Source organism: Triturus cristatus, chromosome 8 (assembly GCF_964204655.1).
Source record: "Triturus cristatus chromosome 8, aTriCri1.1, whole genome shotgun sequence".
Lineage (NCBI taxonomy): Eukaryota > Metazoa > Chordata > Amphibia > Caudata > Salamandridae > Triturus > Triturus cristatus.
Genome location: NC_140591.1, coordinates 1,679,174,277 through 1,679,318,455, shown reverse-complemented (window position 1 = coordinate 1,679,318,455; position 144,179 = coordinate 1,679,174,277). Strand labels below are relative to the sequence as shown.

At 45.0% G+C, this 144,179-nt stretch overlaps 1 protein-coding gene across 2 annotated transcripts; it reads left to right on the top strand.

Moving 5' to 3' along the window:
* Nucleotides 1-71,417: 71,417 nt before the first annotated feature.
* LOC146808584 (uncharacterized) lies at nucleotides 71,418-136,046 on the top strand. 2 transcript variants are annotated; one of them, XM_085623605.1, is made up of 9 exons: nucleotides 71,418-71,565; nucleotides 76,380-76,430; nucleotides 87,748-87,879; nucleotides 96,445-96,567; nucleotides 105,561-105,683; nucleotides 113,407-113,529; nucleotides 125,352-125,474; nucleotides 129,456-129,578; nucleotides 135,855-136,046. In XM_085623605.1, the coding sequence occupies exons 1-9, from the start codon at nucleotides 71,487-71,489 to the stop codon at nucleotides 135,869-135,871; spliced, it is 894 nt and encodes a 297-aa protein (XP_085479731.1). In that variant the 5' UTR covers nucleotides 71,418-71,486; the 3' UTR covers nucleotides 135,872-136,046. The 2 variants fall into 2 exon arrangements, with proteins under 2 accessions (XP_085479731.1, XP_085479732.1); XM_085623606.1 differs by lacking the exon at nucleotides 96,445-96,567.
* Nucleotides 136,047-144,179: the final 8,133 nt, after the last annotated feature.

The window sequence follows — 144,179 nt, the reverse complement described above, 5'->3', positions numbered from 1 at the left end:
AGTGCCTGGGTTCTGGTGTATCTGGCTTACAATCTTGTGAAGGCGAGTTATAGCTTTATATACAGATGGCGAATTCTCTGGTATGAATACGCAGCAGCTGGATCCGATGACCCTACAAGCTCCGCCTCTATCAGCCAAGATGACGTCAAGGACAAGACGATTTTGAAGCACAACAATCCGCATAGCAGACTGCTCTTCTGTTAAATTGCCTAAGGCGGAAATAGTTTCATTCACTACTGCTTCAAGGGTTCTAGTTAATCTACGTATCAGCTTACTATTGGTAACTGTACCTATATAGGGAAAGATGCCTTTATTGAAATCTACATACTTGTCCCATGCTGTCTCAGTATAATCGACAATTGGGAGATCTCTCCGCTCTCTATTGTGTACTAAATGAATATTTCTATAATAATCAGGAGGAGCTAGGAAAACAGGTGGCAAAAGGAATGCAATGTAGCAGGTACCATCCCAATCTAGAGGTAGACGCATATATGCAGTCTGACCACATATAAAGTAGGAGTGGCGATAAGCTCTGAATGAAGATTTGCTTTGATCACTGAATTCTACTGTAGTAGTACACTTACTATGGCCCATATGTATGGAACCAACTTTTCTTACACACAATTCACCCTTCGCTGGGAATACTGACATGGTGGGTAAGACTAGTTCAACTTCGGATACGACATTTAGAATCATGAGATTAGGTGTAAAATTACCTAATCCATATACTTCATTTTCTAGATCAGTTCCTGTTCTTTTGGGGCGACCCTCCTTGTCAGGATAGCAGACCTTGAGTAAAACTAGGTTCAGGTTTCCCCATACCCACTGATCTTGGTAAACTGCTGTGTCTGAGTTTATGGAATTGATTAAACTAAACCATGCTCCACAGGAGCCGTTATGTGTAAATGGATGTGGAAAGAATGGCAGGACTCCTTCATAATTCTGATAGGGAGGGAGCCGGCCACACACCCAACAATTAGTGGCATTACTAGTCTGATGGGAATGATGTAACATACTAATGAAAGTATTATTGCGCAGCGCAAGTCTATAAGACAATTCATGCGGAGGTAAGTCACTAAAAGAATGTTCAGCAGCAACATTATAAACATGTCTAGAAATAGGGTAATATATGTGCAACAACATACTTGTAACAATTATTAAAAGACTTAATAAAAACAGAATTAATAATGTCACTATGCAGTGGCTACGCAGTGATTTACAATACGCCTGTCGTTTCATCATTGTTCGCGACTGTCCATGATTCAGGTCTAGAGGATACATGTCAGAGACAGATTCAACCGCTTCACCTAGGAGAGGACTTAAACAATCAAACCGTCTGACGTTCTAGGCCTCAACTTAACTTTGTAAAGTTCTGTTTCAGTCTTTTCAACCAGAGGAAGTTTTGAATCAGTCTGTGAGGGAGTGCAGGGCACAATGTCTATATCCGAGTATTGTCCATGAAATTTCTTGATATGACTTGAATGAATCCAGCCCTTGCGGCCCTCGATCTTCACGGCTGTCCTTGTGGTTAGCAGAACCAACTTGGGTGTCTTCCACCTGGGCTCCAGCTGAGTCTTTCGGTCGAAATTTCTCACAAATACAATATCACCCGGAACTATGTCATGGGGTTTCACCTCAGTGTTGTCGGGAAAAGCTGCAGCTACCTGTGAACGACAAGATTGTAGTGCAGACATCAAGGAAGCCAAATAATCTGTCAGCATATTACAGTCAACATCAGTTATTTTGCGTGGTATGGGCGTCCCCCACATATTTGGTGGTCTGCCGAAGATCACCTCATACGGGGATAGCCCTGTTCGTGAGTGTGCTACCATTCTCATGTAAAAGAGTGCAACTGGTAATGCTACTACCCAGTCGACACCTTTCTCTCTGCATATTTTGGACAATCTGATTTTCAGTATCTGGTTATGTCTTTCTACGAGACCTGCTGCCTCGGGGTGTCGGACACAGTGGAATTTCCACTGATATCCTAACAGAAGTGAGACATGTTTCATTAATTCGGATGAGAACGGCTGGCCGTTATCTGAGTAGACAACACGTGGTAAACCGTATCGTGGGAAGAATTCTCGAACTAACTGTTTGGCAGTGGTCGGGGCAGTGTAATCTGAAACCGGGTATGCCTCCGTCCAACGGGACAGAGCGCAGACAACTACAAGAACGTATTTGAATCCTCGACATCGTTCCATCTGGATATAATCCATCTGGAGCACTTCAAAAGGGTGATCAGGAGGATGAAATCCACCCTGTTCTACGGGAACGCTTTTTCCTGGGTTAAACTGACAACAGATCATACAGGTACGGACTTTTTGCTTTGCTGCCGCTCGTAAATGTTTATTGAACCAAATGTGTTGAATGCTGTCTAGCATAGCTTTTTCTCCGAGATGTGCTGGACTATGTGTAGTGTTAATTATAACTTGGACCATTGAATCAGGAAGGAACCACACAGACTTTTCCTTCATCATCCATCCCTGGTCCGTTTGGATCCCTCCTAATTCAGTCCATTTCTTTATTTCTTCTTGTGTGGCATGTGTCTGTATGTCAATTACGTCAAGAGTAGGATCTTTAACTGTCATACAATGTGTCGGTATCGGGACTATTGTCTTTGTCATGTCGGGAGTCTGAGTTTGAGCAGTCTGTTTAGCTGTTCTGTCGGCTAGATCATTGCCTTGAGAAATGATATCAGTAACTTTCGTATGAGCTTTACATTTCATAATTGATATTGCAGTAGGTAGATGTATTGCATCTAATAAGGCATGAATGAGGGGTCCGTGCTGAATGTGGGCACCGTGGGAAGTTAAATAACCTCTCTCTCGCCACAGCACGCCGAAGTCATGTACAACTCCGAATGCATAACGTGAATCAGTGTATATGTTGACTTTTTTACTTGTGGCTTGAATACAGGCTTGTGTCAGAGCGATGAGCTCTGCGGCTTGAGCTGACAAAGTATTAATACGATTAGTTTCAATGACTTCTGTATCTGTTGTGACTGCATAAGCAGCCACTAACTCTCCTGTATTCGTTCTCATACATGAACCATCTACATACAACGTCAGGTCTGGATCTGACAATGGGACATCTGTCAAGTCTTGTCTGGGTTTTGTCGTTATAGTAATAACTTCAATACAGTCATGAGCTAGTGGGTCTGTTCCGGTTACTGGCAAAAGTGTGGCAGGATTCAATGTGTTACAGCGTCTGATTTCTATATGTGGCTGAAACAATGTAAGTTCATACCCTGTAAGTCGTGCTATAGTCAAGTGTTGTGTTTGCGTTCTATTCACAAGGACTTCTACTGTGTGTGGTACTTGAACTGTCAATGGATGTCCTAACACTATGGCATCGCTTTGTCTAATTGCTAAAGCTGTCGCTGCTACTGATTTTAGGCATGCAGGCAAAGCCTGAGCTACGGGATCTAATGTACTAGAAAAATAAGCACATGGTTTGTGTGCTCCTGCTTGTTCCTGTGTGAGTACTGACAAGGCAGTACCTTCGCGTTCTGTAACAAAGAGTGTAAACTGTTTTCTGTAACATGGCGTTGCTAAAACAGGTGCTTGACATAAAGCTTTCTTTAGGCTTTCAAAAGCTTGTGTATGTTCCTGAGTCCAAGGGAGAACAGTCGATGTGGCTGCCTCCTGGGTTGTCAACTGGATGAGTGGTTTTGCTAGAAATGCATATTGCGGGATCCACTGTCTACAGTATGAAGTGAGGCCTATGAAAGCTTGTACCTCCTTTTGTGTCTTAGGTATAGGCATGTTAGCTATTAACTGAATGCGGTCTGGTGTAAGCTGCCTTCCCTCCTTGGACAGCGAGTGTCCAAGATAAACAACTCGCTGGACACAGAATTGCAGCTTAGAAGGGGACACCTTGTGTCCCTTTTCGGCTAGAAATTTTAAAACTGTCAGTGATGCTTTTTCACATTCTGATTCGCTTCTTGCGGTGATCAGCAAATCATCGACGTATTGGAGCAGAGCAGTGTTAACTGGCATGTGGATACTATCTAGTTCTCGTTTCAGTGCTTGGCTATAGATGCTGGGGCTTTCTGTAAATCCTTGAGGTGCGCGTGAGAATTTAAAGCTACGTCCATTTAAACTAAATCCGAATAAATATTGGCTTTCCGGATCTATTGGGACGCTGAAAAAGGCATTCTTGAGATCGATTACAGTAAAGAATGTCGCTTCGGAATCAATAGCTGTCAGTAATGACGAGATATCTGGGACCACAGGGAATTGTGGCACAATGCATTTGTTTAATTCGCGCAGATCAATAACCAATCGATAGACTGGCGGGGCTTTAGGATCTGTTCGTTTAAGAATCGGAATTATCGGCGAATTACATACATTGGAGTCCGTTTCCACGACTACTCCTTGGGCAATGAGCTCGTCAATGATTTGTAGTAAAGCCACTACAGCATCTGGTGGTAACTTGTATTGTCGCATTCGTGGTAGCACCACTCCTGCCTTTAAGGTGACTCGATATGGTGTAATATTCATGCAACCAACATCAGTAGGGCCTTGTGCCCATAGATGTGTAGGTAAAATCTGCAGTCGGGGATCCATGTCTCTAGACACATAGTGACCTTTAAAATCACGTAAAAACAACCTTACTCCTTCCGGAGAACAACATATTATGGCTCCTAGAGCTTTCAACGTTTTTATTCCTAGCAAGTTTTCTGGACATGATTTAGTAAGCAATAAATCTGTAGTTCGGGTCAGAGGTCCTATCGTAAGTGGCAGAGGTTGTGACACTTCATTAACAATAGGTTTTCCTGAAAAACCAAGGGAAATATTCTGTGAGCCTGAGAGGGGTGCCCCTGGAACTTCACTACGTTTTATGGTCGTTCGACTTGCCCCTGTATCGAGTAGAAATTTTCTATCTTGGCCTAATAATTCACTATGTACATAAGGTCCTTCTTGGTCTACTGGGATTTCAATAAGGGGTAAGTCAACTTCCCTCTCTAGGCTAGTTCATGCGTAACGCTGATACTCAGGATATTCATACTGTGCGGTCTGATACATTTGTCGTGTTGTTGTCTGTGTGGCAGCAACAGGCAACGGTGGTGCAGCTGGCACAAACTGTATTGGCTGTTGTGCGGCTGGCATGGCCTGGGCATGCTGCGGAGCTCCTTGTTCATTCTGCTCTTGTCTAAATGGCCGTGATCTTTCTTGTGTTTTACCTATGCTGATATTATGTTTCAAAACTGGACAATCGTGTACGTAATGACCTGGCTTTTTACAATAATTGCATGTCCCTTTTACAGGTCCTGCTGAATCGGAATGTGTCATACCCTTTTTATGTCCTTCAGCTGGAACTGTCTGGGAAACTAGCATTTTCATTTTCGTGTCTTTCATGCGTCTGTGTTCATGTTCTTGTTCCTCTCTAATTCTATTGTGATGGTACTGTAACATTTGTAACATTTGTGATGGAGTGTTACCTTGCCAGGTACTCTCGAATTTTAATACTCTATTCTTTACTGGTGGCAGGGCATTTTCTACTAATTTTGTTACAAACAGATGTGGGTATGATTCGCTACTTGCTTTTATGCCACTATTTATACCAAAACATTTTTCAAATCGGGCATAGTAATCACTAGTGTCTTCATCTTGCTTCTGTTTACAGGCTGAAATTGTACCCCAATCTTCCTTTTTCGTAGTTAATAAACGTGGCAGTACCTGTACTAATAAACCTGGCAGTGCTTTAGTTTTATCCCCAAGTCCTGCTCCTGCAGTTCGGGCCTTTTCTTCTGCTTCTAACACTGACCATTCTATCTTTTGGTCTCCTACCTCCCACTCTTTTTCCTTGAGTTTCTCATAAATACCAGCAGGCATTAATACCTTTAATATTGTCATAATGTCGGGATAGGTATACTCTCCCATGAGTAACATGTCTTTAATTTCTCGGTGAAAACCCGCTGGATCTTTGTCATGACTGGGTACCACTTTTTTCATTTGTAACAATTCTATTTTTGATATGGGCGTGTATACAAATACGCGCTTAAACTCGTTGTCCTCGCCTTTTATTGGGTGTACTTCTCGTAGAGGATTCTGTCTATCCATGTGATACGTAGTTCTTTTCTTGACGGGCAATGAGACACGGTCTGAACATACAAAAAGAATATACTGCTTTCTTAATTCTAGAATTTCTTTAATTAATTTAGTACCTGAACCTCTCCATTTATTCATAAGTAATTCAGTCAGTATGTCAGGTAAGGGACCAGGGTCCGAATGCTGACTCCGATATAGTATAATGAGTTGTTGAATCATATAAATCCCAGCTAACCTCTGTTCATCTGGGGTAAGATTCAAAAATGTGCGTACTACTGTATCATCACTATATTTTCCGGGACTATCCACCCAATGGACAGCTGCCCTGGCTAAATCTTGTTCATCCATAGAATCGAGAAAATGATAACCCCTTCGTTCTTGGAGTAGTTTGTCGGCGGTTTGGAACGAGTGCTCGTTAGACCTTATATTAATTATAGGTATTTGGAAATTCCTGTTATTATCTGGACATATCGGACGTATCGAGTCAGTAAGACATCTATTACTATTACAAGATCTTCCTCTACCTACATAGGCTATGGTGTCCGACTGTCCTGTGGGCAGTCCTGACCCTTCTTCCTCGCTTTGTTCGAACTCGTCTACCTCTAATCTCTCTTCGTGTAGACGTTCTATTTCTTTACGGATCTTTCGGCACATGGCTATTATACAATTTTGTTTATCATGTCTCCCTTCTGATATATTCTGGCTCCATCTTGTAAGAATTTTCATTGCTTCCGGGTCTACCCCCGGTCGGTCTTGATTTCTGATCACACAGTTTATGAGGAAACGTAACAGTTCCCCCTGTATCTCTACTTTCTGGTATTCCATAGCTCTGTTAATACATTCTGGATCTCGCCCTGTTTGGACAAAATGATATATTTTATCTAGATGCTCAGTCATTCCTGGTAACTTTCCTAAATACACTGCGGCTCGTCTGATACGCAATGATGCCAGGGTCATTTCGTCCTCTTTACCGGGCACAGGGTCATATCTACAATCTATAAGAAGTTCTTTAAGCGCACGGGCACTTATGAGTTTCGGTGTACGTGGATGTGCTGACTCTTGAAAAGTAAGTTTATTTATTCTGGGTGGCGTAGAAAAAATGTTGCTAGCACCTCCCGTAGCCCCATCTGGGGTGTCGGGCGTGAAAGGATTCGTCGAACGTGACACAGCAACTACAGGTGTGGACATAGCTGTAGAAGTAGCTGTAGGAGCGGATGCAGAAACAGATGTGCTTGCCGGAACTTGTGACTCGATTTGTTGCTGTAGGGATACGGGCACTGGATCTTGGCGTTGAACCTCCCTGGTATGCGGTCTATGTGGGGCGGAATTAGCATACTCGGGAGCTGCGTCGTCTAAATATGAGGAAAGAAAAACATCTTCTGCGGTTCTAGGATGCCCCTTAGGATGTACCTTTATTGGGAACAATGGGGGTGGCACGTCTTTCGGTATTTCTGGAGTAGCCTTAGGTAATCCTTCGGCCAGAAGGGGATACATACCATTCATAAGGGCATTTCTTTGTCTGTCTACTTGTTCTGATTTCACTCGGCTACCTTCCTCAATTAATAGATTCTCTCGAACTTTATTTGAACTTTCTTTATTCTTTTCTTCCTGTCTACGTGCTTTTTCTGTGCGTCTATGAGATTCTTTACGCCATAACTCAACGGCGTCTTTCTGTGACTGTCTGACCTTCCTTTTCCATAACTCTTCCTCAACTTTCATGATGCACTCTGCATCCCAGGTTCCCGCTGTGGGCCACCTCTGACTTTCTGGTAATCCCTTGGTGTAGTCTACCCATAAATCAAGAAATAATATAGCGTCTAAGCCATGTTTGTGATACATAAAGTGCCCTGGAGTGTCCCTAGGAGGAATAGGAACGGCTTCTTCGAGAACCCCTTTTCTAGTAGTGATCTGTCTTAATTTCGAGAAGAGCGGCATATTGAGAACTGACCTTATACTTGATTTTGACCAACTGACCTGATACTTGAATTTGAACAGACTTAATACAATAAACACGATAATGAACAGTCATTCATACCACACTATACAGGACGTTTTTAAACACATTAAACATTTAACATTAAGCCTTTAACTGAAACAACAATGATGATCGTCTGCATAACTAATCACCAAGCTTAATTCTTGACAATAACTGGATACTTCGGAATACTTGATATACTGCTAAACAGTACAGATACACTGCTAAAACAGTGCAGACCGGATTTGTGTACCCAAACCCGTCTTGACCGGCACAACCTATGTGCACGTCAGAAATGCCTCCCCAGCAATGGTACTCACCGGGTAGCTTCGGAAACGGAAGGCCTCAGTAACTTGAACTTGAACCGGACTGGACTCGACTCGACTCGTCGGACACTGGGCTTGACTTCGGACTGGTGGGTCTCTGTGTACCTCGGATCTTGCTCTCTCAGCTAGGCTCTGGTCGGGATACTTCGCACTTCTCACCGCCTCGTCTGGGTGTTGATCGCAGTCTCAGTCGCCCCCGCTTGACCGGAGGGAGATACAGGAAATCCTGCTGGTACGCGTTATTGTCCGTCCAGCTGTGGCAGGAGACCGGGCCTGCAACTCACCGCCGGCGCGTGAGATGAGAAAGTGTCCCTGTTCGGGCGCCATTATGTGGTAAATAAAATTCCTTTACCGGGACTGATCTTGATACAGAAACATTATAAAATAGCTCAATAAAATGAGAGGCAGAATCCGTGGTATTAGAGGTTCGGAATGGGCTTTATTCCAATAATCGATTATAATCGGATGCTTCAAGTTCCATCACCCCGGAGGTTCAGGAAGTGAAGTACATACATTATTGACATGAAATGACTTTTATAGTACATATATTACTATGAAGCGAATGCAATAGGCGTAACAATTGATAAGGAAAATGACGAGTTGTCTGCGTAACAAAAAATGGGTGGAACAAGGAGTAAAAAGGAACATAATTGGTTGTGATGTCACCTATAGGTGGATCTATAAGATAATACTTGGCATAGAGGCGCGCGCAGCAGTATGACGTGTAATTGACGTGTAACTAGGGGGTGAAGGGGACTTGACATTTAGCTCTACATGTGGAGACAAGAAGTCTGAGGGGTCAAGTCAACCTAGTCCCAAATCATATCTAACATCCTATGTTTAAAGAACTATGTTATCCATAAAAGAAGGACTTTCGGACAGAATCTGTTCTATATTGACTGTGCGTGCGTGTAAGAGCGTCTAGGCGTCTACACTAAATGCGAGGGCAGGAATCTTCCATAGTAACAGGACTATGAATTACTTGCATGAGGGCAGAGAAGCCGGGCCCTTTGCTTGGTAACTGGAAGAATGTTTACTTAAACTACTAGGCAGGAATGCATCGGCTGAGGGGGAAGCAGATAACTCGAAGGTGAAATACAGTTCTTGGCAGAGAATAGGCTGATGTCAGACTTTGTGAGCCGCGCAGAGAATGAGACAAAGTTCATGGTCACAGATGCAGGCTCAGACTGGAGCTTTCAGAGGCAGAAGACAAAAGGAGTTTTGATGACAGAATCAGGGCCTACTTGCCTGGACTGTAAAATGGCATAAGTGAACCATATAAAGCCGGTAGCCTTTCATACTTAGGGATGGAATATCCGGCCTATTCATGGCGGATCTGACAGAGGACATGTTGACGGTGGACGCACATGTGTTTGCGTCTTTATAACTGGAACTGGAGGGAACATACATGTACTTGTGACATGCACATAGAACCGTTGGGGTCCAAGATAGGGGACATAACTGACCAGAAAAATCCATATTTCCACACCTCCTCCGATTCCGTTGGCACGGTCCCTGCGGGTGATCTTGTAGCCGTCCAGGATGGCTATGGCGATGTCGGGTGCCGAGGAGTCGTTCCACCAGGTCTCGTGAGGAAGGCCACGTCTGGGGCGGAGGTGTCGAGCAGGTCCCAGAGCTCAACGGCGTGTTTGCATGCGGAGTGGGTGTTGAGCAGGATGCAGCGGAGGTTGTTGGATCCAGTCCTTGGAGGTTTGGTGGCTCTGTCGCAGGTGAAGCTGCAGGTGTGGCAGGCAAAGGGACCGTGGGTCTGTTTCAGGGCGGCCTGGAAGCAGGTGTTATTTCGGCCGGCGTCGTGGCGAGCGTGGGGTCCAGGGGTTCTGGCGCTGGACGTGGTCCAGGCGTGGACGTATTTATGGTCCTATGACCCTGAAGCCAACATGTTCAGTCCTCATTGGGCCTTGTTAGGTCCTGGACTTTCTTCAGGGCATTGTGATACCCTCCCTGGAAGACGCAGAAGGATATTCCCTATACTGCTGTTTATGTAAGGGCAGATAGCTGCTCCTTATCGGTTAGTTAAAGATAATTTTATTTTTGAATTTTCTTATCACTCCCTTTGTGAATAAAAAGAAAGAAACAAAAACACATCATTGTGTATTGATCACTGGACATCTGCCACTACTTTCCATTTGTGATGTGCTTGCCGGAACACCTGTGTTGTGTACACAGTGTGAAACACACATCATACATCATACCTGGTTTAGTACGTGGTTCATAAATTATTTTTAGTTTTTATCACACTCACCTAGGTGGGGAAATGTGGTGATGTGGAGATCTTGGTCGCATTGTGTCGGTGGCCAAATACTTGTGTTTGCACAACCATAGTGATACACCAATCATGGTGCTAGTCTGTGTCACTCACTCCAAACATCAACTAATTTTCATATCAATCGCCGTGATTAGCCATACATACACAATATTCACATCATAGTGCTTACCCTACTATGGGGGAGGAATTCATCTCCGGGCACCTTGCGTTATCAAGGGGTAGCCCTGTAGTCACTCACTACATATTGGTAAACAAGGCGGTGCCAGGGAAAAAAGACAAAGACAACAAGAAAGAAAAAACAGTGCGGAGATTAAAAGCCAGCAATTACTGTAGAGCAGTGGAAGAACTCGTACCTGCATCGTAGTAAGTGGTTTGTCAGTGGGCACTGTTACTTACTACATCAAGGGTCCTGCCCCGTTTGACGACCTATTCGGTGTGGTCCTGGGCCATTAGAGTCCACTGTATTAAAACACATGGATTTCATCCACGGACCCCAGGAGTACTTGTTGTGTTTATTAGGACAAGAAAATCCCAACTGTCTGAAAGTGGTGTTTTCAGAACTACAAATTAAATCCAACTTTACCATTAAATAGGATTTTAAATTATAGCTCATTAGAGACCAAATATGAAATGTATACCCCTTCCCAAACAAAAGGTAGCCCTTATTAAATGTAATGAGCTATCCTGATGTTGTCCAATGAGAGAGGTAGGTCTTACACTTGTGAACAATGAATTTAAGTGTTTTTCAGTACCAGGATATGAAAAACGTAGACTACATATCTAACTTTTTAAATACAATTTGGAGTAACTTATATGTATTAAAAAGGAAGGCTTAGTCCGCGCAAAAGGTTTATTTTGCCTGGCCAAAATGGAAGTTTAAAACTGTATACAGGCTGTACCACATCCAGAACAACTGTAAAGGAACTTACAAGTAAATTAAATGTGCCGATTTTATGTGAGCCTATTATACCATGTTTAAAGGAGACATACATATTGTGGTACTGTTTAACAGTGGCAAAGTACACAGAGTCCTCATGCAAACAAAAAAACAAATTCAGTAAAACAGGAGAGGTCAAGGCAAAATGTCTGGGGGACTACCAGGCCAAGGATGTCATGTCTAAAACTTGTTTTTTACCTGACACATCTTCTCTTGGCCTTATAATGTCTTTCTCTGTCTTGATCGCTCTTTCACAGTTTAATTCTCTAGTTTTCTCTCTCCAGGCCTCCTTTTTCTCCACACACAGTCTCTGGGGTTATCTGTTAGTCTTTCTTCACCCCAAAGAGGAGAGGATGGTTAGAGGATGTAGCCTTACAGCTAGAGAGGTCGACCTCGAAGCTGGGGAACCGCGTTCGAGTCTTGGCAATGACATCCAACATCCTGTGATTCCGGGCAAATCACTTAATCTCCCCTTGCCAAACAAAAATGAATGTGTCCTCATGTAATGCAACTGGTGCTCATCTAAAGCGCTCCGATACCCGGTTTCTCAGATCTAGTTTGTACTATATAAAACTCCCCCAAAAAAAGTCAAATGTGCACACTATAAGGATGAGCAATGAGTTACTTTGTGGAGGAATTAAAAATAAATATGTAATCTCCCACAGTAATTCCTTCATTTCCACTTATGCTTTTGTCACACATTCCGTCCTCGCTCTTTTCTGCTTTCTTCTCCATGTATAAACATATAGCACATCCTCATGTCTTACATTACCCAACCTGTCCTTCTCTGTGCCTCAGCCTTCTCTATGTCCCTCTTCTTCCCCTCATCCTAGACTCCCATTGGAAGTTCTCATCCTCATGCATCTGCCTTCAGGTATTTCTTCTTGTCTTCCACTGCACCAGACTTCTTCTCCCTCTGGGGAGTGAGCCTTTACAACAAGGTTTTTACCTTGTCGTGTCTTAACACGCATTTTTGGTATTGGCACGCGCTGTAAATGCATATTCGCGGTAAACACATGCTCGATAAAAAAAAGGCGTGGCAAAGGCATGCAAAGTAATTACCTGCATTGTACCATCGTACAACCCTCCCTCTGTATTTCTTTGGCCTCGTCCATATCACGTCAGTCTCTGCACTCCATTTTTGCTTCACCCGTCTCCTGTCAGCAGATACTCTCCTCAAGTCACATCCTATTCGAATAAGCATTCCTATGCTCTTCTCCCTCACTGACTTAGAGCCTGATTTAAGGGCCATAAAAAATTAGTGCAGGATTTTAGGACCATAAAATATTTGTGCAGGACTTAACGGCCATACAAAAAGTATATTGGGCAGTTTGTTGTCAGAAAAGGAAGCAGTTTTGTGAAGCAAATTGGAGTTAACTGTGGGATTCCCTTGCAAAGGGTAAAACCAGAGTCTTTTGGCATTTGGCAGAGAGATACAACTAACATCGCATTCACCTTGCTGTGCTGCCCTCCCCCACAGGAAAAGTGCAGTGCTGCCCTCCCCCACAGGAAAAGTGCAGGAATGTACTGTTTTGTGCAGGAAGGGGCACCTTTCGGCACAAAAACAATCACAAGAGACTTTTTCCTCTTTCTATGGGTGCTGCAGAATGCAGCTCATACAGAAAGAGGAAAAATAAGGAGAAATAAACATGTCTCTCCTTGTTGGGTATATCGTTTTGATGCATACCTACGTTTACAAGGTCTTGACAATCAGGGAATGAATAAAAACCATGGGATTTGCATTGGAACACCCATGCAATGCCCATGGAATGCCTACCGAGGGCAGAGTAACAAAACATAGCAATTTGCTCTGTGTTGCGTTACTCCATATTTTCGGAGCCCCTCAAAGCTAGCAAAGTTTTCCGTGGCTTCAAAAGTCTGGCTTCTGGTTTGAGTCGCTAATAATTATAATAGTAATAATTGTTTGGGTGAAGTGCATTGTTACTTCACCTGCAGTGTCCCAGCGCTAGGAAGCTAAGTACCAAAAATTAAGCACACAACAGGAGTCTAACTGGAGTCAAACACCAAGTTTTCATTTTTTTTCTGAAAATCGATTCAGATGAAGCCAGCCAAAGTCTCACAGGAAGAGAATTCCATGTTGCGTGGTGCAAGAATGATGCGAACCGGGTCAGAAATCTGGTCCTCCGTTTATAACTGAGTTAAATAAAAGGCCCAATGAAAATTCGAGAATTGACCCTGATGTCTGTGAGGAAAAATGGTCAAATCTCTTGCAAGTACAGGAGGTGTGCCTAATATCTGAGATCATTTAAAATATGAAACCCTCCCGAGCAAGGAGGTCCGATGGGTTGCAGCCAGTCCTTTATAAGCCTAGCTGATTATAGTGGACCATGGTACTAAGCTTCTTTTCAAATGGGAGTCAAACAATGGAGCAATCCCTGATTATCTGATGATCTCCTTATTGGACGTGTCGTCCAAGATCTACACTCAAACTTTATTGGTCTCCCTAAGGCATGGCCTTTGTGAGTGGGAGAATATCAAAAGAAGAAGGTGGGGTTCAGCCAAGGCCTGCCACAGTTGATCAATGTTTTGCCCACTGGAGTGCTGCTCAAAGGGCAGTAGAGACAGTGGACACATTATGATTAGGGCTCCCGGTTTTATGGTATTTATTTGTTTGTCATTTTATCTGTATTTATCCACATTTACTTTTGCCACAAGCAAAAGAAGATTCTGCAGCTAGTATTTTTACTTATTTATGCGAGAGAGGGGCTATGGAGAGATTGTGACGACTGCACGCACTTAGAAAGCTACCAAACAAAACTGAAAACACTGAAAGGCAGAACATTCTATTTCAAACAAAAAGTGTCCATTTAATGTACAGAATGCCAGGGAGCATTAAGCAAGTAACGTTGAGCACCGTGTTCGAAGAGGGAGTGATGGGGGATGGAGCCTCTCTTTTGGCAATGTTTGACATTTTTGTTGTTGGGATGGCATCAAACTGTGTTACAAAATCTCTCTTGAAAGTTACCTGCAACCCGTTCTAACCCTTCGTGATGCAAAGAGCAAGCGCAGCGTTATTGAGGAAGATTAGAAAAGGAATAAAGGCATGAAAGCACTTCTGCAAAGGCAAAATTAAAGGAAGTAGACTGCGATCCACACATCTCGCTGGGGAGGAATAGCTGCACAGAAACAGCTGGCGTTACACATGCAAACAGTAAAAAAAAAGGTGAAGAATTCTTGAAACGAGGTCACAATCATGTTTGTACACTAGCGGTATGCAATTTTTAAAAAAATTCCTCAATGCCTGCCACTTGCAATCGAGCACGCCACTACCTGCTAACAGGTCTCTTCCTTGTGCCAATGATGCCATTCACAGGCTACCTTATTGGCACTGACCCCAGCAGGCCCCGCCAGATGATGCCTAAAGCTTTCTATCAGTGAGCCGGCCTGCGAATGCACATATTAGCACCTCGTGCTCGGCAATTAAGCATTCTATGATGGACACAGTGTTTTTTAAAAATCATAAGTACTCGCACTTCTTACTGCGACCCCTCCCCCTTAACGTGCAACACCTACAGCCATCTGCTGCCTTGTGTACCTGAGCAGTTCTCTTAAATGGGCCGTAGTGGTGTAGATTACTAAGAGGGGCTTGCTGAGGTAAACCTGGGAAGGAGTGGGGCTGCGACGCACAGTTTGTTAGTATTTTTCCGTTTTTAACTTATAAATACAGACAATGGAAAAATAGTTTTCCTTCTGTATTTATAAGTAAAATTCCGTTTATACGGAAAACCGGGAGCCTTAATTATGATGTTGTTTTGTTGATTTTAGGGCAGCTTTTAACCAAGTAAATTGGGGACTTTGTTGGTAAAAACTGGCCAGATGGTGCATTCCTGGTGTAATGTTTTTCATGATATGATGATTACACAAAAATAACTGGAATTCTAGCATACCAAAAAATATCCATAACTGATCTTTATTTTCTGGCACTGGGAACTATTTGGTTGCTCTTACAAGACTCTCCTTCAGCTCCACCCCTTGGGCAGACAACTTGTAGCCAAGAAAATTCAGGAGTCCATAGCAAACTTATATTTACCTGCCTTCGGGGTAAGGCCTCTCTCTCTCAAGATAGTCAAAACCTGTTCTAGCATTTTGTCATGGGTCTCCACATCTTTCCAATACAACAAAATGTCGCATTGGAAGCATTTTACATTGGGAGCCCATTTAAACATACCTTCCACTACCCTCTGCAAAACTTAATGCTGACGCCAAACCAAAAGGCATTATTTTAAATCTATAGGCTCCACCATGGGTGACACACAATGTTAAATGACGACTCTCCTTCTACAAGGTAATCTGGTGATAGGCAGATGACATGTCTAATGTTGTAAAAACAAAGGCCTCCTTCAATAAACTCGATATTTTCGTGATGTTGGGCAACAGATATTTATCTACCTAGATTCCTTGGTTCAAATCCCTTAAATCTTTACACATTCTTAAAGCTCCATTACTTTTCTGGCCAGCACCACTGGCGATAACCATTCAGAGCTTTCAATGGGCATGATAATACTTTGTCGGCACATGAACTCCAACTGTTGTTGCAATTCCTTTCTCATTGTGAGAGGCACAAATCTAGGTTTATAGACCACAGTACTTGCACCGGCTTTCAAAATTTTATTGTGGGGAAAACCCTTGATATTCCAAGCTTTTCACTAAAGACTTCAGGAAAAGCAGTTTCCCACCATCCTTTGTCAACTCGCCATCCAGACATGCATGCATCCTTCAATATACCTTGCTCCAACCAACCCAACAGACAAGGTCCATCTTTAGCTACATAAACTGTGGCTGTGATTCCCCTCCCTTTGAAACTTGGGATGCCATCACATTTACCCAAAATCTCGACTGTCTTTCCACCATACACTATTTGTTTGAACTGAGATCTCCTCGTGCCAGTGTGCATCAGCAACATTACTCACTGTGGGATGAAACTCTTCAAAGATGTCTCATGGCAGGCACTCCACGTCCAGTGTGTGTCAGAAACACTTTTCGCTGCAGAGGTTGCAGGGCAGAGATTCTCTCCACCGATGCGTGTCAGGACACTCCTGCAAAAAATGTGACCACCAATCACCGTCATGGCCTCTGAAGAGGGTAAGTACACACTGCTGCAGAGGGCCTCACAGAAACACTGCTCTCTGCTCCAGGGGCACCACTCCTAAACAGCACAGCATCAGGAAGGTGCCTTAAACTCCTGCTGCTCCTTTCAGTTGATAGGACTGAACCAGATGGAAACTACCTGCTCTGCAGGTTGCAGGGCTTGTAGACCACCTTGAAGAAACAGGGTTTGTCAGGCCCAGCGGTGCAGGGTACGCCTGAAATCTTCGGAGTTCGCCTTCCAAATTACAGAGACACGGAACACTCTGTCAGCATGGGAACTTCAATTTATTTAGCTGCAGCTAGGTACAGTTGTCCCAGAAGTACATCGTAAGTAGGTTCTTAGGAGACTGCCACTTCAATCTGTGGCTCACAATCTTTTTTAGCGCTAGAATCCCCTAAAGCAACACCCCCCTTCCTGTGTAAAAAAAATACAAATCATCCACAAGAACACATTCTTTGTACAAGATACTGAATAATGGGCAATACAAATTCCTTCCCTAAGGTCGTGTTCCCTATCCGACCCGACAGGTCAGGTGGTTTAGTCATTCCTTAGCTAAATAACTTTACGACAGGGCGCGTGTGCGTGCTGGGGATGATAATTCGTAAAACATCTGTAGGGGCCGGAGAACGGTCACCAAGGGTCAATAGATGGTTATCTAAGGAATTGGCTGCCTCGAGCCGAGGTTCACGGGGTGCAGGATGGGCTTGGCTCGGGAGCAACAGAGAGGCCGTGTTAGATGTATAACAATGAAAAATACGAAAGAAACGCTATAAGTGTTTAAAGTGCCTGAGTCAGGGCAACAGCGCCATAATGTTGTTTAAACGGGATGGGGTAAAATTTAAAGTTCCTCAGACCCTCCTTTTGCCATTACTCAGGCAAGAGAAACATAGGCTGTTGTTAATCTGAATCTACTTCAATGGCCATGAAATCTATAAGCTGTTGTTGCAACATTATTTATGCGTTCTCTGCTTTCTGGGACACAGGATGTTGAAGACACAGGGTACCGCAGAGCCCGCATATAGCGGGACCACATTGTAGGCAAAGGCAACATGAGAAGAGAATAGCCAAACTCGCTCCGACAAAGGTAAGAACCTTCCATCCCCATATAGACAGTATGTCCCCAAACCATCCTATCAAAGGCCAGTTTCCTTCATCCTGATGGATGGACTCGGCGATCTTATGCAGCTTAGAGATGGCTTGGTATACTGTAGGGGCGTGGTCTGCGATATAAATGCAGCAACTTGATCCGATCAATTTGCATACGCCCCCACGGTCAGCAATAAAAATATCTAGTACCATTCTGTTCTGAAGCGTGACGAGGCGGTCAGCAACGAGTTCTGCAGTGAGATTACTCAAAGCTCCAGCTGTTTCATTGATAGTGGCTTCTACAACTCGAATAAGTTGCCTTATGTCCCTACTGTTGGCTATTGGGCCCCAGAATGGGAGGAGTCCTTTCAAGACATCCCTGGCTTCCTGTCCTGACGTATCCCGGTCAAATGTCACCCCTCTTTTCTGTAAATGGTGTTTGGCATCAGCTATGTATGTAGGGGGCAACAACCAAGCGATATAACAAGTGCCTCTCCAGCTACCAGGTAGAGAAGTATAAGCCTTATTCCCACATACAAAGTATGTATTACATGAGGGAACCATGCGAGGCCAGTCTGTCCCATTCAATGTCACAATATGTTGGCAGTTGCTTGTACCCTTATACTCTGACCCCCCTTTCCTAATACAGAATGGGGCTTGTCCGGGTACCACTAGAAAAGTCTGACCTTTCCGAGATGTTTTATTGGAGGGCAGGAAGTACAAGTCTGTAGATCTGGTTTGACGATCAGCATATTCTGATTTCTCACTACTCGTCCCATATACTCTTTTTCTGTCCCGCCAGCATAAGTGATACAGATATACTCCCAAGCTTCTCACGTCTTGTGTATCACTATCTCCAGAAAATACCCAACTGGCACTCAGTTCCCACCATGCACTACAAGAACCATTAAATGAAAAAGGAATAGTAATATATGGCATTCCAATGTGCACTGAACTTGGCAGGAGGCCACAAACCCAACAGTTTGTCGCATTAGTGGCCAATTGATGTTGGTGTAGCATAGAAATAAATGTGTTGTTACGGAATTCGCCCCTTCTTGACTCACCATGAGGTGGTAGAGTGACAAATGTATGCATTTCAATGGTGACGTTGGCAACAGGCTGCATAAAAAGTGCATGTAATCCCCATCCTATGCAAGACAATATAATACATATTACAATCAATACTATTAAGACTACTACAAATCGATTATGCAATAATTTACGACGCTTCGTGTTCATTGTTCGTGTTTTGTTCAATCCTTCTTTAACAGTCATTTCCATCTCTAAAGGTTGCCCGTGACGGGAGGTTGCTTCGCTCAGCTGTGATTGTCTGTAGTTTTCTTTACTTTCCTACAAGTCCCACAGGCCTAGTGCCACAACTTGGGTCACAAGTCTGAGACTTCAGTCACGGCCCTGCAACATGTGGAAATCGGATACAAACAAACAAAGTCAATGAGGTACTATTGAGGTATTTCTATTCAGCCTGGACCTCAAATTGTATCTTTGGGAACCAGGTACAGTTTGTTCTTGGAAAAGGATATGTGGTTCAGTAGTGTCCAATTTCGGTGACGATGGTACAGTTGTTTGGAAGACCTTGCCGTCGTTTTTCTGTGGTTTGGCAGAGTCTCGGCGTGCATCGCTAAACAGTTCAAATCTTGGTATCCTTTCGGTCTCAGAATCGCCAATTGGGTTACGAACCCACTGATCATAAGGCAAAGGTAGGGGCACTTTCTTGCAATGTACCCCATGTACCCAGTGCTTTTTGCCGACGACCTTTACTGCAGTACGCGTTGTGAGGAGTACTTGGCGGGGTTCTCTCCAGCGAGGCTCCAAGTTCTTTGACCGCTGGAAGTTTTTAATACAGACCCAGTCTCCTGGCCGTATGGTATGGCCAGGATCCGTTGAAACCTGAGGCAAAGTATCTTGTACCTGTTGGTGAAGGACACGTAGCTTAGTGGTAAGTTCATATAAATAATCAATCAATAATGGATGCTCTATCTCAGAATATTTCTTGGGCCTTGGGACTCCCCAAACATTTGCCGGGCGTCCGAACACAACCTCATAGGGGCTAAGCCCCATACGGGAATGGGTGGTTGTTCTGGTAGATAAGAGAGCCAAGGGCAAGGCATCAGGCCAAGCTAGACCCGTGCTGGCTTGAATTTTCGCCAATTTAAGCTTGAGAGTGCCATTATAGCACTCCACCAAACCCGCTGACTGAGGATGGTTTGCTGCGTGAAACTTTTGCTTGATGCCAGGACCAGCACATACCTTCTGCATGACCTGGCCAACAAATTCACTCCCATTGTCACTCCAAATAATTCTAGGTAACCCAAATCTTGGCAGAAACTCCTTTAAAAGGACTTTTGCCGTTGATAGAGCAGTATTATCTTTCAGGGGATAGGCCTCTACCCATCGGGAGAAAGCACATACTACAACAAGAACGTACTTCAGATTGTTACATCGTTCCATGTGAATGTAATCTATTTGCAACACCTCAAAAGGGTACGTTGGGGGAGCAAAGTGGCCTGTTGGTGTTGCTGTTCCCTTCCCTGGATTATGCATCAAACATACAATACAGTGCTTAACCAGATTGTCTGCGCATTTAGGTATCCCCACATTTTGCCATACTGGGGCCAGAAGTTTGCATATTCCTTTTGCGCTGATGTGGGCTGGACCATGTGCCATGGTCACTATTGGTAGCACATAAGCATCTGGTAACAACCAGCGTTGATGCTCTGACAAATCTGTCCAGCATCCTGTCACATCCCACCTTCCCATACTTTCTTTCCACGTACTTAATTCCTTCTCTGTGGCTTCCGCCTGGATCATTTTCACACTGTCCACAGTATTCTCACACATCCCACCTTGTGCTACCCATCTAGCGGAGTCCACAACATACATGCGACTAGTGGTGTCCTTAGCTGTCTCTTTTGCTATCTGGTCTGCAAATGCATTTCCTTGACCTACATCATCAGTGATCTTCCTATGTGCGCTACACTTCACAATTGCTATCTGAGTGGGCAAGGTAAGTGATTCAAGGAGGTCATTTACTAATTGGCCATGCTGTATCTTAGTGCCATGGGATGTGAGAAACCCTCTTTCCTTCCACAGGCGGCCAAAGCTATGGGCCACTCCAAACGCATACTGACTGTCAGTGAACACATTCACCCTTTTTCCTTCAGCCAACACACATGCTCTAGTCAGTGCTATCAATTCAGCTGCCTGGGCTGAATTATGCATAATCCGTGCTGTTTCTACAACAGTGTACAAGGTAGTAACTGCATAGGCTGCGGTTGTTTCGCCATTGGGAAGCTTAAAACAGGAACCGTCCACCCACAGGGTCCCATCCGGGTCCGAGAGTGGAGTATCCTTCAAATCAATTCTGCCTCTTGTCTCTTCCTCCGTACGGAGGAAGCAGTCGTGTTGCTCCTGAGTGTCATTTTCTTCTGGAATTGGCAGCAATGTTGCCGGGTTCAGGATATTACATCATTTAATGTGTATGTGGCTAGCCAAGAGTGTCAGTTCGTACCCCGAAAGGCGGGCACTCGTAAGGTGTTGCGTCTTTGTTCTGTTTAGGAGGGTTTCTACTGCATGCGGCACCATGACAATGAGGGTATTATTTAATACCAATCCGGCAGACTGGCGAATGGAAACTGCTGCTGCTGCTCTCAAACAGCTGGGTAAAGCCTTGGCCACTGGATCTAATGTGGCAGAGAAATAGGCACAGGGACGCTGCCTGTCCCCAAATCGTTGCGTTAAAACTGATAATGCACAACCTTCTTTCTCGTGAACATAGAGTGTGAAAGGTTTACTGTAATCAGGAGTACCTAACACAGGAGCAGAGCACAAGGCAGTACGTAGATCATTGAAGCTTTTCTGACATTCCTCAGACCACGGGAGAGGGTGTGGTGTGTCTTTAAGAGTCAGTGTCAACAAGGGTTTCGCCACAAGGGAGAAATTGGGGATCCATTGTCTACAATAAGAGGTAATACCTAAAAAGGCACGCACCACTTTTTGCGTACAAGGAATAGGCATTTGCGCGATTGCTTGGATACGTTCTGGGGTCAATTGCCATCCCTCCTTTGACAAGAGATGACCTAGGTAGGTAACCCCTTGGCAACAATATTGTAATTTAGATATTGAAACCTTGTGATGGTGGTCAGATAAGTGGCGTAACAATGAAACAGTAGCCTTTTTACAAGTGTCCTCTGAATCAGCTGCTACTAACAGGTCATCCACATATTGAATGAGGGTGGCACCTGGAGGTAAAGGCATAGAGTCGAGCTGTGATTTTAATTCTTGACTGTAAATAGAGGGGCTCTCGCAATACCCTTGAGGAACCCTCTTGAACCGGAAGCTTCGGCCTGTTAAGGAGAAGCCAAAAATATCCCTACTTTCCTCAGCAATAGGTATGCTGAAGAACGCATTTTTGAGGTCAATGACAGAAAACCAGGAAGCTGAGGCAGGTTTCATTGTCAATATGGCATTAATGTCTGGGACAACAGTGAATTGAGGTACTACAATCTTATTAACTTCTCTGAGATCAATCACAAAATGATAAACAGGTGGCTGGGAGGGGTCGGTCCGTTTAAAAACAGGCAGAACAGGGCTATTGCATACATTTCCCCTAGTTTCTTCGACCACACCATTTTGTACCAAATCATGAACTATAGTCAAAAGAGCCTTTTCGCCATCACTGGAAATTTTATACTGTGGAATGCGAGGAAATTTGACATTTGGCTTGATCGTTACAGTGTAGGGTGGAATTTGTAAGAGACCCACATCATTGGGGCCAGTGGCCCAGAGGGTGGCAGGAAGACACTGTAATTCAGGAGGGAGCTGGTCTGTGGACAAATGCATCGATGACGTCGATCCCTTACCTAGGGTAAGACACACACCAGAAGGAGAACAGTACAATGTCGCATACAATCTCTTCAATAAGTCCAAACCCAACAAATTTTCACCACAACCAGTTGTTAAAAGGAGCGGAGCCTCCAATTGGTAAGGACCTATTGAGATGGGCAAAGGGCGTGAAACTGGGTTTTGAACTGGGGCGCCAGAAAAACCCACAGAAACATTCATACAGCCAGACAAAGGTGCCCTAGGGAGTTTAGAATGAATTATAGAGCTCTTTGTCGCACCGGTGTCTAATAAGAATGGCTCTGTAACACCTAGTGCTACCACATTGACATAAGGCCCGCTTTGATCCACTGGAATTGAAACTACTCCCTTACTTTGTCCAAGGCTGTCCTAACTATGTTGACAATTCTGGCTCTCACCCTCGGTATAATAATCATCATTGTAATAGTTGCTAGACTGAACATTGCGCTGATCAAAGTAGTTCGTGGAGTTTTCAGGGGGGATGGAACGTTGGTTATTAGGCGGTGTGCCTCGTCCTCTACCCCTGGGTGCTGACTGATAACCACCCCGGCTTCGTGATCCGGAGGTGCCGTTCGCACGCTGCAACAAAACTGGGCAATTATACTTTAAATGGCCTTCTTCTCTACAATAGGCGCATTGATTCTGGCCCAGCGCGGGTCGGGGAATAAAAGAAGGCCCTGGCCTCTGCGACGGTCTCTGGAATTGTGGAGGCGACTGATATTCATATTGGGCAGGGCGAGGAGGATAAGCCTGTTGTAAGAGAACTTTTGTTTTCAACTCTTTCGTCTTTTTGTCTAGTTTCTCTCTCTCCTCTTTATCCCTATTGTCATAATACTGAGCAGTGGCCAGTATCTGGGCAGAAGACGACACGGCCCACGCACTTTCAGAATTCTTTAATTTATTTGATATCTCCGGAACCAAATTAGACACAAATTTATCTACAAACAGGCGTTGGCCACCTTCCGTGCTCATATCCTGACCACTATGATCGATAAACGTCTCCTCAAACAGTGTGAAGAAATCAGAGACATTTTCGTCCGCTTTCTGCTTACAAGCTGCTAATTTATCCCAATTAACTCGCAGAGGGGGCATCATAGTTTTCAGTAAGGCAAGAATTCTAGCTGGGAGTTCTGTAACTAACGGTTCCGGTTTAGCACCACCCACTTGGAGTCTGTCTGCGGCAAGTATGGCAGCCCAATCACCTCCCAATTCTGCAGGGTGGTCTTCCTTTCGGATTCTGGCCCATAATGGTTGTGGTACTACATTACCCATGAGCATGTCTATGTCAACCAGATTCATAACACATGCGTCGACAGTTTGGGACAACTCTTTATAATACCCAGCAGGATTTTTACGGGGGTCCGGTAACGACTGCTTATGGGCCAATACCTCGGAACGCTTCCAAGGAACGTGCACCCACACACGCTGGAAGTGGGCAGGTATAAGAGGATTGTTTCCTTGAGCTGCGACTTCCTCTCTCCACACTGGGGAAACCTCCCTCATAGGGTAGTGTTTCAACTTTCGCCTAACAGAAGAATCGCGTTTTGGCAAGGACCGGCAAGCAAACATGATTCTGAACGTGATGAGCGTTCCCACTGCATCCTCGACCTCAGCGCCCTCAATCAATCCTTTGTCAAACTCGGCCTGTACATCTAGCAGGCCCTGGGGAACTGGTCCCAATCCCATATCTTCCCATTCTTGACATAATCATTTGCACATAACATCGAAAGCGTATCTTTGCGTAGGCGCTTCCCACTGGTGAAAGGTAAGCATAATGTCCAGCAAGGTATATTGCGAACCGCTCATGACCCACCGTTGGGCAAGGAGATCTAGCACTCCCCGTTCGTCTGGACCGGGGAGTTGGCAACGAGTTTGCCTGCGAGAAAGAACGGGAGTAGTTTGCAAAGCCCCAAAGAGAGGGGACAAAAGGCCGGAAACGGTATCGATCATCCGTTTCCGAGCGGAGGGAGAATTCGTCATTAGGATAGGAGACATAATGTTAGGCGGAGCGGGTGAGGCGGTTGCATTCATATTAAGCGAGGCAGGAGAGGGAGTAGCATTCATGAAGGGAGCCGACGGGAAGGGAGAACTCGGTAACGCCGGAATAGGTTGTAAAGGGGTTGCGGGAACCAATTGGGGAGCGACAGGCGGAACAACAGGTGGCGCAGGCACCAACGCTAAGGGTGCATTCGCTCTCGGGGGAGGTGGTAATGCGGGAGGTACACCAGTCCCCTGCGCGTAGGGCGGGGGTAGTCTCAACAGATGAAACATTAAAGGGTCCTTCTCAGGGTCCGCATTTTTCTCTGCATGGGGAGTCGGCAACACTGGATAACATCTATCGACCGCCATACGATGTTGCCTATCTCGAATTTCAATCGCACGATCGGTCTCGTCGCTTGTAAATTGCTGAGCAGCTTGTACAATAATCATATTTCTCCTGTCTTTTTTAGCTTGTTTTATTTCTTTCTGTTTGGCCTCCTTGCGCCATAAGCAAAAGGAGTCAAACATAGCCGGCCGGGCTTTCCGTTTAAACAGGGCGTTTTCCAAATTATCTAAAATATCGAGCTCATAACTGCCGTTTTTCGGCCACCGTAAAACACCATCTTTCCTGGTATATGAACCCATGCCTCATTAAACGTTATGGGGCCAATACCATGTTTAGAGTATACTTCATACATAGGAGTTCCGGCCGGAGGAATTGGACAAGAGTCCTCCAGTCGGGAATCCCTATTGCAACCAAAACCAAACCAAGTACCAAACTTATTAAAACCAGGCATCGTTAGCACACTAGTTTTCTTACAAACTTCAAGGGGGATTAATTGGTCACTTTACGATACACAAACTGTACACACCCCTCGGTTTCGGCTTTAGCAAAAGTCAAACAAAACAAAACAAAGACAAAGGAGTGGCCACTATACTTAACTTATCCAGATGAGTCCCACGCCAACAGAGGTCCGTTCTAATGTCTCGCCATACCAAACCAAGAGGGCCAAAGCGTGGCGGCAGTCAGGGCAGCAGGTCTTCGCAGCCGTTAGAGGGGAGAAGCCACGCTGTAAAAACCTTCGGTCCACTTATGACATGCAGGGGTCGATCACGTGGTGCGCGTCCTCCGGATTTTCCTGGCGGGGCTCCTCACGATCCTCGGGCTGGACCCACGTCCTCTGAAGCCGCCTCACAGAGGGCACCATTTGAAGAACCAGGCCTTGTCAGGCCCGGCGGTGCAGGGTACGCCTGAAATCTTCGGAGTTTGCCTTCCAAATTACAGAGACATGGAACACTCTGTCAGCATGGGAACTTCAATTTATTTAGCTGCAGCTATGTACAGTTGTCCCAGAAGTACATCGTAAGTAGGTTCTTAGGAGACTGCCACTTCAATCTGTGGCTCACAATCTTTTGTAGCGCTAGAATCCCCTAAAGCAACACCCCCCTTCATGTGTAATAAAATACAAATCATCCACAAGAACACATTCTTTGTACAAGATACTGAATAATGGGCAATACAAATTCCTTCCCTAAGGTCGTGTTCCCTATCCGACCCGACAGGTCAGGTGGTTTAGTCATTCCTTAGCTAAATTACTTTACGACAGGGCGCGTGTGCGTGCTGGGGATGATAATTCGTAAAACATCTGTATGGGCCGGAGAACGGTCACCAAGGGTCAATAGATGGTTATCTAAGGAATTGGCTACCTCGAGCCGAGGTTCACGGGGTGCAGGATGGGCTTGGCTCGGGAGCAACAGAGAGGTCGTGTTAGATGTATAACAACGAAAAATACGAAAGAAACGCTATAAGTGTTTAAAGTGCCTGAGTGAGGGCAACAGCGCCATAATGTTGTTTAAACGGGATGGGGTAAAATTTAAAGTTCCTCAACCTGTCGCCACCAAAAAGTCTGGAAGGAGGAAACAACTCAAGCAAGTTTTGCTGGATTTATTGTTGTAGTACTCTACACAGTCCGCAGGGCCGGACAACAGCGAGCAACTTCCTTTCCTTTTTCTAAAAATCACTTTGACGTTCCATTGTCTTTGTCACTGTTGTGATGGTGACTCCTATACATAATTCTGAATTCAGAACCCAACAACTGCCAAAAAGTGAAAAACAGTCAGGAGAAAAATCTGCTTATGTCCAAAGGATTCTGGGTAAGCAAATGTATTTTTCAGGTTCTTTTGGCACATTCAGTTGTTTTTTTCCCCACCATTCCCCATACATTTAAGCCCTCTTTTATACCATAGATACTGTTTGTGAATAAATTATTTTTAAATAAAGCAATAGTCAAATATTTCTCTTTTTGTATCCCAAAGTACACTTGCACCTCCACCAAGAAATTTGAGACAGGATGTGGCTTGCTATTTTCATTTCGCAGAAGCTAAATATGCTTGCCAGTTAGAGTCTACTGGGATGCCGCCAGGAGGGGCAACGTCTGTTAATAGTCAATGTTTCCTTTCCAACAATCTAGCAGGAGAGAATATATATTTTCTTCTTTTGAATATGGAATATGCGCTATGTTGGAGGTTTTTCCAACACAAAAAAGGTTTGAAGTTAGTCAGTAGTGCCCAAGTCTGCATCTCACTTTATTGTTTTTTTATAAGAACTGACAAAATATGAGATTAGTTTTATCAACAAAAAAAATAATTATCCTTTGTTACATATTTGGATTGGAGGTGGATGTAATGGAAGTAAGATGATTGAAAAATTATTTGGACAAGTGGAGAGAACTCAGTCTACAGTGAGAGATGCCTGGCTGCTCAAACACAGATGCTAACAAGGGGTTTTCAGTCTCCCTATCGCTGCAGTACACATCAATAGTAACTTGTTTTTATGATCACCATATCTAAGTGTTGCAAGTTTGAGATGTTATTAGTGCTCAATATATTGTTTTTAATTCGGAAGGGTGGGTCAAGTGTCACTAGCACTGCTAAAGTTGAATGCACTCATCAACATTGACCAATCGTGTATTGATCTTGAGGTCGCAATTGGTGATGTGGTAGGAATCAGGGATCAAACGTTTAAGGCTTCTATTGATGAGCAACAGGAACAATGAGCTGAAATGTCTGTCTATGAAGAAAGGGATCACATTATCATCAAGATGAGGTGTATGTGCTAAACACAGAAATCTTTCCACCATGGTCCTTGGGATTCTGGGTGTGCTGCATCTTTCCCTCCTGGATCGTTGAGGTCTGCCCCGACTACAAGAGGAACACTGGAGGCTTCAGGCTGAAGGGGAATGGAAAGAAAAGACACAGTCTGTCACTAGGAGATCTTCAATGGGGCCTTCCTTGGTGCTCCTTCTCTAGTTGAGGGTAATTTACTGCTAACTCCAAGTCTGCCTACTTCAGACACACATCCAGGTCACAACAGAGATCATTCCCCCCTTCACTCTTATTCTATATGATTCTTGACTTATAGGTTGTTTATGTATGTATAAACCAACAAGCAAAGAAAAAAAGCAATCTTCTGTAAAAATCCTTTTCACAACTACTCATTTCCGCTTCTCCAATGTGAACAATGGTAACATCATCAATGCCTCTACTGCATCATAAATAAAGGCATACCAATGTTACTTTCCATCGTTTTCTTGCATTCTTAATTTACAATTGTACTTCACACCCTGAGGACACTTGGATATATCCGTGGGAACACAATGTTACTTCACACCATGAGGACATTTGGATACATCTGTTGGTAACACAATGTTACTTCACACCATGAGGACACTTGGATATATCTGTGGGAACACAATGTTATTTCACACCATGAGGACACTTGGATATACAGGTGGGAGCACAATGGTACTTCGCACCATGAGGACACCTAGATATATCCATGGGAACACAATGTTACTTCACACCATGAGGACACTTGGGTATACAGGTGGGAGCACAATGGTACTTCGCACCATGAGGACACCAAGATATATCCATGGGAACACAATGTTACTTCACACCATGAGGACACTTGGGTATACAGGTGGGAGCACAATGTTACTTTACACCACAAGGTCACTTGGATATATCCGTGGGAACACAATGTTACTTCACACCATGAGGACATTTGGATACATCTGTTGGTAACACAATGTTACTTCACACCATGAGGACACTTGGATATATCTGTGGGAACACAATGTTACTTCACACCATGAGGACACTTGGATATATCTGTGGGAACACAATGTTATTTCACACCATGAGGACACTTGGATATACAGGTGGGAGCACAATGGTACTTCACACCATGAGGACACCTAGATATATCCATGGAAACACAATGTTACTTCGCACCATGAGGACATATGGATACATCTGTTGGTAACACAATGTTATTTCACACCATGAGGACACTTGGATATACAGGTGGGAGCACAATGGTACTTTTCATAAGTATTTCTCTGGAAATTGGGAGAGCTTGCGGGTTATAAACAGTTAAGAGCATAGCGTGTCTACTCGTGAATCAACTACTACACACAGTGATCATATTTAAGACTACCTAGAGACTCGTTAAAGAGCACAACAAATAAGTTAAGCAGTGCGCGAAGGGTTAAAGGTCAAAGAGAATCTGTTAGTGAAGGGAGAGCAGCAGGCGTAGTAAACAGCACAGGTGTGTATAAAGCAGAGTAAGGCTAATATCAGAATGAGTAGATGAACGTGAAATTGTCGAGAGGATACAGAGTTTAAAGGTAACTATTTTACAAAAGATAGCATAATAACATTATAACCAGCCAGCATAAACATTTTTTCCACACGTTTATTGGCATCAATATATGAGTTTCAGATGAAGAGATTTAGTTTGAGAGAAAGGAGGGAGGCCGAAAGAGGGGAATGTGAACATCATCTTTGTAAATAGCATTTTTTGCTACAGTTAGCAGGAAGATGTTAATTATGAGATAAGTTACTGGGGAAAGAGTTGTGAAGTTTTAAAGCAGTGTTCGACATGTTCATTGGGTTTAAACACACAGGGCCCGATTCACAGAACTAACTTACGACATAATCCTAAACTTACTACCATTTTGGTATTCACAGAAGGCACTTACTCATTTTGGTATTCACAGAAAACACTTACTCATTTCGGTATTCACAGAAGTTAGGAGTCCTAACCTCAGGACTCCTAAATGTCTTCTGTGAATACCAAAAGTCTTCAAGTTAGGATTTTTCTCAGTTTAGGAGTAGTAAAGTTAGGACTCCTCATTTTTAGGACTCCTAAATGCCTTCTGTGAATACCGAAAGTCCTATATTTAGGATTTTTTCAGTTTAGGAGTAGTAAAGTTAGGACTCCTAACTTTAGGACTCCTAAATGCCTTCTTTGAATACCGAAAGTCTTATAAGTTAGGATTTTTCTCAGTTTAGGAGAAGCAAAGTTAGGAGTCCTAACTTTACAAATCCTAAACTGAGAAAAATCCTAACTTTAAGACTTTCGGTATTCACAGAAGGCATTTAGGAGTCCTAAAGTTAGGACTCCTAACTTTTGTGAATACCGAAATGAGTAAGTGCCTTCTGTGAATACCAAAATGGTAGTAAGTTTAGGATTTAGTCTTAAGTTAGTTCTGTGAATCGGGCCCCTAAAGTTAGGACTCCTAACTTCTGTGAATACCGAAATGAGTAAGTGCCTTCTGTGAATACCAAAATGAGTAAGTGCCTTCTGTGAATACCAAAATGGTAGTAAGTTTAGGATTTTGTCTTAAGTTAGTTCTGTGAATCGGGCCCATAGTCTCACGATAATGTTTTTTAATGATAGAATACCCCTGACGAAGGGCCAAAATAAGGGCCCGAAATGCATTGGGTTATCGGGATGAATCAATGAGGGTGACTTACATACACTCCAGGCTACAGATTAAGGCTTATCGGGATGTCTGCTGCTTTCAGGTTAAAGTGTTAAATGTAAGATGAGTCCCATGTGACGACTGGATAAATTACGAAAACGCAAAGTATTGGACGAAATTGGAATACATTTTGATGAAATTGGATTAATGTGGGCATCAGTGATATGCATTCATTCACGCTGGGTGTCCGGCATTGGAGTGAGAGGTCGCCCCATTTGTTTTAAATACTTTACACCACAAGGTCACTTGGATATATCTGTGGGAACACAATGTTTCTTCACAACATGAGGACACTTTCTGTTGGGAACACAATGTTACTTTACACCATAAGGTCACTTGGGTAACTCTGTGGGAACACAATGGTATTTCACACCATGAGGACATTTGTATATACAGGTGGGAGTATGTTACTTTACAGCACAAGGACACTTGGATATATCCATGGGAACACAATGTTAACTCACACTTCGAGAACACTTGGATGTAACCATGGGAACAAAATGTTTTTCACACCTGAGACTTGGATATACACATGGGAACACAATATTGTTTCACACCACAGGGACACTCGGATGTATCTGTGGGAGCATAATGTTATTTTACACCATGAGGACATTTGGAGACATCTATTGGTAACACAATGTTATTTCACACCATGAGGACACTTGGATATATCCGTGGGAATACACTGTTATTTCAAACCTTGAGGACACTTGGGTATGCAGGTGGGAGCACTATGTTACTTTACACCACAAGGTCACTTGGATATATTTGAATTTGACTTTTTAAAAACTTGTAAAGCGCACGTTCACAAAGCAGTTTCATGGCGCTAGAGGAGTTGCTGGGCATAAGAGCGAAGAGGGCTATAGATTGAAGGCCTGCTTGAACAAGAAAGTCTTGAGGATCTTACGAAACTCCAAATAGGAGGAAGAAAGTCTAATGTGGAGAGGGAGGGTATTCCAGAAAGTGGGCGCGAGCACCGCAAATTTCAAGCCTCCAGATCTTTGTTTCTTAAAGCGAGGGATGACTAATTGAGATTTGGCGGATGAACGAAGGACTCTGGAAGGGCAGTAATTGGTAATGGCAGAATTTATGAAGGCAGGGGCCGTGCCCGTCCGGGCTTGAAAGGTGAGGCAACCAAGCTTGAAAAGGGTCCGTTGCTTAATGGGGAGCCAATGAAGAGCAATGAGAAGAGGTGACGAATGATGAAATTTAGGTAAACCGTGTACCAGATGAGCTGCCTGGTTCTGCACCATCTGAAGGCGTTGGAGTGCGTAACCGGGGGCACCATTATAAATGATGTTCCCGTAGTCAATCTTAGATAGAATCATGGCCATTACAATCAGCTTAAGTGCAGAGAGAGAAAAGAACCGAGAAACTTTCCTAATGGTGCGCAAAGTAAAAAAACAAGAAGAGACAACCGAGCTAATGTGGGAGTGAAGGGTCAAATGATGGTTAAGTGTGATACCAAGGGTCTTAACTGAATAAGAGGGCGTAGGAGGGGAGCCAAGGGGAGAGGGCCAAAAGAAAGGGGACCAAGGGTTGCTACTGCCACCTGTCAGAATCAGCTCAGTTTTATCCGGGTTAAGTTTGAGGTGGTTCGCATTCATCCATTCCCGGATAAACCGCATGACAGACTGGAAGGCAGTGACGGCTGGTGAGGGAGAGGAAAAATTAAAAATGAGTTGTAGGTCATCAGCATAGTTATAGACTGGGACCTCCATGTGTTGTAGTGCAAAGATAAGAGGAAAGATGTAAAGATTAAATAGTAAGGGGGAAAGAGAGGAGCCCTGAGGGACACCGCATTGGACCCTGCGAGGAGGGGCGGAGAATTCTGCCAGATGAACGGCCTGAGTGCGATCGGCCAGAAATGAGCCTATCCAGGCCAGTGCTTGTCCTCCTATGCCCACCGCCTCGACACGGGACAAGAGAATGGAATGGTCTACCGTGTCAAAAGCGGTGGACAGATCCAGGAGGACCAAGGCCTGAGGGGTGCTGGTATCAAGACCCTCCCTGAGTTGATCCATGACTGAGATGACCACCTTCTCTATAGAGTGGCGGGGACGAAAGCCCGCCTGGCAGGGTGCGAGATATTTACTGTCCTCAATAAAAGTGCTAAGTGTCTGGGTGACATGGGACTCAGCTATCTTGCCCAAATAGGGAAGAAGGGATATCGGTTGATAATTTAACGTGGATGTGGGATCGACCCCCATTTTTTTTAGTATAGGAAGGATTATAGCCTTCTTAAAAGCGACAGGGACGGAACCGTGCATGAAACAGTCATTAAGAAGGGTAAGAATAGGGGATGGACATTTGGCAAAGATCTGACAAAGAATACGTGCCGGGCCGATGTCAGCTGGGGAGCCTGACTTGACACGGCTAAGTAGAGGAAGCAGAGTTTCTCTTGTGAGTACAGGAATGGAGGTGAAGGACAGGGCGTTGCCTGGGGGAAGGGAATAAGGGAAAGTAAGCGAAGCGGGGGGAATGTTGGCTTTGATGAAAGCTATTTTATCAATAAAGAATTCATTTAATGAATCACATAGCACCTGAGAAGGGAGGATCTTGGGTAGTGTTCTATTTGAGGATGCCAACTCATGAACGGTGGCAAAGATCTCCCGTGGCTGGCTTTCTGCAGCTAAAATGCGCTCCCAAAAATATTCTGTTTTAGCTGCCAAGATGGCTTGTTTATATTCTTTGAGAATGGTAGTGTAATATTGCTTCAGGGTAGGGCAGTATTCTTTTCTCCAGGCTCGTTCGGCCTGCCGTAATTCCAATTTTTTGGCTTTGAGGCCAGGACTAAACCACTTGTTGGCATTGTGGGTGCGGTTGATGGTAACCCGCTTCAGGGGGGCCACTGCGTCACAGGCTTTGGCTAGCCAATGATCTAACGTGATGATCTAGGAGTAGGGGGTAAGACCTGATAAGTCTGGGCGAGTAGTGGTTAATGAATTGCACAGAGAAGGAATGTCAACTCGATTCCAGTTCCTTGTTCGAGTGGTTTTTGGGCAGGAAGGTATCGTTTTGTGGCTCAGATCCAAGGAGAAAGAGAGCATAAAATGGTCAGACCATGGGCAGGTGGAAATTTTAGGGACTGACATCGGGATGTTAAGTGTCCATATCTGGTCAAGAATGTGGCCCTGAGTGTGGGTAGGCCCATGAACATGCTGGGTGAAATTGAGACTGAGGAGAAGTTGTGTGAAGTCCTTAGATTTAGTATCTTCAGCGGGATCGGAAGGCCAAAAATTAAAATCACCCAGGACGAGAACGGAGGCGTTGTTGACCAACAAACTGGCCAATAGGTCCTGGATGGCAGAAAGAAAACCTGGAGATGATTGAGGTGGACGGTATATTAGTACACAAGTAATAGGGATCTTAAAGGAGGTGGAACGAGCTACTAAACAATCAACTGTAGAAATTGTAGATGAAGCAAGTGGCTGAAAATTAAGATCTTTGCGAGCAATTAAGGCTACCCCGCCGCCAGCTTTATTCTCCGGGCGATCTGCACGGAGCATGGAATAATGAGGCGGGAGGGCTGCTAGGATGCTAGGTAGGGAATCCGACCGGTACCAGGTTTCAGTTAAAAACAGTAGGTCAGGTGAGTTGGAATCTAATAGATCGAATATTTCGATCTGATGTTTAACAGCTGACCTTATGTTCAGGAGGAAGGCAACTGTGGAAGAGGGGAGAGAAGGAGCGGGAGTGATGGGCCTAGGCAGAGCAATGCCAAGGAGCTGAACATAAGACAGTGTGGCAGTGTTCAAGGGCCACTTTTTGTTGAGAGCGCGCAGTTGGTCAGAAGTGTATGTTGTGAGTTGCGCATAGTGACCTGCCCCTTGTCCTGGCCGGTCGCGGACGGGCGCAGACGGGCTCGCCCTTGGCGCGCCTTCGGTGCGCAGGCGGCGCGCCCGCTGCGCGGTCGGGGAAGCACATTATGTGTGGTGGGGGAAACGGAAGGGGCGTGGCCTGAAGTGGTAGGCGTGGCCAATGTCCTCCGGGGAATGGCGGCGGCAATGTGGGTCTCCGCACCAGCGATGGAACTGCTGTGCGTAGAGTGAAGGAGAGCTCTGAAGGAGCAAGTGAGCAGGTAAAAACAACAATTTTCTAGTAGTAGCAGAATAAAAACAATCGCTAGCGTTCTCCCGGCTTTTCGCCTCAGGAGAAGGTGAACCTCTAACTGGCGCGCTAACCGTCAATGATTAAATGCCTGCAGCAGGGGGCGTGGCCTGAAGTGGTAGGCATGGCCAATGTCCTCCGGGGAATGGTGGCGGCAATGTGGGTCTCCGCACCAGCGATGGAACTGCTGTGCGTAGAGCGAAGGAGAGCTCTGAAGGAGCAAGTGAGCAGGTAAAAACAACAATTTTCTAGTAATAGCAAAATGAAAACAACCGCTAGTGTTCTCCCGGCTTTTCGCCTCAGGAGAAGGTGAACCTCTAACTGGCGCGCTAACCGTCAATGATTAAATGCCAGCAGCGGGGGGCTTGGCCTGAAGTGGTAGGCGTGGCCAATGTCCTCCGGGGAATGGCGGCGGCAATGTGGGTCTCCGCACCAGCGATGGAACTGCTGTGCGTAGAGCGAAGGAGAGCTCTGAAGGAGCAAGTGAGCAGGTAAAAACAACAATTTTCTAGTAATAGCAGAATAAAAACAATCGCTAGCGTTCTCCCGGCTTTTCGCCTCAGGAGAAGGTGAACCTCTAACTGGCGCGCTAACCGTCAATGATTAAATGCCAGCAGCGGGGGGCGTGGCCTGAAGTGGTAGGCGTGGCCAATGTCCTCCGGGGAATGGCGGCGGCAATGTGGGTCTCCGCACCAGCGATGGAACTGCTGTGCGTAGAGCGAAGGAGAGCTCTGAAGGAGCAAGTGAGCAGGTAAAAACAACAATTTTCTAGTAATAGCAGAATAAAAACAATCGCTAGCGTTCTCCCGGCTTTTCGCCTCAGGAGAAGGTGAACCTCTAACTGGCGCGCTAACCGTCAATGATTAAATGCCAGCAGCGGGGGGCGTGGCCTGAAGTGGTAGGCGTGGCCAATGTCCTCCGGGGAATGGCGGCGGCAATGTGGGTCTCCGCACCAGCGATGGAACTGCTGTGCGTAGAGCGAAGGAGAGCTCTGAAGGAGCAAGTGAGCAGGTAAAAACAACAATTTTCTAGTAATAGCAGAATAAAAACAATCGCTAGCGTTCTCCCGGCTTTTCGCCTCAGGAGAAGGTGAACCTATATCCGTGGGAACACAATGTTACCTCACACCATGAGGACATTAGGATACATCTGTTGGTAACACAATGTTATTTCACAACATGGGTACACTTGGATATACAGGTGGGAGCACAATGTTACTTAACACCACAAGGTCACTTGGATATATCCGTGGGAACACAATGTTATTTCACACCATGAGGGAACTTTCTATCGGGAACACAGTGTTACTTTACACCATAAGATCCCTTGGATATATCTGTGGGAATACAATGTTATTTCACACCATGAGGACATTTGGATATACATATGGGAGTATGTTACTTTACATCACAAGGATGCTTGGAGATATCCATGGGAGCACAATGTTGCCTCACACTTCGAGAACACTTGGATGTAACCATGAGAACAAAATGTTGCTTCACACCACACGGAGACTTGTATATACATGTGGAAACACAATGTTGTTTCACACCACAAGGACATTCCGATGTATCTGTGGGAGCATAATATTACTTCACACCATGATAAATTAATCAATCAATCAGGGGCTTAGAAAGCGCGCTACTCACCCGTGAGGGTCTCAAGGTGCTGGGGGGGGGGGGTGGAAGCTCTGGATAAGTCGAAGAGCCCGGTCTTGTGGTCCTACCTGAAGGCGTGCAGGGTTTGCGAGCGTCTGACGTTGATGGGGAGCTCGTTCCCAGGTCTTGGCTGCGATGTAGGAGAAAGCTCTCCCTCATGTTCTGGTTCTGTGGATGCGGGGGACCTCTGCCAGGGAGAGGTCAGCGGAGCGGAGGTTCCACTGGGTACGTGGAAAGATAGTCTCTTGTTGAGGTATTTAGGCCTGATTTTGATGAGGGCTTTGTAGGTGTGGGTGAGGAGTTCGAAGGTGACCCTCTTCTCGACAGGGAGCCAGTGGAGGTCTTGAAGGTGTTGGGTCATGTGTTCATGGCATGGGGTTCCGAGGACATGTCTGGCTGCGGCATTTTGGATGGTCTGGAGTCTATGCATGAGAAATCTGTTGAATGTGGCGTATAGGGCGTTGCCTTAGTCCAGTCTGCTGGTTATGAGCCTGTGGGTGACGGTCTTTCTGAAGTCGGGGGATCCATTTGAAGGTCTTGCGGAGGATGCGCAGGCAGTTGAAGCTAGTGGATGCGACGGCGTTGACCTGGCGGTTCATGGTGAGGGAGGAGTCGAGGATGATGTCGAGGTTGCATGGTGGTCTGTAGGGGTGGGTGGGTTCCCTAGGGCAGAGGGCCACCAGGAGTTGTCTCAAGCGGAGTTGCATGGTCTGAGGACGAGGACCTCAGTCTTTTCTGAGTTGAGCTTGAGGCAGCTGTCGTTTATCCAGGTTGCCATTTTCTTCATGCCCTCTTGGAAGCAGAGTCTGGTTTCTGCGGGGTTCTTCGTGAGTGAGAGGATGAGTTGGGCAGTCATCTGCGTAGGATATGATGCTGAGCCCATGCTGTCTGACAATGGCAGCGAGGGGGGCCATGTAGATGTTGAAGAGCGTGGGGCTTAAGTGATGAGCCCTGGGGCACTCTGCAGTTGATGTTGGTGGGTTCGGAAAAGAAGGGCGGGAGTCTGATCCTCTGGGTTCTACCAGAGAGAAAAGATCGGATCCAGTCAAAGGCGGCTCCTTGTGGACATTTGGATACATCTATTGGTAACACAATGTTATTTCACACCATGAGGACACTTGGATATACAGGTGGGAGCACAACTGTACTTCACACCATGAGGACACTTGGATATATCCTTGGGAACACAATGTTATTTATAACCATGAGGACACTTGGGTATACAGGTGGGAGCACAATGTTACTTTACACCACAAGGTCTCTTGGATTTATCTGTGGGAACACAATGTTACTGCACACCATGAGGACACTTTCTGTCAGGAACACAATGTTACTTTACACCACAAGGTCACTTGGATATATCTGTGGGAGCACAATGTTACCTCACACTTCGAGACCACTTGGATGTAACCATGGGAACAAAATGTTGCTTCACACCACACAGAGACTTAGATATACACGTGGGAACACAATGTTGTTTCACACCACAGGGACACACGGATGTATCTGTGGGAGCATAATGTTGCTTCACATCACGGCAACACTCAGCAATGTTCCTTCTAAAAATTATTACAAATTAGGACTATGGAAAGCTTTTTCTTGCTCTTTTTAGAGTTTTACCACTAAATTCTCAATCAATAGTTCTTATGATCTTCACATACATATTCAGTTAGGAAAATGTTCACAGTGAATCCTCACTTGTAGAAGGGCAAGCTTCAGCAAACTGACCATAATGTATCTCTAATGGGAACAGTGAGTTGACGCCTTCTGTGAAGAATTGTGCTGCAAAGAAACGTTTCCAAGTGGTCGGCCTTCATGATGGCCACTGGTAACACATTCCGATTCAGAAACTGCAGTGAGACTATGTATGCCTGCAAACTGACACATGCAAAGTGTTGTCCATCTTGGAATTGGAAGCCGTCAGTGAACTGCTTCCTGCATCTGTGCTGGATGACTCTGGAATGGTGGCATTAATAATCAATATTCTGTGTATGATGGTCTTCACACCCCCTGTGTTTATCATGCTCTATAACCTGACCCCTGTTTTAGCCTTTGGTGCCTCATCCTGTGGAAGTCGTGCTCATGGCAGTATGACAATATCGCAACAAATGCAGAGATTAGTAAACTAAATTTCTCACAGAAGTCCAGCATTGTCTGTCTGAAGTCGAATGCTCATGTTTTCAGAACTGCTAATGCTGTGTCTTTGGGTTGTTCTACGTGCTCTGAAATGGTCAGGGTGATATGCGCTGCTTTCCAACTATCCCCAACAAATCAATAGATACTACACTTAGAACAAGATTTTTTAAATAAAAAGATTGAGTTACCAATTGAGGGGGTTGAAAATCCTACCCAAGTAGCTACCACAATCCGAGTCAGGGTGAAGTCCCAAACAAGTCCCAAATTAATCTGTGCTCATCCTCTGGTAGCTTGTCAGGCTTAACTTAGAGGCAATGTGTAACACTTTAAACAGTAATAAAATAAAAATACTACACAAAAAGGAATCCACACCATATATATTTTAATAAATGAAATAAGTGACAAAAATCCAATCAGTAAATACGGAGATATGCAATTTTAAAGGCTACAGTGAAAATAGTGCCAAAGAGACCAAAGCACCACTCGCAGCTATCTGGTCGTACAAGACCGGGAGAAAGTCACAAGTTCAAGTTCTGGTCGATCGCTATGTAGCAAATATCGGATACAGGCAGGGACATCTTAAGGATTTTAGGGGCCCTGGGCCAAACGGATTCTATGGGCCCGTGTTCGGGCCAACTTTGGATTCATGATTCACTTTCAGCTCCTTCATGGCCTCTGAGGCCAGGTCACTGACAGTGCACAGGAACCCTTGTCCAAATTCTAAATGTATTTACATCTAATATCCTGGTAAAGTGACGTGTGTTTTCAATTTTGAAACGCAGCAGCAGCTCACTAATAGTACTGCAAAGAATCCCTGTGACACCCTCCCATTTTTCATAGGTGAGGGCATGTTTTGAGCTACAAAAACAACAACTTTTATTTATGGATCTTGCATGAAAACATTATTTAAAGCAATCTATTTAAGAAATGTATCAGGTCATCAGGGCAAAACTTTCTGCAGATTACAGAGTGGGGCCCCCAGAAAGGCTGGAGCCCTGGGCCAGAGTCCACTTTTGCTATGCCTTAAAATGGTTCTGGATACAGGGACCAGCTTGGTCCCTCTGAAACTTACCTTCTCGGTCCATTGCAAGGAGTTCCATTAATGGTGAAAGGGGTTACAAGGAGGAGCAGGGAAGTGTCACAGACCATCATCTATGTAGTATGAAGAGCAGGCTGGGTATCAAGGACAGGCGTTGCTGTAGCATGAAGATCCTCTGGTTGTCACAAGCAGTCGGGCCAGTGCTTCGTGATGGTGCGGGCCACGAGCAGTCGGTGCTGTAGCTCGAAGGGTTGGGCTGACGGAACTTTGTGTTGGTTGGCTGTGCGACTATCAAGGTTTCAACGTCAATGGGTCCATTTGCAGTCTCGTAGTGCCCAAAACTTTCATTCTGCCTCTCTAATTCCACACTATGGGTTACACCAAGGCCTGGGTGAGCCCCAGTTTGAGCTGAGTGTTGGCTCATGTGCATTTGAGCCTATTATATCCCTAAACAGGAGGGCAGCAGGCTAGCTCTTGGAGTCACTATGGGATTCAGGTGTAGGTCAAATCTCTCTGACTCAGACAGGAGACCAGCAGGGCAGTAGTCCAGAAGAGTGTTGGTCCTTTCGGTAGCACAGCAGTCCTTCTTCCTGGCAGAATATCCACAGGTCCAGGCATGTACTGAAGAGGCGGTGTCTGAGGGGCAGTATTTATACCTGGTACCCTTTGTCTGTAATGTGGGAGAAGCTTCTAGACGTTTCCCATGGAAGTCCCCAGACATCCTGCCTTCCCAGTTCTGGTTCCAGACTTAGTACAGAGGGTATTGTAGCTCTTAGAGTGGAGGTAGGATGCAGCCTATTCAAGCATAAATAGGACTGTGCCCAGCTCCGCCCTCCCATCCTGCCAGTTATGGCCCGCCCAGGCACACCTAAGCTCTCTATTGTGTTTAGCTGTCTAGGAGGAATACACAAATCCCATCTGTAAGCCACACCCAGTTATGTGATGCAGGGGCAGGCTACAGGCAATAAACAGCTAGTCAGGAAAAATGCCAATGTTTGATTTGCCCAGCATTCCATCCGTCATCTGTGTGTCTTTTGCTTTCTCGCCCTAAGTGCTCCGGGAATGCCCAGACGTGGGTCTCGGGATCCCTGCACCACTGGATTCAAGCTTGCCTTGCTGATGAGGGGGATGCCCCGAAACCAGTCCCAAGATGCTTGCTTCTGGTCCAGGGAGGACCTGGCTTGGAAGTTTGGGCTGGACTATTCACATGAGGCACAGGGCCAAGACTGATTTGCATATGGTTGGGTCTAAACTGGGGTGGAATGGTGAGCAAAAGAACAATAGATTTAACCCAGATCTCTTGACTGGGGGTGAATGTTTGATTTGCTCTGCATTCTGGCCATCATCTGTGTGTCTTTTTTGATGTCCTAAAAGTGGCATTTTTAACGTTGTTATTGAAAATCTGACTTTACCCTGAGCGAGGATTTGTCATTACAATTACAAATGCACTAAACTTGAACTGGGTACCTGTTCCCATTTGGAAACTACAGCTTAATAAATGTAATAAGGTAAAACCAATGTTATTCTATGAGAGAGGTTGGCCTTGCACAACTGTAAAGGTAATTTGAAAGTTTTTTCACTACCAGGACCTGCAAAACGTAAAAGTGCAAATCTTGCTTTTTATTAATATTGCACCAAGCCCTCTGGGCTGTTTACGCTGACTTCAGGGGGTGACTTATATGCATTAGAAAGGAAGGTTGGGACCTGGCGAATTATTTATTTTTCAAGATCAAAATGGCAGTTTAGGACTACACATACAGGTGGCAATGGCAGGCCTATGAATTGCTTAAAGGGCTTCTTAAGTGGGTAGCAAAAAAGGGGTGCAGGCCCACAAGTATAATGTAACTTACAGGCTCTGAATATATGTGGAACTCTATTACTAGTGATTTACAAGTAAACTAATTATGCCAATTAGGTAAAAGCCAATGTCACCTTGTTTGAAGGAGTGAACCCATGCACTTTAGCACTGGTTAGCAATGGTAAAGTGTGCAGAGAGCTAAGGCAAGCAAAAACAAGCTCAGAAAAAATAGAGGATATAGGAAAAAGGTTTGGGAGAAGACCACCCTAAGGATGACAGGTCTAACAGCTCTCTCAAACAATTTATATGGAATTCAATTTGCTGGAATTGGACCTAGAGGAGAGGCAGTATAGCAATCATCCGACTGACCCTGGTCGCTTAGATATACAGGATCTTAATTATGGCCCTTAATCTGGCTTGGCAGCTCAGGCTGGCCATATTAGGGTCAAGACTGATTTGCATATAGCTGACTCCAAACTGAGTTGACATGGTGTGAAAATTAATGATGGATTGGGAAGCATCTACGAGTAGTTACCAGTGGCTGAGATTAATTCAAACACTAAATCCATCACTTTTTTTTTATACTTCAGCGTGTCGCCCTAAGTAGGACGGGTATGCCTAGACATGGGTCCCATGCACACTGTACCCTTAAACCCAACCAGTATGTGCTGATGAGCCCTGTCTAGAGAGATACTGCTCCTTGGTTGCTTGTGGTCTAGTTTAGGGAGCACCTTGCTTGGCAGATCAGGCTCGACATTTCACTTTGGAGCAGGGTTGACACTGATTTGCATTTAGCTGGGTCCAAACTGAATTGGCATTGTGTACAAAATATTGATGGACTGGGATTCAGTCTAGTTAATTCCCGGTGGCTGAGATTATTACAAGCATTTCCTCTATCACCTTTTTGTATACTTTGGTGTGCCACCCTAAGTGGGAGGGGTATACCCAGACGTGGGTCCCAGGCACACTGTGCCACTGGAACCAACCTGTACATGGCTGATGAACCTTAACTAGATCAAAAGCTGGTCCGGGGTTGTTTATGTTCTGGTTCAGCGAGGACCTGCCTTGGTAATTGATCCCATTGAAGCGTGGTCAAGACAGACTTGCATGTGGTTAGGTCCAAACTGAGTTGGCATGGTGTGCAAAATAATGATGGACTGGAATGCGGCCCGAGTATTTACTAGTGGCTGAAATTAGTTCAAGCATTACTTTTTTTATATACCATGATGGAACTTTCTAAAAGTGGCATTTTCGGAATAGGTACTTAAAATCCAACTTTATCATTTAAAAGGATTTTTTAATTACAACGATTATATGCAGCATATCCCTATCTGCTAACAATCAGAAGTTAACTTATTAAGTGTAATAAGGTAACCTAGTGTTTGTCAGTGGGAGTGATAGGTTTCACTACAGTTAACATGACGTTAGGGGGTTTTCATTGTCAGGACATGTATAACTGAAACCAACATGTCTGGCGTTCTTAATACCATGCACCCTGCCCTAGCCGTAGCTAGGTCCTGACTTGTATGTATTAAAAAGGAAGGTTATGGCCTGGCAACAGGTCTACTTTGCCAGGTCAAAATCACAGCTTTATACTGCACCACAGGCTTCAGTGGCAGACCTAAGGCAGGCTTTATAGTTCCACTTCAGTGGGCAGGGGAAGGAGCGCTGATGCCCACTAGTTACATTTAATTTACTGGTCCTGTTTGCAAGTAGTAACATTTACTAGGAACGTACGAGTACTTTATATGTGCCAGTTAGGTGTAGTTTAATTATATCGGGGCATATCATCAAGGCGGTGCAATAAAATTATCGCTGCTTTTGCGTCCGTTTTCGGCCGAAAAGCGGCAACAATTTAATCGCCTTATCAGCAAGGTCACGCTATCGTGTGAATCCTTGCCTTAGCGCCCTTTCCCTTAATGCCCAGCTTTGCATCTCTAATGAGATGCAAAGTGGGCGTACCTTGCCAAACTTACGTGGAGAATGTCGCTAAACGACATTTCTCGAATTAACAAGGAAATCACTAACCTGCTTAGCGATAATAAAAGAAGCGCTAACCGCGCTTAACGCAGGTTTCTGTTTGCCTGCTTTTGATCTGACTTTTAGCCATGTAATCCAATGGGAGGTGGATTACATGGCTAAGTCCACCCTGCCTTATCAGCAGGGTATCGCCTGTCGCAGTGCGATTATTGCTGGTTTTCCAGCGATATTCGCACTGTTTTGTAGCTAACGCTTGGATTTCTATCGCTTTGGAGATATGCGTTGCTGATAGGACGCTATCTCCGCAATAGAATCCAGCGATAGCCGGCAATAATTATCCTAGCACTAAGAGCGCTTAGCGATAATTATCGCCAGTTGTTGCTGGTATGCCCCATCATGTTTTAAGGAGAGAGCACATGCACTTTAGCACTTGCAACCTTACCTTGACTCGGTTTTTCCACCTGAGAAACGGGCTCTTATTCTCATTTTTAGGATAAGCACACTACAGGTCCACTCCTACACTTACTTCTGGTCCAAGGGCTATGGCCGGAGGGATGGTTCATTCGATTGTTCTTTTGGTGGCCAAGAAACTTTGAAGCACTTTTTGTTACTCTGCGACAAGTCTCTAGCCACTTGAAGGACCTACCTCCAACCCCTATATTCTAAATATTGTATAGGGAGTTGTAAGAGCGCTCTCCTATTATGCTACAGAACCGATCGGCCGGAGATTTACCATGCTTAATCCTCATATGCATACATTGGCTGGGAAGGAAGACGATTGGTCACAGCACAGGACACTGAGAGCGCCACTTTCTAAGATAGTCATCCCATGGCATCCGTCATCATTATTCACTTAGGTTATTCTTGTGTTGAGCACCAGTCCAATGCATTTGCACTTTACTGGATGGGGAGGTTTGAAGCTTTTACCTCACAAAAGAGCAGTAAAGGAGGTCCTATTACGGTACTATAAGGCAGCCAAAAGGCGTAACGGGATGCTGGTACTGGTTTTATTACACCGTCTTCCCTAACAGGAGGCGCTTGATAGTGACCCACCTTGGCTGTCCTGTATAAACGCCTTTATTGCTTTGGAACTGGTTATTTCGGACGATCATTACATCTAGTAGAAAGCGGCGAGCAGTCCCTGTTGGCAACTGCATATAGCACTTTACTTTGCTTGTTGCACGGATATATAAGACATTTTCCAGCTAATCCTGTCCTTGCCCGGTTGCGCTTTTGTGGTCTTTGCACATACAGGCCGATGAAGCCAGAAGCCTTTAGCCGCCTATGCTGGCACTGAGACACTGCACTGCAGCTGCGTGTGTAAACCTTCCAGCGAATTCTCTTTTTGTGCGGCTGCACTTTTTGTGGTTTCTGCTCATTTGAGCTTTTAAGGCCTTGGCTGGCATGGGTATAGGCCGTTTCAACGTCCCACGAGCCGGTTATATTACTGAACACCCCCCCCCCCCCTTTGGGAGCCTTACCTTTGTTCCAACTCACTCTTGATCTGGCTCACTGTCCCTCCTTATAAAAGCCCAGCTATAGTTTGGTTGCGCTACAGCGAAGGATGGAGGATGGAGTTATGTGATCGAGGGATGCCACGTGGCGTCATTGTTCGCCCTCCCAGGTGCCCTAAGCCCAGCCTGAGGGATGTAAGCAAGAAAGGGCTCAGGTGGCCAGGATTGGGCTCTTATCTTTTAGCTTCATGTATCCCTGAGGAAGTTCTTCATACAATGATTACAGAAGCTGGGGTTTCATTCTTCTGTGCATTGTATGCTTTTATTATTGTTTGGCTTTCTTGCAAAGCTGAGTCAATAAACCTAACTTGAGTCCTACAAAAATGAGTTCAACAAAGTAAGGAGATGAAAGAAAATTGTTTGGGGGAATACAATACCAAGGATGTAAGGTCTACCTCAGAGGTATAATAAGATCCTTCCCAGTATTATTAAAGGCCTTCAGTTACCCAACAAGGTCTGGTTGATAGTTAACAGTAACAGATACACAAGTCACTACTAATGTTTCTGAGTCTCTATAAACAATGGGGCAGATTTATGTTGCACTTGCGCCTCATTTACGCCGCCGTTGCGTCACTTTTGTGACGCAGCAGCGGCGCAAATCCTGCGCCATGGTGCGGGGTATTTACAATGTGACGCATCTGGGAGATGCGTCACGTTGTAAAGCCCTGCGCCACATGTAGGCGTTCCAGGGCAGGTGGGGGCGTTCCGGCGCAGGAACGCCTCCTAAAAGTGGCTGAGTGAAATCTACAAGATTTCACTCAGTCACTTTTGAGCCCATGCTGCGTCAAAACCCTGCGCCTGCTTGAAGCAGGCGTAAGGATTGACGCAGCATTGTGCAGATAGGGCCCCCCAGTGCATTGCTGGAGCTGCGTCGCACTTGCGACGCAACTCCAGCAATGCGCCACTTTTACGGCACAGATGCGTGACGCATCTGTGCCGTTTTCGCCCCATGGTGCGCCGCATTATAAATGCGGCGCATCTATGGTGGCGGAGCTGGGGCGCAAAATAACTGGCGCATCCCTGCTGATATGCAGAGATGCGTCAGTTATTATAAATATGCCCCAGTGTCTGTAAATGTTCAGTCTGCCCTTGCTACCCACCTGACACCAAATGATTCCCATTCTCAGAGGGTGAAGTTACACTGGTGTTAAGAGCAGATCCAATATATAGTAATTAGATGTTCTACTCATAGATTAAAATAGCAGATAGAGACTAGACCTGGCTAGTCATAAGATGTTCAATTATCAATCCTCCATGGTGTAATAAGCCAATCAGATTTATTGAAGTCCATAGTAACATCAAAAACAAAGGTTTCCAATTGATAACTATAACAGCACATTATCAACTAGCCAACTGTTGAATGGACCTGTTTGTAACGCCAGTCAGTGTATGCATTTTATACTAATTTACATCATATCCAATAGGACCATGTCACACATTAAAGTAACCCCAGTTTTACTCACTTTTGAAGCTCCACTATTGAGACACTCCCTTAATCTTCATATGCCCTCCACTTAAGATACCTACTGGTAGAAAGTGAATCCACTCTCTGCTGTCCTCCCCCTGAGTCTTCACAACTGAGGTCCCTCTGCCATCTTAGTAAATCATGGCCTCCCGCACACAGAGCAGGCCGGACTCCAGACTTGTGCTGCTAGGTCTGAATAGCTGCATAAATAATTATCCTCCCAACCTATCCAAAAACGCGGTTAAATCTTTCAAACAGAGATTGCTCAAAGCTAATCTAGAACCCCTTATCTCGGAACTGTATTTTTGCCTGAAAAAGGAGCTATTACAAGCGATCCAATTTTCTATTCGAAAAGAAGAGCCCGGTGGAGTAAGGCGTTCTACTCACTACTCAGGATCTCCTCTGCTGAGAAATTTCCTCACGGCCTAAGACTTTCGGCAGCCCCGTCACCCACATTCAGAGAATCTGCTACCATATCCATTCACAACAATGGGACTATCCTCATACAAGCCTCTGATCGTAATCTTGGAATCTTTGATGAACCTTTTTCCGTCATAAGCAATTCCCTTACCCATGGTGACACTTGCAAATACTCAAGGGACTTTCGCCCCTCACCCATTCCTCAGGGCCTCCAAGAAGTCTCCTTACATAGCCCCAATCACTTGGTGACTTCCCCTCCTACCTTGAACAACACACATATGTACATAGCTTCACCACGTCTAGGATGCACTGACATCACCACCTCCATTCTCTGATGGCAGGGTTCACTGATATCAATCTCACAATTGGGGTAAAATACGGAGTGATCACATCCACGATATTACTCCAAAACTCTATGCTCACAAAAGATATCGGGATGTTAAATATTGTGTCAATACCTGACCTTAATGTTTGTGCGTGGTGAAGGGGTACGGCATTAGTCTTTTAAAGACGAGAACCCTCACTCACCCAGTGGTTAATTTGTAAAATAAAAAGTGCCGGGGCTCTCCTCAGGAGGCAGCGCTAGCAGGAGAAATGTGCTGGGGCAAACTGCCTCCTGACGAGAGCCCCGGCACTGAATATTCTGGAGAGGACTTGGCCTAATGGCTACAGCTGCTGATTTCGGAGCTGGGGAACAGGATTCGAGTCTCGGCGTGGCTCAGCATTCTGTGGAAAATCACCTGCCTTCCAAAAGAGTGTGTCCTTAACTGGTGCTATAAGCACCGGTGCTGAGGATTAGGTGCCGGTGCTGAGCACCGGAATGCACCTGCTCAAATTAAGCACTGCACTCACCCAAAGGTGACATGCTTCATCATTGGTTTCCCTCTTGCACACTGTGACCGCAAGGTTCGCAGTGTGGGCTACAACTCTCCCTTATAGAAGAGGAGCTTGAGGTGTTTTGTTTGTAAATCATCCAATGGAAGTAGGGAGTGAGGGGCAGAGTGCAAATAAAGTGAAAAAAGTGTATTAAAACGACAGAAGATCAAAATTAATTTTAATAGGTGTCTCCGGTGGTTAGGGCTAAAAAGCTAAGGGAATAGGGATATGGATGTTACCTACAAATGTAAGGTCGACATGTTTCTGCCTGAGGTGACCTGTTGGTTCAATGGCATTCATCATGACCCACTTCTTGACACTCTGCTATTTATAGTGAAAAATAATATGCTATTTCAAAGAAAAAATACCATACTTAATTCTGATGGCATCAATCTGAGTGGTACCAGCTACAGTATGGTCCACAATCTGCAAGAAGTATACAACTTTGTTAAACTTCTTAAAATTAATTCCATAAATCCGTGGGTATATGCACCATTGTGTCCACCACCTTACAACACACTTGCAAATTCAAAAGTCAATAGGCACGCTTATGAAGCATCTCACCACTAGGGTACTATTAATGTGCCACCACCTTCGTGGGGTCCTTTACTGATAGATCTCCAAAATCTAAAGGTGTAGCATTATAAACAGGAGTAAAATAAAATTCAAATAAAGTTCACAGGACTTAGCTCATCAACAACGTAGACCAATTAATATCACTTATAAATAAGACTACGTGTTCTCATGTTTCCATCCATTTCTTTAACTAGACTCTCGATCGCTACCTATATCGTTAATGAAGCCAAAATTCTGTTGTTTCTTTTGTTGCTTCGAATTGTCAAAAAACCATCACCAGAATAGTTCCCCCCATAGGTAATCACATTTATAAAGTTTTATGTCAACGCTATGCTCATAATGGTTGCTCGCTATCGGTTAATGCATTTCAGATAAAAGCAGATTAAAACCAATCAAACCCTAACCAATTCCAGTCCTTGCACTCTGGGGGTTCCCCAAGGGTTCTCTCTTTCACCCACACTTTTCAACCTATTCATTGAACCTCTTATTGAAATCCTCAAAGCATCTAACATCCAATATCACATGTATGCGAATGACACCCAGTTGTCCATGGCAATATCAAGACACTCAACGGAACCATGCACAAAACCCAAAACTGGTTAACCTTCAACCATCTCAAACTGAACGTCCTCAAAACGGAATTCCTCCGTATCTCATCGTCCAAGCAAGCCCCCATTGTGGAGAAATATTTGAAAAATCTCTCCACTCCAAACTGCACACCACACATCATAGACTCTACGAGATCTTTTGGAAGAGTGCTGGATAAGAACTTAAACATGCAGGATCCCATCAGCGCATCTACCACACTCAATATAATTTCTCAGCAATGTCATCCACCATCATTTATTAGCCTCTGCGATGCAAGATTTTTGAAGCTCTTTCACTATAATATTCTGTGATTGTATGTTTGTCATCATGTTGTTGCCTTGATAATTTTTCCTCACTGAACAGCTGTCCGTTCTCTTTTCATGTTTCTATTAGACATAATTTTAACCTCTTCTCATGTACACTTTTATTCTGTTTATGAGTTCATGCCTGATATACCAAGCAGACCATCCACTTTGGTACAAAAACAATAATCTCTACATTCACCTCTATAGGTCAGGCTATTATTTAAATGGCAAAACAGCGATAATCGCACAACGATTGGCGATAGCTTGCTGATAGGGCAGGGCAGACTTAGCCATGATATCCACCTTCTATAGGATATCATGGCTAAGTCAAACTAAAAGCAGGCGTAAGGAAAGTAGCGAGAACCAAAGTTAGCGCTACTTTTCTTATCTCTATGCCTGTTGGCGTGCCCATTGATGATTGGAGAAATGTCGGTTAGCGACATTACTCCAGTTATTTTGAGCTGGAACGTCCACTTTGCATCTCATTAGAGATGCAAAGGTGGGTGTTACGGGAAAGGACGCCAAGGCAAGGATTCACGCGATAGCGTGACCTTGCTGATATAGCAATAAAATTATCGTCGCTTTTCGTCCGAAAACGGCCGCAAAAGCGTCGGTAATTTTTTATCGTCACCTTGTTGATATGCCCCATGGATTGGCAATCCACGCCTTTCTGCTCCATTTTATCCACCTTGCTTTTTTTTGTTTCACTCTCCATTAGTTTGTTATTTTCTTCTCTTGTTCCTATTTGTTTGTCTCTATTCCCTGCTTTTTTTGGACATTTTTGCTTTCTTTACTTCTCTTTGTGATCATTCTATCTCTATTGTGCCATTTCCATTTTTCCCTCCATTGTCTTTTAACCCCAGTTGTCCCCTTTCTCCAGATTCATTCCAGCTCCGTTTCACTTTCCTCCTTTCTCTAGCATCCTTTCTGTGTCCATTTTCTTTCCTCTTTCACTCCTTTGGTAGGTAAAACACATTTGTCATTTACAAACCCAATACCTCCAACTCTCACAAATGCAAGACCAATTTGAATTGCAAATTCTTGTCTGTTATCTTTTTGTGTGTCTTTGTGTTCTTGTCTGTTATCTTTTTGTGTGTCTTTGTGTTCTGTGTTTTATGTTTTTTGTGTTTTTTTGTGGCTTTTATACTTTTTTGCTTTACTTTCTCAATTCATTTAATTCTTTCCTTCCTTTCTTTCTGTACTCTTCTCCTCCTCTCAAAATGAAATTCGGCAGAGCACGGGGGAGCAGCGCCAGGCCCTTCCAAACCAGCATCACCAGCCAAAGCCGCCTACCTTGCGTTCACTGCGCCGTGAAAGGGTGCACCATTTTCTTAGATGTAGAGGTAGCTGCACACTTTTTTATGTGCAGTGCCACCTTCACTCCAGTCTGACAGCAGGCCTGGCAGTGGGTATGCCATCCAGGAACAAAGGCAGCATTGGTAGAGGGTGCACCGGACTGTGCCCCACTGCTCTGTGGCACCTAACAACAGCTTACGCCCCAGTGGGCGGACATCCTGGATAGGTACCAAGACCTGCACGACCTGCTAGATGTGGAGGTTGCGGGGCTTGTTGAGTAATAATTATTTATTTGTCTGTACTCTCTATGCTAATATATTTTTTCCAAATAGCAAGTTTGCACATTCAGGTAAGTTAAGATTATGTTACAAATATTACCTGATCGCAGGGCCGGCTTTAGGGCGGTGCGAGCGGTGCCACCGCACCGGGTGCGGGCTTCCTGGGGGCGCCGTGTTTTAAAGTTTATTATGCTTTTGAAGCACCTGCTGCAGCGTTTCTTTACCCCCTGCAATTACCAGGCCTCACATAAATGTCAAGATAACTCGTTGTGATTAATTATCTTCCTGGAGAGAGATCAGCATTTTGTATAGTTGAGGTTTTGACTTCGGTTAAGTTAGTGTAGAGGGTTAACATGCCTGCTGCAAAGAACCTGTACCAAGTAGATTACAGAGTGCGTATGATGTAAACAGATCAGCAGATTACTGCTTTCAAAAGAGACATCCTTTTGTTACTTGCAATTAATAACTTAAAGTCCTGATATAGAATAGTGAGCTATTAACTTTCATCCTAGAACTGTATACACACTGCAAAGTATACATTATTAGAGCATTGATTAATGTTGCAAAAAGGGATAATTTGGCTAGAAATCGATTCTTATTATTAAAGAAAACTCCCAACTATGCTGTTTCTTTTTCGACTCTGCGTTTGTGCTTCTCCACACAAAGCACTCTTAAACTATACTGCCTACCAGTATGGATGACATGTGACTCCTACACTTTTAGTCCTTTGGCTTATGTAACATTTCCTATACACTGATTTACACATGCATGATTGATTGTCTCTGTGTAATGTGCGTGTGATGCAAATTGCTCGGACACCCTACACTGGTATGAGTGGCGCTATATAACTAGTTCAATGCATCTGAGAGAGTGTGGTTATGGAGACTTGGTCACTGTTAAAGGGTGCTAGTGAGAGAATCCGTGGTGGAGGTGGTCTTGGGGGGGGGGCGCCAACAAACACTGTCGCACAGGGCGCCACCAGCACTAAAGCCGGCCCTGCCTGATCGCCGTAGAGTTGACAGCTGCTCAGCAGCACCACCTAAACCTACTCGGAGTCATTGGCGCTCGCTTGGGCTGTTTATTTAAGAAGTACTGCAGAGACTTCTCCTGTCAGTAATATAGTGGTAGTTATTAGCATTGATGCGCATTGTCTCTCTTCTATGTACCTTTATATCTTGTAGCTAAACAGTCCCAACCCCAGGCGATTTCCCAGTGATATGCAGTAACTAGTAACTATGCATGCATCTATGCATAAAAAAAAATGCAGACTGAGTTGACCCGTCAAAGGGTGAGTGATTGAGAATGAGATGAGAAGTAAAGATAATTTGTTGCAATTTATTAGCAGTTCCAAAATGTAGTTTAGGAAATTTGGAATAGGATTAGGAAACAAAGGGATAAGTCCACAATACTTATTGGAGAGGAGATCTGATTTATAAATGTTAAATCAAATGCTACTGCGTTTGTCTCTCCCTGTCAAAATATTTTTGGGGAGATTAACAGTACCACTAATCCTTTTATATTTTATTTTGTTTGTTTCTCACTTCACTCTCCGAGGCATCAGGGATTTCACCACCACTGAGGAACCGGCGGGTGAGTGAGCTGGAGGTGCCTCCACAAGGGATGTTGGCTCTGTCCTCCTGGTAAAATCATTATTATTTCTCTATCTTTTACTGCCCCACAATTAGAATGATTTATTTCCTTTATTAATATGCCTGTCTGATACCTGTTTTCCAACTTCTCTTTGATCTATCCGTTTCCTCAGTTAAATGTAAATGTCAAGGTACTTATAGAGCGCACTGTCACCAGACAGCCACCTTGCGGTGTCGCCTATGCGGTTTCCTGGCGCTGATACTCATACCGCTGTGGAACCCCTCCTGGCTTTCCCTGTGAAGTGTCCACTCCTGGGCACCCCCAGGGTGAAGACAAGCATCCTTAGCGCTGTTGGGGCCAGTGTGGAGGCTAAGCAAGCTATTGCCCAGAGTTGCAGCGTGGGGCCCGTGATTAGAATAGGCACCGAGACGAGAATAGACAGGTCCGAGGAAATTGAGCCAGAGCCCCGCTGAGGCAGGAATCGAAACCTGGTCCCTGGCCAGAACTCTGCTTCAGGGTCTGCCGCTCTAACCATTGAGCCACACTCCTCCAAGTTCTTCTTATCCCTGCATTATCCTATTAAATATTTATTTTCTATATTTCAAGTTTCTGTATTTGACTTCAAACCATCTGTACTGGTCTGTAGCTTCCCTTTTCTTATGCTTTGTCAGTAAGCTTTCCAAATTCCCTTATAGACTGGTGGTACAGTAAGACTCAGAGAAGCCATTGTAGGTCAGGCACTCTACAGTGAAGAGTTTGTGCCCAGTGAAGTTATTTTACACATGTCTGATGAGAAGGCTTTCTTCTTCTTGCTCATCCTCAAACAGTGAAACAAAAGAGTGGTCAGTGGCCATGGTCATTGTGGACACCCCAATGTTGTGTATCTATTAATTATTAATAAAGTATACCGTCAGTTAATGACCTGCAGCAGGGCTGGAAGTATGAGGAGGGGATCCCCATTGCATTTACCAACTAACTGGCACATGCATCAACCAAAAATCAACTCGCAAAAATACCGGATCGCAAAAATTACCCGTTAGCGAGTGGCAAAAAACGATTCCCAATGCATCAACCGAAATCGGGAAAAAATAAAGAATCGCGAAATAATTCCCCGCTAAAATAAAGAATCGCTAAATAATTCCCCGCAAAAATAAAGAATCGCAAAGAGAAGCCCCGTCAAAATAAAGAATCGCAAAACAATAAATCGCAAATACCGAAATCCCTAATATCGCCCGGCATGTGCCAATCGCAAATGACGAATCGCTAATGAATGCATCAAAAGTCGCAAATACCGAAAATCACAAAAATCACAATTTTGCATGAGCAGATTAAGGGGAATCAGAACCAGGAGGTAAAGTTGCATAAAATAAAAAAAAAATAAAAAAAATTCTAAAAGTGCCACAGATGCTAACAATCAGTACGCCATACAAAAAGGGCCAGGAGACCCTATTACCTTGCACAAAATGGCAGCCCTCTACCTGCTTGCAAGGAGGATGCGAATCAATGCAGCAGGACAGCGCAGGAGAAGGGTCCAGGAGAGAGTCTTCAGAGTGCCCATCACATTGCTTGGACAAAATGAGGATGAGGTTTACGACAAGAATCGTCTCAATCGTGCCATGATCATGCGCCTAATTGCAGACCATGAACCACTACTGCAGCACCAGACACGTCGGACCAATGCTATTCCTGCGCACGTCCAGGTACTATGCAGCCTGCACCTACTGGCCTCTGGAAGTTTTCAGGGGGTCATCGCCGTTGCGGGAGGCATATCACAAAGCGCATTATCGCGCTTCTTCCACAAATTCATTGATGCCATGCTGACAATGATACATATCCACATCAGCTTCCCCACAACCCCACAGCAGTTGGACCACACCAAACAGGCATTCTACCAGGTGGCCCAATTCCCCCATGTCATAGGATGCATTGACTGCACGCATGTCCCCATCTGTCCACCCTCAGCCAATGAGTACATTTTCCGTAACCGCAAGTCCTACCACTCCATCAACGTGCAGGTCGTGTGCGATGCCAAGCACATCACGGACCTAGTGGCACAATTTCCAGGGAGCACACACGACTCCTACATATTCCGACACAGTGGCATCCACGGGCGCCTACTCAATGGAGAATTTGGAGAGGGACTCCTGCTTGGTACGTACACATACCTCTTCATTAAATGAGCATCACACATGTATATTCATCACTGTCGCTAAGCCTTTGCTTCCATCCTGTAGGTGACAGTGCATACGCCCTGCGTGAATATATCCTCACCCCCTACATCAATCCTGCAACACCACAGGAGCAACGCTACAACGCAAGCCACATAAGCACCAGAAATGTGATAGAGAGGACATTTGGGATTCTGAAGAGTCGCTTCCGAATCTTACATAAGACTGGTGGTGCCTTGCAATACAAACCAGACACCTGCTGCAGGATTGTAGCAGTATGTGCCATGCTGCACAACATCGCAACCAGAAGGGGGATACCCATAGAGGTGGACAGGAATGACGACTACAGGGATGACCAACCACCCGCGCAACACCGACAGGCACACGTTCCAAACACATCTGAGGGCCAAAGGAGGTGGACATAAATCACGTAACATCATTTCTGACCCAGGTAAGAATGAGCCATGACGATATCATTAGTGGTGCTACTGTTTAATGCACAGGAGCACTGATGTATGTGCGGTCACACATAAATGTGAATTAGAGTTCCCCAACACAATGAGGACCAAAACATGCCCGTTGTAGTCACGGGTGTGCAATAGTACATTTGGACAGGGCCATGGTTACCCCACCATGGTTAGGGATGCCGTACTGTATGACTAGTGGTGCTTGCCACGAACGCTCAGCCTCCCATCACCTGTCTCCTCCACCTCACCATGGCCTGTCCCTGTGGCTGTGGAGCAGCGTGAACTGCGCCTCCTGGTGCAGGTCTCCACCATGGATACGCTGCTGACACTTGAGGCAGCCTCACTGCCGTCCTCCCCTCCCAAGGTGCTGCCAATGAAAGTTCCGCTCTGCAAGTGTTCCACTGCAGTGGTCACCTGGCCTAAGACCTTTGCCACGTCACCACAATAATGGCCGAGGTCCACCTGCAGTGACACGGAGCGTCGGGACAATACAGCAGTGCTGTTGCACAGCCTAGTGATGGCCTTGGTTGATGCAGTGGAACGGAGCAAGTTCTGCCTGTGCCTCCGTCGCTCACTGTGATGCCCTGCTCTGATGGCACGGGTGAGTTCCCGGAGGTCCTCACTCAGTTTTCCATTCCCCTCTGCCACAACTGTGGTCATGTTCCGCACTGCGTCTGTCAGGGTACAAATTTGCTTTGCAAGGCGCGACATGTGTAGGCTAATGGTCCCCATGTGTCTCCCCTGCAGGCGCTGGACACGCAGCATCTGTGCCTCGATGCCACCAAATGGGGAGCTTGCCTGGTCGGCTACATCATAAGTACTGCGCAGGGACCTGCGCCGCAGCGTGACTCAGCCACGTGCTGGTGGTGGTGCTGGCAGTGTGACAACTGTCGGACTTGGCCCAGTTGGTGTTGCAGGACTCGGGCATGCATCCATCAACTGCATGGGGGGACTTGTGCCCTGCGTCTTGGCGGTTTGGTTGCAGTTGGCGCAGCAGGTGGTGGTGGTGGTGGTGGTATAGTTGCTGGTGGAGGTGGGGATTGACCCCCCTGCGGAGTGTCACCATCAGAATCAGCTGATGTCTCCGAGATGATGAGGCGGCCGCTGTCATCTGAATCGCCAGGAGATGTATCTGTGTGTGAAACAGTGCATGGTTAGTTTGATTATTACTACATCTGTTTGTAATTTTTCAAACATGTCCTTCTATTAATTACATGATTTGAGTCTATGTTTTGCTTCTACTGCTGATCGGAAATATTTTTGCATTTATGACTATACTTGCACACCTCGCTGACATGACTACGACTCCCATGATGCACTACTAATTTGAGGGAATATGTGTGGTGCATCTCTGCCTGCACACTGTGATCGAGCTGGGGGGATGGGAATGGGTATACGATATGCAGAGTATGGGCGCAGGCATGCTCATCTGCGTGACTCCCACGACCGCCTCTGGCTCGATGGTCCCCTCAACTAGCTCCTCAAGGGCAGTGTTTGCAGGCACTGTGAATGGCCCCCCTGCTGTGCCAGCTGCCTCCCTGACCCTTTCTGGGATCCTCTCCTTGGCCCTCTTCCTGAGGTCGTACCACCTCTTCTTTAGTTAATCGATGCTGCGGGGCGTCACTCCCACGGCATTGACCCTCTCCCTGATGCGCAGCCATATGTGTCTTTTCTCCGCCTCTGGCACCTTGAGAGACAGCTTTCCGAACAGCCTATCATGCTTGCTGCTCACCCCCTCGATCAGGTGCTCCAGTTCCCGGTCAGAGAACTTTCTCTTCCTCTTCCTGGCTGTTTCAGCGGTGCCTGGTGCATCCTTGTCCATCCTGGTGAGGGTAGGGTGGAAGTGTTCTCAGTGAGGATTCTGTAGCCTCAGCCTGTGTCCTGTTCCTCCTCCTGTGAGCTCCTCAGGCGAGTGAATGAGGGTGGGGCAGCTGTACTTCCTGGTAGTGATGTCATAATACCGTTCCCAGTGCGACCCGTTTTTTGCGATTTCGCTATTACCGATTTCGCTATTACCGATTTCGCTATTACCGAAACGCTATTACCGAAATCGGTATTAGCTAAATCGCTTTTTGCTAATCGGTGTTTGCTCAACTCGCTATTGTGGATTCGGTAAATATTAGCGATTTTTAAGAAATCGCTTTTTTTTACCGAATCTGTTGATGCATTCAGAAATGCGATTCCTTAATAACGATTCCTTATTTCTCGCTAATAAGGAATCGCTTTCCAAATTTTGATGCATGTGCACCTAAGAACATAGATCCTTTGTAGGAAAGGTGGTCTGCTTTTATGGTTACCCCCACTTTTTGCCTGGTGCGAAGCTGATATTGACTAGTCTGACTGGAATCCTACTTATCAGGACTCCAGTCTATCTGCTTTCTCCCATAATTTGTTATTTGCAGTACTTAGATACATCCCAGATTGGATACTGGGGTACCCCTAATAAGTCCCTAGGATATGGTACTAAGTTACCCAGGGCATATGTACCTCAAAGGTCCCCCATGGGGTGAAGCATGTATTATGCCTCCAATGGGAGGCCATTCAAACTGTAACTATAGGCCGGCCATTGCAGCGTGTGTAAGCTGGTACTAGCACTACTTATGAAAGATATAGGTTTCCTATATCTAAGGTCAATGCACTTAAAACCTATAAGTTACCCCTATAGCAGGCCTTTACAATCCTCATGGCAGGGTGCTTGTTTCTAAGTGTGAGGGTGCCTCTGCATGAGCAGGACATCCCTACAGCCTACAGAGTCCATTCTCCCGGGTTGTAAGTGAAGCAGACATATACCATATAGAGAGGCACTGCATAAGTAAGCGATGACTATCTCAAAATTGGCTAAAACAAATCCCATCATGTTTGATATCAACCATGTTGGAATCATACCCCCACACAGTAAACGTGTTGGAGGTATGATTCCAAGCATTGGAACGGGCCTCCGTTAGGCTCTCAGTGCTCCCGGTACCAGGCTTCTAGACCCGGACAGCACAACATGGCTGCTGCTGACCAGAGACATGATTCTGCCCTCCTGCTGCTGAGCCAAGCTCAAGCAGGGGAAGGCTGAACCATGGGCACCCTGTCACAGGGAGGTGTTACCACCTCCCAGACAGGATTTAGTGTATTTGGGCCGGGTGGGTGCACTTGCCAGCCCCACTCAGTCTGTATGAGGGGCACATTTGGTACCCCCTTGCATAGTCCAGTTCAAACCAGCTCTGGGAGCCATTGGTTCCCACTCTGACATGAAACTGGACAAAGGACATGGGAGTGACATCCCCCATGTCTAGACCCTCACTTGGGAAGGTCCTGTGAATTGTCCCAACCCTTTCCTAAGGGTACTTAAGGGCTTACCTGGGTGTAGGTGCCTAGATTCATCATGGGACATGATTCAATTCAGACACCACTACTACTTCTACTGTCTGGGTAATGTGAACTTCACTGGACTTCGTTTGGGCTCGAATTCTTCTCCCTTCCAGTCTGCTGTATCGTCTGTGCTTGTGCACCATAAAGGAACCTTCCAAGGCCTGTGGGCATCCAAAACACCTGAAGGAATCTCCCTTGGAGTGAAGGAGTCACTTTCCTGCATCTGTAGGCACGGCAACTAAGCTGTCTGTTCCTGAGCTCCCACGGATTCCGAGAGGCTGAGCAACACAGGTGGTGGTTCTCCATAGCTCTTGAGGCCTGCCCTGCCCTCTCACCAAGTGTGAGGCCAGTATCCCTCAAAGGAGCTGCAAGAACTGAACCCCTGTGCACCTTGTCAACTTGCTGTCGCAAAGGCTTGTTGGCTTCCTTCCATCAAGATTTTCGGGTTCCAGGTAGCCCCAACCTCAAGCATCTCTAGTGACCATAATCTTCGTCCACATCACATTGCTTGCACCATGGTCTGTATCTTTTGGTGAGCTGCTCAAGGACTTCTAGCAACTCCAATGCCTCCGGCCCGTGGGTCCTGTTGAGGGTCATCTTTGCTTCTTTTGGGCTCCCCTGATTGCTCGAGGCCTGCCCTGACTCACCTGCTTGTGATGAGTCCCCTGGACCTTGCTGGTCCAGACATTGCACCTTTTTCGTCATCCTCGTTGTTTGCAGTTTCCAAGGCTTGTTGGTGCTCATGACGGACATCGATCCCTCAACTCTCGAAATCTATCGTGTGACAGCTTGTGTATAGCTCCTGGTCTTCCACAGCATCTACTGGTCCTCACAGCTGCAGAGTCAAGGTCATTGTCAACTCTCCTGCAGCACCCGACGTTGGTGGGTATTTGTCTTACAGGTCTCTGAGTCACTTCTAAGCGACACAGACTCTGTCCCTTCTGCTTGTAGGTACTCCTCAACTTGAATCCACCTTCAGATTGCACCACACACTTTATCCTTCTCCAGCAGGGGCACTTTTCTGAAGTCCTCCATTGGGTTTGACTGCTGTTTCCAACACTACTGCACACCTATGCACCCAACTTCCCTGGTGTAGGTAATGTGGGTCCTAGGGTATCCACGGGTGAGGTGTCTCTCCAACCTTCTGTCTTCCATTAGGTTTCTTCAGGGTCCACGGGGAAGGGTCCTTCAGCTTTAAAATTGCAACCCGGACCTACACATTGACTTGTACGCAGAACGTAGGTCTGTTCCCTCACTGACTGCACACATTCCTAGTCACTCACCTTGGGTGGTTCCTAGGGTTGCCAACACTTGTATGTCATCTGGGCATTATCTCGACACGATGTGTGGTTCTTATACCACTTTCTTAGTATATGGTTTGGTCCCCCCGTGTTCCACTGTGTACCCTGTGCTATTTACGTGATTTCTATGCAAAGTATTATATGCATTATAATAATAATAATACAAATTTGTAAAGCGTGAACAATCACCCGTAAGGATCTCTAGGCGCTGGGGGCCATCGGGAAGATTAAGCAAGCTATTGCCCAGAGTCACATGGTGCTGGGCTAATCTGCCACCGGCACCAGGGATCGAACCTTGGTCCCCAGATTCCGGAGTCAGTCGTCCTGGCCGCGGCACCACGCCTCTTCCATTGCGTATAGATCTCTGGGTAGGAGATATATGTTTGTGTTAGTGAGTATTATATAATTAATACATATTTTATAAGTACATTGTGAGGTTCTTTTTCATTTAATCTATACCTATAAGATTGCATTCTGGTAAAACAAGCTGTTTTACACTCCTTCTGGGCTAAGCCTGCCTATAGGCTGCTCTCCACAGCTACCACTTAAAGAGCTTTCTAAGGTTGTCTAAGACCTCTTAAATCACCATAAGGGCTGTGTGGAATGGTGCAGGGTGTCAAGGGTCTAGCACAGCCTTCCTCCAACCTCAGAGAGTTTAGTTCCCACTAGGTTAGGTAGGTGCAACATCTCACTACACCTAGTATGTCTGCAAAAGAAGATGTCAGTGGCTTTCTGCCTTCTAGACACAGTGAGCTTTCATTCCAAGTACTGAAAGCCCTGTGTCCCTCTAGGAAGCTTAAGACAGGTAAAGGCCCTAATACTCAATGTCTCCTAGGTGTTACTGGTAGATTACCTACAAAAAGCTGGTGGGTCTGATGAACAGGAAAGAGTGGGAGTGCAGGGGACAGAAGATAGGACAGGAGGGGGGGCCCATCTATGACCTTGAATCCAACCCTGACCAGGAGGAGCCTGATGACTCCCAACTGGAAAACTCAGATCTCCCAGAGGATACTACAGGTGGTCCAGAAGGTGCCGTCTTTGTTCCTCTGGGTGCAGAGTAGACCAACGAGATTTAGATCCTCCTCAACAGTATCCAATGCTTCAGGACAGTAAGTAGCGACCTCTACATCTAGCAAGAGGGAAAACTCTTTGGATATGGAATACCACCTTCTTGAACTTGAGAAAGCAAGTCTTAGGCTCAGGCAAGAGCAGTTGACCCTTGGCAAAGAGTTCCTAGAGGTCCAGAAATCCAGGAAGAAATTGAGACTAAAGTCCTATGGTGGCAGCAACAGTGTCCCTAGAGTTAGCGAAATTTCTTTTGACCATAGGGACCGGAACAAGGTAGTCCCTCCGCACCACGTTGGGGGTGACATCAATGGTTAACTCCCTTGAAAAGGGCCTGTAAAGTTCAGAAGGTCCACTAAGAGCAGTAGGCAGCTATCTTACAGCTCTCCTTCACTGACAATAGTAGAGATATGCTTCTAACTGTTAGAGAAGAGGATGCTGATAATTACTCAGTGTTGAAGAGTGCTCTTATAGATGAGTTTGGCTTAACCACTGAACAGTATCGGATTACGTTCAGAGACACCCAGAAAGCACAGTACATTCTGAGGTTCTTTTTTATTTAATCTATACCTATATGATTGCATTCTGGTAAAATAAGCTGCTATGCACTCCTTCAGGATTAAACCTGAAGGCTGCTCTCCACAGCTACCACATAGAGGGCTTTCCCAGGTTGTCTAAGACCTCTTAAATCACCATAAGGGTTGTCTGGACTGGTGCAGGGTGTCCACTTACATTAGTGTACATCATATACCAGGCCAGCCTCTCACATCCTTCATTCAGCAATAATTGCACCACTTCATTGCACTTCAATGACTCAGAGTCATCATAGCTCTGCCCCTTCATTACAAAATGGTTTTGGTTGGATTGACTACCTGTCTTTTAAAACAATGCCAACCAAACAAATGCCTAACTTGATGTTTTTAATTTTTGCTAGAAGATTAAGATAGTGTAACTGAACTGTAGTGATGTTTTGTGGTTGCATTTTGTTAAAAGAAAAATAAGGGGTGGTGAATCTGGCATCTAAAATGTATGTTTTTTCAAGCCGCACAGACTACAGGTACCGGGGCTGGCTCAGAGAGCGCCAGCAGAGGAGGTGTGGCAGTGTTCACTGAGTGGGGTGTACCCCCAGAAGCAGGTGTGGGCAGTGGTAAGTCACATTGCTTCCTTATTGACAAATAGTAATATACTCACTGCAAGTGCAGTGACCGACTCATGAACACCCCGCTTTAGCAGATACAGCACGAGTTGAGTAGTTATGTCCTCTTCCATCTGCAACTCAGCAAAAAAAGGTTTTTAATTGATCTTTAAAAAATGACAGCTTGGCGGGAAAGGAAATACAGGACGGAAGGAAAAGGGATGGGTGAAAAGTGCATAATATATGAGTGGAAGGATGTGTGGGTGAAAGGATGCATGCACATAGGTTGGTGATGATGATAGGAATCTGAATGGCTGGGTGAAGGATGGATTAAAGGGCATATATGTATATGGGTGAAAGGACGTCTGCCTGGGTGGGTGAAAATGATGCTTGGGTTGGTTAAAGGCAAAGTAGGATGAGGGAATGGGTGAAAGGATGCATCGTTGGGTAAATGGATGTTGGTGAATGGTTCGTTTGGAGCAATGTTTGGATGGATGGATTGATTGGATACATATGGATGGATGGTTTTTTATTGTAAAAAGTGTATGAAAGAATGTAAAGCTCAAATGGTGCAAATCAAAGCCAAGGGTGAAGATTAAGAATACTAGATGAACAATGCAATGATGAATGTATAATTGCTTGCCTTTTGTGAATGGAGTAGTCTGTTACAAATGTGCCACAGCTATATCCGGTTCTTTAATCCTTTCCCAGTACTGCAGTACATTGATTGTTCCACTGTTTACTTATGGCAGATAGGATGTCCGCATCATTGTTTTATTTTATATGTGATGTGTATCATTCATATTATTAATCTGTCTTGCAGTCAGGGTAAAATTGAAAGGCATTTTGGAAAAGAGAAGGGCCATTGGAATAAGATAATTGTCTATTACAGCTGTCCCAACTGCAGAGACTAGCAAAGTATGACTAATGACAAGTACAACTAGGTCGCCATCTGATGCATAACTCCTGCAGAACAAGGGAGAGAATACTTGTACTCTATAGTGCATAATGCCTTTCTCGTTAATGAGAGGTAATGTATTTTTATTTTTCCACACAAAGTGTCTGTTTAGTTACTTTTAAGTTTTAACTATGAAATCAATCAAAAGGAAAACAAAACTGTAGGTTTCTTAAACTGGTGTGCTGCTGTGTTTTTCTGCCTTAATTCCTTTCAGACAGATAGTGCATTCACCATTTGCCTTTAGTTTTATGAAAGGCATGTGCGGGTAATAGCTGTGACTCTAATCACATCATAATTTAAACGAGGTTTTTGCACAGAACTTTGTTTACAATTTGTCTTTTCTTTCCAGTTACGCCTGGTCACCAAAAACGTCCATCTCGCCAGGATGTAGCACTAGCAATCAAGACCTAGTATCAGCGGCTGGTGGCTCTGGAGGAGGAGGAGGAGGAAGAAGACGAGGAGGCAGCTGCCCAGGGTCCCAGCCAGGCCACAACAACAGCAGCACCTCCAGCTTCTTCACAATATCATTGGCGCTGCAGTCCAATGGCAGCTGCCCGCCAGCAATCATTTTATTCACTGCTGCGCCCCACTCAGACCACACCTTACTAAGCCATGTCCTTTCATGACTAGAATAGTAAGGTGCCTAATGCACTCTGCCACTTTATTAAACTTTTGTTTTAGTTCATGGGACTTGGTTGTTGATGTGGATGGGGAAGGTGGGGATGTGAGAGTTGGGATCGTGGCTGATATAGTTTGAACTTTGGACTGCTTAAGTGTTTTTTTCCCTGGACAATTGACATTTTGATTTTGGTTGGACCTCGGTTGGGGAAGGGGGGATTTAATTTGTTTGGGAAGAGAGATGGCCCAGTTGTTGTGGTGAGGGGAAAGGGTTGGCTTTTCTGTTCGGGTTAAATCATAAATATTTAAGTTTCAATATTCATGCCACAAATCTAGGTTTTTCGGGATGTTTTATTTTTCACTTCTGCCTTTTAGCGCAATCTATTTTAAAAATTTGCTGATAGTGAATATAACAACAATTCGGTATGTGCTATGCCTCTGTGCTACCCTTGTCCTACTACTCTCCAAGTCTATGCAGTCTGCAACTATATTGATCACTAAGGGGGTTGAGGATTACCATTGCCTATATTGCCTACAACAACTTAGTAGAACAATGAACCATAGTTCTCTTACCAAATAGAAGAAGCAAGGGCTGCAGGTTTTCCCAAGGTGCCAAGTTGGTGGTAGTAGTAGCAGGCTAGCACACTAACAACAGTGAAGGAATCACAAGTGAGGTCCCACTCCTACCTGGGTGAACTCTATCTGTAGGATTAATCGGACGGGTTCTTCATCACAGGCAACTAAATTGAAATAAAGACTGCGTTAGTGGGTTAAATTGTATTATATCATATCTTTACAAACAATTCAGACCAGACTACTACACAGCAAAGAATACCTGATAGTGAAAATATAACAAACAATACTAAATTATTTAGAGCAATGGTGAGCTAGTATTTTGATTAAAACAAAAGTGACATTTGAACCGTGAATTGCAAGACTATGACTTAAAGTCTAGAGTGGACATGGTTATTCGTTAAGCGTTTACAACACACAATTCCTGAATGATGATGACTTTTTTTACAAAAAATAATGGGGTGACCTGGTGTCCCTCAGAACCTGGGTATACGTATTATATAAATACAATGGTTCTGTCGGGGAATGATGATGACGACAAATGATGTTCTTCTATATCTAAAATATTGATCACATTTATGCAAGCTTGGGTAAAAGGGGCCAGTGTGGACTATTGCTTCAGTAATAGAAGTAGAACTGAAAGTCCTGAACTGAGTTAGTGTTGCTTTCACCACATCTGCCCCACCAAGTGTGTGATCAATTATTGGTGTAAATTATTAAGTCACACTTCAATAAATCACAAAGCCCGAGCAAGAGGGTTAGGGGTTTGATGAATGGATGGGAAAGGGGATCTGGGGAAATATGTGACAAAGACAAACACTGCACAAGTACAATATTAATCTGGGCAATGAGTCACCAACCATCATAAAACTGTTGTGGGAGGAACAGGAAACAAAAAAATGACTATGTCACAGTTAACTTAAATGCAATGTAAACCAAACAGTCCGTCAGCCTCAGAGAGACCCAAGTTATATATTATATGTTATTATAGATCTAAATGTTCTGTCACCACGGTTTGAAAAAGAGTAAATACAAATTATCTAGGAGTGAAGCAACAACACACAAAGTTGTAAACATTGATTATTAAAAGAAAAATTATACTGTATTGCCAAATTGGGCGGAGCATCTGCATTCTTCTTGGATTGTCCATCAATCTTGGGTGCCTGGCTGAGGCGGTCTTGTAAGCATGGGTATTTTGGTGCTTTTGCCTTTTTGTGCAGGAAAAGAGAAGACCTGCAGCTTGAAAAAAAATGATATTGTAGAATCAAGTGAAAAGACGGAAGGTAAACTTCATAAGGAGTGCACCAGGAAGACTCAGAAGCAGAGCAGGATAACTATAACTCGTGCCCTCGCAATGCACTCCTGATGATGTCACATATTACATCATTCATGACATGGTCAGTGACATTACTGATGGCATCTCACATGACATCACTGATGACATCATCTAGTAACTGTGTGTTTCTGTAAAGTTTAAATATGTTTTATATATATATGCGTGCCAAGGTGTATTGAAGAATGAGTGAGTGTATAAGTGTCTGAATGGATGATTTAGTAGGTGCGTGACTGACAGTATAAGTGAGTGATTAAATGTGTCTTACTGAATTCATGGGTTAGTAACTAACCTGTGTGAATGTCTGTATCAGTCTATCAGTTGGTATGTAAGCGGCTGCATGGGTTGGTGAGTAGCTACATGAGTGTCTATATGGGTTATTGATTGGTTGTCTGAGTATCTGTATGGGTGTCTGAGTGGCTGTGTGGGTGGGTAGGGGGTGTGTGACTCTGTGCATATGTGCATAGATGTGTGAGTGGGTGATTCACTGGGTGTATGGGTTCAAGAGTGCATCTGTGAGGGGCTGTATGGGTGGGTGAGTGTGTGTATGGTTGTGTTGGTGAGTGAATGGATGTCTCAGTGGTACATGTGTGAGTAACTACATATGTGAAAGGCAGTATATGTGAGTGTTGGAGTATATAAATGACTATATGTGAGAATGAGTGATTGTGAGAGTGTATGAATAAGTGAGGTGGTGGGTGTATAACTGTATAGGTGAGTAAATAGGAGTGTGATTGATTCTTTGCATGACTGACTAGGTGTGTGAGTAACTATGGATGTGTGAGTGTCTGTATAGGTGTATGAGTGCAAATGATAGTGATGTATTGGTGAGTGACTGCATGTATGAGTGACTGAGTGGATGTGTGTATAGACCTAGGAGTCAGTGAGTGGGTATGTAGTAACTGGTATTGGTGTGTCTATGGTTTCAAAAATGGTAGTCTGTATTTTAGGGTGGGTGTATCAAAGGTGATATTAGGGTGTGAGGCGGTGCATCAGATTATCATGTGGATTATGTCATTTGAGATGTCATCAGTTATGTGATGTCACTGACCATGTCATGAATGATGTAATATGTGATGTCATCAGCAGTGCATTGCGGTTGCGTGAGTTATTGTTAGCTTAACTAACTATAACAACCAAATTTCTCTAGTTTTGTACGAGGGAAATGTCCGACTAACTATAACGTCCCTGAAACATGTGTTTTTTTCAGTGAATTTCTAAGGTTTGTTAAATGCTAATTTCTAACTATAACGTGCCTGAAACCTGTGTTTTTTTCAATGAATTTCAAAAGCTTTTTAAATGCTAATTTCTAACTATTTCTACAGAGGTAGGACATGTGCAGAAAGAGAAAGAAAGGCGCAGAAAGAAGCAACGGAAATGAATAAAGCGGCAACAGAATTCCAGAAAGATGAAGAAAAGTGCAGAAAGAAGCAAGAGATATGCAGAAAGAAACAACAGAGGTGCAGAAAGAGGCTTTGTTGTAAAGTCATCCTGTGCCCCCAACTTCTTGCTGACTGGTACTGGTGGCGACTGACTGACTAACCAGCCCCAGAGCCAGTGCTATGCGGAAAGACACTTAGAATACAGCGAAAGCAGCTACATACGCTAGGGTACACTATGGGTTGGGGTACCCATGTGATTGGCATGACCTCCCCTGTAAGGCCCTAGTACAAAATAGGGCAGGGGGATTAAAACTACCTCTAACACAGAGGTTCAGAAAGAGGCAAGAGAAGTGCAGAAAGAGGCAACAGAGCTGCATAAAGACGCAAAAAAGTGCAGAAACGAACAAGAGAAGTGCATAAAGAGGCAAGAGACTTGTTGAAAGAAGCAACAGAGGTGTAAAAGAAGCAAGAAAAGTCCAGAAAGAGGCAAGTGAGGTACAGAAAGAAGCAAGAGCAGTTCAGAAAGACCCAACAGAGGTGCAAAAAGAGGCAAGAGGGTTGCAGAAAGAGGTAGGAGAGGTGCACAAAGAGTCAAGAGAGGTACAGAAAAAGGCAGGAGGGGTGCAGAAAGCAGCAAGAGAAGTGCGGAAAGAGGCAAGAGAATTGCTGAAAGAAGCAACAGAGGTATAGAAAGAAGCAAGATAAGTGCAGAAAGAGACAAGTAAGATGCAGAAAGAAGCAAGAGCAGTGCAGAAAGAACCAACAAAGGTGCTGAAAGAGGCTTTGTTGTAAAGTCATCCTGTGCCCCCAACTTCTTGCTGACTGGTACTGGTGGCGACTGACTGACTAACCAGCCCCAGAGCCAGTGCTATGCGGAAAGACACTTAGAATACAGCGAAAGCAGCTACATACACTAGGGTACACTATGGGTTGGGGTACCCATGTGATTTGCATGACCTCCCCTGTAAGGCCCTAGTACAAAATAGGGCAGGGGGATTAAAACTACCTCTAACACAGAGGTTCAGAAAGAAGCAAGAGAAGTGCAGAAAGAGGCAACAGAGCTGCATAAAGACGCAAAAAAGTGCAGAAACGAACAAGAGAAGTGCATAAAGAGGCAAGAGAATTGTTGAAAGAAGCAACAGAGGTGTAAAAGAAGCAAGAAAAGTCAAGAAAGAGGCAAGTGAGGTACAGAAAGAAGCAAGAGAAGTTCAGAAAGACCCAACAGAGGTGCAAAAAGAGGCAAGAGGGTTGCAGAAAGAGGTAGGAGAGGTGCACAAAGAGTCAAGAGAGGTACAGAAAAAGGCAGGAGGGGTGCAGAAAGAAGCAAGAGAAGTGCAGAAAGAGGCAAGAGAATTGCTGAAAGAAGCAACAGAGATATAGAAAGAAGCAAGATAAGTGCAGAAAGAGACAAGTAAGAGGCAACAGAGGTACAGAAAGAGGCAAGAGAGGTGCAGACACAGGCATGAAAGGGTACAGGGGTACAGATAGACGCAAGAGAGGTGCAGAAAGAGAAAAGAGGGTTGAAGAAAGAGGCAAGAGATCTGCAGAAAAAAAGAAAGAGAGGTGCTGAAAGAGGCAAGAGAGGTGCAGAAAGGGGCATGAGATCTGCAGAAAAAAGTCAGAGAGGTACTGAAAGAGGCAATTGAGGTGCATAAAGAAGCAAGAGAGGTACAGAAAGAGGCAATAGAAGTGCAGAAAGAGACAGCAGAGGTGCAGAAAGAGGAACGGGGTGCCGAAAGAGGCAAGAAAAGTGCAGAAACAGGCAACAGAGGTACAGAAAGAGGCAAGAGAGGTACAGAAACAGGCATAGAAGGTACAGAAAGAGGGAACAGAGGTATAGAAAGAGGCAAAAGAGGTACAGAAAGAGAATAGAGGGGTGGAGAAAGAGGAAAGAGATCTCCAGAAAAAAGAAACAGGTGCTGAAAGAGGCAAATGAAGTACAGAAAGAGGCAAGAGATCTTCAGAAAAAAGCAACAGAGGTGCTGAAAGAGGCAAGTGAGGTGCAGAAAGTAGCAAGAGAGGTGCAGAAAGAAGAAAGAGAAGTGCAAAAAGAAGTAACAGGGGCGCTGAAAGAGTCAAGAGAGGTGCAGAAAGAGAAAAGAGGGTTGCAGAAAGAGGCAAGAGATCTGCAGAAAAAGCAACAGAGGTTCTGAAACAGAAAAGTGAGTTGCAGAAAGAGGCAAGAGATCTGCAGAAAAAGCAACAGAGGTGCTGAAAGAGGCAATAGAAGTGCAGAAAGAAGCAAAAGAGGTGCTCACGGAGGCAAGAGGGATGCAGGAGGCAAGAGCAGTGCAGAAAGAACCAAGATGTCAGGTTCCTCTGTTCCGATGTCCCCGGGGCTGTGTTGATGCTCTAGGGGGGCCCACCTCTGGATGACCCCAAGTCCGGCGTGTATGTGAACACGGACTTTTGGGGTGATCGAGCGGGGGAAGGAAAGGATGGGGACTGCAGGGAGGGAGATCTGAAAGGCAAAGAACAACAAGACACCTATGAGACCCTTTTCTAAGTAGAAGGAGACATTTGCATTATCATAAACACCAGCACTTACACACCTAAATTGCCCCCTCACCTGTAAAGCAAAAGAAGGTACGTCAAGACATACATGGGAGAGCAAGAGGCAGTGATCGGTGGTCTCAGGCAACTAATACAAATGAAAAGAGAGATCATAGGTATGGATTATCACTGCAGAACACACACACAGGTAACATTTCATCTCTTTCTCAATCATCTTGCAACCATGTACCCACTTGTGAATGCCCCTTTTGTTCCAAGCCACTGTAGTTGGCACCACCCCGTCACGCTGAGGCCCTCTCGTATGTCTGAGTAAGATAGAAAAGAAACAATAATGATGAGGCTGTGGGGGCTCGTCTGATAGCCCGTCCTGCTTTGCCAGCAATACTCTCTAATTACAACTGAACGTCCTCTTTCGTTTCACCACACCTGAGGCTGTTTGACTTTCTATCCGCAATAGCCTATGTACCTACATGTAGTACAATGCCACCGCTGGATTGGTAGTCTTGGGCTCTCTCACTTCGAGAGACTGAACAGGCTTTTTAGTTGCATGTTACAACTCGTTTGGCCAATAGCATACCACTACTCCTCTGCATGAGACCAGCCGGTCTCTCTAACAGAGGGGCGACCCTTTGCAAAAGTTCCGGGATGACCACCCGACAATGCTACAAGTTTGCAGAGACCGCGTCTCAACTCTAGGAAGAGCCGAAGGAAGAGCTCGGCATACAACACGCCTACCTCGGGAGTGATGACTCCGGGGACTCCTGCGTACCGCAACCTGCTCCTTTCGTCCGAATAGGCTCCGTCACCGACACTCAGCGCTTCCTGGTCGCGTCTAGGTTCAAAGAATTATCGGCTCGCACAGCAGAGGTATTGATAATGTGTAATGTTACACAAGTAATGCAGTCCTCGCACAGCTGAGGTATCTGTACTGTTACACAAGTAATGCAGGCTTCGCACAGCAGAGGTATCAGGAATGTTACACAAGTAATGCAGGCCTCGCACAGCAGAGGTATTGATAATGTGTAATGTTACACAAGTAATGGAGGCCTCGCACAGCAGAGGTATCAGCAATGTTACACAAGTAATGCAGGCCTCGCACAGTAGACGTATCAGCAGTGTTACATAAGTAATGCAGGCCTCGCACAGTAGAGGTATCAGCAAAGTTACACAAGTAATGCAGGCCTCGCACAGCAGAGCTATCAGCAATGTTACACAAGTAATGCAGGCCTCACACAGCAGAGCTATCAGCAATGTTACACAAGTAATGCAGGCCTCGCACAGCAGAGGTATCAGCAATGTTACACAAGTAATGCAGGCCTCGCACAGCATTGGTATCGATAATGTGTAATGTTAAACAAGTAATGCAGGCCTCGCACAGCAGAGGTATCTGTACTGTTACACAAGTAATGCAGGCCGTAGCTTTCAGACTGAAGAAGCACATCCCAGGTTTCAAATGCTTACAAGCTCAAGCCTCACACAGCAGAGCTATCGCTCAGGTTATATACACAATATAGGACATAGATTTCGCACAGAAGAAACATATCTCAGGTTTCAGTTCTGTAGATGCCCACGCCTCATGGAAGTTAACTCACCAGCTACTCCCTCCACAGCAGAGATATCCCTCAAACATGTAATGTACGTTTCACCTTTAGAATGCTGAAATATATCTCAAACATCATGAAATGTACATGTTTTCAGTTTAGAATGCAGAGATATCCCTCAAATTACTTGCAATGTATGTTTCACCTTTAGAATGGAGAGATATCTCACCAATAACATAAAGTCTGCATATTTCAGCTTTAGAACTCAGAAATAAACTTTAAATACCATGAAGTTCACATGGTTGATCTGTAGAACGCAGAGATGCCCCTCAGTTTGCACAGTCGATGGAGGTACTTTCAGCTAGTAAGCCTCTCTTCGGTACATTTCCCGCGCAGGTTCAGGGCTCAGTAGAGTCGGTGCTGGTTTTCAGTTCAGCAGTCACTCAGCAGAGATCCCTCACAGGCTCGGCCTCAGACTCGGAGGTATCGAAGCTCTAGGCCTGAAATATCTTCTCCATTTTACAAGCATGGTTAAGCATAACATTACAACGACGTGAGTGTGTTCAGGATCACCCGGGGTGTCAGCAAGGCGCTGGGACTCTGAAGCCCAGACCCCCGCGTGCTCCCGCTGCCCGCTGTGTGTTACCTGTCCCAGGCGGCGGCTCTACTCTGGAACTTCGGTTTCGAGGAATCTCTTCGTTAATCTGATTTCTCGTGAGAGTTTCACTCAAGCAATGATTAACAGGTATTGATAATGGAATTCGAAGAAACTGAGCCCAGAATGGAACCTGTCATTACGCAGGGAGTCTTCCCTCCACCACAAATTGGTGGGTGTGCCTCCAACCCGCCTTGAATCCGGATTGATGTACAGGAGTGATTGACAAGGCGGACTGACTGCCCCACCCAAGGAGAGCTTAAAACCCACCGGGGGCTCAGCCTCGGAGCATTCAGCACCGTCCCCAGCATCACCATGAAGGCTGCAGGCTGCCTCCTCCTCCTCCTCGCGGGGGTCACCCTCTGGACCCTGGAGGTGTCCTCAGCGCCACCAGGTGAGAGAAGCAGAACTTTCTTTTGACTTACAGCTAGTCTTCCAGGAGCTGCGTGTGAGGGCTGGTTCATGACTGCAGCATGTCACCCCCCTGCCAGCACCATCACAGCAGGTCACCCTCATGCCAGCACCATCACAGCAGGTCACCCTCCTGCCAGCACCATCACAGCAGGTGACCCTCTCGCCAGCACCATCACAGCATGTCACCCTCCCGCCAGCACCATCACTGAACATCACAGCATGTCACCCTCCCGCCAGCACCATCACAGCATGTCACCCTCCCGCCAGCACCATCGCAGCATGTCACACTTCCGCCAGCACCATCACAGCATGTCACCCTCCTGCCAGCACCATCACAGAATGTCACCCTCCTGCCAGCACCATCACAGCATGTCACCCTCTCTCCAGCACCATCACAGCATGTCACCCTCTTGTTAGCACCATCACAGCATGTCACCCTCCCGCCAGCACCATCACAGCATGTTACCCTCCCGTGAGCACCATCGCAGCATGTCACCCTCCTCCCAGCACCATTACAGTATGTCACCCTCCTGCCAGCACCATCACAGCATGTCACCCTCCTGCCAGCACCATCACAGCATGTCACCCTCTCGCCAGCACCATCATAGCATGTCACCCTCTTGCTAGCACCATCACAGCATGTCACCCTCCCGCCAGCACCATCACAGCATGTTACCCTCCCGTCAGCACCATCGCAGCCTGTCACCCTCCTGCCAGCACCATTACAGTATGTCACCCTCCTGCCAGCACCATCACAGCATGTCACCCTCCTGCCAGCACCATTACAGTATGTCACCCTCCTGCCAGCACCATCACAGCATATCACCCTCCTGTCAGCACCATCACAGCAGGTCACCCTCCAGCCAGCACCATCACAGCATGTCACCTCCCTGCCAGCACCATCACAGCATGTCACCCTCCTGCCAGCACCATTACAGTATGTCACCCTCCTGCCAGCACCATCACAGCATGTCACCCTCCTGCCAGCACCATTACAGTATGTCACCCTCCTGCCAGCACCATCACAGCATGTCACCCTCCTGCCAGCTTGGACAAAGGGCACTTCTTGCCCAGTGCCTGTGCTGACAGCTAAAAGGCTGCAGACTTTTGCCTGCCTCACAGAGGGTGCAGAATGACGTCATTATGGGGGACAGAAACTTTTTTTGCTGGCACTTCCAAACTTTGGAGCTCTCTTTCACTGAAACTGAGAATTAAAAATGACCTGTTGTCCTCTAGGAAGGCAATAAAACCATGGCTATTCAATCACTAATCATTTTTTCCCTCCTGGCAGTTCTTCTCTCTGAGCTAGCGCCTAGACACCCCTGGCATTAGATACGTTCTATAAATCTGATTTTCACTTCAGTTCATTTCATCATTGCCACCCTCCTAGACAGCAGCCAGGCCTCACTAAGGTAACATCTCGTGTACTCTAGACACCAGGTCTGAACTAGAGGAATTACAGGATTTAGAGAGATGTATTGAGGGGCATGGTGAGGGAATGGTGGAGCGTGACATCCGTCCCGAAAACGCAGGGATGCGGATCATTTACAAAAATACAGCACATGCCTGCATTTTCCCTGCGCTGGCGCTAAATTCAGCTGCCTAGCGCGAACACAGGCACCTGTGCACCATAGTGCAAGGGTGCCTGCATTGCAGGGAATGATTGTTCATGTGCAGGAATGTGTCCCTTCCGGCACATAAACAATCACAAACGGCGATTTGTAACTCCTATGTGTACTGCATTGTGCAGAACACATAGAACTTGCAAATCGTAATTTTTTAATGACTGTATATGTGCAGGAAGGGACACCTTCCTGCACATAAACAATCATTCATGGCGATTTGCTGTTTCTATGTCTGCTGCACAATGTAACACACATAGAAACAGCAAAAATGAAGAGAAATAAAGCATTTCTCCTCATTTAGCCATGTTAAAACCAGGTTTTTTTTGGTATTAATTTTGGCGCAGCCTCCTATTTACCCTGCTCTTGTAAATATGGGCCGGCATCAAAATCAATGGGTGCTGCAGCGAACGCCAACCGCAACACCCATTGCCCGCCCCTTTCATGCCAAGTATAGCGTGAAAAGGGGTCTTATTTACAAGGCATGTAAGGTGACTTAACGCCAGTTTGTATATAAGGCAAAGCCCATATTGCCATTGGAATGTCTTTAAAAGTGACAGCCCTGTTGTGATAGGGGCTTGTAAATATGCCCGAGTGTTGTGTTGCTATGACGCAGCAACAGTGGGTAATAGAAGTCTTTTACCAGGGATGCTGCCGCATAAACCCCAGGCTGTTCTGGCTGGGCTCTCAGAAAGCCTTTCTGATCAGCCCGGGAGCTGCAGTGAAGGGAAGGCACAGAGAGTCTGACCACATGCGCCTTCATTCGTTCTGCGGCAGCACGTCCCCCTGATACTCTTGGCAGCATGCTTTTAGATCTGAGCCAGAGGCAGCTTTAGCTGTTTACACACAAACTGATGTCTATAATAAATAAGTATTGGCAAAACCATTAGTCCTGTTGTTTACTGCCAGCCCACTGGCTTTGCCATTCTTTTTTTTTTTTTTTAATAATTTGTAAATCTTCATTAAAAAATCATTTCAAGAATGTCTGCCTGAGCATGCGTATGGACATGGCCCTTTCTTTTAATGTTTTTATAATAAAGTTTGAAAGAAACATTCAAAGTGGTCAAGCAGCGCATGCGCCTGGCCACACACATTCTGTATCTTTCAATGAGATTTAACCCACTCACGATTCATCTCCCGGACATGGCGCATGGACTGCACGCGGTGGCGGAAGTTGGGCAGCAGAGTCTAGAGAGCGACCAGGCTTGCGCACAATAAAACAAAATAAGCATAGATCAGCACCATGGTCTGGGACAGGTAAGGGAACTCTTTCTTAGTGCAAGTACCGTTCAAGCGGAGTGGCACCAGGCACAGTGAAGGGGGCTGATGGCTCAAGTGGGCTGTCCTAGGGCTCCACGGTGCATGCTGGGGTGGGTGGTCAGAAGCAAAATGTGAATAACACAAGAAAGACCATGGCTGAAGAGGGCTCTCTGAAACCCCATGCAAGAAGGTAGATCATTTATATCGTGAAAGAGAAATCGAAAGTGTGCAGCCGTTTTTATTGATTTTACAACATATCCAATAATCAAAAATATTTCACTAACATATACAAAATACAAGGGGCCACGGCACACCAGCCCTGGCACTGAAATGTGCTGCTTTTCTCGTGGCTGGGAGCAGGTATTGTTCAGGAATACTCCGGGGCAGATTTATGTAGCACTTGCGCCACTTTTGCGCCGCCGTTGCGTCACTTTTGTGACGCAGCAGCGGCGCAAATCCTGCGCCATGGTGCGGGGTATTTACAACGTGACGCATCTGGGAGATGCGTCACGTTGTAAAGCCCTGCGCCACATGTAGGCGTTCCAGGGCAGGTGGGGGCGTTCCGGCGCAGGAACGCCTCCTAAAAGTGGCTGAGTGAAATCTACAAGATTTCACTCAGTCACTTTTAGGCCCATGCTGCGTCTAAACCCTGCGCCTGCTTGAAGCAGGCGTAAGGATTGACGCAGCATTGTACAGATAGGGCCCCCCAGAGCATTGCTGGAGCTGCGTCGCGCTTGCGATGCAACTCCAGCAATGCGCCACTTTTACGGCACAGATGCGTCACGCATCTGTGCCGTTTTTGCCCCATGGTGCGCCGCATTATAAATGCGGCGCATCCATGGTGGTGCAGCTGTGGCGCATAATAACTGGCGCATCCCTGCTGATTTGCAGGGATGCGCCAGTTATTATAAATCTGCCCCTCCATTCTTAGGGGCAGATTTATGACGACTGGCGCATCCCTGCATATCAGCAGGGATGCGCCAGTTACTATGCGCCACCGCTGCGCCACCATGGATGCGCCGCATTTATAATGCGGCGCACCATGGGGCAAAAACGGCACAGATGCGTGACGCATCTGTGCTGAAAAGTGGCGCATTGCTGGAGTTGCGTCGCAAGCGCGACGCAGCTCCAGCAATGATCTGGGGGGCCCTATCTCTACAATGCTGTGTCAATCCTTACGCCTGCTTCAAGCAGGCGCAGGGTTTTGACGCAGCATGGGCCTAAAAGTGACTGAGTGAAATCTTGTAGATTTCACTCAGCCAGTTTTAGGAGGCGTTCCTGCGCCGGAACGCCCCCACCTGCCCTGGAACGCCTACATGTGGCGCAGGGCTTTACAACGTGACGCATCTGGGAGATGCGTCACGTTTGTAAATACCCCGCACCATGGCGCAGGATTTGCGCCGCTGCTGCGTCACAAAAGTGACGCAACGGCGGCGCAAAAGTGCCGCAAGTGCAACATAAATCTGCCCCTTAGTGTGAGGCAGCCAATGGGTGGAGAACGCTGGCCCGCTGCTGTGGGGGAGGGGGGGGGAAGAAGCAATCTGTGAATTTACTCGAGCAGACCAATGGATGAAGAGCGCTGACTGAACAATTTGTATTTGTAAAAGATGCCAGAGATGTGCTTAGTCTCATCAAAAACCCCCATGAAACATACCAAACGGACTTGCAGGTGAACCTCGATGTAGAGGCGCTCCCCAGGCTGCCAGCTACAAGTGGTAGAGAGTGCCCTACGATCAGGGCGGCACTCACTCCAGCGCCACACGTGCCCTCACCGGAAATGTTTTCTAATTTGGTACAAACAATAAACCACATTTTCATTTGTACTATGCATTAATAAATATAATAAAATTATGAGCTAAGGTGTGCAGTTGAAGGATAGTTTGACATGTCTTTGCTTTCCATTCTTTTTCAGAACCTCATGAGGATCATGGCGGCCACGGAGGAGGTGACGCTGTCGGTGGAGGTGAGTTCGAACCATGAAGGACCCACATCCCACTCCAAGGGAAATAGCCAGGAGAGTGCTGTCGTAAAAGCATGCTAGTTTCCGAAAGAGTGCCAATGGCAGAAACAACAACTATCCCATGAAACTAATATCTGCCCAAGGTCTAGTTAGCAGGTGTACAACAGTGCCGTGTTATGAAGGCGTTTGACGGTTAGATATGTGTTAGTAAATACCCATCCCACAGGATGTACATATGTAATTAAGATTTTGTTAGAGCAGAGAAAGGAAAGCTGGAGTCAACACCAGCCGCACAAGAAAGCAACAAACAAAAGCTGAAGGCAAATACACCTCGGAGTGTGAACTGCATCCATTATATCGCAGAGGCCAGGTGGCCCTTTCCAAGCAAGCGCGCCTCTCCGCCGCGCGATGCCGCGATGCGCGCACCAGTGTCTGTCACACATTCTGCGCCTCACGTGTGTCTTCCTCTTTCTTGATGCGGCCGCATGTTGGGTGCTTTCGGTGCTCTGTTCCTGGAGGGCCACTGTTGGCATTTACGATGGCATTCAGTGGCGGTCTTGCAAGCATGCAGGCGTCGTTAGGGCTCCATCAGTCACACTGGTCTTTGCAGGGAGCAGGTTTGAAGGATGCACGGCACACACATCAATAAACGCCGCTGTCACTCACAACACACGTTTGCCACTGGGCTCTCTGTAAGGAATGTGTGCCTGCAGTGTTGTGCACAGTGTGCTGCGTGCACTTTCAGTCACAGGCTGCTGATAGCCTAGATGTGCACACAAACCTGCCTTAACATATCTGCTCCTAATCCTTCAGTCCTCGATAAGCAAAGGCGAGGCGGTGAAATGTGTTTCTGAGTGCGTCGAGGGTTAGTGGTGCCTGTCAATACAGGCCCCTTTGGGTATTGGTGAGCAGCAGTACCTGTCCACAAATGCACCAGGCCATTCGTGCCATGCTTCTCTGTAGACTGCAGCACAACAAATGGGGGTATTTTCTTTCTTTTTTTTTTTTAAAAGTGGCATGGAGAAAGCAAGCAAAAAAGAGGCTCATTGTTCAGAGAACTATGCAAAACGTCGGCGAGTTTGTGCGTGCCTATGTTTGTTTGCGTCAACACGTTAAATCCAAACTTATTGGCTTTGCTTTTTAAAATTTATTTTTGTGACAAGTGTTTTTTACATTGCTTTTCAAATATATTTACACCTCTATAATGGTAGATGTTTTTTTATATCCCTGCCCCTTTCAAAACATTTTACATAACTTGGAAAAAACGAATCAAAAACATCACAGTTTGCCATGTTGGCTGATCAATCTACATGCTCCACATCATCTCTGTCTCTAAGCGCCAGGGTACCCGATGGGTGACAGCCGCGCTATACAAAAGATCCATACAATACAATACTATACAATGTCCAACCCAGTTGGCTCTGCCAATGCTTCATTTATATTGCATTTTTTTCAGCTTTTATCGTGTTTGTATAATATCAGTTGCTGTTTTGAATTAAACATTATATATACTTTACTCCATTTGCGTTCAGTACCCCTTTCATCCTCTTGGGCTACAGTTCAGCTTCATATACAGTGAAACAAAAAGTAACAACCAATGATTAGATAACCCTGTGTGAGGCCACAGACAGAAAAGCCTCGCCCATAACTGGGTTTGACATTGAAGGAGTTTCCTTGCAAGTGGATCAGCCAAAAAGTAGGAAACCCCACTTTGGGGTCTGCTAAGGAACGGAGTGTGTGTGCTCCGCGCTTTGTGTCGCACACACTAGCAAAAACAATATGGGCGCTTGGCGATGAAAGTCGCCTTGAGTTCTGCATTCCTGTGGTTTGGAAATGATGGAGGGCTCTGATAGCTGTCAATGCCTTGTAAAGTTTTTGAGCCCATACATTGAGTGTGGCGCTCCATTTTGAAATAGGCGAACAGTGTTATGTTAAATTCTTATTACTGCTAATTCCTTACCTTGTAAATCTCCCCAGGCACCAGACTGGCTCCATAAACTTTAAAAAGCTCCAACGTGCCAGAAGGTTGGGCTTTCAACATCAAATGCCACTCTGCTCTACCCACTGACATAGTGACAAGAGCCTTATATATGTGCTATGCCCGCTGGCTCATGACTGTTTTGGGTTTTCCTGCTTCCTCGAATGCAGATCCCAAGCTCCGCTCCTTGCTGTTTTTCGAGTTCTTTCACAAAAAGTTGTCTCCATAAACGTCCTTGGCAGTGAGCCCAGATGAGTGGGGAGCTAAGCTGTACGTCGCCAAACACAGGCAATGGGGTTGGTCCTGCTCCAAGGTATCAGGCCGGTCCCAGTCCTGTGCACCCTCTTTAGGTGATTCCAAAAAGAAGTTGGGAGATAAGTCAAAGTAAGAACACAAGGGGCTTGTGGCCTCCTCGACATTCCAGGGAACGGTCTCCTCGTTGGTCCTGTCCACATTCACTCTGGTTTAATTCTGGAGTTAGTATGCCAGAGTTCCCCTGACCCTTATGGACTCCACAGCACAATGCGAGCATCAGAGAGGCCACGCTGCAGCTCTACAACATGGTCCTGGATAACTCTGGTGAACCTGTAGGTCCCACGGATCCCTTGCAGGTTTCAGTTGCCCCAGTAGGTCCTTTAGATTGTTCTGTTTTGCCCTTCAGTTTCTGAAATCACGTCTCACAGTCCCCCGTCCTTCGTTCAAACTCCACTGTTCTTTTCAAGTAAGTGATGTCTTTACCTGCGTGAAGGACAAATAAACTCATCCCTGAGATGGACATGGCCTTGGCTGCCGTTCCAAGTACTTTTTTGTCCCTGGGAAGGACTGGGAGACTGAAACTGATTCAAGACCATGGACTATTTAACTCATTGCTTAAGAAGGTGCAGATGACACTTGCCCCAGTTCTGCTGGTCTGGGGCTCAGAGGACCTGATGGTGACCCTGGAGGGGTACTTTCATGGGAATCTTCTGCAATACCAAGGGAGGTTTCGCTGCTTTGTGGTTGGGTCGGGGCACTTCAGTTCACAATTCTTCCCTTTGGCCCTGACAGTGGTCTCTCAGTTTATCACAAATGGCTTGTAGGTTTTGGCCCATCTTTGCAAGTTGATGACCTATGTAATCTCATACCACGAGGACTGGCGATTGAAGGCACATTCACCTCCGCTTAGCTTAGACCGCCTTTGACAATGAGACTATTGCCTATTCAGGGACTTAAATCATTGAACTCAGATCCCATCTTTTCCCATCCCTGATTTCCCTACACTGGTGACAATCTGGACATAGGGACATAGTCCGATGGTCCAAAACCATAGAGTCCAGACACTCTGGCTGTAATTCTTATGTTTCAAGTAAAAGCTACTCTCTCAGCCTGGATGATTCTGAGACTGGGTGGTCTTTTAGTGTCTCTCTTGCTGGAGGTGCCTCACTTTCATTAGCAATGCAACTTTTCACTGGGCTTGGCATTGGGGGATTGTAGGACAGCCGCTAGTTGCACTACCTCCCCGTGTGAGTATGGATGTTCATGTTTTTGTGTGGTAATGCCGCATCAAGTCCCTGGTAAGAGCAGCGCCTTAAATTTGTTGAATTGTACTTCCTTTTGAGCATCAGAGCAACGAGCTTGCTCTGCCATTCCCGCCAACACAAGCCCCGATCTTCAGGGGTGAGTCCTCGGTCAGATACACAGTGACCCATGGCAAGTGCGGTCCCACCTTTTCATGTATCACTATTGTATATTACCAGCACTCCCCCCGTGCGATCGTTTTGATGACAAGGGACGCTAACTTTGGAGGGCGAATTTTCGTCTAGTAGCACCCGCCTGTTCTCTAAGAGAGTGACAATCACAATGGATGCGCCGCTTGTATGCCTGATTTATTGTGCCTGCTATGAATAACTTCAAACCATGGGACACGACTCCCTATGTCACTATTACACATCAATGGCAATTTTTCGCACAATTCTGGCGATTGCTAGAACAATTTATGCTAGGTTGGAATCACCACCACCAGCACCATCACTGGTGGTACTCGGATGAATTTCAGCCCCGGTCACACAATCCAGCCATGGCCATCGTGACTGGCGCTTTCACTTGATTTTAGACTCCAGTTACTTGTAGCAAAACGACTGCACTCTGTGTCATGGATTTTTAATAAGACCTTGGTCCTCTTTGCTCTCTTTTTATTCCCCCCCCCCCCCCATTTCCCTTAGGTCTTTCACCTCGGGATCACTCAACCCGAGGCGTCTAACTGCTTCTGGTTACTAGTTTGGAAACCACTGAACCAGACCTGCGTTGGTGCTAAAATTACCCAATTTTCATTCCTTTGGTCCTGATGAAGTGCCACCTGACCCGTTAGGGGCTAACGTGGCATGAAACATGTCGACCCTTTGCACCACACTAGCCCTGGAGGAACATTATATCCAATTGGGGCTGATTACTTTTAACTAGGCTAGTGCCCCCTGGGAATAAATACATTTAGTTAGGACGGCCCTAGACCTATTTTAACCCACTCACTCACTGCACTACCAAGCCCACACTCCCGCACTCACCCTACGGCTTCATCCAAAAAGATCTCCACCAAAGAGCCCCTTCGTGGGTGCCCGTCGGGCTTTGCAGCGCCAGCCCGATGAGGAGCAAGGCCCAATGATGAAGCACGACATCCTTCGGGGTGTGTGAGGGCACTTTTTAGAAAAGACCTTTCTTCCTCAACCCTTAGGAACTGCACACCCCTGTATTCCCTACTACTGCCTTGGAGCACGTGTGCAGGACCTGCCTAAATATAGCTCCTGGTTCCTCTTGTTCTAAACAGCCTTTGGCTTTAAGCCCTTTCTAAATATGTCCCTTGGTATCTGGCATTTGACACTTTACAGTTTTTCTCCTCGTGGGTCTCTGAGACTGTCTGCCTTCGATGGAATTCTGGCTTCCTGTACGTATTTTCAGCTCTTCTCTGATCCAGCTAGTCCTAAAGAAAGTTGAACGTGATGAAGCAAATTCTCAGGCCCCTAAACCAGGCCAAGAGTTTCTGGTATTCTTTTTTTTAAAGTTTATTAAGTAATGAAAGGTAACAGAAGAAAAATAGCATGTACAATAATATTTTTTTTAAAAGTACAATACATTTCAATTAGATTATATATAATTATAAAAAGAAAGATAAGACCAAAATGCAATCATTATTAAGGAACACACTGTATGAAGTAAAAGGAAAAAAGGGGTGGGCGGGGGGAGGGAGAGGGAGAAAGAAAAGAGGGGAGGAGAATATATTACAACTTTATATCTCTAAAGTTAAAGAGAAATAACATATGCATAACATCACCATAAGCATAAAAACATATCATACTGTAATACAGAATACAACGTAAGGAGTATAATAATAAGCTAAGTAAAGAAGGAAAAAAGACAACACATTCCATTATGTAGGTTTCCGAACTTCATCCGAAGTATTGACCAGTACTGCATAGGAAGAAGCAACCGAAGTTAGGTAGGTGGACAAAGGAAGCCCCAAAAGACCTCTTTTGATAGATACAGATATGGGAGTAATATAATTAGTATCAAGTCTGTGATGAAAACAGACGGCGTTCCACCAAGCTCTAAAGGTGACTTTTTCAGCCTGTTTCCAACTAGACGTTATTAAATGGAGAGCCACTGCCAATAATAAATCTATTGACTTAAAATGTGATGGTGATTGGGGCCATAGAGGTGATAAAGAGCCTAAGAAAATAGAAGATAGGGAGAAAGGAACATCAGTTTAAAAATGTTTATTAATTTGAGACAAAATTGATTGCCAAAAACAAGAAATAGAAGGGCATTTAAACAGCATATGTTTTAAATCAGCATAAGTACTGGGACAAAACCAGCTTGTAGGTGGAGAGTCTGAAGTGAATGATGCAAGTTTAGCAGGGGTGAATAAGAGGCTTTGGTAAACAAAATAAAGGGGTTGAGAAGTGTTAGCAGCTCTGGAATTTTTATTAATTTTGAACCATAGTTTGTCCCAAATGAGGGTCGACCAGCACTCGGTTAGATCCTTTTCCCAAGCCAATTCAGCTTTCATTGTGACTCTGTCTGAGGAAAGAAATAGATGCTTATTTAAAGAGGAAGCTGAAGGAGAAGAGGTTAATAAGGAAAAAGGGTGGAGCATCTCAGAGGCTAATCGGGAGCGGATGGTAAAGAATCAAGATATTGTTGAAGAGAAGGAAGCAAATGACTATACTGTGCCTTAAAGGATGACGGAAGTGCAAATTTTGTTGGAAGAGCAGAAAAGGATAAGGGAACACCATCAAGTAATAGTTGTGAAATCCCAAACTACCCTTTGAGTCTCCAGGATTTCCAGTAAATGGTGCAGTTTTTTTATACGTAGTAAATTATTGTGCCAAATAGGTTGTTGATCTAATGAAGAGGGTGAAGGATAAGAGGAGGGTTAAAGAGGGATAAGAAGTCTACCCGTATGTGAAATAACTGGAGGGCGGAAAGAGGCAATAGTATTGGTAAAAGCAAGCGACTCTTTAAAGCCAAAAGGGTATATAATTTTTTTTTTCCATAGAAATCCCAATAGGAGGATGAATGCATTGATCAAGGTAAAGCCAACGGGAAGATTGTTTTAAAGAGTAGCGTAGTGGTAAAATTTAAAGTCTGGAATCTTAAGACCACCAGAGGAGTTGTCTGCTTTTAAAGAAATTTTGTTAATAGAGAATCAATCTTCTTAAAATAAAACCCAGGAATATGTACCGAGATCATTGAAAGAATATATAAAATCAAAGGGGAAAGCATAATTTTGATAGAATCTAATCTTCCCCACCAAGAGAGAAAAAGCGGATGCCAACGTTCAATAGAGTCAGTTAGAGTTTTGAGAATACAATAAAATTTGAATTTCAAAGTTTCTGAAATATTAGAAGAAAACCATAGGCCAAGATATTTTATTTTAGATGGTTGCCAAGAAAAGCCAGTAAGCATAAAATCGTGTTTAAGGCATAACATATTAAGAGGTAGGACTTCACATTTGTCTGAATTAAGCCAATATCCAGAAAGTTGAGAAAAACTATCCACTTGATTGAGAAAAGAGGGAATAGATGTGACTGGATTGGAACAATACAAGAGAATATCATCTGCATAAAGAGACATTTTGACATGTGAAGTACCAAGTTGGAATCCAGTAATCTGAGTGCCTTGTCTAATTTTGGTTAAACAGGGTTCTAATGCTAATATAAATAAGAGGAGTGATAACGGACAATCTTGTCTTACACCTCTGAAAAGAGGAAAATAGTCCGAGGTGTTACCATTAACGAAAATTGATGATCTTGGGCCAGTATATAATAAAGAAATAAAGGAGATTAATTTTGAAGGAAGTCCTATCCATTTGAAGGCCTGAAACATGAAATTCTATCCAATCATGTCAAAAGCCTTTTCTGCGTCCAAAGCTATAGCAGCAATGGGGTATTCAAGAGAGGAGGCTTTACTAAGGATGTTAAAGAAAACTCTGGAATTATCAGATGCTAGGCGACCTTTTACGAAACCTGACTGCTCGGGGCCAATAAGATTGGGTAATATAAGATCAATACGGAGAGTGAGGATCTTTGTAAATATCTTATAATCAATGTTAACTAAATAAATTTGGTGGTTATTTTTACAAAGAGAAGGATCTTTATTATCCTCAGGGATTAAACATATCATGGCTTCTTGAAAAGATTCAGAAGAAGAACCAGCTGCAATAAACAAATTAAAAAGAATAAATTTGGAAGAAGCAAGTTGGCAAAATGTGCATAAAATTCAATAGTAAATCCATCAGGACCAGCAGCCTTCCCTCTTTTTAACTCCAAGACTGCATGCGTGATTTCTGAAAGGGAGATATCTTTTTCTAAAGAAGCTAAATCCGTATGATGTGAGGGATGGGGGTCAATAGAATGAAAATAAGCAGAGAGGTCTTGTGAGGATGGGTGTTGTTCAGGAGTATATTATGTTTTGTAGAAGGAAACAATCTCGTTCAAAATGTCGCTGTCTTTAAATAATGAAGTACCGGTAGCGTTCCGTATGGATTCTACTTTAGTCCGTTCTCGTCATATTTTCAAATATTTAGCTAATAATTTCCCCATTTTATTTTGACCTCCATAATAACGACAACTACTTTTTAAAAGATAAGACTATGCAGCTTCTGTGGTCAATTTATTGAAGGTAGGTTTTGCATCAATAAGCTTCTTTAAAGATGATCCAGTATTTGAGTGATGATAGGTAAGCTTGAGTTGTTTAATTTTGGTAAGCAATTGGGTAGTTTGGGCTTCAAAATATATATTTTTTTAGAAACAAAATTCATTATAAAGCCTCTAGTTGCAGCCTTGAAAGAGTCCCAAACCATTACGGGAGAGGAGTTTGGAGTAGAATTAAAAGAAAAGAATTCAGAAGCAAAAGTGCTGAATTGGTCCGAAAATTTAGGATCAGATAATAATGTATTATTAAAGCGCCATCTACCAGGCATGTGGAGTAAAAGGTATCAAATCAAAATCAACATAAACTGGGGCATGATCTGATATTAAAATAGAACCTATTTTGGAGTGAAGAACCTGCCGGGATAAAGATTTACTGAAGAATAGTTCGAGATTGTGACTGATGTGGTGGGGAGTAGAAACTATATTCTCGAAGATCTGGGTTGCACACTCTCCAGATGTCGACTAAGGACCTGCGGTGTATGGCGGAAGTGAATCGAGAATGCATCTTACTGTTGACAAATTTAACTGAGGAATGTCTGTCCAATATAGGGTCAAGGATCTGGTTACAATCTCCACCAAAAATAATTTAATCATCATCAAATAAAAGAAGTTTCTCAGAGATATGGGTCCAAAATACATTATCAACATTAACCAGTGCGTATACATTAAAAAGAACTATAAGTATCTGATCAATGAGTAGTTTAATAATCAGCCAACGACCACCAGAGGCTGGTTCTTGATGAATAACTGAGATCTGATATTTCTTGTGGCAGAGGGTAGAAACTCAATTTTTCTTGCCGAGAGTTGGGGAGGAAAAAACATTGCCTACCCAACATCTTTCCAGTTTAGGTGCCTCAATTTCAGACAAATTAGTTACTTAGATCAATGCAATGTCAGTTTTTAGTTTGGCTAAATGGGTTAATACCCGTTGTCTTTTAATAGGGTTATTTACTCCTTTAGCATTCCATGTAGTAACTCTGAATAAAACCAATAAAATTTACATGAACAATTACTATGCAAACAGCGACATTTTCAAATATACTACTAAGAGAAAGAAAAAGAAAAAAGGAAGAGATTCTGATATTCTAAACTGCAGACAATCAGCATGTTCCCTCTTTGACTTTCTCTTTGGGTGTATCCCCTGTTAAAGCAGCAAGGCAGACTTCTGCATCCAGGCCTCCAGTCTTCACCTCCAAGCGTGTTGACTGAGTGGAACCAGGTGAGAGGTTTTGATCTCCTCTTAGACGTGATGGATGAGAATTTAGCATTGAGCCTACCTTCCACAAAAGTTGGTATTTAAATGGTATTTTTTTTATTCGAACAGTTATCACTAACATTTTCCACATTAAGTTGATAATTTAATATCTCCAGATCCTGAGCCCACATGACATGACACTAAATGTCATGCAGGTCAAGCCCAGCATGTATTTCACACACACATCATTACTTCAGGAGCTCAACTCAGGGCTGCTGGTGAGCTGCACCGTTTGAAACACATGGACAGAAGCTTTTCATTATAGCCTTATAGACCGGTGTCATGGGCTATACTGGTTGTTAAAAGCCCTGAACCTGAGGCAGAGGGCTTTTAACAACTGCTGTAGAATGAGGCAGAAGGGTTATAAGGCTATTAGAACATTCCACCCAATAAAGGTAGAATTTTCCAAATTAAAAAGGGGGAAACGCGAAGACACACATTGGAATGTTGGGGCTCTGGTCTTTACCCATCCATTATAAGCCTGGAGCCCCTTCATTGTCTTCAATGGAGCTCTCAGCATTCCAATGTTCCAATAGCCCTATAGCCCCCCGTAGCGAGCTATACCGGCTATCAAAGGCCCGCTCCGGCCTTAACAAGGGAGCTGGACTTTAATAGCCGGTATAGCCCTCCTACGAAGGACTATAAGGCTATTAGAACATTCTGCCACTAGGGGGCAGAATGTTCTAACAAATAAAACAAAGGCCTCTCGAAGCCCGAGGAGATTTAAATCCCCTCGAGCTCCGAGAGGCCTTTGTAAGACATTGGAATGTTGCTCTGCGGGCCTTTACCGGCCCGTAGAAGCCCGGAGCACTCCATGGTCTTCAATGGAGCTCCCAACATTCCAATGTTCTAATTTACTTAGATTTATGAATCGCAGTCAGTGAATTATAAGTGCATCAAGTGACATGTGCCGATCTTATTATTGCTTCTCGTTACTTGTTTATAATTCTTTCTTTTGATAACAGTTGTGAGTGGTTGGAAACTGCTCACATTTTTGTTGTCAGTTACTGCAGCAGGTGGAGGAGCGAGCTAGATGAACATATTTAAACGTTGTCCTTACAGGCACTAAATACACGTGTAAGCGCTTTACCCTCAAATGAGCTCTACTACTGTGGGAAGGTGTCAGTTGATTCGGCCTAAGGAAAGCATGGAGAATAAAGTCACTCTGCTGTTTTATATCCACCTCACCACTAGTGTATGTGAAGATGGGGAGCCCCTCAGTGCAACTTGGAGAGGGTCATTGAGGTCAAAAATACATCTACTTGGACGACTTCACAGGTCGCCAGTCTGAGTCAGGAAATGAGTGAGCCCACAGGGGGCAGCTGCCGCAGGTGTCAAGGTCTGCATGCCTTGTTTTATCCCATGGACATACCTGCAGACCGATGACACGGTCATTCAAATGAAAACAGAAATGAAACGGGAAGGTCCTTCGAAATGCAGTTGATACCTCCAGTGATAGACGTGATGCAGCGTTGATCTCATGAATGCGCTCCACGGGTGGAGTGGGGGGCAGCTGTGTGTGAGGGGTGCCCCAGGGTATCTAAGGCAGGTGGAGATTCAGGGGAGACCTGTAACAAAGAGCTCTGCTGGGAGTGCCACATGTTGTGGCTCAGAGCATGGTCCACTCACCACCTCAGTACTTCAAGAGGTGGACTACCAAGGAAGCCAAGCTGAAACATGCAGGGACCCCAGGAGAGGAGAAAGATGTGTCCTCTGAGGTCACAACATGTGTGTGCATGTGGCTGCTGGCAGGGCTCAGTGGGGCAAGTATTGGGGTTGATGTCTTGGTCACGATAAGAGTGACGTGATGGTAAAGTGTGACTTGAAAATGACAACATAGATGTGCATCTAGGAATGAATATTTGGAATTTCCCTTCACTCATTTTGTGTGTTTTTTATCAGGGTTTTTAGGCAGTCTCCTAGGGTTCGGACGGTGTACTCGTGAGTGTGGGCCATTCCTCAAATGCCCAGGGGGTCAGAAGTGTGTCATCTTAACAGAGTGTGTTGGTGGAACAAGATGCGAAAGAGATGGAGGTGAGTGGGAGCAACGTAAACTACACTGACGTCAGCATGAGGATCTCTCTGTCTCCAACTATCTCTCTGTGTCTCTCTCTCTCTCTCTCTCTCTCTCTCTCCCTCTCTGTCTTTATCTCTGTCTCTCTCTCCCTCTCTTTCTCATTCTCTCTCTCTCTGTCTCTCTTTCACCCTCTCTCTTTCTCTTTTTATCCCTCTCTCAGCCTATGTCTCTCTCTTTCTTTCTTTCTCTAACTATGTCTGTCCCTTTCTCTCATTCTCTCTCTGTCTCTCTCTGCCTCGCGTGCCCTCTGACTCTCTGTCCCTATGTCTGTCTCTCTCTTTCTTTCTGTTTTTCTCTCTCTGCCTTTCTCTCTCTCTGTCTGCCTATCTTGATATCTATTTCTCTCTCTCGGTCCCTTTTCCTCTCTCTCTCGATCTCTCTCTCTTGCTCTCTCATTCTCTCTCTCTCCTTGTCTCTCCTTTTTCTCTCCATTTCTCTCTTCCTCTCCATCTGTCTCTAACTATGTCTGTCTCTCCGTCATTCTCTCTCTCCCTCTATCTTGCTCTGTCGCTTGCTCTCTCTGCATCTTTCTCTCTCTCTCTGTCTCTCTTACCCTCTGCCTCTTGGTTTTTCTCTCTCTCAATCAATCAATAATCATTTGTAGAGTGCAGCACTGTCACTCTTGTGGGTATCTGGGTGCTGGGGTGCGAGGTCTCCGTCATGCCAGCTCTGACAAATCTTGAGGAAACGTCAGGAAGAAGGAAGAAACAAGCATAAAAAGGCAAAAACAGGGAAGAAAAAAAAGCAAGCAGAAAAGGCAAAACATCAAAACTAGCAGAAGACGTCAAATAGAGGGCAGAAAAAAGAGCCAAACTGGCGAAACAGAGGGCAGAAAAAGGAACAGAAACAGGCAAAACAGAGGGCAGAAAAAAGGGGCCAAACTGGCGAAACAGAGGGCAGAAAAAGGAACAGAAACAGGCAAAACAGAGGGCAGAAAAAAGGGGCCAAACTGCCAAACAAAGGGCTGAAAAAGGAACAGAAAAAGGCAACACAGAGGGCAGAAAAATGAACAGAAAAGGCAAAACAGAGGGCAGACAAACGAGCAGGAAAGCCAAAACACCAAGGGCAGAAAAAACGAGCAGAAACCAAAACAAAGGGCAGAACTATGAGCAGAAAAGACAGAACAGAGTTCAGAAAAATGGGTAGAAAAGGCAAAACAGAGGGCAGAAAAACAAGCAGAAAGAGGCAAAACAGAACAAGAAATGAGCAGAGGACGCACAAACAGAGGGTAGCAGAGGGTAGCCGACTGCGTGCAAGCTGGGCAGGAGAACCATAGCAGGGAGAGGTGGCACGAGGCCCTTCTTAATGGGGTATCACTGCTGCCTCTATTAAGTAGTGGGGGAAGGGCAGAGTGTTGGGTGGCGGGAGGAGGGAAATGAAAAGAGAGGAAAAAAAGCAGAAAAGGCAAAACAGAGGGCAGAAAAATGGGCACAAAAGGCAAAACAGAGCAGTAGAGGGCAGAAAACAATTAGAAAAGGGAAACGGAGGGCACAAAAACAAAGCAGAAAAGGGCATACCAGAGTGCAAAAAACAAGCAGAAAAGGCAAAACAGGGGGCAGAAAAAGGAGCAAAATGGCAAGACAGAGCAAAAGAGGGCAACACAGAGTGCAGAAAAGGCACAATGGGGGGGACAGATGAATAAGCAGAAAGGCAAAACAGAGGGCAGAAAAACGAGCTGAAAAGCTAAAGCAGAGCAAAGAACCGAGCAGCAGAGGTACAGACTGAGGGCAGAAAAACTAGCAGAAAAGCCAAAGCAGAGCAAAGAACCGAGCAGCAGAGGTATAGACTGAGGGTAGAAAAACGAGCCGAAAAGCCAAAGCAGAGCAAAGAACCGAGCAGCAGAGGTACAGACTGAGGGCAGAAAAACGAGCTGAAAAGCCAAAGCAGAGCAAAGAACCGAGCAGCAGAGGTACAGACTGAGGGCAGAAAAACGAGCTGAAAAGCCAAAGCAGAGCAAAGAACCGAGCAGCAGAGGTACAGACTGAGGGCAGAAAAACGAGCTGAAAAGCCAAAGCAGAGCAAAGAACCGAGCAGCAGAGGTACAGACTGAGGGCAGAAAAACTAGCAGAAAAGCCAAAGCAGAGCAAAGAACCGAGCAGCAGAGGTACAGACTGAGGGCAGAAAAACGAGCTGAAAAGCCAAAGCAGAGCAAAGAACCGAGCAGCAGAGGTACAGACTGAGGGCAGAAAAACGAGCAGAAAAGGGCATACCAGAGTGCAAAAAACAAGCAGAAAAGGCAAAACAGGGGGCAGAAAAAGGAGCAAAATGGAAAGACAGAGCAAAAGAGGGCAACACAGAGTGCAGAAAAGGCACAATGGGGGGGACAGATGAATAAGCAGAAAGGCAAAACAGAGGGCAGAAAAACGAGCTGAAAAGCCAAAGCAGAGCAAAGAACCGAGCAGCAGAGGTACAGACTGAGGGCAGAAAAACGAGCAGAAAAGGCAAAATGGAGGGCAGAGAAATGAGAACAAAGGCAAAACAGAGCAGAAGAAGACAAAACAGGGGGCAGAAAAACAAACAGAAAAGGCAAAATGGAGTGTAAGAAATTGAGCAGAAATGCAAAACAGAGCAGAAGAGGGCAAAACCGAGGACATTAAAAAACCAGGAAAAGTAAAACAGAGGTCCTTGTCTGTATGTGTCCCCGAAGTCTGTAGGATGCTGCATAACTCTAGAAGCTCAGAGGCTTGTCCCTGCTGCCTCCTGTCCCATGCATGCCCCACTGCACCGGTGTTCCTTCCCGCTGCAGCCACTGTTTCACCTTCCCTTCCATGAAGCAGGGAGCTTTCTTTGCTCCACCTGGCCTTGATCTAGCAGGACAGAGGTGATCTCACAGAGCCTGAGCCCAGGGAACGGCATAGGGATGTGGGCTGTCTGTAGGGCTGAGAGGACAGAGCTCAGCGTCAGCTCATGATTGGCTGGGATGATCCTTGCTCCAGTATACACTGCCCTTGCACATTATGGCAGGCTTGGTGTAAGGTCACAGGCACACCTGACCTGGACAGCAGGTAGGGTGGGTAAGGTACCTGCCAATAACAAGTGCACCTGACCCCAGTCTGAAGAGGGGCTGTAACAGGGCCAACATTCAACTGGCTGTAGTGTCCTGAGGAGTGGACACTAGGACCTGGGAGAGGGCGAGGGGCAGGACAGGTCACCTGACCCCAGTCTGAAGAGGGGCTGTAACAGGGCCAACATTCATCTGGCCTCCATGCAATCTGCAGGAGAAAATGAAACATTCATTAAAGACACGTTAACAGAGGCCCCAGAGGAACACTTCAGTAGACAAGCAAGGTCAGTGTAGGAAGCCCGTATACACAAGTATCTGTTCTGATCCCAGCACTTCGGTAAAGCTGAGCTGAATGACGCCCGAGAAAAGTGACACCTTCCAGGAACATCCTTACAAAATCTCTAAGTTAAAAACCTGCCCTTGCTCATTCCTGTCCCTAATAACAGAAGGGGGGCTTATCTGATGCCTGTAGTGAGAAGAGGGACTCCATAGCTCAGAGTCCGTCAGCCCGCACTGATACAACCAATAAAACAAGCATTGACAATGCAATAGGTCTCGCATTTGCGAGAATTTGAGCCATTGTAAATGACAATGCCTTTTATTTACGTATTGGTTTTGAAAACATAAATAAAATGCATTGGCATTTAGAATGTCAATGCCTTGAACTCGCGCAAATGTGAGACATATTGCATTGCAAAAGCTTGTTTAACCTATGGAAAGCGATCAGACATAAAAACGGAAATCTTGCAACATTTTAGTTAAGGAAGACGTCACATTTCCTTTCAAAAGTTCCACTTCTCTGGAGAGGTAGTTAGTTTGATTTGCTTTTCACAATAAAGTGCCAACACACCTGAAAAAAATGATTTTTAAAAGGAAAGCTAAGGATTGGAACCTTTAATTTCAAAACCAGTGACCAAGGGCTGCTGCCGACTGGGGAAATGCCCATGGAATAAAAGGCCAGTGTTGCCTTGCTACCACAACAGTGTTCTGTCTACTTAAATGTTTTTAAAGTAAATAAATGCGTTCATGTTAATTCATTTACTGCGAAAGCGCCTCGCCCTAAAGACAGCAAAGCTTCGAAGTCAGTGGGCTTCTGCAATTTGAAAGGAATGGATGTGCTTATAAATCCGCAGCCCAAGTTACAAGGACACGCAGCAACCAGACACACGAACCAATTCAACGAAAGGAGGTTATCTCAGAGCCTACGGGGACATTCCGCAAACCCCTCCCGCCCATCAGTGGCGTCCTTTGTAGAGAGACCAACGGAGCTGCCGTCAGGAGAAGAGTCCCTTACACATGCTCTTAGCACTCGGACTTCCACTTTCGGGCCCTCCTCCGCAATTTTACTTTGCATTATGGACGCTTACCAGCGAGCACGTGGTGTTGTGAGTATGAAGTCACTGGTTGAGACTAGGGGTGGGCGGAATTTGCGTAATCGCGTTATGCAAATCTCCGCGAAACGGTAAAAAATCTCCGCGAACATGCAGAAATTCCGCGAACACGCAGAATTGCGTGTTCGCGATGCTTTTTTCCTGTTCACAGTTGCTGTTTGCGTGCTCGGGGAGAAATATCTCGCGAACACGCATTTTGAGAACGCGAACAAGAAAAAATTTCGTGACCTCGCGGAAAGCAGAGTTTTGGGCACTTTTGCGTTCTCCGCGGAACGCGAAATTACCGAAATTCCACAAATTCCGCGAGCGGAACGGAATTTGTCCGCCCAGGCCTAGTTGAGACATCACTGGGCAGAGGGGCTTCAATGGAAAGAATTACTCTAGGGGATGGCTGCTTTGTCAGCCACTGACACTGTTTGAAGAGGTGCCTCTATTCCCACAGGTCCATAACACTTCTAAATATTCCAAGTAGCACCAGCTAACTATGTTTCGCAGTGACGTACATTACTAACGGTGGGCCCTCCACTGTTCTGAAGCAGGTGCCACAAAACATGCCTGCCCTTGCTAGTTACTTTGGTGAATGCGGGCACAGCTTGGCCCTCCCTTGCCACACTGTTCCACCATCAGGCCTATAACAAGGACACACAGCGCCTGAAAAAAAAATGTTCGGAAGAAAATAAAGTTGCACGGATGCTATACTAAAAGAGTGTCATGCTGCCAAATAAAAATACTATTCATAGATGTATAAATAATTAAAAGAAAACATTTCCCAGTGCCATTTACCTTGCTTGCTGTTGCTGACCGTTCTCCTTCATGCATTGATGCTCCTGGGGTCTGCTGCTGAGCAGTGGGGACGGGGAGGGGTGAGTCCAGGACGGAACAATGCTCGAAGGCTCGCAGGGCTGCTGTATGTAAGCGCGAAGTGGAGAGTGGAGGTTTAACTCTATAATAAGGTGATTTATCACATACATGCGTTCGGTGGCCGGGATGCGCGCGCATGTTAATGCGCACTTTTTTAAAAAAAAACAATTACGCTGTGTAAGCTTAAGGATACAGAAGTTAGGCAGTTCTGCTTCTGGAATAAACAGAAGATATGTATGGCATGCAATGCCAATAATGAGGCTGATAACAAAACAAAAGCACAAGTTAACGATTCGCAAGCGGCGAGAAATTACCAAGCAACAGGGGGAGTTTCACCGCCCATTTGGATTACTAGATGTCTCAGAGAGACAGCGCATGCGCGCAACCTAGGCGAGACATAAAAATGGGTAACTGCACGGTCATTGCAAGACCAAACTGCATGCCTGTTTGAGCTAATGTCATTCATTGGGGACTGAGGCCTAGCAGTAGAGGCCATGAGGGGCCCAGACCACAAAGGCAATGAGGACGGTGTGGAGCCCATGTCAGACCTGTGATGGGTGTCAGGTGTTCAGTTGTCACCTGCGGCAGTTGGAGCAGCGGCTGTGGCTCCACGTCACTCAGAGCAGGGGGCGGAGTCTCTGGTCGCATTGACCGAGGCGGCGCGATCAGTGCGGCGGTTGCAGAGAGAGGCAGAGATGGTGGCCTCTGCGATCAGCACAGCGAGTGCTGGCTCAAGGCACAGAGGCACTGTATCTGGAGGACACTGCTCTGCCAGATGTAGAGGAATGTGACTGGAAGGACAACAATCAGCGGCAGATGGAGGATACTGAGGAGGAGGAAGTGTTCCTCATTTCATTTGCAGTGAGTGGGAGACCCCGTCAGACAGGGAGAGGATATGGTCTGACGGCTAGATTGCCGACTTTAGTACGGAAACCAAGGTTCGAGCTTCGGGGTTGCGTCCACATCCTGTGATTCTGGGCAAATCACTTAATCTCACCGTGCCTGATTGTGTCCCTGTGAAACCTAATCGGTGTTCATGTACAGTGCTCCAATACCTTCGGGTCGAGTTTGCGCTATATAAATCTGCATTAAAAAAAAAATAAAGACAGCTCGATTGCTGATGATAGAGATCAGGGTGTATATAATATCCCTACTTCCACGGATAGAGTAATCTCACAGTTACACGCACATACATTCTTCATACACTAGGGCCCATTTCACTAACATACGCTCAAATACTCTACCAGCAATAACCTGTGGAAAGAAAAACTCCTAAACACCCTGCATCTATATCGAGGTCAATAAGATCTGGTTATTGAGACTGCCCTTAAACATAATCTAAACAATCTATACAATAATAATCAAAATATAATACTCAATGATTGACAAGAAATAATAACCAACACCATATTCAAAATTATATTGCTTTATCTAAAATTAGTCAAAGAAAATCAATCAGTATAAATCATTTTTCTCATAGTTACCTATTCTAGCTAAATGTCAGAACGGGTCAGGACCAGTCTCTCGGTAAAGTCTCTCAAGACGAAGTCCTCTCAGCAACGATCCTCACCAACGCAGATTCGGAACGCGGCAAAAGGCAAATGGCAAGTGGCAAAAACCCTCTCTAGGCTAACAATTCTTATAGTGAATTAAACAAAGGAAAGACACATTTTGTATTGACTTTTTCCGTCGAACCTCTGAGCAAAGCGAGAAGGAAAGGATGTAGCATCGCTACATTTGAAAATCTCCGCTTAGGAAAAATCACAAAATAAACATAACGGAACAGGAACCAAAAAATACATTTGTATCTCGTAGTTTCCACATCTCCTCGGCAATGAGATCATAGTTCAGAGTCTCTCTTTAAAGCTCCTTTGTTTCCCAAAGCTGCCAAGGACGTTTCATTTCATTTGGAGATCGCCCAAAACTGCTGCTGTCCTCACGGAAAGTTTTAACCAGGCAAAGCAAGGACTGTGGTCAGCTGACTTCAGGACCATATTCAGCAAGGCTCTCTCTCGTCACAGTTTTCTACTCGAGGCCAGGCTCTACATGTCGGCCATCTTTACTTAGGCCACAATAGGCCACAATAGACCATCTTAATTAAAAGAGACAAAAACAACATTACCACAGCATAGTGATTGAACAGTGTTAACCCCACTAATACCCTTATGTGTATGTAATTATCTAGCTCTTGCAACATAGAAAAGCATTAATTCGAAAAGCGTTTTGTGCTTAAAAAATAAACAGCACACAGCAATCTTTAAACATGTAAACACGCACATTATTATTAATCAGCACACTTATGCGTTCCCACGTGTAATTCTCTCTTGTTAAAACAAACGAGTTGATTAGTATAAACACTTACACAAGACAAATAATTAATAATTAATAATTAATAAATTAATATACAAATAGACATGCCAGAGCTTCAAAACCCAGTTAATTTTCAAACTGAAAACTCTGCTCTAGCACTGACACCTCTGGACAGCCCTTTGTGGGAATTAATCCATGTCCTCATCAAGGAGTGTTTGCCCTCAACCAGGTCAATTTGGTTAAAAATCTTGCTTTAGAGATGGCTGCAGTCACTTGTGAATAGGAGGTCTGTGCAGCTGTTAAAAGAATTGACACTCCCACCTGCATCTTCTCCTCTCTGTTGTTCCTGCTCTAGATCCCCTCGCCGGCTACGGCTGTCATCGTCTTTTTTTCAGTCCCACTTCGCGACTGGAAATGGTACCTCTTAGGGCCTTGGCTAAACCAAGTCAGGGTTTTCAGACTCCCCAGTAGGCCATCACCAGGATTTTAACTGGACTGCAGTGATTTGCCCACGTGCCTTCTTTGTTGGCAGAGCTGCACTAGCTTCTGAGACATGAGGTGTGTGGAATCAGTGGATATTGGGCACAAGGCTGGTACACCACACATTCTCTCTTCTACTGCACCATGTCAGTGTTTTACAAACAGAAACCTCAGCTTTATAGGGCATCCGTAAACTCAGACACTTAGGAACATATGGCCCGATTCACAAGAGTAATCTGAGACAAAATCCTTACTTTACGACTAGGATTTTGACTCAGGTAAACTTAAGTTTGTTTTAAGATTAATTTATGACCAAAACTTAGGTTTAACTGAGACAAAACCTTAACTATACTACTCCTAAATGCCCTTTGTGAATACCGAAAGTTGTAAAGTTAGTAAGTGGAATGGAATGACGAAACAAGATTTCCATTTCTGAACGTGCACGTGCATTAATTCTGCTGATGTTTCCTTTTCAGAGCCTGATGTCCGACGCTGCCCTCAGGAGTGCCACCCAAGGCCTGGGAATGATGGTTGTCCAGGGAAGCAGAAATGTGTTAAAGTAGGCTGGTGTGACGGTTGGGAGTGCAAACGAGACAGCGGTGAGTTGGAACAATGCTAGGCAGCTGCATGGTACCCACATGAGACCCCGTCCCTCCCTCCAATGCTCCTAAATTAGAAGACGCTCACCATAGGGTAATGCCATGCAAAATCTGTGCACCCTCTGGTTTTATCGCAAGCAGCACTGCATACAACCACAATGATGGCATCTGATAAACAGGTAGCTCCTCTGGTGCCTGTCAACAAGCTTAGACAAAGTCAATAGGTTTGGGTTTATATAAGGATAAGCATTGTTTCTATTTTGGATTCAGATGCTGTCCAACTAAGTAACACAAGATGAATATTGTATTTGTTCTGAGTGTGACAACTCTGAGTTGAAAATGTGATAACTCCCTACCCAAGAGAGTGCAGCGCATGATCTACCAAAATCAAGAACTCCCTCTTGAAGAGAGTGCAGCGCACAACCAACCGAAGTTAATAACTCCCTATTCAAGAGAGTTCTGAACATGACCTACTAAAGTCAATAACCCATCAATCAAGCGAGTGCAGTGCACGAACAACCAATGTCAATAACTCTCTATTCAAGAGAGTGCGATGCATGACCTACCAAAGTTAATAACTCCCTATTCAAAAGAGTGTAGCGCACGACCTATCAAAGTCAAGAACTCCCTATTCAAGAGAGTGCAGCACACAATCTATTAAAGTCAATAACTCTCTATTCAAGTGAGTGCAGTGCACGAACTACCAAAGTCAATAACTCCCTATTTAAGAGAGTGCAACGCATGACCTACTAAAGTCAATAACCCACGAATCAAGGGAGTGCAGTGCACGAACAACGAATGTCAAATAACTCCCTATTCAAGAGAGTGCGACGCATGACCTGCCAAAGTCAATAACTCTCTATTCAAGAGAGTGCAGCGCACGACCTATCAAAGTCAATAACTCTTTATTCAAGAGAGTACAGTGGAGGACCTACCAAAGTCAATAACTCCCTAATCAAGAGAGTGCAGCGCATGACCTACCAAAGTCAATAATTCCCTATTCAAGAGAGTGCGACGCATGACCTACTAAAGTCAATGACCCACGAATCAAGGGAGTGCAGTGCACGACTAAACAATGTCAATAACTCTCTATTTAAGAGAGTGCAGCGCATGACCAACCAAGGACAATAACTCCTTATTCAAGAGAGTGCAGCGCACGACCTACCAGAGTCAATAACTCCCTATTCAAGAGAGTGCAGCGCGCGACCTACCAAAGTCAATAACTCTCTATTCAAGAGAGTGCAGCGCATGACCAACCAAAGACAATAACTCTTTATTCAAGAGACTGCAGCGCACGACCTGCCAGAGCCAATAACTACCTTTTCAACAGAGTGCAGCTCACGATTTATCAAAGTCAATAACTCCCTATTCAAGAGAGTGCAGCGCACAACCAACCAAAGTTAATAACTCTCTATTCAAGAGAGTTCTGAACATGACCTACTAAAGTCAATAACCCATCAATCAAGCGAGTGCAGTGCACGAACAACCAATGTCAATAACTCTCTATTCAAGAGAGTGCGACGCATGACCTACCAAAGTTAATAACTCCCTATTCAAAAGAGTGTAGCGCACGACCTATCAAAGTCAAGAACTCCCTATTCAAGAGAGTGCAGCACACAATCTATTAAAGTCAATAACTCTCTATTCAAGTGAGTGCAGTGCACGAACTACCAAAGTCAATAACTCCCTATTTAAGAGAGTGCAACGCATGACCTACTAAAGTCAATAACCCACGAATCAGGGGAGTACAGTGCACGAACAACGAATGTCAAATAACTCCCTATTCAAGAGAGTACGACGCATGACCTACCAAAGTCCATAACTCTCTATTCAAGAGAGTGCAGCGCACGACCTATCAAAGTCAATAACTCTTTATTCAAGAGAGTACAGTGGAGGACCTACCAAAGTCAATAACTCCCTAATCAAGAGAGTGCAGCGCATGACCTACCAAAGTCAATAATTCCCTATTCAAGAGAGTGCGACGCATGACCTACTAAAGTCAATGACCCACGAATCAAGGGAGTGCAGTGCACGACTAAACAATGTCAATAACTCTCTATTCAAGAGAGTGCAGCGCATGACCAACCAAGGACAATAACTCATTATTCAAGAGAGTGCAGCGCACGACCTACCAGAGTCAATAACTCCCTATTCAAGAGAGTGCAGCGCGCGACCTACCAAAGTCAATAACTCTCTATTCAAGAGAGTGCAGCGCATGACCAACCAAAGACAATAACTCTTTATTCAAGAGACTGCAGCGCACGATCTGCCAGAGCCAATAACTACCTTTTCAACAGAGTGCAGCTCACGACTTATCAAAGTCAATTACTCCCTATTCAAGACAGTGCAGCGCATGATCTACCAAAATCAAGAACTCCCTCTTGAAGAGAGTGCAGCGCACAACCAACCGAAGTTAATAACTCCCTATTCAAGAGAGTTCTGAACATGACCTACTAAAGTCAATAACCCATCAATCAAGCGAGTGCAGTGCACGAACAACCAATGTCAATAACTCTCTATTCAAGAGAGTGCGATGCATGACCTACCAAAGTTAATAACTCCCTATTCAAAAGAGTGTAGCGCACGACCTATCAAAGTCAAGAACTCCCTATTCAAGAGAGTGCAGCACACAATCTATTAAAGTCAATAACTCTCTATTCAAGTGAGTGCAGTGCACGAACTACCAAAGTCAATAACTCCCTATTTAAGAGAGTGCAACGCATGACCTACTAAAGTCAATAACCCACGAATCAAGGGAGTGCAGTGCACGAACAACGAATGTCAAATAACTCCCTATTCAAGAGAGTGCGACGCATGACCTGCCAAAGTCAATAACTCTCTATTCAAGAGAGTGCAGCGCACGACCTATCAAAGTCAATAACTCTTTATTCAAGAGAGTACAGTGGAGGACCTACCAAAGTCAATAACTCCCTAATCAAGAGAGTGCAGCGCATGACCTACCAAAGTCAATAATTCCCTATTCAAGAGAGTGCGACGCATGACCTACTAAAGTCAATGACCCACGAATCAAGGGAGTGCAGTGCACGACTAAACAATGTCAATAACTCTCTATTTAAGAGAGTGCAGCGCATGACCAACCAAGGACAATAACTCCTTATTCAAGAGAGTGCAGCGCACGACCTACCAGAGTCAATAACTCCCTATTCAAGAGAGTGCAGCGCGCGACCTACCAAAGTCAATAACTCTCTATTCAAGAGAGTGCAGCGCATGACCAACCAAAGACAATAACTCTTTATTCAAGAGACTGCAGCGCACGACCTGCCAGAGCCAATAACTACCTTTTCAACAGAGTGCAGCTCACGACTTATCAAAGTCAATAACTCCCTATTCAAGAGAGTGCAGCGCACAACCAACCGAAGTTAATAACTCTCTATTCAAGAGAGTTCTGAACATGACCTACTAAAGTCAATAACCCATCAATCAAGCGAGTGCAGTGCACGAACAACCAATGTCAATAACTCTCTATTCAAGAGAGTGCGACGCATGACCTACCAAAGTTAATAACTCCCTATTCAAAAGAGTGTAGCGCACGACCTATCAAAGTCAAGAACTCCCTATTCAAGAGAGTGCAGCACACAATCTATTAAAGTCAATAACTCTCTATTCAAGTGAGTGCAGTGCACGAACTACCAAAGTCAATAACTCCCTATTTAAGAGAGTGCAACGCATGACCTACTAAAGTCAATAACCCACGAATCAGGGGAGTACAGTGCACGAACAACGAATGTCAAATAACTCCCTATTCAAGAGAGTACGACGCATGACCTACCAAAGTCCATAACTCTCTATTCAAGAGAGTGCAGCGCACGACCTATCAAAGTCAATAACTCTTTATTCAAGAGAGTACAGTGGAGGACCTACCAAAGTCAATAACTCCCTAATCAAGAGAGTGCAGCGCATGACCTACCAAAGTCAATAATTCCCTATTCAAGAGAGTGCGACGCATGACCTACTAAAGTCAATGACCCACGAATCAAGGGAGTGCAGTGCACGACTAAACAATGTCAATAACTCTCTATTCAAGAGAGTGCAGCGCATGACCAACCAAGGACAATAACTCATTATTCAAGAGAGTGCAGCGCACGACCTACCAGAGTCAATAACTCCCTATTCAAGAGAGTGCAGCGCGCGACCTACCAAAGTCAATAACTCTCTATTCAAGAGAGTGCAGCGCATGACCAACCAAAGACAATAACTCTTTATTCAAGAGACTGCAGCGCACGATCTGCCAGAGCCAATAACTACCTTTTCAACAGAGTGCAGCTCACGACTTATCAAAGTCAATTACTCCCTATTCAAGACAGTGCAGCGCACGATCTACCAAAGTCAAGAACTCCCTCTTGAAGAGAGTGCAGCGCACAACCAACCGAAGTTAATAACTCCCTATTCAAGAGAGTTCTGAACATGACCTACTAAAGTCAATAACCCATCAATCAAGCGAGTGCAGTGCACGAACAACCAATGTCAATAACTCTCTATTCAAGAGAGTGCGACGCATGACCTACCAAAGTTAATAACTCCCTATTCAAAAGAGTGTAGCGCACGACCTATCAAAGTCAACAACTCCCTATTCAAGAGAGTGCAGCACACAATCTATTAAAGTCAATAACTCTTTATTCAAGTGAGTGCAGTGCACGAACTATCAAAGTCAATAACTCCCTATTTAAGAGAGTGCAACGCATGACCTACTAAAGTCAATAACCCACGAATCAAGGGAGTGCAGTGCACGAACAACCAATGTCAAATAACTCCCTATTCAAGAGAGTGCGACGCATGACCTACCAAAGTCAATAACTCTCTATTCAAGAGAGTGCAGCGCACGACCTATCAAAGTCAATAACTCTTTATTCAAGAGAGTACAGTGGAGGACCTACCAAAGTCAATAACTCCCTAATCAAGAGAGTGCAGTGCATGACCTACCAAAGTCAATAATTCCCTATTCAAGAGAGTGTGACGCATGACCTACTAAAGTCAATGACCCACGAATCAAGGGAGTGCAGTGCACGACTAAACAATGTCAATAACTCTCTATTCAAGAGAGTGCAGCGCATGACCAACCAAGGACAATAACTCCTTATTCAAGAGAGTGCAGCGCACGACCTACCAGAGTCAATAACTCCCTATTCAAGAGAGTGCAGCGCGCGACCTACCAAAGTCAATAACTCTCTATTCAAGAGAGTGCAGCGCATGACCAACCAAAGACAATAACTCTTTATTCAAGAGACTGCAGCGCACGACCTGCCAGAGCCAATAACTACCTTTTCAACAGAGTGCAGCTCACGACTTATCAAAGTCAATAACTCCCTATTCAAGAGAGTGCAACGCACGATCTACCAAAGTCAAGAACTCCCTCTTAAAGAGAGTGCAGCGCACAACCAACCGAAGTTAATAACTCCCTATTCAAGAGAGTTCTGAACATGACCTACAAAAGTCAATAACCTATCAATCAAGCGAGTGTAGTGCACAAACAACCAATGTCAATAACTCTCTATTCAAGAGAGTGCGACGCATGACCTACCAAAGTTAATAACTCCCTATTCAAAAGAGTGAAGCGCACGACCTATCAAAGTCAAGAACTCCCTATTCAAGAGAGTGCAGCACACAATCTATTAAAGTCAATAACTCTCTATTCAAGTGAGTGCAGTGCACGAACTACCAAAGTCAATAACTCCCTATTTAAGAGAGTGCAACGCATGACCTACTAAAGTCAATAACCCACGAATCAAGGGAGTGCAGTGCACAAACAACCAATGTGAAATAACTCCCTATTCAAGAGAGTGCGACGCATGACCTACCAAAGTCAATAACTCTCTATTCAAGAGAGTGCAGCGCACGACCTATCAAAGTCAATAACTCTTTATTCAAGAGAGTACAGTGGAGGACCTACCAAAGTCAATAACTCCCTAATCAAGAGAGTGCAGCGCATGACCTACCAAAGTCAATAATTCCCTATTCAAGAGAGTGCGACGCATGACCTACTAAAGTCAATGACCCACGAATCAAGGGAGTGCAGTGCACGACTAAACAATGTCAATAACTCTCTATTCAAGAGAGTGCAGCGCATGACCAACCAAGGACAATAACTCCTTATTCAAGAGAGTGCAGCGCACGACCTACCAGAGTCAATAACTCCCTATTCAAGAGAGTGCAGCGCGCGACCTACCAAAGTCAATAACTCTCTATTCAAGAGAGTGCAGCGCATGACCAACCAAAGACAATAACTCTTTATTCAAGAGACTGCAGCGCACGACCTGCCAGAGCCAATAACTACCTTTTCAAGAGAGTGCAGCTCACGACTTATCAAAGTCAATAACTCCCTATTCAAGAGAGTGCAGCGCACGATCTACCAAAGTCAATAACTCCCTGTTCAAGTGTGCAGCAAATTACCTACCAAGGTCAATACATCTCTATTGAAGAGAGTGCAGCACATTACCTACCAAAGTCAATACCTCTCTATTTAAGAGAGTGCAACGCACAACCTACCAAAGGTAGTCTTGGTCAGCACTCTAAAGAGATGTTTACCAATTATGCAGGTTAATAGATATCTAACTGCATGCAATCGTCATGATTGTGGTGTGTCCTAATATCGCTGTTCCACTAATTGGAAATGGTCAAACACGTAAAGTAAATTACGATGTGCATAATTTACACCTGTAGCACCCTTGGGCATAAATCCAGAAATTACCAGACTCAGAAGCTCATGCCTGCACCTGACATGATGAACAACAGCACAACTCTTGCATGATATGTGGGCACTGATCAACAGGCTAAAATATGTCATTACATTAAATTACATGGTTGTATAGCTCTTACACCAACCTTGGGCTGCTTCATAGCACTATGAGTAGAATGAAAATAGGAAGGAGGAAGAGGAAAGAGGCAAAATCTAAGCAGGAGAAAAGGAGGTGGTAAACAGATACTATTATGGTATGTTTGTTGTTTTTTTGTAGTGTTGCTGGTCCATCCTTGTACTACTACTAAATGCTGTAGAACAAGCATTGGCAAAGCCAAAGCGTCTCACCTAGAAGTGGTATTGGCATTGGCAATGTTTTAGTGTGCTCTACAGCAGCGCGGATGCTTTCCAGTGTGGTTAAAAATCATTTTAAAAGGTGCTATGATGCAGCCAGGCTTAATACTCTTTTATTTTTATTATTATGTGCATTGGCATCATTGTCCTTTTTATTGTTATTATTTTTAGCCATGCTGCAGAGCAGCCACACTGCTAGACAGCATGGCTACCAATCAATGCCAAAGTAGGCAATGCCCATGCTGTACAGCATGAACAAAAAGCAATGACAGAGACAATAGTCTCAAAGGTGAGACCTATTGTCTTTCCCAGTGCTTGTTAGGTCTAGGTGCTGCACCCCAGTGATTCTGAAGAAATCAGTTAATCTCCCCATGCATGAAAAAGAAAGAAAATATGATATTTGGCAAGAAGTCCTATCACATAAAGAAACCAAAACCGCCCATGTCCATGGCTTAGTTAAAATACATTTGGAAACAGATAACATTAAGTGCCCGAATAAACATCCTTTTCAAAGAAGAAAAGGACTTCTTTGAAGTGTGTGTGGCCTAGTAAAACATAGATACAGATGGCAAGACATTCAACAAGGATGACAGGGAAGACGGAAAAATAAAAGCAGTACCTCAATCACAGAAACAATCATACTTGGTCCCTGCTCCAGCTGAAAGAAGAGGAAGTGACGCCAGTACTCACTGGCCAATTAGAAGGCAGTAAATGACAATTGAGCCAATAAATGTTAAGCAATGGTTGGTCTGCCAGACCCTTGGTGTATACAATATATGTTGCAAGCGAGAGAACATGCAGTGCATGCTTTGTTGCAGGCAAGACCTAAAAACAGATAAACAGAAAGAGAGGAGAGAGAAGAAGGGAATGTTAAGACAATTTTGATGCTTGTATAGAAAGTTTATCATCCTAACAGGTTGGTATTAGGAAACCTGTTCTGCCATTGGTTGGGTCCTTTCCTTCTCATCCTGGTTAGATCTATGCTCTTCCTCCACTCGAACCTTGATCTTGGAGATTAAGGTGGTGGATGGCCAAGGGTCACTTGATCTCACCAGGACTATTCAGCAATGAACCGAGAGCCATAGCAGGGCTACTGAAAGCTTATATGGCACAGGTTTCAATGTGTGCAACCCAAACAAATCGGGCGATTATTCATATAAATACTTACGGCAGGTCCTTGGGTACAAGGGTACAAGCTCCAGTCCTGTTCTCAAACTGTGCATATATGATCCGACGGTGGACATGTTTTTTGACCTTAGGGTAGACCCCGTAAGACAGCATGGTTGTTGATACCTCTGGACAGCCCTTTGAGGGATAATAATATATTTCCTCATCAAGGAGTGTTTGCCCTCAACCAGGTCAATTCATTTAAAAATCTTGCTTTAGAGTTGGCTGCAGTCACCTTTGGTGCAGTCTGTGCAGCTGTTAAAAGAATTGATTCTCCCACCTGCATCTTCTCCTCTCTGTTGTTCCTGCTCTAGATCCCCTCGCCGGCTACGGCTGTCATTGACTTTTTTTCAGTCCCACTTCGAAAATAGAAATGGTACCTCTTGGAGGCTTGGCTAAACCAAGTCAGGGTTTTCAGACTCCCCAGTAGGCCATCACCAGGATTTTAACTGGACTGCAGTGATTTGCCCACGTGCCTTCTTTGTTGGCAGAGCTGCACTAGCTGCTGAGACATGAGGTGTGTGGAATCAGTGGAGATTGGCCACGAGGCTGGTACACCACACATGCTGCCTTCTACTGCACCATGTCAGTGTTTTACACACAGAAATCTCAGCTTTATAGGGCATCCGTAAAGTCAGACACTTAGGAACAGAGTGAACAGAACTGGTGGTAGGGCTTCCTGTGCGGTAACTGCTAAGTAAGTGGAATGGAATGACGAAACATGATTCCCATTTCTGAACGTGCACGTGCATTAATTCTGCTGATGTGTCCTTTTCAGAGCCTGATGTCCGACGCTGCCCTAGTGAGTGCCACCCAAGGCCTGGGAATGATGGTTGTCCAGGGAAGCAGAAATGTGTTAAAGTAGGCTGGTGTGATGGTTGGGAGTGCAAACGAGATGACGGTGAGTTGGAACAATGCATGGCAGCTGCATGGTAACCACAAAAGTCCCCACCCCTCCACCCAATGGTTCTAAATTAGGTCACACAGGGTGATGCCAATGCAAAATCTGTGCACTCTCTGATTTTATCATGAGCATAATACCAGAATGATGGCATCAGAAATACAGATAGCTCCTCAGGTACCTGTGAACAAGCTTGACAAAGACAATAGGTTTGGGTTTATATAGGAGAAAGCATTGTTGTTTTATGGGATTCACTTGTTGTCGAATTAAGTGACACAAGATGAGTGCTGTATTTGTTCTGAGTGTGACAACAATGAGTTGATATTGGTTTTTATGTCTATTTATATACACTGTTCCATGTCTAATGTTTGAAGGGAGTGTGGCCTCCTTTGTAAGTTGACCTGGGATTGAGCACCCCTCTTTACCCAAACTGTGGACCTAGAACCCCATGATGATGCCCAACATAGCATGAGAACCTGACAGCTGAGTGCAGCCCAGAATCCCTGGCCTCCACTAACCTCCATCACTCAACAGGCATGGGCCACTGTGTCCATCTGGAAGAGGATGGACCAAAAACCAAAGAAACTTTGAGACAAGAAAAGGAAAATAAACTGAGAAAAGAACAGTCCCTACAACCCATCCTCACTCCCACGAACTGGAGGAGAAAGGCCAGCTGAATCATAACCAATCCGATTGGATGTTCACAAAGTAAAGGGACACAACCTCTTTACAGAGCGTGGGTAGAAAAACAAACACAACACCCTCACATGATAGTCATGGTAACAACTAATGTTCCTTCAAATTTGTATCTTGTGTCTGCGGCAGTGAAGGATTTGTGTGCCCTGCAGCCAAGGCTACATGCTCAAAAATGTGATATCTCCCTATCCAAAAAAGTGCAGTGCATGACCTACCAAAGTCAATAACTCCATTTTCAAGAGAGTAGAAGTAACCTGGTATTGGTAAATCAATAACTAATCTCCCATAAGTGTCTCAAGGCGCTGGGGGCCGTCTGAGAGATTAAGTGAGCTATTGCCCAGAGTCACATGATGCTGAGCTAATCTGCCTCTGGTGCCTGGGGATCATACCGTGCACCCCACACTCCGGAAGTAGACACCCCGGCCGCAGTGCCATACTTTTCCCCAGTGACTGCAGCGCACGACCTACCAAAGTCAATAACTCTCTGTTCAAGAGAGTGCAGCGCACAACCTACCAGAGTCAATAACTCCCTATCAAAGAGAGTGCAGCACATGACCAAACAAAGTCAATAACTCCCTATTCAAGAGAGTAGAAGTAACCTGGTATTTTTAAAGCACAAACTAATCACCCGTAAGTGTCTCAAGGCACTGGGAGCCGTCTCGGAGATTAAGTGAGCTACTGCCCAGAGTCACATGATGCTGAGCTAATCTACCTCCGGCACTGGGAATCAAATCGTGCACCCTGCACTCCGGAGTCAGACACCCTGGCTGCTGCGTCCTACCTCTCCCCAGAGAGTGCAGCGCACGACCTACCAGAATCAATAACTCTCTATTCAAGAGAGTGCAGCGCACGACCTAACAAAGTCAATATCTCCCTATTCAAGAGAGTAAAAGTAACCTGGTATTTGTAAAGTACGAACTAATCATCTGTAAGTGTCTTACAGCTCTGGGGGCTGTCTCGGAGATTAGGTGAGCTATTGCCCAGAGTCACATGATGCTGAGCTAATCTGCCTCCGGAGCTGGGGATCAAATCATGCACCCTGCACTCCGGAGTCAGACACCCTGGCTGCTCTGCCATACCTCTCCACCAGAGAGTGCAGCGCACGACCTGCCAAAGTTAAAAACTCCCTATTAAGGAGAATGCAGCGAACAACCTACCAAAGTCAATACCTCTCTATTCAAGAGAGTGCGGCAAATGACCTACTTAAGTTAGTAACTCCCTTTTAAATAGAGTGCAGGGCTCGATCTACTAAAGCCAATAACTCTCTATTCAAGAGAGTGCAGCGCATCTCCTACCAAAGTCAATACCTTTCTCTTCAAGAGAGTATAGCACACAACCTACCAAAATCAGTCATGACCAACGCTCTGAAGAGATGTTTGAAAATGGAAGTAAAATTATGCAGGTTAATAGATATCTAACTGCATGCAATAGTCATGATTGTGGTGTGTCCTAATATCGCTGTTCCACTAATTGGAAATGGTCAAACACGTAAAGTAAATTACGATGTGCATAATTTACACCTGTAGCACCCTTGGGCATAAATCCAGAAATGACCAGACTCAGAAGCTCATGCCTGCACCTGACATGATGAACAACAGCACAACTCTTGCATGATATGTGGGCACTGATCAACAGGCTAAAATATGTCATTACATTAAATTACATGGTTGTATAGCTCTTACACCAACCTTGGGCTGCTTCATAGCACTATGAGTAGAATGAAAATAGGAAGAAGGAAGAGGAAAGAGGCAAAATCTAAGCCGGAGAAAAGGAGGTGGTAAACAGATACTATTATGGTATGTTTGTTGGTTTTTTGTAGTGTTGCAGGTCCATCCTTGCACTATTTCAAAATGCTGTAGAACAAGCATTGTCAAAGCCAAAGCGTCTCACCTAGAAGAGGTATTGGCATTGGCAATGTTTTAGTGTGCTGTACAGCAGCGCGGATGCTTTGCAGTGTGGGTTAAAACTAATTTTAAAAAGTGCTATTATGCAGCCAGGCTTAATACTCTGATTTTATTTTTAAGTGCATTTGCATCATAGCCCTTGTTGGACTTGGCCCTTTTTGCAGGGTCATCCCTGAACTTTTTGCCTTTCTCCTATATTTTTTCTGACCTGTTGTTGGCTGTTTTATGACTCTGGGCACTTTACCACTGCTGATCAGTGCTAAGGTGCATATGCTCTCCCTATTGTAAATTGATGTATGAATTTGTGATTCCATGATTGGTTGGTTTGGTTTACCTGTCAGACCCTAGTACAGTGCACCATGTGTGCCCAGGGCTTGTAAATCCAAATGCTGCTGGTGGGCCTGCAGCACTGGTTGTGCCACCCACAGAAGCAGCCTGTAAAAGTGTGTCTAAGGCCTGCCATTGCAGAGCCTGCGTGCAGTCTGGTACTGTCATGCTGACTGGGCAAGTGCACCCACTTGCCAGTCCCTAAACCTTCCCTGTTCTTCACATCAGATACCCTTATGGTAGGCCCAAGGGCAGGGTGCATTGTAAGTATAAGGTAGGACAAGCCCTGATGTGTGTGGCATGTCCTAATAGTGAATTACAGCCATTTTCGTTTTTCACTATTACAAGGCTACCTGTTCTCCATAGGCTAGAAAGGGCAGTTAGATTATTACATTCTTATAATCCTAACTGACTCAGAGAACATGGCAGAAATTCGAGTTTAGTATGCCTGAACTCAGAATGATAAAATACATCTTTTAGTGAAGTTGGTTTTAACATTCTGTGTTTGAAAATACCACATTTAGAAAGTAGTTATGTTTTTTGTCTAACTATCCAAGCCTGCCTCTGCTAGGCTGTGCATTCCCTGTCTGGAGTTTGAGTGACAGGGCTGGGTAATTCCAGGAGACAGGGTGAGGTGTCCCAGTGGTGAATAGAGAGATCTGCATGCAGATGGGTGGGAGGAGTTGCACCTGGGACCTGAATAGGGCTGTGCCTTCCCTCCACAATGCTGGCTCCACCTCCTGTGGTGCGTCTGATGTCTCTGCCCTGCACTCTGAAAAGAAAGAAGGAGTCAGGTAAACAAAGTGCACCAGGACTGACCAGAACTGGTTTGAACAAGGCAAAGGCCCCTCTGCCCTCAGAGGACAAAGGATTTTGGGGTATAAATATTGGGACCCTGATCCCAAGAAATTAGATCACTTTTGGACTACAAGAAGAAACCTCCGCTGAGGAGCGGAACCTGGAGAAACTGAGGAGAGACTATTCCTAAGCTGAAGTGCTGCTTGGGGGATTGGCCTGCAGTGGTTGCCTGACCGCCAAAGAGAGGAGAAAGAACTTTGTGTGCTTTACTTTCAACTTGTGAAGGATCTCCAAGGGCTTGGAAAAGAGCTTGCCTCCTGCTGAAGTCTCAGGGACAACAAACTTCAACCCCCAGCTTCCCAGAGTCCTTTTGAAAGTGTCTGCTGCTGTTTTGGGCCTTCTGAGGGACTGCATGTCGCAAGGAGCTGGAAGCGCGACTCAACGAAGAAGAAGCGTGTCGTCGTCGCTGCTGGTGCCGTCGAATCTCTGAACAAGGGTGTCGCCGCTGGAGCTGTCGCAGTGCACTGCATCGAGAGAAGCGTCTCACAACGAAGAGGAAGCGTGTCACCGTCGCTGCTGGTGCCGTCGCATCTCTGAACAAGGGTGTCGCCGCTGGAGTTGTCGTATTGCACCGCATCGACAGAAGGGTCTCGCAACGAGGAAGAAGCATGTCGCTGTCGCTGCCGTCGCACTTCTGAACAAGGGTGTCGCTGCTGGAACTGTCGCATTGCACCGCATCGAGGAAAGCGCCTCGCATCCCAAGAGAAGCGCACCGCCGTCGGAGCTGCTGCCGTCGCATTTCTGAACAAGGATGTTGCTGCTGTAGTTGTCGCATTGTGCGGAAGCTTCACGCAAACTAGGAAAAGAGTGTCGCAGCTGAAGCTGTTGCAGTCGCACTTCTGAACAAGGGTGTCACTGCTGCAGTCCACGCATTGAACCGAGAACTTTTCGCATCCCCGGAGAAGAGGCCGCAACTGGAAGATCTTCGCGTCTTTATTTCTTTGCACCGGAACTTTGGCGCATATCCATCGCAGCGACATTGCTTGTCGTGGAAGCGCCACGCATCGTAAGGTACATTGACGCAAAGTGTCGCATCTTAAGAACTGACCTGAACTAAGCTAAAACTACCATCTTAAAGTAACGGTATTGTGTATTTTTGTCGTTTATGGCCATTGTGGTAAATCTATATGAAGTATACTCAATTTTGATATAAAACTTTCTGTGGTGTCCATCTGTAGTGTTGTCACTTGGTTACTGTATGTGGTCACAAATGCTTTACACACTGCCTCTGAGATAAGCCTGTCTGCTCGTGCCAAGCTACCAAGGAGGTGAGCAGGGGTTATTTTATGAGTGTACCCCCTTACCCTGACTAGAGGCTATTTGTCACAAGTACCTACCTGTGCCAACAAGAGACCCCCAAATCTAACAGTCCTTTTTTATTGTTATTATTTTTAGCTATGCTGCACAGCAGCCACAATGCTATACAGCATGGCTACAAATCATTGCCAAAGTAGGCGATGCCTATGCTGTACAGCATGAACAAAAAACAATGACATAGACAATAGTCTCAAAGGCGAGACATATTGTGTTTCCCAGTGCTTGTTAGGTCCAGGTGCAGCATCCCTATGATTCTGAAGAAATCAGTTAATCCAACCATGTTTGAAAAAGAAAGAAAATATGATATTTGGCAAGAGGTCCTATCACATAAAGAAAGCAATAGCGCTCATGTCCATGGCTTAGTTAAAATACATTTGGAAACAGATAACATTAAGTGCCCGAATAAATATCCTTTTCAAAGAAGAAAAGTACTTATTTGAAGTGTGTGTGGCCTAGTAAAACATAGCTACAGATGGCAAGAAGTTCAACAAGGATGACAGGGAAGAAGAAAAAATAAAAGTAGTACCTCAATCACAACACAATCAGCAGAGGGACAGTCATCAGGCTGAAGAAACCAGTACTTGGTCCATGCTCCAGCTGATAGCACACAAAGTGAAGTCAGTACTCACTGGCCAATTAGAAGGCAGTAAATGACAATTAAGTGAATAAATGTTAAGCAATGATTGGTCTGCCAGACCCTTGTTGTATCCAATATCTGTTGCAAGCGAGAGAGCATGCACCACATTCTTTGTTGCAAGCAAGAACTAAAAACAGATAAACAGAAAGACAGGCAAGAGTAAAATGGAATGTTAAGACAATTTTGATGCTTGTATAGACATATAAGACACACAATTGATGGATGGAATGAGGAACAAATCAAAACATTCACCCCCAGTCAAGAGATCTGGGTTAAATCCATCATTCTTTTGCTCACCATGCCACCCCAGTTTAGACCTGGACATATGCAAATCAGTCTTGACCCTGTGCCTCTTCGGAACAGTCCAGCCCGAACTGCCAAGCCAGGTCCTCCCTGGACCGTAAACACGCATCCTTGGACCGGTTTTGGGGTTTCACCCCTTTTCAGCCAGGATAGCTTGAATCCAGTGGCACAGTGAGCCTGGGATCCACGTCTGGGTCTGAACTTGAATGGCATGGTGAGCAAAAAAATGATGGATTTAGGCCCAGATCTCTGTACTGGCGTGAATGTATGACATTGTTCTGCATTCTGTCCATCAATTGTTCTTTTTGCATTTGTCACCCCGAGTGGGACGGGTATGCCCAGACGTAGGTCCCATGCTCTCCATGGCACTGGAGTCATGCTATCCTGGTTGATGAGAGCTGAAAGCCCGAAACCGGTCCTAGGATGCTTGGTTCCATTACAGGAAGGACCTGGCTTGGCAGTTCGGGCTGGACTGTTCCCATTGGGCACAGGGTCAAGGCTGATTTGCATATGGTTGGGTCCAAACTGGAATGGCATGGTGAGCAAAAAAACAATGGATTTGGACCCAGATGTCTGTGGTGGGGTGAATATATGACATTGTTCTGCATTTTGTCCATCAATTGTTCTTTTTGTATACATATCATCCTAACTGGTTGGTATTAGGAAAACTGTTCTGCCATTGGTTGGGTCCTTTCTGTCTCATCCTGGTCAGATCTCTGCTCTTCCTCCACTCGAACCTTGATCTTGGAGATTAAGGTGGTGGATGGCCAAGGGTCACTTGATCTCACCAGGACTATTCAGCAATGAACTGAGAGCCATAGCAGGGCTACTGAAAGCTTATATGGCACAGGTTTCAATGTGTGAAACCCAAACACATGGGGCGATTATTCATATAAATACTTACGGCAGGTCCTTGGGTACAAGGGTACAAGCTCCAGTCCTGTTCTCAAACTGTGCATATATGATCCGACGGTGGACATGTTTTTTGACCTTAGGGTAGACCCCGTAAGACAGCATGGTTGTTGATACCTCTGGACAGCCCTTTGAGGGATAATAATATATTTCCTCATCAAGGAGTGTTTGCCCTCAACCAGGTCAATTCATTTAAAAATCTTGCTTTAGAGTTGGCTGCAGTCACCTTTGGTGCAGTCTGTGCAGCTGTTAAAAGAATTGATTCTCCCACCTGCATCTTCTCCTCTCTGTTGTTCCTGCTCTAGATCCCCTTGCCGGCTACGGCTGTCATTGACTTTTTTTCAGTCCCACTTCGAAAATAGAAATGGTACCTCTTGGAGGCTTGGCTAAACCAAGTCAGGGTTTTCAGACTCCCCAGTAGGCCATCACCAGGATTTTAACTGGACTGCAGTGATTTGCCCACGTGCCTTCTTTGTTGGCAGAGCTGCACTAGCTGCTGAGACATGAGGTGTGTGGAATCAGTGGAGATTGGCCACGAGGCTGGTACACCACACATGCTGCCTTCTACTGCACCATGTCAGTGTTTTACAAACAGAAATCTCAGCTTTATAGGGCATCCGTAAAGTCAGACACTTAGGAACAGAGTGAACAGAACTGGTGGTAGGGCTTCCTGTGCGATAACTGCTAAGTAAGTGGAATGGAATGACGAAACATGAATCCCATTTCTGAACGTGCACGTGCATTAATTCTGCTGATGTGTCCTTTTCAGAGCCTGATGTCCGACGCTGCCCTAGTGAGTGCCACCCAAGGCCTGGGAATGATGGTTGTCCAGGGAAGCAGAAATGTGTTAAAGTAGGCTGGTGTGATGGTTGGGAGTGCAAACGAGATGACGGTGAGTTGGAACAATGCATGGCAGCTGCATGGTAACCACAAAAGTCCCTACCCCTCCACCCAATGGTTCTAAATTAGGTCACACAGGGTGATGCCAATGCAAAATCTGTGCACTCTCTGATTTTATCATAAGCATAATACCAGAATGATGGCATCAGAAATACAGATAGCTCCTCAGGTACCTGTGAACAAGCTTGACAAAGACAATAGGTTTGGGTTTATATAGGAGAAAGCATTGTTGTTTTATGGGATTCACTTGTTGTCGAATTAAGTGACACAAGATGAGTGCTGTATTTTTTCTGAGTGTGACAACAATGAGTTGATATTGGTTTTTATGTCTATTTATATACACTGTTCCATGTCTAATGTTTGAAGGGAGTGTGGCCTCCTTTGTAAGTTGACCTGGGATTGAGCACCCCTCTTTACCCAAACTGTGGACCTAGAACCCCATGATGATGCCCAACATAGCATGAGAACCTGACAGCTGAGTGCAGCCCAGAATCCCTGGCCTCCACTAACCTCCATCACTCAACAGGCATGGGCCACTGTGTCCATCTGGAAGAGGATGGACCAAAAACCAAAGAAACTTTGAGACAAGAAAAGGAAAATAAACTGAGAAAAGAACAGTCCCTACAACCCATCCTCACTCCCACGAACTGGAGGAGAAAGGCGAGCTGAATCATAACCAATCCGATTGGAGGTTCACAAAGTAAAGGGACACAACCTCTTTACAGAGCGTGGGTAGAAAAACAAACACAACACCCTCACATGATAGTCATGGTAACAACTAATGTTCCTTCAAATTTGTATCTTCTGTCTGCGGCAGTGAAGGATTTGTGTGCCCTGCAGCCAAGGCTACATGCTCAAAAATGTGATATCTCCCTATCCAAAAAAGTGCAGTGCATGACCTACCAAAGTCAAGAACTCCCTATTCAAGAGAGCACGGGTGCATGACCAACCTCCTCCTTCTTCAAGAGAGTGCAGCGCAAGACCAACCAAAGTCAATAACTCCCTCTTGAAGAGAGTGCAGCGCACGACCAACCGAAGTTAATAACTCCCTATTCAAGAGAGTTCTGAACATGACCTACTAAAGTCAATAACCCATCAATCAAGCGAGTGCAGTGCACGAACAACCAATGTCAAATAACTCCCTATTTAAGAGAGTGCGACACATGACCTACCAAAGTCAATAACTCTCTATTCAAGAGAGTGCAGCGCACGACCTATCAAAGTCAATAACTCTTTATTCAAGAGAGTGCAGTGGATGACCTGCCAGAGCCAATAACTACCTTTTCAAGAGAGTGCAGCTCACGACTTATCAAAGTCAATAACTCCCTATTCAAGAGAGTGCAGCGCACGATCTACCAAAGTCAATAACTCCCTGTTCAAGTGTGCAGCAAATTACCTACCAAGGTCAATACATCTCTATTGAAGAGAGTGCAGCACATTACCTATCAAAGTCAATACCTCTCTATTCAAGAGAGTGCAACGCACAACCTACCAAAGGTAGTCTTGGTCAGCACTCTAAAGAGTTGTTTACAAATTATGCAGGTTAATAGATATCTAACTGCATGCAATAGTCATGATTATGGTGTGTCCTAATATCGCTGTTCCACTAATTGGAAATGGTCAAACACGTAAAGTAAATTACGATGTGCATAATTTACACCTGTAGCACCCTTGGGCATAAATCCAGAAATTACCAGACTCAGAAGCTCATACCTGCACCTGACATGATGAACAACAGCACAACTCTTGCATGATATTTGGGCACTGATCAACAGGCTAAAATATGTCATTACATTAAATTACATGGTTGTATAGCTCTTACACCAACCTTGGGCTGCTTCATAGCACTATGAGTAGAATGAAAATAGGAAGAAGGAAGAGGAAAGAGGCAAAATCTAAGCAGGAGAAAAGGAGGTGGTAAACAGATACTATTATGGTATGTTTGTTGTTTTTTTGTAGTGTTGCTGGTCCATCCTTGTACTACTACAAAATGCTGTAGAACAAGCATTGGCAAAGCCAAAGCGTCTCACCTAGAAGTGGTATTGGCATTGGCAATGTTTTAGTGTGCTCTACAGCAGCGCGGATGCTTTCCAGTGTGGTTAAAAATCATTTTAAAAGATGCTATGATGCAGCCAGGCTTAATACTCTTTTTTTATTATTATGTGCATTGGCATCATTGTCCTTTTTATTGTTATTATTTTTAGCCATGCTGCAGAGCAGCCACACTGCTATACAGCATGGCTACCAATCAATGCCAAAGTAGGCAATGCCCATGCTGTACAGCATGAACAAAAAGCAATGACAGAGACAATAGTCTCAAAGGTGAGACCTATTGTCTTTCCCAGTGCTTGTTAGGTCTAGGTGCAGCACCCCAGTGATTCTGAAGAAATCAGTTAATCTCCCCATGCATGAAAAAGAAAGAAAATATGATATTTGTCAAGAATTCCTATCACATAAAGAAACCAAAACCGCCCATGTCCATGGCTTAGTTAAAATACATTTGGAAACAGATAACATTAAGTGCCTGAATAAACATCCTTTTCAAAGAAGAAAGGGGCTTCTTTGAAGTGTGTGTGGCCTAGTAAAACATAGATACAGATGGCAAGACATTCAACAAGGATGACAGGGAAGACGGAAAAATAAAAGCAGTACCTCAATCACAGAAACAATCATACTTGGTCCCTGCTCCAGCTGAAAGAAGAGGAAGTGACGCCAGTACTCACTGGCCAATTAGAAGGCAGTAAATGACAATTGAGCCAATAAATGTTAAGCAATGGTTGGTCTGCCAGACCCTTGGTATATACAATATATGTTGCAAGCATGAGAGCATGCAGTGCATGCTTTGTTGCAGGCAAGACCTAAAAACAGATAAACAGAAAGAGAGGAGAGAGAAGAAGGGAATGTTAAGACAATTTTGATGTTTGTATAGAAAGTTTATCATCCTAACAGGTTGGTATTAGGAAACCTGTTCTGCCATTAGTTGGGTCCTTTCCGTCTCATCCTGGTTAGATCTCTGCTCTTCCTCCACTCAAACCTTGATCTTGGAGATTAAGGTGGTGGATGGCCAAGGGTCACTTGATCTCACCAGGACTATTTAGCAATGAACCGAGAGCCATAGTAGGGCTACTGAAAGCTTATATGGCACAGGTTTCAATGTGTGCAACCCAAACACATCGGGCGATTATTCATAAAAATACTTACGGCAGGTCCTTCGGTACAAGGGTACAAGCTCCAGTCCTGTTCTCAAACTGTGCATATATGATCCGATGGTGGACATGTCTATTTACCTTAGGGTAGACCCCGTAAGACAACACGATGGTTGACACCTCTGGACAGCCCTTTGAAGGATATTAATATATGTCCTCATCAAGGAGTGTTTGCCCTCAACCAGGTCAATTCATTCCAAAATCTTGCTTTAAACTTGGCTGCTTTGAATGGGAGGTTTGTGCAGCTTTTGGAAGAATTGATTCTCCCACCTGCATCTTCTCCTCTCTGTTGTTCCTGCTCTAGATCCCCTCACCGGCTACGGCTGTCATTGTCTTTTTTCAGCCCCACTTCGAGAATGGAAATGGTACCTCTTGGAGGCTTGGCTAAACCAAGTCAGGGTTTTCAGACTCCCCAGTAGGCCATCACCAGGATTTTAACTGGACTGCAGTGATTTGCCCACGTGCCTTTTTTGTTGGCAGAGCTGCACTAGCTGCTGAGACACATGGTGATGAGCAGTGGGACACACATGGTGATGAGCAGTGGGATCAACCTTCCCAGAATGAGCATCACACACATGGTGATGAGCAGTGGGATCAACCTTCCCAGAATGAGCATCACACACATGGTGATGAGCAGTGGGATCAACCTTCCCAGAATCAGCATCACACACATGGTGATGATGAGCAGTGGGATCAACCTTCCCAGAATGAGCATCACACACATGGTGATGAGCAGTGGGATCAACCTTCCCAGAATGAGCATCACACACATGGTGATGAGCAGTGGGATCAACCTTCCCAGAATGAGCATCACACACATGGTGATGAGCAGTGGGATCAACCTTCCCAGAATGAGCATCACACACATGGTGATGAGCAGTGGGATCAACCTTCCCAGAATGAGCATCACACACATGGTGATGAGCAGTGGGATCAACCTTCCCAGAATGAGCATCACACACATGGTGATGAGCAGTCAGCCATCTGTTGAATTTGCAGATGGATTCAGAAGAGGAGGAGGAGGGCCCATGAGAGCTATGAACCGTAGTGAAGAACACAGTGCGATGCCGGGCTACTTTTGTAAGGTTGACATTATCTGGTTATGGTGCTGAAACCTCTTCACCATGTGTGTGATGCTCATTCTGGGAAGGTTGATCCCACTGCTCATCACCATGTGTGTGATGCTGATTCTGGGAAGGTTGATCCCACTGCTCATCACCATGTGTGTGATGCTGATTCTGGGAAGGTTGATCCCACTGCTCATCACCATGTGTGTGATGCTCATTCTGGGAAGGTTGATCCCACTGCTCATCACCATGTGTGTGATGCTCATTCTGGGAAGGTTGATCCCACTGCTCATCATCACCATGTGTGTGATGCTGATTCTGGGAAGGTTGATCCCACTGCTCATCACCATGTGTGTGATGCTCATTCTGGGAAGGTTGATCCCACTGCTCATCACCATGTGTGTGATGCTGATTCTGGGAAGGTTGATCCCACTGCTCATCACCATGTGTGTGATGCTGATTCTGGGAAGGTTGATCCCACTGCTCATCACCATGTGTGTGATGCTCATTCTGGGAAGGTTGATCCCACTGCTCATCACCATGTGTGTCCCACTGCTCATCACCATGTGTGCGATGCTCATTCTGGGAAGGTTGATCCCACTGCTCATCACCATGTGTGTGATGCTGATTCTGGGAAGGTTGATCCCACTGCTCATCACCATGTGTGTGATGCTCATTCTGGGAAGGTTGATCCCACTGCTCATCACCATGTGTGTGATGCTCATTCTGGGAAGGTTGATCCCACTGCTCATCATCACCATGTGTGTGATGCTGATTCTGGGAAGGTTGATCCCACTGCTCATCACCATGTGTGTGATGCTCATTCTGGGAAGGTTGATCCCACTGCTCATCACCATGTGTGTGATGCTGATTCTGGGAAGGTTGATCCCACTGCTCATCACCATGTGTGTGATGCTGATTCTGGGAAGGTTGATCCCACTGCTCATCACCATGTGTGTGATGCTCATTCTGGGAAGGTTGGTCCTACTGCTCATCACAGGAAACACAGCAGATACACAGGATTTTTTAAAGTGATTTTGCTACCCACATGTTAGAGATTCAATTGTGTATAGGTTCTCACTAATTATTAATGCCTCTTGGATAAACAGCCTGTGGCAATATAGCACTGTCCAGATTATCTGAATTAATTAATATATGTGCCAAATATCCATTTATAACTCTATCTTTCATAAGGAATATAATTTGCCATGCTGGGAATTCTAAATGCAATGTGTAACATTCATTTTTTTTTATCATGGTTAAAGTGTGCTAAAATGGTTGTATGTTAGATAGGGTCATGCATTTAATAGATTTAATATTAACCATTGCAGTAACAAGTATTTTGAATGCAATGCAGGAACTGTGGTTTGCTCTTGGTGCCAGGGTCAGTCTGTCTAGCTTACAGCACTGAGTGACCTGTCTACTGTAGTTAGTCAGACACCAAACGTCATCCCCAGTGGGGCTGTTCATTCCTTTAAGCTGGGACTCAAGTCACAGGCTTAAGTACTGATCAACTTTCATTTGGCAAATCTCGTAATGCGCTCAAATGCACTCATGATAGGACTGTTAAACATGTGTGTGAGGTTTTAGGATCGAGACATTTACTCATTCGTTACAGGTGCTTTACAGCAACAGGAACATTCCAACAAGACATTTACTCATTCGTTACAGGTGCTTTACAGCAACAGGAACATTTCAACAAGACATTTACACCTTTATTAAAGGTGCTTTAGAGCAACAGGAGCATTCCAACAAGACATTTACTCATTCGTTACAGGTGCTTTACAGCAACAGGAGCATTCCAACAAGACATTTACTCATTCGTTACAGGTGCTTTAGAGCAACAGGAACATTTCAACAAGACATTTACTCATTCGTTACAGGTGCTTTAGAGCAACAGGAACATTTCAACAAGACATTTACTCTTTCGTTACAGGTGCTTTACAGCAACAGGAGCATTGTCCTAATATCGCTGTTCCACTAATTGGAAATGGTCAAACACGTAAAGTAAATTACGATGTGCATAATTTACACCTGTAGCACCCTTGGGCATAAATCCAGAAATGACCAGACTCAGAAGCTCATGCCTGCACCTGACATGATGAACAACAGCACAACTCTTGCATGATATGTGGGCACTGATCAACAGGCTAAAATATGTCATTACATTAAATTACATGGTTGTATAGCTCTTACACCAACCTTGGGCTGCTTCATAGCACTATGAGTAGAATGAAAATAGGAAGAAGGAAGAGGAAAGAGGCAAAATCTAAGCCGGAGAAAAGGAGGTGGTAAACAGATACTATTATGGTATGTTTGTTGGTTTTTTGTAGTGTTGCAGGTCCATCCTTGCACTATTTCAAAATGCTGTAGAACAAGCATTGTCAAAGCCAAAGCGTCTCACCTAGAAGAGGTATTGGCATTGGCAATGTTTTAGTGTGCTGTACAGCAGCGCGGATGCTTTGCAGTGTGGGTTAAAACTAATTTTAAAAAGTGCTATTATGCAGCCAGGCTTAATACTCTGATTTTATTTTTAAGTGCATTTGCATCATAGCCCTTGTTGGACTTGGCCCTTTTTGCAGGGTCATCCCTGAACTTTTTGCCTTTCTCCTATATTTTTTCTGACCTGTTGTTGGCTGTTTTATGACTCTGGGCACTTTACCACTGCTGATCAGTGCTAAGGTGCATATGCTCTCCCTATTGTAAATTGATGTATGAATTTGTGATTCCATGATTGGTTGGTTTGGTTTACCTGTCAGACCCTAGTACAGTGCACCATGTGTGCCCAGGGCTTGTAAATCCAAATGCTGCTGGTGGGCCTGCAGCACTGGTTGTGCCACCCACAGAAGCAGCCTGTAAAAGTGTGTCTAAGGCCTGCCATTGCAGAGCCTGCGTGCAGTCTGGTACTGTCATGCTGACTGGGCAAGTGCACCCACTTGCCAGTCCCTAAACCTTCCCTGTTCTTCACATCAGATACCCTTATGGTAGGCCCAAGGGCAGGGTGCATTGTAAGTATAAGGTAGGACAAGCCCTGATGTGTGTGGCATGTCCTAATAGTGAATTACAGCCATTTTCGTTTTTCACTATTACAAGGCTACCTGTTCTCCATAGGCTAGAAAGGGCAGTTAGATTATTACATTCTTATAATCCTAACTGACTCAGAGAACATGGCAGAAATTCGAGTTTAGTATGCCTGAACTCAGAATGATAAAATACATCTTTTAGTGAAGTTGGTTTTAACATTCTGTGTTTGAAAATACCACATTTAGAAAGTAGTTATGTTTTTTGTCTAACTATCCAAGCCTGCCTCTGCTAGGCTGTGCATTCCCTGTCTGGAGTTTGAGTGACAGGGCTGGGTAATTCCAGGAGACAGGGTGAGGTGTCCCAGTGGTGAATAGAGAGATCTGCATGCAGATGGGTGGGAGGAGTTGCACCTGGGACCTGAATAGGGCTGTGCCTTCCCTCCACAATGCTGGCTCCACCTCCTGTGGTGCGTCTGATGTCTCTGCCCTGCACTCTGAAAAGAAAGAAGGAGTCAGGTAAACAAAGTGCACCAGGACTGACCAGAACTGGTTTGAACAAGGCAAAGGCCCCTCTGCCCTCAGAGGACAAAGGATTTTGGGGTATAAATATTGGGACCCTGATCCCAAGAAATTAGATCACTTTTGGACTACAAGAAGAAACCTCCGCTGAGGAGCGGAACCTGGAGAAACTGAGGAGAGACTATTCCTAAGCTGAAGTGCTGCTTGGGGGATTGGCCTGCAGTGGTTGCCTGACCGCCAAAGAGAGGAGAAAGAACTTTGTGTGCTTTACTTTCAACTTGTGAAGGATCTCCAAGGGCTTGGAAAAGAGCTTGCCTCCTGCTGAAGTCTCAGGGACAACAAACTTCAACCCCCAGCTTCCCAGAGTCCTTTTGAAAGTGTCTGCTGCTGTTTTGGGCCTTCTGAGGGACTGCATGTCGCAAGGAGCTGGAAGCGCGACTCAACGAAGAAGAAGCGTGTCGTCGTCGCTGCTGGTGCCGTCGAATCTCTGAACAAGGGTGTCGCCGCTGGAGCTGTCGCAGTGCACTGCATCGAGAGAAGCGTCTCACAACGAAGAGGAAGCGTGTCACCGTCGCTGCTGGTGCCGTCGCATCTCTGAACAAGGGTGTCGCCGCTGGAGTTGTCGTATTGCACCGCATCGACAGAAGGGTCTCGCAACGAGGAAGAAGCGTGTCGCTGTCGCTGCCGTCGCACTTCTGAACAAGGGTGTCGCTGCTGGAACTGTCGCATTGCACCGCATCGAGGAAAGCGCCTCGCATCCCAAGAGAAGCGCACCGCCGTCGGAGCTGCTGCCGTCGCATTTCTGAACAAGGATGTTGCTGCTGTAGTTGTCGCATTGTGCGGAAGCTTCACGCAAACTAGAAAAAGAGTGTCGCAGCTGAAGCTGTTGCCGTCGCACTTCTGAACAAGGGTGTCACTGCTGCAGTCCACGCATTGAACCGAGAACTTTTCGCATCCCCGGAGAAGAGGCCGCAACTGGAAGATCTTCGCGTCTTTATTTCTTTGCACCGGAACTTTGGCGCATATCCATCGCAGCGACATTGCTTGTCGTGGAAGCGCCACGCATCGTAAGGTACATTGACGCAAAGTGTCGCATCTTAAGAACTGACCTGAACTAAGCTAAAACTACCATCTTAAAGTAACGGTATTGTGTATTTTTGTCGTTTATGGCCATTGTGGTAAATCTATATGAAGTATACTCAATTTTGATATAAAACTTTCTGTGGTGTCCATCTGTAGTGTTGTCACTTGGTTACTGTATGTGGTCACAAATGCTTTACACACTGCCTCTGAGATAAGCCTGTCTGCTCGTGCCAAGCTACCAAGGAGGTGAGCAGGGGTTATTTTATGAGTGTACCCCCTTACCCTGACTAGAGGCTATTTGTCACAAGTACCTACCTGTGCCAACAAGAGACCCCCAAATCTAACAGTCCTTTTTTATTGTTATTATTTTTAGCTATGCTGCACAGCAGCCACAATGCTATACAGCATGGCTACAAATCATTGCCAAAGTAGGCGATGCCTATGCTGTACAGCATGAACAAAAAACAATGACATAGACAATAGTCTCAAAGGCGAGACATATTGTGTTTCCCAGTGCTTGTTAGGTCCAGGTGCAGCATCCCTATGATTCTGAAGAAATCAGTTAATCCAACCATGTTTGAAAAAGAAAGAAAATATGATATTTGGCAAGAGGTCCTATCACATAAAGAAAGCAATAGCGCTCATGTCCATGGCTTAGTTAAAATACATTTGGAAACAGATAACATTAAGTGCCCGAATAAATATCCTTTTCAAAGAAGAAAAGTACTTATTTGAAGTGTGTGTGGCCTAGTAAAACATAGCTACAGATGGCAAGAAGTTCAACAAGGATGACAGGGAAGAAGAAAAAATAAAAGTAGTACCTCAATCACAACACAATCAGCAGAGGGACAGTCATCAGGCTGAAGAAACCAGTACTTGGTCCATGCTCCAGCTGATAGCACACAAAGTGAAGTCAGTACTCACTGGCCAATTAGAAGGCAGTAAATGACAATTAAGTGAATAAATGTTAAGCAATGATTGGTCTGCCAGACCCTTGTTGTATCCAATATCTGTTGCAAGCGAGAGAGCATGCACCACATTCTTTGTTGCAAGCAAGAACTAAAAACAGATAAACAGAAAGACAGGCAAGAGTAAAATGGAATGTTAAGACAATTTTGATGCTTGTATAGACATATAAGACACACAATTGATGGATGGAATGAGGAACAAATCAAAACATTCACCCCCAGTCAAGAGATCTGGGTTAAATCCATCATTCTTTTGCTCACCATGCCACCCCAGTTTAGACCTGGACATATGCAAATCAGTCTTGACCCTGTGCCTCTTCGGAACAGTCCAGCCCGAACTGCCAAGCCAGGTCCTCCCTGGACCGTAAACACGCATCCTTGGACCGGTTTTGGGGTTTCACCCCTTTTCAGCCAGGATAGCTTGAATCCAGTGGCACAGTGAGCCTGGGATCCACGTCTGGGTCTGAACTTGAATGGCATGGTGAGCAAAAAAATGATGGATTTAGGCCCAGATCTCTGTACTGGCGTGAATGTATGACATTGTTCTGCATTCTGTCCATCAATTGTTCTTTTTGCATTTGTCACCCCGAGTGGGACGGGTATGCCCAGACGTAGGTCCCATGCTCTCCATGGCACTGGAGTCATGCTATCCTGGTTGATGAGAGCTGAAAGCCCGAGACCGGTCCTAGGATGCTTGGTTCCATTACAGGAAGGACCTGGCTTGGCAGTTCGGGCTGGTCTGTTCCCATTGGGCACAGGGTCAAGGCTGATTTGCATATGGTTGGGTCCAAACTGGAATGGCATGGTGAGCAAAAAAACAATGGATTTGGACCCAGATGTCTGTGGTGGGGTGAATATATGACATTGTTCTGCATTTTGTCCATCAATTGTTCTTTTTGTATACATATCATCCTAACTGGTTGGTATTAGGAAAACTGTTCTGCCATTGGTTGGGTCCTTTCTGTCTCATCCTGGTCAGATCTCTGCTCTTCCTCCACTCGAACCTTGATCTTGGAGATTAAGGTGGTGGATGGCCAAGGGTCACTTGATCTCACCAGGACTATTCAGCAATGAACTGAGAGCCATAGCAGGGCTACTGAAAGCTTATATGGCACAGGTTTCAATGTGTGAAACCCAAACACATGGGGCGATTATTCATATAAATACTTACGGCAGGTCCTTGGGTACAAGGGTACAAGCTCCAGTCCTGTTCTCAAACTGTGCATATATGATCCGACGGTGGACATGTTTTTTGACCTTAGGGTAGACCCCGTAAGACAGCATGGTTGTTGATACCTCTGGACAGCCCTTTGAGGGATAATAATATATTTCCTCATCAAGGAGTGTTTGCCCTCAACCAGGTCAATTCATTTAAAAATCTTGCTTTAGAGTTGGCTGCAGTCACCTTTGGTGCAGTCTGTGCAGCTGTTAAAAGAATTGATTCTCCCACCTGCATCTTCTCCTCTCTGTTGTTCCTGCTCTAGATCCCCTTGCCGGCTACGGCTGTCATTGACTTTTTTTCAGTCCCACTTCGAAAATAGAAATGGTACCTCTTGGAGGCTTGGCTAAACCAAGTCAGGGTTTTCAGACTCCCCAGTAGGCCATCACCAGGATTTTAACTGGACTGCAGTGATTTGCCCACGTGCCTTCTTTGTTGGCAGAGCTGCACTAGCTGCTGAGACATGAGGTGTGTGGAATCAGTGGAGATTGGCCACGAGGCTGGTACACCACACATGCTGCCTTCTACTGCACCATGTCAGTGTTTTACAAACAGAAATCTCAGCTTTATAGGGCATCCGTAAAGTCAGACACTTAGGAACAGAGTGAACAGAACTGGTGGTAGGGCTTCCTGTGCGATAACTGCTAAGTAAGTGGAATGGAATGACGAAACATGAATCCCATTTCTGAACGTGCACGTGCATTAATTCTGCTGATGTGTCCTTTTCAGAGCCTGATGTCCGACGCTGCCCTAGTGAGTGCCACCCAAGGCCTGGGAATGATGGTTGTCCAGGGAAGCAGAAATGTGTTAAAGTAGGCTGGTGTGATGGTTGGGAGTGCAAACGAGATGACGGTGAGTTGGAACAATGCATGGCAGCTGCATGGTAACCACAAAAGTCCCTACCCCTCCACCCAATGGTTCTAAATTAGGTCACACAGGGTGATGCCAATGCAAAATCTGTGCACTCTCTGATTTTATCATAAGCATAATACCAGAATGATGGCATCAGAAATACAGATAGCTCCTCAGGTACCTGTGAACAAGCTTGACAAAGACAATAGGTTTGGGTTTATATAGGAGAAAGCATTGTTGTTTTATGGGATTCACTTGTTGTCGAATTAAGTGACACAAGATGAGTGCTGTATTTTTTCTGAGTGTGACAACAATGAGTTGATATTGGTTTTTATGTCTATTTATATACACTGTTCCATGTCTAATGTTTGAAGGGAGTGTGGCCTCCTTTGTAAGTTGACCTGGGATTGAGCACCCCTCTTTACCCAAACTGTGGACCTAGAACCCCATGATGATGCCCAACATAGCATGAGAACCTGACAGCTGAGTGCAGCCCAGAATCCCTGGCCTCCACTAACCTCCATCACTCAACAGGCATGGGCCACTGTGTCCATCTGGAAGAGGATGGACCAAAAACCAAAGAAACTTTGAGACAAGAAAAGGAAAATAAACTGAGAAAAGAACAGTCCCTACAACCCATCCTCACTCCCACGAACTGGAGGAGAAAGGCGAGCTGAATCATAACCAATCCGATTGGAGGTTCACAAAGTAAAGGGACACAACCTCTTTACAGAGCGTGGGTAGAAAAACAAACACAACACCCTCACATGATAGTCATGGTAACAACTAATGTTCCTTCAAATTTGTATCTTCTGTCTGCGGCAGTGAAGGATTTGTGTGCCCTGCAGCCAAGGCTACATGCTCAAAAATGTGATAGCTCCCTATCCAAAAAAGTGCAGTGCATGACCTACCAAAGTCAAGAACTCCCTATTCAAGAGAGCACGGGTGCATGACCAACCTCCTCCTTCTTCAAGAGAGTGCAGCGCAAGACCAACCAAAGTCAATAACTCCCTCTTGAAGAGAGTGCAGCGCACGACCAACCGAAGTTAATAACTCCCTATTCAAGAGAGTTCTGAACATGACCTACTAAAGTCAATAACCCATCAATCAAGCGAGTGCAGTGCACGAACAACCAATGTCAAATAACTCCCTATTTAAGAGAGTGCGACACATGACCTACCAAAGTCAATAACTCTCTATTCAAGAGAGTGCAGCGCACGACCTATCAAAGTCAATAACTCTTTATTCAAGAGAGTGCAGTGGATGACCTGCCAGAGCCAATAACTACCTTTTCAAGAGAGTGCAGCTCACGACTTATCAAAGTCAATAACTCCCTATTCAAGAGAGTGCAGCGCACGATCTACCAAAGTCAATAACTCCCTGTTCAAGTGTGCAGCAAATTACCTACCAAGGTCAATACATCTCTATTGAAGAGAGTGCAGCACATTACCTATCAAAGTCAATACCTCTCTATTCAAGAGAGTGCAACGCACAACCTACCAAAGGTAGTCTTGGTCAGCACTCTAAAGAGTTGTTTACAAATTATGCAGGTTAATAGATATCTAACTGCATGCAATAGTCATGATTATGGTGTGTCCTAATACCGCTGTTCCACTAATTGGAAATGGTCAAACACGTAAAGTAAATTACGATGTGCATAATTTACACCTGTAGCACCCTTGGGCATAAATCCAGAAATTACCAGACTCAGAAGCTCATACCTGCACCTGACATGATGAACAACAGCACAACTCTTGCATGATATTTGGGCACTGATCAACAGGCTAAAATATGTCATTACATTAAATTACATGGTTGTATAGCTCTTACACCAACCTTGGGCTGCTTCATAGCACTATGAGTAGAATGAAAATAGGAAGAAGGAAGAGGAAAGAGGCAAAATCTAAGCAGGAGAAAAGGAGGTGGTAAACAGATACTATTATGGTATGTTTGTTGTTTTTTTGTAGTGTTGCTGGTCCATCCTTGTACTACTACAAAATGCTGTAGAACAAGCATTGGCAAAGCCAAAGCGTCTCACCTAGAAGTGGTATTGGCATTGGCAATGTTTTAGTGTGCTCTACAGCAGCGCGGATGCTTTCCAGTGTGGTTAAAAATCATTTTAAAAGATGCTATGATGCAGCCAGGCTTAATACTCTTTTTTTATTATTATGTGCATTGGCATCATTGTCCTTTTTATTGTTATTATTTTTAGCCATGCTGCAGAGCAGCCACACTGCTATACAGCATGGCTACCAATCAATGCCAAAGTAGGCAATGCCCATGCTGTACAGCATGAACAAAAAGCAATGACAGAGACAATAGTCTCAAAGGTGAGACCTATTGTCTTTCCCAGTGCTTGTTAGGTCTAGGTGCAGCACCCCAGTGATTCTGAAGAAATCAGTTAATCTCCCCATGCATGAAAAAGAAAGAAAATATGATATTTGTCAAGAATTCCTATCACATAAAGAAACCAAAACCGCCCATGTCCATGGCTTAGTTAAAATACATTTGGAAACAGATAACATTAAGTGCCTGAATAAACATCCTTTTCAAAGAAGAAAGGGGCTTCTTTGAAGTGTGTGTGGCCTAGTAAAACATAGATACAGATGGCAAGACATTCAACAAGGATGACAGGGAAGACGGAAAAATAAAAGCAGTACCTCAATCACAGAAACAATCATACTTGGTCCCTGCTCCAGCTGAAAGAAGAGGAAGTGACGCCAGTACTCACTGGCCAATTAGAAGGCAGTAAATGACAATTGAGCCAATAAATGTTAAGCAATGGTTGGTCTGCCAGACCCTTGGTATATACAATATATGTTGCAAGCATGAGAGCATGCAGTGCATGCTTTGTTGCAGGCAAGACCTAAAAACAGATAAACAGAAAGAGAGGAGAGAGAAGAAGGGAATGTTAAGACAATTTTGATGTTTGTATAGAAAGTTTATCATCCTAACAGGTTGGTATTAGGAAACCTGTTCTGCCATTAGTTGGGTCCTTTCCATCTCATCCTGGTTAGATCTCTGCTCTTCCTCCACTCGAACCTTGATCTTGGAGATTAAGGTGGTGGATGGCCAAGGGTCACTTGATCTCACCAGGACTATTTAGCAATGAACCGAGAGCCATAGTAGGGCTACTGAAAGCTTATATGGCACAGGTTTCAATGTGTGCAACCCAAACACATCGGGCGATTATTCATAAAAATACTTACGGCAGGTCCTTCGGTACAAGGGTACAAGCTCCAGTCCTGTTCTCAAACTGTGCATATATGATCCGATGGTGGACATGTCTATTTACCTTAGGGTAGACCCCGTAAGACAACACGATGGTTGACACCTCTGGACAGCCCTTTGAAGGATATTAATATATGTCCTCATCAAGGAGTGTTTGCCCTCAACCAGGTCAATTCATTCCAAAATCTTGCTTTAAACTTGGCTGCTTTGAATGGGAGGTTTGTGCAGCTTTTGGAAGAATTGATTCTCCCACCTGCATCTTCTCCTCTCTGTTGTTCCTGCTCTAGATCCCCTCACCGGCTACGGCTGTCATTGTCTTTTTTCAGCCCCACTTCGAGAATGGAAATGGTACCTCTTGGAGGCTTGGCTAAACCAAGTCAGGGTTTTCAGACTCCCCAGTAGGCCATCACCAGGATTTTAACTGGACTGCAGTGATTTGCCCACGTGCCTTTTTTGTTGGCAGAGCTGCACTAGCTGCTGAGACATGAGGTTTGTGGAATCAGTGGATATTGGGCACAAGGCTGGTACACCACACATTCTCTCTTCTACTGCACCATGTCAGTGTTTTAAAAACCGAAACCTTAAATTTATAGAGCATCTGTAAACTCAGACACTTAGGGGCAGAGTGAGCAGCACTGGTGGTAGGGCTTCCTGTGCGATAACTGCTAAGTAAGTGGAATGGAATGATGAAACAAGATTTCCATTTTTGAACGTGCACGTGCATTAATTCTGCTGATGTGTCCTTTTCAGAGCCTGATGTCCGACGCTGCCCTCATGAGTGCCACCCAAGATTTGGGAATGATGAATGTCCAGGCAACCAGAGATGTGTCAGAGTAGACTGGTGTGACGGTTGGGAGTGCCAACGAGGTGGCGGTGAGTTTAAATAATGCAATGCAGCTGCATGGCACCCACATGAGACCTCACTCCCTCCCTCCAATGGTCCTAAGCTAGAAGACTCTCACCATAGGGTAATGCCCATGCAAAACCTGTGCACCCTCTGGTTTTATCAGGAGCAGCACTGCATACAACCACAATGATGGCAGCAAATAAACAGATAGTTTCTCAGGTGCCTGTCAACAAGCTTTGACAAAGACAATAGGTTTGGGTTTATATGAGAGAAAGGATTGTTGTTATTTGGGATTCAGTTGTTGTACAATGTAGTGACTCAGGATGATTACTGTATTTGTTCTGAGTCTGATAACAATGAGTTGATATTGGTTTTTATATCATTAACATTTCCAACAAAACTCCAGTAGGAACATTAAGGAGCCCACGGCAGATTTCAAAGACCTTCTATCGTGCCAAGCGGACACATTTCAGTGAGAATTCGCCTTTCTCAATGCTTGTCTCCACTGTGGGTCTCATATCATCAATTCTTTCATATATATAACAAAACCCACTCCCATTGGTTGCCAGGTCTTTTAACCATCCAATTACAGTGCCTGTGGATTGATTGAAATCCAAGCATAGGCAACTTCTGTGTGCTCAACAAGTGCTGCTTGTCCATATACCTCAGGAGCTTGGCTACTCGACTGGCTGCAGAGACACCCTCCTAGTAGGACTCTCAAAGAAATGCGCAAGAGAGTCATTTTGAGTATGTGCAGTCTGTGTTTGTGTATAGCCCAGAGCAGGAGATTCTCTTCAAGTGACTACAAAAGAGGTTTCAGCACCATAACCAGATAATGTCAACCTTACAAAAGTAGCCCGGCATCGCACTGTGTTCTTCACTACGGTTCATAGCTCTCATGGGCCCTCCTCCTCCTCTTCTGAATCCATCTGCAAATTCAACAGATGGCTGACTGCTCATCACCATGTGTGTGATGCTCATTCTGGGAAGGTTGATCCCACTGCTCATCACCATGTGTGTGATGCTCATTCTGGGAAGGTTGATCCCACTGCTCATCACCATGTGTGTGATGCTCATTCTGGGAAGGTTGATCCCACTGCTCATCACCATGTGTGTGATGCTCATTCTGGGAAGGTTGATCCCACTGCTCATCACCATGTGTGTGATGCTCATTCTGGGAAGGTTGATCCCACTGCTCATCATCACCATGTGTGTGATGCTGATTCTGGGAAGGTTGATCCCACTGCTCATCACCATGTGTGTGATGCTCATTCTGGGAAGGTTGATCCCACTGCTCATCACCATGTGTGTGATGCTCATTCTGGGAAGGTTGATCCCACTGCTCATCACCATGTGTGTGATGCTCATTCTGGGAAGGTTGGTCCTACTGCTCATCACCATGTGTGTGATGCTGATTCTGGGAAGGTTGGTCCTACTGCTCATCACCATGTGTGTGATGCTGATTCTGGGAAGGTTGATCCCACTGCTCATCACCATGTGTGTGATGCTCATTCTGGGAAGGTTGATCCCACTGCTCATCACCATGTGTGTGATGCTCATTCTGGGAAGGTTGATCCCACTGCTCATCACCATGTGTGTGATGCTCATTCTGGGAAGGTTGATCCCACTGCTCATCACCATGTGTGTGATGCTCATTCTGGGAAGGTTGATCCCACTGCTCATCACCATGTGTGTGATGCTCATTCTGGGAAGGTTGATCCCACTGCTCATCACCATGTGTGTGATGCTCATTCTGGGAAGGTTGATCCCACTGCTCATCACCATGTGTGTGATGCTCATTCTGGGAAGGTTGATCCCACTGCTCATCACCATGTGTGTCCCACTGCTCATCACCATGTGTGTGATGCTCATTCTGGGAAGGTTGATCCCACTGCTCATCACCATGTGTGTGATGCTCATTCTGGGAAGGTTGATCCCACTGCTCATCACCATGTGTGTGATGCTGATTCTGGGAAGGTTGATCCCACTGCTCATCACCATGTGTGTGATGCTGATTCTGGGAAGGTTGATCCCACTGCTCATCACCATGTGTGTGATGCTCATTCTGGGAAGGTTGGTCCTACTGCTCATCACAGGAAACACAGCAGATACACAGGATTTTTTAAAGTGATTTTGCTACCCACATGTTAGAGATTCAATTGTGTATAGGTTCTCACTAATTATTAATGCCTCTTGGATAAACAGCCTGTGGCAATATAGCACTGTCCAGATTATCTGAATTAATTAATATATGTGCCAAATATCCATTTATAACTCTATCTTTCATAAGGAATATAATTTGCCATGCTGGGAATTCTAAATGCAATGTGTAACATTCATTTTTTTTTATCATGGTTAAAGTGTGCTAAAATGGTTGTATGTTAGATAGGGTCATGCATTTAATAGATTTAATATTAACCATTGCAGTAACAAGTATTTTGAATGCAATGCAGGAACTGTGGTTTGCTCTTGGTGCCAGGGTCAGTCTGTCTAGCTTACAGCACTGAGTGACCTGTCTACTGTAGTTAGTCAGACACCAAACGTCATCCCCAGTGGGGCTGTTCATTCCTTTAAGCTGGGACTCAAGTCACAGGCTTAAGTACTGATCAACTTTCATTTGGCAAATCTCGTAATGCGCTCAAATGCACTCATGATAGGACTGTTAAACATGTGTGTGAGGTTTTAGGATCGAGACATTTACTCATTCGTTACAGGTGCTTTACAGCAACAGGAACATTCCAACAAGACATTTACTCATTCGTTACAGGTGCTTTACAGCAACAGGAACATTTCAACAAGACATTTACACCTTTATTAAAGGTGCTTTAGAGCAACAGGAGCATTCCAACAAGACATTTACTCATTCGTTACAGGTGCTTTACAGCAACAGGAGCATTCCAACAAGACATTTACTCATTCGTTACAGGTGCTTTAGAGCAACAGGAACATTTCAACAAGACATTTACTCATTCGTTACAGGTGCTTTAGAGCAACAGGAACATTTCAACAAGACATTTACTCTTTCGTTACAGGTGCTTTACAGCAACAGGAGCATTTCAACAAGACATTTACTCATTTGTTACAGGTGCTTTACAGCAACAGGAACATTTCAACAAGACATTTACACCTTTATTAAAGGTGCTTTAGAGCAATAGGAGCATTCCAACAAGACATTTACTCATTCGTTACAGGTGCTTTACAGCAACAGGAACATTTCAACAAGACATTTACTCATTCGTTACAGGTGCTTTACAGCAACAGGAGACATTTACTCATTCGTTACAGGTGCTTTACAGCAACAGGAGCATTCCAACAAGACATTTACTCATTCGTTACAGGTGCTTTCCAGCAACAGGAGCATTCCAACAAGACATTTACTCATTAGTTACAGGTGCTTTCCAGCAACAGGAGCATTCCAACAAGACATTTACTCATTCGTTACAGGTGCTTTCCAGCAACAGGAGCATTCCAACAAGACATTTACTCATTCGTTACAGGTGCTTTCCAGCAACAGGAGCATTCCAACAAGACATTTACTCATTCGTTACAGGTGCTTTACAGCAACAGGAACATTTCAACAATTTCAACAAGACGTTTACTCATTCGTTACAGGTGCTTTACAGCAACAGGAACATTTCAACAAGACATTTACTCATTTGTTACAGGTGCTTTAGAGCAACAGCAACATTTCAACGAGACATTTATGCCTTCACTACAGGTGGTCCAGATTTCCCCCTGGGACTGGTAGTGCCAGTTATTATAAGTCTTGCAGAAAATCTACAAACCTACTGGGCAATGTCTGAGTGAAATATAGGAAAATATCTGGGAATTATCACAGGAATACAGATTTGTGCATATTATTCAACAAAAATTTGCATTGGGGATTATATACTCCCCTCCCAGTTTCCGATGCTGCGGTATGAGTAATTCTGAGGGGTTTGAAACCATCAGGGTCATTGTTCGGCTCACTCGTAGTACAGCAAATAAACCTTTGCTGGTTTGGCACACGGTGAGTGATGCCGTCATAACATACTGCCTTGGCCAAAATGCTGGATATTTCTTTTCCATGTGATTCCATCAGGGAGGCAGAGTATAGGAGTGGAGGTAAGTAATGAGAAACACTCTGAGTTTGATTTGGAACTTGGTGCAATAAGTAATCAGTGCCATGTTTCAGTGGTGCAATAAGTAAACAGCGCCATGTTTCATTGGTGCTATAAGTAAACAGCGTCATGTTTCATTGGTGCTATAAGTAAACAGTGCCATGTTTCATTGGTGCAATAATTAAACAGCGCCATGTTTCAATGGTGCAATAAGTAAACAGTGCCATGTTTCATTGGTGCAATAAGTAAACACTGCCATGTTTCATTGGTGCTATAAGTAAACAGTGCCATGTTTCATTGGTGCAATAATTAAACATTGCCATTTTTCAATGGTGCAATAAGTAAACAGTGCCATGTTTCATTGGTGCAATAAGTAAACAGTGCCATGTTTCATTGGTGCTATAAGTAAACAGTGCCATGTTTCATTGGTGCAATAAGTAAACAGTGCCATGTTTCATTGGTGCAATAAGTAAACAGTGCCATGTTTCATTGGTGCAATAAGTAAACAGTACCTTGTTTCATTGGTGCAATAAGTAAACTGTGCCATGTTTCATTGGTGCATGAGTAAACAGTGCCTTGTTTCATTGGTGCAATAAGTAAACAGTGCCATGTTATGTTTCATTCGTGCAATAAGTAAACAGTGTCATGTTTTATTGGTGCTATAAGTGAACAGTGCCATGTTTCATTGGTGCAATAAGTGAACAGTGCCATGTTTCATTGGCGCTATAAGTGAACAGTGCCATGTTTAATTGGTGCAATAATTAAACAGTGCCATGTTTCATTGGTTCAATGAGTAAACAGTGCCATATTTCATTGGTGCAATAAGTAAACAATGCCATGTTTCATTGGTGCAATAAGTAAACAATGCCATGTTTCATTGGTGCAATAATTAAACAGTGCCATGTTTCATTGGTGCAATAAGTAAACAATGCCATGTTTCATTGGTGCAATAAGTAAACAATGCCATGTTTCATTGGTGCAATAAGTAAACAATGCCATGTTTCATTGGTGCAATAAGTAAACAATGCCATGTTTCATTGGTGCAATAAGTAAACAGTACCTTGTTTCATTGGTGCAATAAGTAAACTGTGCCATGTTTCATTGGTGCAATAAGTAAACAGTGCCTTGTTTCATTGGTGCAATAAGTAAACAGTGCCATGTTATGTTTCATTTGTGCAATAAGTAAACAGTGCCATGTTTTATTGGTGCTATAAGTGAACAGTGCCATGTTTTATTGGTGCAATAAGTGAACAGTGCCATGTTTCATTGGCGCTATAAGTGAACAGTGCCATGTTTAATTGGTGCAATAATTAAACAGTGCCATGTTTCATTGGTTCAATGAGTAAACAGTGCCATGTTTCATTGGTGCAATAAGTAAACAATGCCATGTTTCATTGGTGCAATAAGTAAACAATGCCATGTTTCATTGGTGCAATAATTAAACAGTGCCATGTTGCATTGGTGCAATAAGTAAACAATGCCATGTTTCATTGGTGCAATAAGTAAACAATGCCATGTTTCATTGGTGCAATAAGTAAACAATGCCATGTTTCATTGGTGCAATAATTAAACAGTGCCATGTTTCATTGGTGCAATAAGTAAACAATGCCATGTTTCATTGGTGCAATAAGTAAACAATGCCATGTTTAATTGGTGCAATAAGTAAACAATGCCATGTTTCATTGGTGCAATAAGTAAACAATGCCATGTTTCATTGGTGCAATAATTAAACAGTGCCATGTTTCATTGGTGCAATAAGTAAACAATGCCATGTTTCATTGGTGCAATAAGTAAACAATGCCATGTTTCATTGGTGCAATAAGTAAACAATGCCATGTTTCATTGGTGCAATAAGTAAACAATGCCATGTTTCATTGGTGCAATAAGTAAACAGTGCCATGTTTCATTGGTGCAATAATTTAACAGTGCCATGTTTCATTGGTGCAATAAGTAAACAATGCCATGTTTCATTGGTGCAATAAGTAAACAATGCCATGTTTCATTGGTGCAATAAGTAAACAATGCCATGTTTCATTGGTGCAATAAGTAAACAGTGCCATGTTTCATTGGTGCAATAATTAAACAGTGCCATGTTTCATTGGTGCAATAAGTAAACAATGCCATGTTTCATTGGTGCAATAAGTAAACAATGCCATGTTTCATTGGTGCAATAAGTAAACAGTGCAATGTTTTATTTTGCAGGTTTCCACCATCATTAACTGTTCTAATGATCCAGCGATGAGACCCGCTAATACCTGGACCTTTGCTGACCGTGGACCAAGAGATGCGATTCTCAAATCTCCGCCCGGGCGCTCTGTGTTCACGCCTGAAATTTATAATCCACATAGAATGCCAGACATGTTTTTTGAGAATAAACACAATTGTACCAAAATATCTTGGCCTCTTTGCACCGTTTTTCTTGGTTTGACGTTCAGGATAGCAAGAGTATTCCCAGATTGGTGAGGTGGTCAGACCCTGGGCAGCTTGTAGTAGTCCATACCCTAAAGAATAACAATTGTTTGTGTCTGCAGAAGTGAGGATGGATGCTGCACGAGGAATCTGCCAACAGGGGGGAAATAATGCACGCCACCTATAACGAGGTGATTGCACAACTCCCAAGCGTCCCAGGCCACACGGGTCCCTGCGCTGTAGTGAATAGAAGCTCATAATGTTATACAAAATGCTTTATCTGAATGCTCTCACAGTAGCAAGAATTTAATTCACGTGAACAACTGTGAAGTTCAATGTCCATACAATAGACAAGTACATTTTAACATGTTCCTAAATATTTACAGTGACAAGTAGTTGTTTCTGTAAGATGCATACGAAGACACACAGATTCACGTTCAAGGAGAAGCAGGGAGGCTAGCACTCCCATCTCCTCTGAACCCTTCAATTGACCCCTGCCAGAACTGGATCAGCACATCCTGTGTCTCCCACATTCCATAACACAGTCAGGATGTTCATTCAAACGCTGCGTGACTTTTCCACACAAAAAAAGACTAGAACAAAAAATAGGCCCTAAGCAGAGAGAGGAAAAATGTGAATAAAAGACAAAACAAAAAGGTAGGAAAAAGTGAGGGAGAGTACCAGTGTTAGGAACAGAGAACCCAAAATCAAAATCTAGAGAACATAAGCATGACCTGGCCATGAGGTTAAGGCGTAATTAGTTGTGGGGCTCTATGCGAAGCTTGACAATGGATGTTATTCGCCCTCGTTCTGAAGTTGTCAGGGTTGACCCGCTGTGACCATGTTAGTGCTGCGTGCTGACCGCTGCCTGACGCCAGCTGCTCTGAGATGTGTATTGAGTCAGGAGATTGCAAGGGCAACACAATGGCACGCTGTCTTCTTGCGCATCTTTAGAGTGATATTCCAGTGCGTTGCTTTGCTTGTCTATGGAATGCACCAGAGAAAAACACTTTGATAAACAAGCTGCTGCTCAGGTGGGCCATTTAATAATTGATAAATATGTAATTTTGATGACATCTTTATAAATGTCATGTGAGATACTTCTGATATTAGGGTGGCTTTCATATAGCCTATCTTACTGTTACGTCACAAGGAAAATATCGGACCACCACTCAGGTCCAAGCAACCCTGTGAGAAGGCGCTGCGTGCCCAGAAAGCACACGATCACAAGGAGCTGAACCTCTTTCCATAGTGCCAATATCGGCAACTGTAGTCACTTATCATGCAGCACAATACATCAATAAACCACACAACACCTTGTTAGTGGAGAAATTTGCTGCAGGTTTATTAGCACAACCAATATGCCAACATGGTGGGTTATCTTACGGGTGATCCCAGGGCAGGCCAACCCCTATGCCGCCTGCCAGTCTGATAAGCCAATTACACCGTGGCCGTCGCCAATTGGTGCATACCAAATCTTGGGAGGGGCCACCCCTCCCATCCGTGGACCACCAGTCCACTCCCTTACTAACGCCCCCCCCCAAAGATGTGGGCGGAGCGTTCCTGGTAGCCCCCAGTTGCTCAGACCCACAACCGCCCGTAGGACTAACGGGGCGCCGTAGTTCTTCCAGGTGACAATGCTAAGACATCCTTGGGTATCCTGGCTTAGCAGCATGCTGTGCTGCTGCATGAAGTACCCCTTGGTATCTGCAGACTCTGTATCGCCCTGTAACTCCTCCTGCAACACAAAACAATAGGTTAGAAATTATCCTCCCCCCCAAAATCCTCTATATTGGCCGTCCGCAGGGGGCGCAGTGGGGCGGGCAAGGCGAGACGGCAGGAACCAAGAGGCTGCACGTTGGGCGGGGGACAGTATATGTACCCCTGTCCCCCACCCCTCCCCAGAAGTGGGGTCGGCCGGAAGTCTTCCCTGGACCCTGGCCCAGGGAAACTAGAAGGCCGACTCCAGTGCCTTCCTGTGGCACTAAGGCGGCCGCCCTATTGAGGGGCCGCTGCGCAGCCCCCTGGGCAGCCTTGGCATAGTGCCAATATCGGCAACTGTAGTCACTTATCATGCAGCACAATACATCAATAAACCACACGACACCTTGTTAGTGGAGAAATTTGCTGCAGGTTTATTAGCACAACCAATATGCCAACATGGTGGGTTATCTTACGGGCGATCCCAGGGCAGGCCAACCCCTATGCCGCCTGCCCGTCTGATAAGCCAATTACACCGTGGCCGTCGCCAATCCGTGCATACCAAATCTTGGGAGGGGCCACCCCTCCCATCCGTGGACCACCAGTCCACTCCCTTACTCATGCCCCCCCCCCAAAGAGGTGGGCGGAGCGTTCCTGGCAGCCCCAGGTTGCTCAGACCCACAACCACCCGTAGGACTAACGGGGTGCCGTAGTTCTTCCAGGGGACAACGCTAAGACATCCCTGGCTTAGCACCATGCTGTGCTGCTGCATGAAGTACCCCTTGGTATCTGCAGAATCTGGATCGCCCTGTAACTCCTCCACAGCTCTGGGGGTGGCCACCGTCACAACCAGGGCCCCCCACCAGGTAGGCCTTTTTACTTACAACATGCTGAATACCCGCTTCTCCCGGTCCAGCCAAAACAAGTCTTAGCCCAATCAGGACCGGAGGCCAGCATGCCCCTTCAGGACAGGTGCCCTCATCCTTTCTAAACTCCCCGTGGATTTTTGTTTGACATGACCTAAAACCCATGATTAGGCGTTGGTCCAATGTTACCATTGCCTGGCTGAAGAGCAATACCTTTGACAAGCCACTCCTGCCAGGAAGTGCCAATGCGGGTGGAGGTAAGAGTTGACAAGCCCGCCTTAATTCCTATTTCACTCAGTTATCTGAGTCTAGCACTAGTCGGAGTGTGTCCATCGCATTCCGTCAGTCACCACCCTCTGTGAAGCCTTGCCCTCCCAAACTTCTGCTAGTTTACCAGGGAGCAGACAGGACAGAGTGACCCAGAGGGGAACCAAAGTATAAATACCTCTCTATTTTGAATACTGGGAATGCCAAGTGTTCTCCTAATACTTTGTAGCCCAATTGTGTTTAACCCAGGCGTTTCCCCCGATCATATGGACCATATCGCCCTAGTTGGATGACAACTTCCACAACCTGCATAGCTGCCAGCCAAGGCTGAAGGGCGGGAGAAATTACCCGTTACCGTTACTCAAATCAATGGTACCTGTTTCATCGAACTCAAGGACGGGCTACTAAGTGAACTTACCAGGATCTGCACCTGTAACCAGAGGTCGGACCCAAGCCCCTCTAAGTTCTGCTGCTCCACCTGACTATTAACATGAATCCCAGGGCAGACCACAGGCATCTAACCCATGCCTGGCCATGCCTGAGCTAAAACACCTCTGAAAGGCATGACAACAGGCTAACCACCAACATTGCATTCTGAAATGTTCCTGACAACTGCCAAGGAAAATGCGCATAACTGAAGCAACTGGTACCATGCCATCAAATTATCAATGTAACCTTCTATGACTGCAAAATGTGCTCTTGTGGTTGTCCGTATTAGTGCTCCCTCCTATCAAAACAGCCCTAACCAGGCAACCCGCACCCTCTTGGCACTGGCACACTCCCGCCCCAGCAGACAGAGAGTGCCTGTTTGTGTGTAGTCCCAACCTTACGTTTATTACTGACGGTATACCAGGGTATGATGACACTCAGCTGACTATACTGCTGAGTGCACGTTGCACCATCACAAGTATGTCTTTGCCTATTCCGTGTCTGGCTGCAAAGTGTGATGACACTGCCAGTCCCGGGCGAAAATAGAAGCTTTACAGCTGCTGGTGCTGTAGATGGAACACGTAGCCTGATGAAACAGAATGTAATTCCCTTACTCCTGTTGTGCACGAACCCACAGCCATTGGCTTTCCATGGTTCAATACCTTCCTGCTAATAATGGTTTCCTTGAAGAATGTTGACAAATCTATGTTCTGCAATGCCGGGACTGCAAGATCTAATGAGTGTCTTGAAGGACACCTAGTTCACACCCCCAAAATTAACACTTATCGCCGTGATGCCTGCACAGAGGCAACCTGTCAAAGTATCCAACGCAACCAAGAAGTCTAACCTTACCCTGAACAGTGACCCCAACTGGCCCTGAAGCGAGACAAACCATGCTATGGCAACTCAGCAGCCTCCCTCCGACTTTCATGCTGGTTATAAGCTCAACAGATTGACAGCTGATAGCTCCGTTCCCCGTGTGACCCCTGCTTTCCATCTTTGCCAGGGGGGTGGGGGGGGATGGGCCCTCAGGACTACTTAGCAACTTAGCTTATTTCAATTATGATCTTTGATGATCAGTCCGTCCCGGTGGCCTTTAAATACGGGAAAGTTATTGTTAAGCTTCATTGAGGACCGAGACGCAACAGAGGCTATTAAGCAGGCATCATGGTGGTTATGAAAACATACGGGGACCCGTCTATGTACAGGGACTATTACTGAAACCAGGCCAGATATGGAGGCCCTCTGTACTTTCAAGGGTCCCCTGTTATGTACGGGGCTGGTCTAGGAGGCTTCTTCTGCAGGCTGTTTAGAAGAGCTATGCCCTTCTTGAGAAGAGGCTATGAAATTGCAAAACCGCATGTTAAAGCGGCGGCTATGAACATTGCCCAGGACGTGGTAGGGTCTGTTACCTCGGCGGTTGCAGAACGCATGAACAAACAGCCGCAAGAAGGTGCTGGTTTGGTGTACAGGCCTCACGCCATTGTTAAAAGGAAGCGCCGCACTTCGAGACGCAGAGGACCGCCTGCCCCCTATAAAAAAAGGAGTTCTTCAAAACGCACTCAGAGAAGAAAAACCTCAAGACGGAAGAGAGCTTCGAAGAAGAAGAGAAAAACCTCTAAAGTAAATAGTTTTTAAAGCGCCGCAAACTAAAGTATGGCCTTCGTACATTGTGCATCGGGCGAGTGCGCCAAATCCGAGTTAGACTTGTTTACTCTATGTCCACGCAGACAAGCACAGCTTCTTCATGGAGGTATCACCTCTAGCCGCTTTGACACCTCTGGCCCCTATAGAGTTTTATGTATCATGGTCCATGGATATGTATTTGGATCTCAACAACACTCTACTCCATCTTATGTGTAAAATCGTAAAGGCGCATGGTTCCGACATAGCAGCAGACGCTAAAGTGGCGACGATCGCTTACCCCCTAGCAACCGTATTTAATCAGGTGGACATCACCACACCACACAGAGCGATAACATGTACACCTACAGAGCCTACCGCGACGCCCTCGACACGAAGCTTTCAGCGGGGCTCTTCTACAAGGACACATACGGACACTTTGAAGCCGAGGAGTTGGACGGTGACAATCAGGGTTTTGTAAAAAGAGCCAGTTTTGCGAGTGGCAGTCATCAGTTTGACCTCCTGGGGCGCACACATTCAGACCTCTTCTTCCAAGATAAACTGCTCATCAACGGAATTGATCTTAAGATCAAGCTCATGCGCAACAAGGACTCATTCTGCCTCATCAGCGGTTATGCGGACCAGTACAAGTTGGACATACTGTCAGCGATTCTGCTTGTAAAGCGGGTGAAAGTGTCCCGAGCGTCAGACTAGCTCACGCCAACGCTTTGCAAATATCAAACGCCAAGTACGCGGTGGAAAGAGTGGCTCTGAAGGTATTCAGCATCCCTGCCGGTACCCGATTAACTCAGCAGAAGAATTTATTTCTGGGACAACTACCCAAGCATATCATCATCGGATTTGTGGACAATACAGCTTTTAGCGGTGTCTACACCTCAAACCCCTTCAATTTTAAGCACTAAAACATCAACTACGCTGCGCTGGTCCACAACGGTACTGTGATTCCTGTAAAACCCTACACTCCCAGTTTTATAACCTCCAACTACATGAGGGGATAACCGGGAAGCATCTACGGGACTGTGGGGTTGCCATGTCAAGAGAAGGCTATGGAGTCGGATACATGCTGTTCGCATTCGACCTGACTCCCGACATGGATCACTACAACCTGGTCAAAAACGGCAATCTAAAAGCTGAAATACGATTTAGTAACCTGGCCCCGGCGAATGTGAACATGGTCGTATTCTTGGTATTTGACAGCATCATTCAGCTCAACCACGCCAGACAGATTTTGTTTGACTATCTTTAAAACATTTGTGAAATGGACACTGTGCAGATACTGGACTTCTTAAGCTGGCATAAATACGCTAGGAAATACTTTTTAGGTGTTTTCCCTAGCAATGTAAATGTAAATGTGCAGATATTTATATAGCGCAAATCACCAATCGGTCTCTAAGCGCTTGCTTAGGGAACCCGTCCAGGTATTCCCCTGTGAGATAACCCAGCAGGGCATCCACAAGGTGAAAGCCAGGCATCCCACCACGAGGGGCCATTGTGGAGATTAAGCAAGCTATTGCCCAGAGTCGCAGAGTGTGAACCCATGAATCAAGTATGCACTGGAGCGAGAATTATCAAGTCCATGGACAATTTATGGACTCATGACCCAGCCGAGCTGGGAATTGAACCCTGGTCCCAGGCTGACCTCTGCTTCCAGGTCTGCCTACTCTAACCAGTGAGCCACACTTCTCCACAATGAGCTACCAACCGAAACAGCGTCGGTAAGACCGCGCACCCTAGTCTTTAACACAGATCCTCATTACAAGGGTGGAACACATTATAGATAATGAAAAGGTCATCACATGCGGGGAACACTGTATTTATTTTATGAGTAAAATGTCGGAGGGTGTGGCGTTTAGAAATTTCTTAAATCTATATTCGAGTGACCTTGTTAACAATGACAGTCTAGTTGTGAAATATGTAAAAGAAAACACAAGGGTATCGGTCAGACCTGTGAAAACAGAATATAATGTTTGTCAAAATTGTAAGGGCCTGTAACGTGTGTATGTTTAATGATGAACGTTTAAAATAAAGGCATTTTTTAAAACAAGCATTCAGACTATGTATTTCTATGCTGCCACATACACCATAATTAAAAATGTTTTAAAACACGAGTGAGAAGGGATGAAAAGTTAGAAAAGTGTTTATTACAACCAGTTATGTAGGTTGCGCATTACAATGACATCCATTACTGAAGAAATATATGAAGAAAAATCAGACACGGTTATACACGTCGTAGGCACAGGTATTCAAAATGTCTGTAGAAAAATTAAGGCTTAATCCACTTATGGGATTTAGACAGCGGCCTTTTTCTCCGTACAGATTGCACAAGTGGGGTGCTCCAATAGGGGGATAGTCGTGGGGCGTCAGAGGCGGCTGGCGATGGCGGGAGGTGTGTCTTTAAACTTTCAAGCATACGGCGGTGATCGTTATTGCCCACAAGTGTGGAAGGGATGTTGAGTTCAGCGGCGGCTCGTAGAAACTGATGCTAACCTTTAGGAGCATTTTGATGCGTTAGGGTCTTGAGGTGCTGAAGGATAAAAATCATTTGTTCTGTTTATTCACACCATATAAAGTTAGCACAATGTATCTATGACAGAATTCTAATCGCATAAACACCTATTGATAGGTTCTAGAAGAAGCATATTTCTTTCGTTTCTCACTGCACGACAAAAGGGCCGAAAAAACCATACTGTAGCCATCTTGGTCTGTGATAGACCACGTTTCAGATCACGTGGTTTCCTTTGCCTACCATCTTCATGATTTAGTTCGTACCAGCCCCGAGACAGGTTAGTTGTATTTACGGCCGAGGCCCAAGGTCACATCTGCTGTAGGGAGTATCAAGCAAATTCCTTCAGGCCCTGGGACGAAAAGGGAGTCACCCTGCCGACCTCCTCTGTATAGATAGCAACCCTTTGTGTAAGGCTGAAACTTAACACTTTATGAGCTCATCGAGGAGCCCATGGACTAACTGGTATTTTTCCACTTGTATGGCTTTGTATGCTGAATCTGTTATGTATATAAGTGTGGTTTTGTCAAGGAGCCAGCAGTCTTCCTTGGCGCACCTGATGGGTGAGGATCGACGAGGCTCCTCTATGTAGAGTTTTGCTTTGGCCAATAAAACGTTTGAACCTTCTCCGTTGCCAACTGACTGTTATTTGGAAAGGCTATTGCGGACCATCGGTAAGTGTGGCGATTGGTATTTTTGTTAAGTACA

Coding starts and splice junctions, on each gene's coding strand:
- LOC146808584 (XM_085623605.1), top strand. CDS start 71,487: ATGAAGGCTGCAGGCTGCCTCCTCCTCCTCCTCGCGGGGGTCACCCTC. Junction 87,880..96,444: donor AAGATGCGAAAGAGATGGAG/GTGAGTGGGAGC, acceptor TTTCCTTTTCAG/AGCCTGATGTCCGACGCTGC. Junction 96,568..105,560: donor GGAGTGCAAACGAGACAGCG/GTGAGTTGGAAC, acceptor TGTCCTTTTCAG/AGCCTGATGTCCGACGCTGC.